Here is a 144179-nt window from a genome sequence, read left to right on the forward strand (position 1 = left end):
CATTTCCCACCCCGTTAAGGCATTAAAAAGCGAAATGGTCTCGTTTCCTTATTGCATGCTATTACCCGTCCCAATCCTATCAGTCCCGGAGGCATTTAGGACTACTAAACTTAAGGGGGAGGGATATTAGGCTTATTTGTAGTTTCAAAGGCAAAATTCTAAGGCGACATACAAAAACATGTATACCAAGTTGGGGAAAAGCACATAACAAGTAAAAGGCTCAGATATACCTCCTTGAACAAAGAAAGCACATAATTAGCATGACTTTCACATACTGTTTATGGTCTGATTAAGAACTTAAAGGTTGAGGCAGACTGATTCATTACATAATTCAGATAAGAAGCCCGAATTAGGCCTACCTGCTGGTTGTAGTTAATAGCACAGATTCAGTTTATAACTTCGCCCTAAGGCTTGCCTAAGTGTTGGACAAGGATCCTATAGGCATGGTATCTACTGAATTTAGAAAGCAATAATAATAAACTGAATACGTACTGGTTAAAAAGGTTGTCAGAGATTATTAAAGAAAGCAAGTTTTTACGAAGGTCATGAGTTCTGCAAATGATGATCCTTGTTATTACTGGTTTAGCTCTAGACGTGAATGAAGCGATTCAGATTCGATTAATAATTCCTATAGACATGCTTTCTACGCGTAGTTGGTCAGAAGCCTTATAGACATGGTACAAGTGCAGAAACCTTATAGGCAAGATATCTAGGTGCTAAATTTTGTTTAAGACCTATGAACATGATATCTAATTGCAGTTGATTGTTTAAGACCTATGACATGATTTGTAGATAAAAATGGATATACAAGATTCAGAAGGACCTATAGGCATATTTTCTATATGCATATGCAGAATTCAGATTTCCAGATACTTATGGACATGATTTCTATATGAGAGAATGCAGAATTCAGAAATACCTATAGACATGATATCTGTGTGAGAATGCAGAATTCAGAAATACCTATAGACATGGCATCTATGTGAGAGTGCAGAATTCAGAAATACCTATAGACATGGCATCTATGTGAGAGTTGCAGAATTCAGAATGACCTATAGGCATGGTATCTACCCTTTGCATACATAGTTACCCGCCCTTTTTACTAGCCATCCCCAAGAGTTTATTACAAAATATTACAGCCCATAATAAAGTAAAATACATTAGAAAATGTAAATAAAAGTACAACCAAAGGAGAGCCTGATTCAGACTTCATGTCTGAAATATGAGGTAAACCAACTCCATAAGATCAAGATCCAAAGCCTTTCTCCCATTCGAGTGTGTCAAAGTTCCCTAAGAGACTCAAAAAGGACTCCGGGCAATGCTCACACACAAATGTATTGTCACATTAGGACAAGTGCAGTGTGGAAGGGCCAGTCCTCAAGTGTCTAAGTTCAGAGGGAGCTCAAAGGGTCCCAAGGCAAGGCTCACAAGAGAGGGGCAGAACTTGACTAAGAGAGTGTGCAAGTGCAGAAACAGAATTCTAAAAGAGGGAAAGGAGAGGGAAATAGCTACAGATAAGTACACATAAGGGGTTTAGGGGGGATAGGGAAATTGAAAGAGGCAAGGGCAGGCTGTGAGTATGCCCAGCAATGGAGAATGCCAGCATACCCATAAGCCTGTTAGAACACACTATATAGAGGCTAGGATCCCAAGGGATCAAATTCAATTCGTGGACAATAATATGCATATTGCCATGTATTAAACCATAGCTCAAACACATAGGGGGCAGGGGTTTGGGATTCAGAATAGAACAAGCAGAAAGAAATCAACATGCTAAAGTAAGTGTTGAACTATACATAAACAGTGAGTAGACATAGATATGAAAGCCATAAATAAACACTTTGTTGTGGTGCTAAAGCTTAAATCAGGACATACCAGTTTCAAAGAAACAAATAGAAAAAGCAGTAGGTCTTGTAAACAGGCCACAGTGCAGACAATAAGAGAGAATGTTATTGCGTGTAAGTGTAAGTTCAGAAAGACTATGAGTGATGGGTGTGCTAATGAAAGAGTCGTGTATTTATAGTGTTAAAAACAGGCAAAAATAAGGTAAGAAAACAATTAAGAAACTAGATGTCAATTAAGAATCAATCAACACAATATTTCCTTTAATTAAGGAATTCAGACTCAAAAGGTAAAACTATTTAAGGAAAGAAATCAAATAAACATCTTGTGCAAAGTAGGCAATTAGGGGTAAATATATAGAGGTTTATTTTAGGGGCAGAGCTTTGAAATACACGGTTGCATAAATAAGGTAAGAGAAATCAATTAGTAGCCAGTCAATCAAGGATCAGAGATTTTGTAATCATTGGTCCATGAATGAACCAACTCAGAAAAGCTGAGAAAAGTTTTTTAACTTAAGTCGAGTAACAGGGTAGTCAGCAAATAAGGAAAGAAATCAATCAAACTTGTACAAAGGAAGTCTAAAATTAATAAAAAATTGAAAGCCCTTTTAGAGGGAATTTCAGCACATATAAAGAGCACACAAGTATCACGCATGCGAAAAGGGGTCAAGTAAAAGGTCTTATAGAGTTTAGCAAAAGTCAGAATCATATGAAGAAACAAAATTGAAACAATGATTTTGAAACCTAATAAAGCACTAGATGAAACAACTCTAGGAACTCAAATAGGTCCAAAAGATTAGGGTTTCAGAGAAAAAGCACAAGCAAATCACATAACCAATGGTCTCAAAACTCAGATGAACCCCCAAATTCTAGGATTTTTACCATCAAGCGAGTGCAGAGATGAGCTCAGAAGGAACTAAAACCCTTAGCATGCTCTTTCAGTAGTAGAAACTCATGAAAAGCATAATAAAAGAACAACATATGAGACACAGTAAAAGAAACATAGTAGAAGAAGCTAATGAGAAACATAGTAGAAGGAACTGATTAAGAACACGGTAGCAGAGACTTAACGATAACACAGTAGAAGAAACGTAGTAGAAGAAGCACACAAAAGAAAAAAGAAAAATTAGAGAAACATCTAAAAACCCTAGATCGGAAAATAAAGGCTTTGGAAGCATAACTTTGAAAGAAATATCAGAAAATCGTTTAAAAGCTTAGGGAAAACATGGATCTGGAACAGATCTACAAAGATCAGAAAACCCTCAAAAGCTAGGGTTTCAGAGAAACCCAAATGGTGAGAAAGGCTTGGATCTAAGTAGGAGGAGTCGAGGCCAAGCTCGAAATAGACATGGCTTGCCGGAGCAAGGTCGAAGATGGTTGTGAAACTTGAATCAACAAGGGTCTGGACCCAGCTCTTCGTGGTCAAGTCATGAAACTTCAGTAACCAAGCGTGAGGAGCCATAGAAGGCTGGTGGGTGGTGAAACCACCATGGATTCAGGCCAGGAGGTGGTCGGAGAAGATGGATGGAACTCATCGGAGAGGAGGGGAAGGGGGAAGGTTCTAGAGAGAACCAGAGATAGAGAGATAGAGAGAGAGTAGGTTGAGTGAGGAATAAGAGGGGTTTTGGGGGGTCGTTTGGTTTAATTTGGTAAGGGCGGATATGGACCGTTGATCAAAAATGATCAACGGCCAGGATTTAGTCTGGGTGGTAGATTTATGATTAGGCTTGAGTCTTGGGTTGGTTTAATTTGGGTTGGGTATTAGGTTTAATTAGGCCGAATTAAAAGGCCAAATGTGGCTATAGGTTAAATAGCCCCTTTTTCCGCATTAAAAAATAAAATAAAAAACTGAAAATAAATTAAAAACACTAAAATGACTTATAACGTATAATTATCAATTTAAAAATACAGAATCCCACTTTATAAACATGAGACGGATCTAAACATACAAATGGCTAATATTGCAATTATGCAATTTTATCCTTAAAAAACCAAATAAATTTGTAAAAAAATGTGAAAATGTCTTAGCTATATTTTAATATAAACATGAGAAGCCAATAAATAAATCACCAAAAATGATAATTTGCGAATAATTATTGGGTTTTTCTTGATAAAATAAGGCAGTAAATTGATTTGAAAATCTTTGAAAAATTAAGAAAAATAATGTAACCTTGGGATATACTTATATATGCATATACATGTTATTTTGAAAGGTGGTTTGCATATAAAAAATACAGGGAAAAATTGGGTATCAACAGTGCCGAGCCCGAGGCTCTTCGATATGAAGAGAACCCCCAAGTGACCCACTTGGGGTAATTAAAATTGAAGTTTCCCCGTCGTTTCCTTCATTTTCAGAGGGGACGATTCAGGAGGCCCGAGACATGGAGCCCTTGGAGGGGAGGACATTTTCCATGACTGTTTTACTAGGATCGAGGACATCCCTGGCTCGGGCAACCTGGAGACGTCGAGGAAAGATTCGGGTGGAGCGTCGGGTCTCTTCAATAAGGCACAACAGGCTCTGAATCGGGTAACCTTTAATTCCCTTCGTCTATATCATACTTGCAGTTTTCCCTCCTTTGTCTAATTCCTTTTCTTCTATATGTGTAGCCCTTGGAGCTTTATCAGGAGGCATTCTCTAAATCTCGGGCGAAACTGAGTCGGTGTGAGATCGACATTCAAAGGCTTACCATGGAGAAGAATGCCTTTGAACTTATTAGTGGGCAAAAAGAAGAGGAAACTAAAGACCTCCGAGATGAACTGGCAGCGGCTCAGAAAGAACAGAATGAATTGGCCGAGCAGGTAAATAAAGTTTTAGAAACTCATGGCCTCAGTACAGGATTGGCGGCTAATAATTCGATCTCACAGGTCCAGCAACTACATGAGACGACCGGGAAACTATGTAGAGTGGTAGATGTGGTGAAGGCAATAACCATAATGTGGAAGCAAAATATGGACCGTCTGTCCTTAGAGAAAGAGACTGTCCGGGCTCAGCTAACCTCAGTTAAAAGCCAGCTTCATGGAATAAACGAAAAGAACTTGGCACAAGCCAAGAAAATTGAGGAGCTCCAGGCTCGGTTGGTCACAGATCTTGTAGTGGCGAAATCCAAGGCTGAAAAGGCTAAGGCCGACACTAAGGCAATCACGACCATCTATTGATCTGATCTGAAGCTGCTTAAGCTCGAGCAAAGAAAGTTACTAATACTGCTTAGACTCGAGCATATTGGGCCGCTAGCTTGCTAAGTGATAGTCTCGAAGAGACACTCTTTAAGAAATTCATGCTCGTGGTTTTAACATTGCTTTTGAGATCGAGAACACGAAGGAGCTTGAGGTCGAAGCTAGAATGTTGCTTTCTTCTTATGATGATGATTCCGGAAGCGTGAGTGGATCTGAGAGTGGAGGAGATCCCGATGGCAAGGGTGTAGCTCTCGAGGAAAATTAGGCACTTAGGATTTTTCTCTTTTGAATTTTTGTGTAGGACCCTGATTGTTCCTTGTAAATATTTTCATATGTATAAAAAATCTTTTGCTTTTTGACTTGTCTTTATTTCAATTTTTGCCTTGTGCAAATTCTATTTTGTCTATGCCTTGTGAAAATTTTGTTCATGAGTACAAGGCTTAGGCAATTTGATCAAAGTCAGACTAATGTAGTCTTTGTAATCGAGTGAGTACTTGCTCAGACTAGAAGTAGGGTGGCCCTTAGGTTTTAGTTGATTTAGGATAACTTCTTGAACTCAAAAAATAAAAGGGCCCTTAGGCTCTTGAATTAGGCCGATATGGCCTTAAAAGAATGAATTTTTCCCTTTTTGGCTTAAAAAGTAAATCATATAAAAAAAATATGCCTTAGCATGAGATAAATTTGTACCCATTAGGATTTTTGAGCGTTAGTGTTATCAAAAACCTTTGCTTCATTACGCCTTAGCATGAAATAAGTTCGTTTGGAAGTTCGAACAATTCGATACCCCTTAGGGTTTTTTGAGGGTTGATGTGATCGAAACCCTTTATAAATTTGCTGAGGGTAGCCTTTTAAACTGGTTTTATGAAAATATTTGAAGGCCTATTTTATTACGGAATTCGGACGTCTCCGAGCCGTGTTGGTTTGGCCGTAGCTTTTGACTTGGGATTTGCCTCTCGGGCTTATTTTCCGGTTATACTTCGAACTTGTTCGAAGTGTCAGTCCCCGAGTGGGGTGGCTGTGGCCTATAAAAACGAGGGTTGCCTTTTTAAGGTCTTATGATCTCAAGATTTTAGTAGTTTAATTACATCAATTTTTCATACGGCAGTCCCCGAGTATAGGGTAAGTTGTTCGAACTTCAGTTGTGATCCTTAAGCCTGTTTCTACAACAGACCAAAAGTAAGAAATTTTTGAAGTAAAATTTTCTCTAAGGCATGAAATATTTGGCAAGGAAAAATACTTCTCTCAATATATTATACATGCGTACATGTTTGTCTTTAGGGCTCGAGTAATCTACATGGGCATGGTTCGTTTGACCATTTGGCCCTTACAAAGTTTTACTTATCGAGACCTTGTTAACACGAAGTACCTTCCTTGTAACAAAGTTAACATCCGAGGGTGATGCCCCCCAGTATTCAAGGTTGATTGTAAAGAAGCCTCGGATACAGTTGAATTGCCTCAAGGTAGCAGAAATATTGGTTGCCTCGTTAAAAACCTCATTGGAAAAAACCCACTTGGGACAAAAACTAGTCCAAGGTAAAAAGAGTGCAACACACACTTTAAAACCTAAGGAGAGAGTTCCTCGATGTCTTCGATCGGACACCTGCAATTGGTTAGTATAAAATACAAATGAAAATGGAGAAGGTCAAACCTTAGCAGTAATATTGTTTGAGGAGTGATATGTTCTAATTGTTTGGTAATTGCTCGGCGTCCATCATGCCAAGCTTGTAGGATCCTTTTTTGACGATATCGAGGACCTGATACGGTCCTTCCCAGTTCGGGCCAATTTTTCCTTTATTTGGGTCCCAAGTATTAATGGTGACCTTTCTCAAAACTAAGTCCCCGGTTAAAAGTGTCAAATATTGGCTCTTCAGTTGTAATACCTCTAGATTCGTTGTTTCTCCGTAGCCATTTGAACAAGGGTGGATTCTCTCCTTTCATCTAGAAGTTCGAGGCTCGTATTTATAGCATCGTGTTTTGACTCTTCCGTTGCATATCGAAACTTGAAGCTAGGTTCCCCGACTTCAATCAGGATCAGAGCTTCGGCACCGTAGACTAAAGAGAATGATGTTGCCCCCGTACTGTATTTCAACGTTGTTCGATACACCCAAAGGACCTCGGGCAATAATTCTCTCCATTTTACTTTGGCTTCGTTCAATCTTTTTTCAGATTTTGGATGACAGTTATTTGGCTTGTCCGTTACTACTAGGATGGTACTGTGTTGACAAGATCCTCTTTATTTTGTGATCTTCGAAAAACTTCATCACTTTGTTGTCGACGAATTGCTTTTCATTGTCATATACGATCTCGGTAGGCATTCTGAATTGGCATATGACGTGATCCCAGATGAAGTCTACAACTTCTTTTTCTCTAACTTACTTGAAGGCATGTGCTTGAACCCACTTAGAAAAATAGTCAGTCATAAACAAAATGAATTTAGCTTTACCTGGGGCCCATAGTAGAGGGTCAACGATATACATCCCTCATTTCATGAATGGCCATGGGTATAGGACTGAGTGGAGTTGCTCTCGGACTGGTGGATCATCGGCGTATACCTTTGACATTTTTTGCATTTTCGAACAAATTCTTTAGTGTCTTTTTCCATATTGTCCCAATAGTATCCTGCTCTGATGACTTTGTGAACTAATGACTCAGCACTGGAATGGTTTTCGCAAGTGCCCTCATGAATTTCTCGTAGAACGTAGTCAGTGTCTCCTGGTCCCAAATATTTTGCTAACGGTGCATCGAACATTCTCCAATACAGTGTTCAATCTTCGGCCAAAGTGAATCATGCAGCCTTAGTGCGTAAAGTTCTCGATTCTTTAGGATCCGATGGAAGCTTCCCGTTCTTTAGGTATTCGATGTACTTATTCTTCCAATCCTAGGTTAGACTTGTGGAGTTTATCTCGGCATGTCCTTCTTTGATCACTGACCTTGAAAATTGCACGACATTCCCCAAGCTAAGTTCATCATCTTCAATCGATGACCCAAAATTTGCAAGGGCATCAGGCTCGTTATTTTGTTTTTGAGGTACGTGTTGTAGGGTCCATTCTTTAAATCAATATAGTGACACCTGTAATTTGTCCAAGTATCTTTACATTTATTTTTCTCGAACCTCGGAAATTCTCTTGACTTGATTCACCATGAGTTGGGAGTCGCACTTGGCGTCGATGATCTCCGCGCTCCTAAGCTCTTAGCTAACTCGAGACCTATGGGTGGCTTCAAAACAATGCCTAGCCCGGACCCCTTCCCATTCAAAGTATCATCTATGAAGAGGGTCCACACCCACGATGATGCACCCGATTTTAATAATAGTTCCTTTTTGACCTCGGGTACGAGGGCTGGCATGAAGTCGGCCATGAAGTCTACCAAGGTTTGAGACTTGATAGCCGTTCGGGGTTGATACTCGATATCGTACCCACTGATCTCGACGGCCCATTTGGCCAATCGGCCCGAGAGTTCGGTCTTGTGCAAAATATTGCGAAGGGTGTAGGTGGTTACAACACAAATTGGGTGACATTGAAAATATGGTTTTAATTTCCTAGAGGTGCTTATTAAAGCAAGCGCCAATTTTTCTAAGTGTGGGTACCGGGTCTCTGCTTCTCCTAAGGTCCTACTAATATAAAAGACAGGAAATTGCGTAGCTTGATCTTCTTGAACTAAGACCCCACTTATCACTATCTTCGAGACCGCTAAGTACAAGTAAAGTTGCTCGTCTGCCTTTGGGGTGTAAAGTAATGGCGGGCTCGACAGGTATCATTTCAGTTCCTCCAAAGCCTGTTGACATTCTAGGGTCCATGTGAAATTGCTCTTTTTCTTAAGCAATGAGAAGAACCGGTGGCTATGCGTCCTGTTAAATCGACCTCGAAATAAATCGACCCAGGGCAGCTATGCGTCCTGTTAACCTTTGTATAGCCTTGACATTGTCAACAACTGTGATGTCTTCGATTGCCTTAATTTTATAGGGGTTGATTTAAATCCTCCGATTTGATACCATAAAGCCGAGGAACTTGCCCAAGCCGACCCCGAATACATATTTCTCCGGGGTTAAGTTTCATGTTATACTTTCTCAATATGTCGAAGGTTTGCTGCAAATGTTTCAAATAGTCCTCTGCTCGCAGGGACTTAACTAGAATATCATCAATATAAACCTCTATTGATTTACCTATTTGTTCTCCGAACATTCGATTTACTAGGTGTTGATAAGTAGCACCATCATTTTTTAGTCCAAACGGCATTACATTATAGCAATATGTGTCGTATTTAGTGATAAACGAAGTTTTTTCCTGATCCTCCGAGTTCATCTATATTTGATTGTTACTGAAGTAGGCATCGAGAAAACTAAGTATCTCGTGGCCAGCCGTGGCATTGATCATGCGATCGATATTTGGCAAAGGAAAAGAATCTTTAGGGCATGCCTTGTTTAAATCCTTATAGTCTACGCACATTCTAAATTTGTTTCCCTTTTTAGGGACTACAACTACGTTTGCTAACCATTCGGGATATTTTACCTCCTTAATGGTCCTATATTGAGAAGTTTTGTTACCTCGTCCTTAATGAATGCATGTTTTACCTCGGACTGAGGTCTTCTCTTTTGTTTCACCAAGCGAAACTTCAGGTTCAGGCTTAGTTGATGCGTAGTGATCTCCGGTGGGATCCCTGTCATATCTAAGTGGGACCAAGAAAAACAATCCATGTTATTTAAAAGTAATTGAATGAGTTTTTTCCTGAGTTCGGGAGTTAACCTCGTGCCCAGGTATACCTTTCGATCGGGCAAATACTCGATCATTATGACTTGTTCCAGATCTTCAACCATTGACTTCATTGCATCGGAATCATTGGGGATTACGAAGGTTCGAGGTATCATATAATCATCATCCTCGAAGGTTTCTCGCTCCTCCGATCGGCCCGAGGCCGACGGTTGTGGTTGCTATTTGACTTCTTGTTTCCCTTCGGTTCTGATCCCTTTGTTAATGAAGTGCCGATACTGGTATTACCTCATCGATTGCAAACATTTTTTTAGCAGCGGTTTGTTCACCGTACACTGTTTTGATTCCTTCATATGTTGGGAATTTTAAGACTTAGTGAAGCATCGAGGGCACTGCTCTCATATTATGAGTCCAAGGCCTTCCGAGCTACACGTTGTACCTCATGTCGCCTTCGATCATATGGAACTTTGTTTCCTAGATAGTCTCGACCACGTTCACCGGTAGAATGATTTCCCCTTTGGTAGTTTCACTTGCCATATTGAAATCGTTAAGTACCCGAGATGCGGGTACGATATGATCTTGCAGGCCGAGTTGTTCTACGACCCTTGATCGAATAATATTTACCGAGCTACCTGGATCAATCAACACATGTTTAACTTGAATTTTATTCATATGGATAGATATTACCATTGCGTCGTTGTGAGGTTGTTCGATACTTTCTGCATCCTCATCGTTGAAGGACAAGGTTTCTTCTGGTAAGTAGTCCGAGTTTGCTTTTCCCTCGTGATTGTCACTTTGATGCATTTGAATACCGGTCCTTGAGGGATATCGACCCTAGTAACGACCATATGAATTATGTGATGTGGATTTTCCTGCTCATTCTACCTGTTCAAATTTTTATTTTTGAAGTGATTCTTGGCCTGATCACTTAGGAATTCTCGAAGGTGACCCTCGTTGAATAGACGGGCTACCTCCTCTCTCAATTGTCGGCGGTCTTTGGTTCTATGACCATGGGTACCATGGAATTTTCACATTTGATTAGGGTTCCTTTGAGCTGGATCGGTCTGTAAGGGTTTGGGCCATCTATTATCCTTAATCCGACCAATGGCTGATACAATACCTGATGCATCGATGCTGAAGTTGTTTTTTTGATAGTCCAGGTGCTTCTTTGGACCTGGCATCCCTATCGAAACCACTTCTGCTCATAAGCCCACAAGAACTCTGTCCTCGATCATTCCTTCTATCATTCCGTATGGGGTTGCGTCCAGGCCCATTATTTCTCTAATCTCCAATGTATGGTTGGTATCTATCTCTATTTGACTGTGGTTCCCGATCGACGTCCCTTCTAACTCTGTCCATGTGCCTTTGGGATAAATCGAACCAATTGGATTTCCCAGTTGATCATTTTCAACCCTAATCTTCAACTGATACCGATTGTGTACATCGGCCCAAGTGACAGCTGGATATTCGATCAAATTTTGCTTCAACTGTTGTGGAGCTATGAAGCTTCGAGTGTTAAGACCTTGCGTAAAGGCTTGAACATCCCAGTCGTCACTGACTGGAGGCAAAGTCATTCTCTCCGTTTGGAACCGAGATACGAATTCCCTAAGCATCTCGTTATCCTTATGTCTCACCTTGAAGAGGTTCGATTTCCTTGTTGCAACTTTAATGGCTCTGGTGTGGGCTTTCACAAAAGAATCTGCGAGCACAGCAAATGAATCAATAGAGTTGGGTGGTAAGTTATGATACCATATCATGGCACCCATCGATAAAGTCCCTCTAAATTTCTTCAATAGAACGGATTCAATATCATCATCTTCTAAGTCATTCCCCTTTATTGCGCATGTGTAAGAAGTGACATACTCATTAGGATTGGTGGTCCCATTGTATTTGGGGAATTCTGGCATACGGAATTTTTTAGGAATGGGCTTCGGAGCCGCACTTAGAAGGAAAGGCTTCTGCATGAACTTCTTTGAATCCAAACCCTTTAGAATCGGGGGTGCCCCCGGTATTTGGTCAACCCTTGAGTTGTACATCTCTACCTTTTTGTCATTAGCCTTGATTTTATTTTCACCTTATTTGATACGCTTAGTGAGCTCCTCGAGCATTTTCATAATGGAGGGGTCAGTCCCTGATTCATTGGTGTTTGATTTCTCCGATACAGGTCTTGTTCTGTGAACAACTTCTTGTGATGTTTCGAGCTCTATTCTGCTTGGTGCTCGATTCTGATTTTGGAGTTGTGCTATCGCAGCTTGTTGAGTTTGCAACATTTAGAATATCATGCGAAGGCTAATTCCGCCTTCTTCTTCGCTTTGTGAATTCTGATCGGCTGCTCGACATCTTTGCGGATGATGTTTTCGTCATCGATGCCCAAATTCCCATTAATGGCAATATGAGAGCTGACATCGACTGGGTCTACGGCCGGTGGTCCATCGGGGTTGACTGGAGGTACTCCTTTTTCCCGGGACGATTATATTTTCATTTTCGCCATGAAGACTTAGGTCGTTGTCTGTTTGAATGGGTGCTACTTGAGAGTTTGACATGTTGATTCCTAAAATCAAAGACACTTACGAGAACAAGCGTAAATCAGTGTGTGTTATGGGAATAATACCAGGCAATCACTATTATCCTTAGCCCCACGGTGGGTGCCAATTTGTTTACCCTTAAAATTGGATAATAATTAAACTTATAATATGGTTTTAAGGATACGTGATTTTACCTGATACCAATTGATAAATGCAATGAGTAATAATAGAAATTAATAATAATATAAAGAGAACCAGTGTCTGAACAGAATCTAGCCCTCGAGCTTGAATTCCCTTGAGCTAATTTGTGCAAGAACAGTTAAAATATAACAAGTTGATGAACAATGAACAAGAATATGAATTGTAGAAAATACGTTATATTGCTTTGATATCTCAGAGTGTAAGGTGCTTACGAAATGATTAGGACCCTCTTTATATAGTAGAGGAATCCTATCTATGGTACAATTCTAATTACGGAAGTAAATATTATGATTAGCCTAAAAACTACCTTTGATTTGATCTGTTCCAAGATTCCTGCCATGATCTTCGACCGGTCGCGGATATCTCGCTTTCCTATTATTGTGCTTTGCTCAAAGTTTACCCTATTTGGTCTCGATTCTCAAGCTTGGTACCTTGTCCTTGTCTTTCGATCTAATCCACCACGAGTCTGACCCTCGATGCAACTCTCTGGTCTCAATCAAATAGTAAAATTGGGTAGGCCCGGTTTTAACCGTATACAGATTCCCGTAGAGTATGGCCAAATATTAGAAGGATGAACAATATAAGAAATTCATGGAGATATTAAAGCAGATTCAGGTGAATATCCCATTGATTGATGCATTAAGAGAGATGTCTGGTTATGCAAAAATGATGAAGGACTTGATGTCTCGCAAGTTCGACTTTCAAGACTTGGCAACTATAACACTAACTCAGACCTGTAGTATTGTCATGATAAGACCCATAACTGAGAAGCTACCCGACCGAGAGAGTTTCACAATTTCGTGCACCATAGGCAGCTATGCTTTTATTAAATCATTGTGTGATTTGGGGGCGAGCATAAACTTTATGCCCTTGTCTATCTATGAAAGGTTAGGCATTGGAAAGGCAAGACCCACATCCATGTTACTACATCTAGCCGACCGAACGATGAAAAGGCCATCAGGTATACTTGATGATGTACTTTTGCAGGTTGGAAAGTTTGTGTTTCCGATAGATTTTGTCCTTCTGGACTGCCAGGTTGATGAAGAGATTCCCATAATTTTGGGAAGGCCATTCTTGGCCACATGGAGAGCTCTAATTGATTGTGGAACTAGGGAGATAAATATGAGGCTGAACGATGAAGAAATAACATTCAACATGTAGAAGTCTATGCAGCAACCCAATGAGTTTGCTAACTGCTCTCTGATTGAAGTTGTGGATATGATTCTGGAGGAGGAAGATGAGACACTAAATGCAAAAGACCATCTAGCAACCTGCCTGATGAACTTAGAAGAGGTAGATGGTGAGGACATGGCGGAATGGGTTTTGGCCCTTGAAGTCCAAGGGTACTGGAAAAGAGAGCTCGAATTTGAGCCTTTACATTTAGAAGAAAGAAAGACCCTTCCAGCTAAGCCATCATTTGAAGAGCCACTACAGTTGGAGCTAAAACCATTACCGTCTCACCTCAGGTATGCTTTCTTAAGACCTAGTTCGACATTACCTAATATTATGTCATCGGGTTTGTCAAATGTGCAAGTAGAACAACTTTTGCAGGTTCTGACATAATGCAAGACTGCAATTGGGTGGACCATTGTAGACATAAAAGGTATCAGCCCAACATTTTGTATGCATAAGATTCTACTGGAAGATGGGCACAAACCTTCCATAGAACATCAAAGAAGGCTGAATCCCAACATGAAATAAGTGGTGAAGAAAGAAGTGATCAAGGGGTTAGATGCGGGAATCATCTTCCCCATCTCTGATAACTGGGCCAATGCAGTTCAGTGGATGCCAAAGAAGGGTGGAATGACTACAGTGCAAAATGAGAACAATGATTTGATCTCAACAAGAACAATCATGGGATGGCGAATCTGTATGGATTACAGAAGATTGAACAAGGCCACCCAAAAAGACCATTTTCTTCTGTTATTCATTGATCAGATGTTAGACAGATTGGCGGGGAGGTCCTATTTTTCTTCCTGGATAGATACTCGGGATATGACCAGATCTTTATTGCCGGAGAATAGGGAAAAAACATCGTTCACCTATCCATTGGCATCTACGCCTTTCGGAGAATGTCGTTTGGCCTATGCAATGTTCCCGCCACATTCCAAAGGTGTATGATGGACATCTTTACAGATATGGTGGATGACGTAATGGAGGTTTTCATGGATGACTTCTCAGTGGTGGGAAACTCATTCGATGACTGCCTTATGAATTTGAAAAGAGCACTGAAAAGGTGTATAAAGACTAATCTAGTATTGAACCGGAAAAAATGTCATTTCATGGTACAGGAAGGTATAGTCTTGGGACACCTAGTGTCAAGTAAGGGCATTGAGGTTGACCGTGCTAGGGTTGATGTAAATTAGAAGTTGCCTCCACCCACTTCCGTAAAGTCCATAAGAAGTTTCCTTGGTCATTCTGGCTTCTACACGCGATTTATAAAAGATTTTTCTAAAATTGCTAACCATTTGTGTAAATTGCTTTAAAAAGATCACCCGTTGTATTTTCTAATGACTGTAGGGTAGCTTTTGAGGAATTAAAAAAGAGACTGGTGACTACACCAATCATAGTGGCACCTGACTGGGAGCAACATTTTGAGCTGATGTGTGATGCAAGTGATAAGTAGGGATTTTGACCGCTTATTTGCTCTCTTTACTTGCGTTTTAGCTCAAAAATGCTTAAAGGTATTTCCGGAAACTGACCAAATGTGCATACTTGCAGGAATATTGGGAAACGAGCCAAAGAAGTTAATATCAACTCATAAAGGAGTCAAAAGTTAACAAGAACCAAAATAGGGAAAAAAGGGCAGCAGTGCGGACCGCACAATTCTAGTGCGGGCGCAGAAGGGAGATTCAGAGAGTAGTGTTTGGGCCAACTAAAGGCATGCAGACCGCACCAAAATTGTGTGACCGCAGGAGGTCAAGTGCGGTCTCAGTCATTATTATGCGGTCCGCAAGTTTGAAGAATTAGAGAGCTATTTCAAGTCCAAAAGCAGAGAGTACATACCGCATCACTTTTGTGCGGCCGCATAATCAGAAGTGCGGCCGCACCCATTATGCGGACCGAAGAAGCCCTGAAGTTCCAAGCCCAAGTTCCCAAGAATGCAAACTGCACGACAATTGTGCGGCCGTAGAAGCCCACTGTGCGGACCACACCAGAATTATGCGACCGCACAACCTTCGCAGGGGCATTTTTGTCAGATATTTTTAGCTTAGTATAAATAGTACTTTTTGTCATTTTAGGTTAAGTTCGGTTTACAGAAGTGCACCTGAGCCATTTTCTTTACTTTTTTGAGTAATTTTGTACTAGATTAACTTCTAAACATTAGATTTTCCTTATCCAATCAATTATTATGCATTCTATCTTAATTTCCTCCTGTATTTCTTTATTTTTTATGAGTATCTAAATCTTTAGCTAGAGTTGTGGCCCAACCCTAGTGTGAGTACTTAATGGGTATTTAATTTTAGGGCTTGTTTGTGATTGGGTTAGTGATATTTAGTCTTGTTCATGCTTGAATTCTAGAATTAATGGTTGCAAACATTGATTCGTGCCTATTTGACTTAGTCTCTAATTGAGAAAGAAAGACTAAGTCTAGGAAAACTTGGCTAACAAGGAATTGGCGCAAGAAATTGATAGCCCCAATTAAAGGATCAAATCTAGAGATAGTAAGACCCGACTTGAGCATATATCACTTGATTTGTGCAATACCCATTCGGACTTGAGAAAGCCAAATTGGGCAAAATCACTCAAACTACCGAGAGGTATAGAGTGAGAAATTGCGTGTGATTGCTTACGATCCTGAATAATCAAACTTGCCCTAGAGTTTACAACCCATTAGGTAACCACATAGGGGGATGTCACGACCATATATCCTTTATCATTTGAAAAACAATCAAAACCAAAAACATTGTCTTCTAGCTTATTACTTCCAATCAATAGCTAAAGTAGAAACAAAAACAACCAACAAGAATGTGGAAGTGCCCGACCCGTTTTCATTTGACCTTTTTGGCGTTGGCTCAGCACGTTGATTATTTTCATGTTCAGCTACACTCGGAGTTTTATTTTGACTTTGGAGTTGAGCGATGGCGATTTGCTGAGCCTACAACATCTCGAATATCACTTGGAGACTGACCTCCATCTCCTACTCCTGGTGTTCCTTGGTCCCCTGGTCAGGTTTCCCTGCGTGCATTCCCTACGGGGTCTGTGCCTGAATTCGCGTTTAGAGCATTATGTGAACTGATATCAACTTGGTCCATATTTGGCACTTCCTCAGGGTTTATGGGTGGTACACCGACCCATATATCGTTGTTTTCTCTAAGACATTCGTTGTCATGAACATGTGCGTTTTGTGTGCTGGACATGTTTCAGCCTGAGAATCAAAAAATCTTGACAAGAAAAAGTGTAAAGACAATGTGTGTAACGAGAATCAGTAAAGAAATAATCACTATTATCTTTAGCCCCACGGTGGGCACCAAACTGTTTACTTCGAAATACGAGTAACAATTAAATTTGATTTGTGGTTTTAAAGATATGTGATTTAGTTCAATACCAATTAATAATCAATAAATATGAAGTAGGAATTAAAAAAGACAAGTGAATCATACCAATATTATTTGATAGTGATGACCTCGAGACGGGCTAAGAGCAATAAAGTAAGAAAAGTAAAGTAAGAACAATAGAGCTAAAGGACAATGCTGACGAACAATAGGCGAAAAAGTAGAGAATATATACTTTTCTCAGTGATCGGATGATCTTACAAATGATTGGGTCCCCTTTATATAATAGGGAACCCCCAAATAAGGTATATTTCTATTTACAGTAATATTCTTGGTACAACTGTCTAACCGCCTAGTACGGAATCGTACAATCCTATTCTGCGATTTGCGCCATGACTTTGGGGACGTGGCAGGAATCTAGCTCGTTCGGGTACATATCCATAACGGTACTATTTCGGGGTCGAGCACACTTGGCCCCGATATTCCTCGCATTCCTATCTCCGGACACTGCACTCTGTCTTCGAGCTCAAGTCTGGTCAGCCGGTCTCGACCTCGACCTCGCTCGGACTCGGACCTATAAATCGGAGGTATACGATTTTGACCGTATACAATATGTACACGAAATAGGTTAAATAAAAATTGTGCCACCTGGAGTTATGAATTGGCACAAGGTGCCAGCGAAGAAGAGTCAGTTTAATTTCCCAAACGAGAAATTCAAAAATAGCTAGATTTACAAGTGATCATTCAAAAATAGTCACAGTTTCAAAGTAATTGAAAGTTACCCACTTTTCATGTAAAGATAAATCTGAACGAAAATACTGTTCAAAATCCGAAAAATACTCCAGCATAATATACTGGAATTCCAACATAAGTATACTGGAACTCCAGTATATTATACTGGAGTTCCAACAAATCCAACAACGCATATTGGACTTCCAGTATATTATACTGGAGTTCCAGTATAATATACTAGACTTCCAACATATTATACCGGCCAGCATAAAATGCTGGAAATTCATACACATGTGCACCGATCTTTAGTATATTATATTGGAACTTTCCGTGTTGCAGCAAAATAGTGGCTATATTTCAATGACTTTGCAAATGCTGGCTCTTTTTGAATGACCAGTTCGAAAACTGGCTAGCCCGTGCTATTTTTACATTCCCAGATGGTGTGGGTTCGATTCCAATTTGGTACACATTTTTCCTAGTGTCGAACCTATATTGTATTGTCAAAAAATTGTTATTAGGTAGAATTAAACTCTATGCCTCTTTTATCTTTAAGACCCAACTAAATCAATAAGTCAAGACTCTTCCTTTTTTTTACATAACTTACGATAAATTTATTGTTGGCTCTTTTCTGTTAATATTAACACGCTTACATGAAATTCTGTATGCTACGTTCAAAGCAGTGTGACACTTGAAACCTCCAAATCCTATATCGCACCTGTCTCGAAGTGTCAAACAATATTTTTGCAGAAAGTCTTCAAGACTTGATATTCAGCTTATTTGTTATAGTTCTGCAAAACTATACAGCTTCTACTCCCAAATGTCCCGATGTGCTAGTGCGCCATCACTAATCGCATGCAAAGAGATCGAAATTTCCTTTTGAATTACAAAAGGCAATCACTTGCACTTAAGAGAAAACGGGCCGATTTATTTTATGATATTCAAATTAAGAAAGTGTTTTTTTAAATCTTTTATATGTAAAAGACGGATTTCTCATATATGAAAGTAAATCTTTTATATATATATAAAAATAAGTTTGTAATGAACCAAAAAATTATTTGACCCATGCACTTGACACAGACGACACATATAATGGGGAGAAATTCAAAACGTCAAATTTACAAGTGGTCATTCAAAAATAGTTATAGTTTCAAAAGTAATCGAAATTTAGCCACTTTTCATGTAAAGATAAAATCTGAACGAAAACACTGTTCAAAATCCAAAAAATACTCCAGCATAATATACTCGAGTTCCAGCATAAGTATACTTAAGGGTGTCTAACGGGCTGGGTTTAACCGTACCGGCCCAGACCGGTTAAAACCGGAACCGGCCTAGACCGATACAAAGGGGGTCGGGTGGGCTAGGTTAATAGGGTAAGGGGGGTTGGTCCGTTTACATTGGGGCTACCGGTTAACCGAACCAGTCAAACCCGATCAACGATTTTTACTGTACAACCGGTTAACCGGCCCGGACCGGCACTGCCCAGACCGGTGTAACAACTATTTAATTTATTTATTTTATTTTTTTTAATAATGGGGCCTTTAAATTTACTCTTTTTTCGTTAATTTACTTGTTGTTAAATGTAAACCTTTCGATTTGTAAGTTTGAATTTTGAAATAAATGTAGCACTTGCAATTTATAAGTGCAATTTTTCCCCGTCTTCATTGTATTCTTTATATTTTTATTTTATATTAATATAACTTACAATAATTATACAAAAATAAAATAAAAATTACACTAACCCAACCTCTTGTACCCGTAACGCTTACGATTTATTTTTTACCCGGATGAACCCGAACCCGTTAAATCCGGTAAGCCCCAACCCGTAACCGGCCCAGAATCCAACCCGTACGGTTCCAAATTTTGCCTACTCAATCCGGCCCGGCCCACCTGTTAGACACCCTTAAGTATATTGGAACTCCAGCATATTATAATGGAGTTCCAGCATATTGTACTGGAGTTCCGGTATAATATACTAGTCCAATATAATATACTGGAAGTTCATACACAAGTGCCTCTCGGGGTAGGGGTAAGGTCTGCGTACATACTACCCTCCCCAGACCTCACTTGTGGGATTATACTGGGATGTTGTTGTTGTTGCATACACAAGTGCTCCAATCTCTAGTATATTATGCTGGAACTTTCCGCGTGTTGGAGTTCCAGCATAATATGCTGGAAGTTCATACACAGGTGCATCAATCTCCAGTATATTGTGCTGGATCGGTCCCTATTATATTAAAATAGTGACTATTTTTCATTGACTTTGCAAACGCTAGCTACTTTTGAATGGACAGTTTTCAGCTATTTTACCTATATAATGTGCACCTTTGAAGGAAAGAAATGTCTACTCGGACAAATATCCTTCCAATAGAACCATGAGTTTTAAAATCAAGAAACTTTTGAATAACATGATGAAATCACATGTTTTGACGAGCCTATAATCAAATTAAAACACAAAATGACACTACAACACAAAAAGAGAGAAAAAATAGCACATGGCTCTTTGCAATTACTGCTGATTTAACGGAATTATGAGTTGTAACAACAGCCTTTTCATTTGCTATCGAATTTAATTTATTTAACCTTAATATGTACAATAATTGTTACCTTTAACTTCCAAATATACTAATATTGTATGCCCTCCAGAAGTGCAATGTGAACAGCGTACCTCAATTAGAAATGATAAACATGGGCATATCATGAAGTTGGACGATCTTGCGAATGTAAATCTCCAACCGCTCTAAAAAATAGGTAATTGCCACAGGAATAAAATATTATTGTCCATCCAACCGCTTAAGTTAAATATATATATATAATTTATATATAATCAGTATATAATCTATGTATACTGACTAAAAAAAGTAAATAATGAATCCGGCCGGCTATTTGTTTAAAGATTCCAAAATAAACTTGGTATGCTCGTGCTTGAACATGACCCGAGTTCTTTAATGAGAAAATTTCACTTTATACCCATTAATTCTAAACTATTTACCCTTTAATGCCCAGGCCCAAACTATTTACTACTCCTACCTATGTTGCCCAAACTATTTACCCGGTTATTTCCCAATAATCTTACGTCTGTTTGCGACTGGTGGCTTTGGAAGTTCATCAACTCCTCGAACTGGCATGAGTGACTCATTCGGGTTATGCTAATTGATTAACAAAGAGAATTCTGAATCTCCTCCTGTGGAGATTATTACTCTCAAATCCTATTTTGACTATTGAATACCCTATTAGCTAATAAACATAGACACTTGATATTTTGACTATTGAATACCTTTTTCTTTCTCTTCATCCAAATTGGTTTTTGGAGATTTATTGTACAAAAATTCAAATCCACACCTTGAAGCTTGAAACTCATAACTTGGTTTGTTTGAGTTTTTAATTATTTTGATTCGATACTATATGAGTTTGTTTGGAAAATTGATTGGAGGTTGTAGCTAAAGTTTTAGTCATTTTGGTGGAGATTTTATAGTAGATTTTAGAAGTTTGGGTTGAAATATAGTTGAACAAGAGAAGAAGACGAATTTGTATTATATACTCAAATAGTATACAAATATACCATTTTGGTATACAATTCATTCCAATTATATACCCTATTAATATAGCTATATACTATATTGGTATCATATGCTAGTTGAATTATTTTTTGATTGTATTAGCTGCATTTATTAGTACAATATTTGATTTTCTTTTAATACTAGTAATATAGTATAATATCTTGAAATACTTTATTATATTAACATGTGGTACACTAGTTTTTTATTTTTCTCTTTATGCATGTGTGTTATGTCATAGTAGTATAGTCATATAGTTGCGGGGAATTAAACAGTAAAACTGTATACCATGTTGGTATAGTTATATGTCATATTGGTATCATATGGTAGTTTGAACATTTTTTTGGTTGTTTTGGCTGTATTTTTAAGTGAATTCTATTCTGAAATTATTTATATGAATGTAATTGCAGTGCTGGAATTTTTGTGTGCTGATGGATATAGATTATGTGTATTATGTAATAGTTTTTATAATTATAGGCAATTGTTGGAACAACCCATACAACTATATACCCTTTTAGTATATGGAATGAGCAAATTGCTTTGCGAATATTTAGCTTGCAATGCGAGCATGTAATTTTCTCATACTTTTATTGTATCATTTAATGTTTTGGTACAATAGTATAGTCACTGATAGTTGTAGCAATATACTAGAGCAATCATATACTCTGTTGGTATATATGTATACCATATTGGTATCATATGGTACTAGAAGTCTTTTTTGCTACTTATATTTTTATTGCATTTTTCAATATTTTATTATCATTTCTATTCTAACTAGTATATATAGAGATTTAGTGGCCGTAGATTATGTTTTCTTGCTCCATCATTGGTTGATGTTACTGCTAATGGTAGAGTATGTACTGATATTTGTAGGGAAGGAGATCAAGGTTAGCATGACAATCACGTGGAATTAGAAAAGGAACAAGAAATAAAGAAAAAAAAATAAAGAAGGAGTCAAATTGGAGTGTGAAATAAGTTATGGTAAAAATAAAAATAATACGATTTGGGCAAAAATAAATGAATAAAAGAGGAAAAATAAAAAAATAGGAAGAAAATGAGAAAAAAGAAAAGGAGAAAAAGAAAGAAAAAAAGGGGGAAAAAGAAGCATAATAAAGAAAAAATTCTCCATAAAAACTAATATGGGTAGAAAAATAAAGGAAGTTTTACCTCATATAGCAAAGGTTGATACCTTATTTATTTTAAATAAATATCTTTTTAAAAAATTATATTCCATAGCTACCTTTTTTATTTTTATAGCCAAATATCTATTTATGATTACCTCCTACCCTTAAGCCATAAATACTCTTTGTATTATTTTTCTTTCTCATTCTTTCAGATTTTTGCTGCTTTCTTCTCCTCTTTTTCTTCCTTGTTATTTCCTTGTACACCACCAAAAACCTATAAGCTTTCTCGTTCTTCTTGATTTCTACTTTCAGAAAATCAGAAAAAGCCCCAAATTCAAAAAATGACATCTTTCGCATAGGCACCACCGGGGAACGAAGCAGCAGGGGCAAAGATCTTCAAGACCAACTATGCTCCAAATTTTGAGAGTTTCGAGTCAGAATCGCGGCCTTCTTAACGAGATGATATTAGGGTTGTTTTGCTCGACGGCGGATTCGCCGAAAATTAGAGTTTGTTCTTGAACAAAGACGACAGAGTTTGGGGCTGAGCAACTTGATTCTTTGTTAATATATTTCAATGTATTTTCAACGTAGCACGCTGTATTTTCATGTATTTCATTATATTTATTGTCTTTTTTTTCATTGTAATTCAATGTATCTCGCTGTATTCCATGTATTTTATTGTATTCACTATCTTTTTTCATTGTAATTTTATGTATTTCATTGTATTCAATGTCTCGCTATATGCCATGAATGTATTCATATGTTTTTTTAATTAATATAATTTATGTATTCAGATGTATTATATAATTTTTGTGAAGATTGCTATGTTTTTGGGGTATTTTTCATTTGAGAATCTTTTTTATAACTGAAAATATAAAATTTGTGTGTTATAATTGAGTTTGTTGAGTTATATTAGGAGTCTATTATGTTAATACATCTAATACATCTTATAACAACAGAAAACATATCTACAATCCGTAATATAGTTAATGATATCTATAGATAGCTAATTACCATTAAAAGATAGTGTTTTATAAAAAAAATTCAAAAATAAATGGGTAGAAAAAGATAAATAGTTTTGTTTTTGCGAGTAAACAAAACTATTAAACCCGGGTCATCTATTAAACCCGTTCTTTAATAGATGACCCGAGTTCACATGTTGCGGGTTCGTATATAAACATCGCAACGGTTTGGAAAGCACTTCCCCCCCTCCTCCGCCTGTAAATTGAATGAATGCAGAAAGGGTGGAACTTCATCAAAGTCATTCATAGAAGCTTCTTCACTCCCATTTCTCAGGTAACTAACTCTCTTTCTCTGCCCTTATCATTGATATACAACTTATGGTGACATTGTGTAAGTGTTCATTCACGTGTAGATGGATCACTCCACGCGTTACCGTTACGGCCCAACCTTGAAGTGGAACCCCATGGTTGAAGAATACTTCATCAAAGCTTACGGAGCTGATCATTTTTCTCGTATTTCTGCTGCCCTCGTGTATGCTATTTGCCTCATCTACCTTCCATTTCAGCTTTACATATGCCTATAACCAATTTACCATCTGTCGCTTGAGTTGATAAGAAGTTCTTACATTTGACGAAATAGAGTTGAGCCGTGGAGTTCAATCTCTGTCAAAACTGGCTTCCGAGTGTTATGATTTTTTATGGTTTCTTCTTGTTTCCAGAGTCAGCTCAATGGCAAGGTCATTGAAGCCATCACGTTAGGCCCCCCCAAGATTGAAGGCGCTAAAAGTACTACGTATTATTATACATAACATAGAATTTATTTAATTATCATTAGTAAAAATTTCTAAAGTTTATGTTTCTTTCAAAGTTGATTGAGGTTGTTCAGATGATGTGAATTACAATAAATTTTCTTCTTAAAACCTTTGTCTCCATCTTGCCTATTTCTCTTGTCTCGTTTGATTGACCCCATAGATCAAGAAGCCCTTTTGTCTCATTAGTACATGAACTTTATGAAATAAGTATAAGGCCTCTTAATATGGTTTGACTTTAGGCTACCAATTCCGTGGAGGCGCCCCTGCATGTTTCCAACTGTGTGTCTCAACCTGTTTCTTTGCTTTGTTAGTGATATTTGAATGCTTGAACTCTAGCCCAAAAAGCTTTACTTATATTTCCCTTTCATGTAGATGTTTCTTTCTAATATTCAAATTCTAATGCTTTTCTTAGGCGCCCATCATGTTACTCTTGTATCCGTGTGAATACACTCAAATCAACAAATGATGCTGTTATAGAGAAGCTTTTGGAAATTTTTAAGGAAAGAGGAATGCCTGATGTCGTAGTTCAAGAATCTGCTACCACATGGAAGCCAGATAATTGTTGCAAGACAACCCTAGAGAGCATTGGAAGTGCAGAGTCTTCTAAGGCCATCAAAAGTATCTCAAAGTGTCAATTTCCTGGCCTGGATTATGTAGTTTTTGTTAAAGGTTCAGGACCACATGCTATTCATTATGGGTACAACGAAGGCAAGCCTCTTAAGGAGGTAATTGTGAGCCGGAAGTGTGCAGAGGCAGTTCTTCGTGGTGCCCAAGTGAGTGAGTTTTTCAGCACTAATATAAACTCGATCAGCTATAGGAATTAGTGAATTGGAGAGGTCCATTGTTTTCTCCCGATTCAACGTGGATAATAGTTATATTTCAACCTGTAGATGGAAGGATGAAAAAATGCTAAAACAAGATGGGATTTTCTAACTTTTACCAAGTGATTTGTTGTGTGTTTATGTTATCTAGATTGCAGCTTAGCTACGCAGCATGCAAATACATGATGTTGTGGCCGGTATATGAGAGTGTCTGAGAGTTGTACATCCTTACCTAATATCTTGTCTATTATGTTAAAACACTTACTGTCCCGACAACATTCTTGCCTTTGCTTTCAACAACATTGCAGCCTAAAATCTAAATCTTGCGCTAATAAGACAAAGAAATGGACAGTCTATGGCTTGAATGTATCAGTAACAGCAGATTAGTGGATGAGGGATCAAGAGCGGATAGGGAGGGAATGGCCTATCAACCACTGGTTGACCTTCCGCTAAACCAGTCACGGAACTCTCAACTGAGTTGTTTTGGTTCTGGAATTGAATCTCTAGTTTCATTTGGAAGTATTTTCATGAAGTATATTGGAAAAGAACTTGTCGAAAAAAAGAAGGAAAAAATCAAAATAGAAGACGGAAGTGTGCTGTTGTATAAACTGCAAGTCTTCTAACAATTAAGGTCATGCAATCATGTGATTATCATATTCAGTTATTTATTCTTCTCTTCTTTCTTTTCTTAATTTATCCTGGTTTATTCAGGGGTGCAAATTTGGACTGGTACTTCGAATAGTAACTTGACCAATCTTCTCCATCTATCCACTGGTTTAAGATGAATCTATGTAAATAAATGACACCTTGATCTTCAATATCACTTGATGTTATGCATTTTAGTTTTCCACCTATAGGGGCACAATCATATGGACAGGAGACACATGTCCCTACAAGGCTGCAATGTTACAAAAACAATGGCATGGGAACACCAGAAGATCTTACTTCTTTAATTTGCTAGAATTTTTTCGTAAACAGTGCACGTACTTTAATTAAATTATAGATTAATCTTATCACTTACTTATCATGCAACCAGGTTTATGTGCCTGGTGTTTTGGCATGCAGTGCTCATGTCGAAAGAGGTGATGCAGTTGCAGTTTCAGTTGCTGTGGAACAGTCTGGTCCGGATGGTGGATGGGGTATTGCAATGACACGTGGAACTGTTCTACAAGGATCACAAGCAGGTAAACTAACTTCATTCTCAAAAAAAAAAAAGGGCAGGTAAACTGAACTTCTCCTTTTGCACCTTTTCACATCTAATCAGTGTTCTTTCTTAATTTTTAAACTGATTTAACCCCAATGGCATTAATGTGTTTTCTTTATGAAAACGCTTGCTGAGGAGCTTATTATTTCTTTGCATAATCTTGACATGTGCGAGTAACTGCAGTAAACATTTTGGTCATGCTTCTGGCTTTTCCCCATTTTCACTTTTTGCCCAAATATGAAGGGGCATCAGTAGTTGCTGACTGTATGGGTTACACCTGCCTCAACTAGTAGTTATAGTTGGGGGTACGCCAGTTGGTTTCAACTTATGTGATCATGATCAAGTGGGATTAAATTAGATCATGTAAGTTACGAAAATTTCTGATAGTGTTGATTTGTATTATCTGATTATGATCATATGGGATCAAATCAGATCAGATAAGTTAGGAAAGTTTCAGATTCTTAGGGATTGGTTTTAGATTAGAATTCTAGACTATTTAGAATCAATGGATTATTTTCCTTTTCATTGATTTGTTTTTCTAGTAAATTGTATTCTCTTTGAATGAATAAAACATACTACTCCGATACCAAAACTTTCAGTTTCATTTGCTGGGTTGACGGTATGTGCTTAATGCGCATAATCAGATATTTATTTCTCAATGAACGAGAAATTCCTTAATATGATAGTCAATTTGACTCCTTATTTTGGTGAATTTCTTACAAAAGGAAAAGCTAATTATGCAGTAAGATATTTCGTAATTTATCTTGAACCTTTGGCTTCATTTCACACTGTTGTGCTCCTCTGAAAGGATTTTAATGTTTATCAGAAATTCCTCCTTATCACATGGCTATGGTGGGATATACTGCATTCGCATGGTTAAATACCAAGATGATTTTGCATCTAATCTGAATTTTTGGATACACGTTTGCTATGGTCTTTTTTCTTTATTTTGTTACCAATAGAAAGTGTGCTATGGTCTTTCTTAAATATACACTAAATCTGCTTGGTTTGTCGAAATGTTCTCTCTCTCCCTCACACACACACACCCCTACCCACACCCACACCCACACGACACACACAATCAGCTTTGCTGTATATAAATCTATTTCATCTTATTGCTTAGTTGTGTGACATCCTTCCAGCCAATAGACTGACCATTCTCAATTTTGTGTAGATCCTTATTATTTTGAAAGAGATGGTTTCTACATTGGCCAAGGAACAGCAATGATGTCAAGAGCTGGGATATTTCGTGCATCTGAAGGAATTGCAGTGGATATGAAGGAGAGAGTATTTAGACTACCCTCCTTTTATGGTACAAGTTTTTCGCCTTCTCCAGTATTATGGAAATCAGTTACAGGATAATATGTGCATAACAGTTTTAAGGACACTTGGTTTATCGCACTTGTCAATGTTGTTACCATCTAGTTTTAAAGGTAATTAATTCTAGTCTGACGAAGATGTGTTTGCCTTTTTTCTTTGGGTAACTGTGTTAGTTTTGTTTCCCGTTTCTCATACAAGTCAGGAATTACTGTGGCACATTTATACTATTAGCTGGTATTTTAATTCTAAAGTCATGGTTCTGAAATCTTGAACTTGAAGTGAGGATATTTAACATACTCAAGTTCACAATGGCGAAAGTGATGTAAGATGTCTGTGAGAATTGGAAGTGTGGTACTCCCTCTGTAACAATTTATGTGGCACTCTTTCCTTTTTAGCTTGTCCAAAAAGAATGTCACCTTTCTATGTTTAGAAACAATTTTACTTTAAAATTACCCTTTCACCCTTAATGAGATGATTTATAGCCACAAATATGTCTAGGGCTTGTTTTAGACTACAAGTCTCCAAAATTTTCCTTTTTTTTTTCTTAAAATCCGTACCGAGTCAAATGGTGCCGCATAAATTGGGACGGAGGGAGTATACTAGTATGACCTTTGTTTAAGCATTTAGTGCATATATTTTAGAGTGTCATAACAGTTGATGCATCTCCTTTGTAATGATTAATTAGATCTCATCCATATATCAAGAAGAGTGAAAAAGGCAATTTTATCTTGGTGTTATTTTTAATAATCTTGCGTTAGAAAGCTTTAGTTTTTCGACTTTCTATATTTTAGCTTCAGAATCTTACGAAATTTGCTGGTCATCTTGGAAGGCAAATTAAGACCAATTTCGTGGTTAGACCAGGATAAATTCTACATGAATGATATTTTTCCATTAGAGACCTTTCCGAGCTCTCTCTAAATATGTCCGTCTCTAATTATGTCCGTCATGATAGTCAGTTGCCTATTCATTTTCCTGAGAATGGTCAAGGGGGAAAATGGGTCCCATATTGGTTGACGAAAAATAGTGTACATAATGATTTCTGGTCACTTTCACTAGACAGTATAAGTTTCCAATGCTAGATAGAGACGTTAAAGGCTTTGGTCACTGTAAGAAGGTAATGCTCTTTTTGAGGGATGCCAAATTTGCAAATATTCAGCACAGTTGGTTAGAATCTGACAGTATTGCAGTATTACTATCTTGCTGAAGATAGCGCTTGGGTAGATGCTACTGTCACTTTGTTTGGTGAAAAGAAAATGACACTTTTAGTAGTCTAGAGCTGTCAGGGGTGCAGAAGTATGGGAAAGTCCATTCAGTTAAACTTTTATTGTTATCGGTGTCCTCAGTTGTTCTTCTTCCTCTGATCTTTAAAGGTATTCTTATTTATGACGAAGGAAACACTTTGTACAATTGTCATCTCCATAAGTGAATTTTCATCGTTGTCTATTGTTTTTGACACCATATTTTCTGTATATGAAAGAAACAACTAACATGAAACATTGTGAACATGAATATACTCCTATGGTTTTGGATTGTGTTCGAATAGCAGCTTCTTTTAAAGTTGTGAGTACATGCAGTGATGTTTGATTATAATATCTTGCTTCCAGATTTGCTTGAGGGTGAGATTTTTCTTCAGAACCTGCCAAGCATAATAACTGCACATGCCTTAGGTATGTTCATAGTTTCTCAGGCATTCTCTGTTTTTGTCTAACGTTGAGTCGGTATCATTACAGAATATTACATGAATTGCCTTTTGTTTCATTTATGGTGTAAATAAGGCTTTGTAGAGGAGGCAGAATCTTTAGTAGATTTTATAGGTGCTCTGTACCTTTAGGTTAACATAGCTGGGGTCTGCTCCTTTTTAAATATAGCTTGGCACTGCTTTTGTGCTGTTTTTTTGGTCTTATTAATATATGTACAAGTTGCTATTCTCAAAAAAAGAGTCTGTATCATTACATTATATGCACAGTAGAGATTCTTACGGTAACTCATGGTTTTTGACCCTTTGACTTGGTCCTTATATGCTGCGAGTTTTAAAGTATTCATATTGTAATAACAATGAGTTTACAGCAGTTTTAAGTGCTAGTTTGAATTTGAAGGGGTATGGTAGATAATTAATTTGGTCGATCATTACGCTTTAAGATCAAAAGATGTAGTAATTGTTAAGTGATTAATTGGATTATGCTGTTTCCGTTTTGCTCTGGAAGATGAACACTGGCATTAATTTCTTGGAATGAGACATTATCCTCTGAAAGTATAGGACAACAAAATGAAGAAGTCTTCCTACAATTTATATCTTTTAACAGCTGATCCATGGTGATGCTGCATCGGTTTATCTCCTTGATTAAAAGCTTATCTTTCTTTGGTTTTGAAATCTGTAGTCAAGCTTCACCATCCCTTGTATTAAGTTATTAATGCTTTTTACACATGCAAATTCTACCATACAAGACTATCACTAGTGCAATGCTTTCCAACACTAACAACAGCTTTGAGAGGGCCACTCAAAGAGTATCTCCTGAATGTCCACAAAGAGTTGCATTTGCATAAAAACTTGTTTAGTTGCACCCTAAGTTTTGCTTCCAGATGGTTTTTATTTAGTTTTAATGCCCAACTAAAATTCTTCCAGCTTGTAGTTGTGCTTTATATTGCTACATCCTCAAAATTCAATATCATCACGAACGGACTCATAGAATTCTTGAACATTCACTTGAAGTATCATAATGTATTTTCGAAAACACTTGTTTGTGAATGCACATTATGCCATGAAAATGGTGATTAAGATATTGTTTTTGCTGGATATCGAATATATAGCCTAATACATTTCATCATCTGGAAAATGGAATTTTGGTTTCGTGCTAAGGTTAGTTGCTCTCTCTCCTGCATTTTTAACAACTTAAACTTGTATATTTCTTTCTACGAATGAAGTTTTCTTTTGTATTTTCTTTCAACATTCTAATACAACCTATCACGTAAATTCTGCAAAAGGTAGTTTGGTTAGGTGAGTATTCTCCTCATCTCAAATGACATGTTTTGTCTTCCCACATCCAATTGTCCTAGATCCTCAACCAGGAGAGAGAATATTGGACATGTGTGCAGCTCCAGGGGGGAAAACCACAGCAATAGCAATCCTTATGAAGGACAAAGGAGAGGTTGTTGCTGTTGACAGATCTCATAATAAGGTGCACCTTCTGAACTTGGCAGGTGACTACAAGCATAATATTTTTCTATAATATTTGGCACATTTTTAACTTCACAGTTTTTTTTGGATTCCTTGGTGCTAACCAAAATGATTTTACATGGAAGGTCGTCACCTGGGTTAAAGGTGTCCTTAAATTTTTGGACTTGCACCATGTCAGTCAGATCCATATATTGATTTTAAGTATTTGCTTAAGAATGATGTAGCATTTTATGTTGAGTAATAGAAAGAATGGAAAGGGCCAAATTACCCCTGAGGTATCGGAATTGGTACAAACAATTCCCTCTGTCCACCTATTTGAATAAAAATGCCACTATTGTTATTTTTTGGGCTCAATATTACCTTTATTACTAAACTCCCTTTTGCTGATTTTTTTAAAATTAATATCCACGTGTCATCGTCTCATTTGGAGTGCAAGTTCAATCCGGAGCCTAAAGGTTTCAAGTTGGGCAGGACTAGAACAAAATATTTGGGGTGCAAGTTCAGTGACACGATTCAGGAGGCTGGCGTGGAAGTGAGGCTGGATTCACAAGTCATCCCCAAGAAAGGAAGTTTTAGGTAAAACGGGGAGATCGACGTCACACATCGTATTGGAGCGGGATGAATGAAATGGAGGTTAGCATTTGGTATCTTGTGTAATAAGAACGTACCACCAAGACTTAAAGATAAGTTCTACAATGTGGTGGTTAGATCGACTAAGTTGTATGAGACAGAATGTTGGCTAGTCAAGAACTCGCATGTCCATAAGATGAAAGTGGTGGAGATGAGGATGCTGAGATTGATGTGTGGGCATACTAGGAGGGATATGGATAGAAAATGAAGATATTTGGGGCTAGGTAGGTGTCGTCTCCGTGGTGGATAAGATGCGAGAAGCGAGGTTGAGATGGTTCGAGCATGTGAAGAGGAGATGTCTCGATGCCCCACGGAGGATATGTAAGAGATTGACTATGGTAGGCCTGAGGAGAGGTAGAGGTAGGGTGAAGAAGTATTGGGGAGAGGTGATTAAACAAAACATGACGCATCTTCAGCTTACCGAGGACATGACCCTTGATAAGAGAGTGTAGAAGTTGAAAATCAGAGTAGAAGGGTAGTAGGGAGTCGAGCGTCTTTCCTTTCATCCTAGTAGTGATAGTGCTATTCTCGTATTTACATATTGTTAGATTTATATTACTATCTGACGATGTTGTGTTTCGTTTTTAATATTATCTTGCTATTGTTACTGTTTCTTTGACTTTTTCACTACTGCTTATCTTTTATCTATACTATTGTGATCAATCATGCTTGCCTTGAGCTAAGAGTTTACCGAAAATAGCTTTTCTACCTGCACAAGGTAAGGGTAAGACTGTATACTCTATCATCCCTAGACCCTCACTTGTGGGACTACACTAGGTATGTTGTTGTTGTGTCATCGTCCCATTGGCCTAAGCTAAACCCACCCCTGATATAATTAAACCCACCCGTAACTCGCCCGAATATTGACCCGCTCAAATAGTTATGTTTCGTTTCTATATTTATTTCTCCCCAAACAAAGAAAATCCTTAATTTTCTAATTTCAAGCCGTTACTAGTGAATCTACAACAATTTCAAGCTTCTTCCTTTACGCTGATTTTGAGAGAATAGATTTGGGTAAAACTTTGTGGAGAAGACTCCAAAAACAATATTGTAATATTGGGTAATGAAAATTTTGTGGAGAATTCTCTATCTTGTTTCCATAACATCTTTATCCTCTCCATTTCTTTGAGTTTTCTTTGTCTATGACCTGTTCATTACAAAATCAGAAAGTTAATTCATCTGGAGCGAAACAATGTAGTTGTCTTAAAGCACATAATAATTCATCTGGAGCGAAACAATGTAGTTGTCTCAAAGCACATAATTGTCTGTTTAAAGTTTTAAGGATTATTTCCAGTATCCACCAAAAAATACCACAAAACTTCCATCTTTGTTGAGTTCCAACTCAGAGAATCTGAATATGGTGCGAAAATTGGGTCTAATGGATTTGTTCTTTAATTTGAATGTTGGATTTTGTGTTTTGCTGGAGAGAAGAATCTGAGTCTCCTGTTGACGGTATCACCGATGCCAACACTGACGATTATGGTGGTGTTTTAATGGTTGGTGTTGGGAAACTGCAATAGTGAACGTGAACTTGGGGAGAGAAGAGAAATCATTGGACAATCATAATTGTTCAGAAATTGAACTTAAAAACAAATTAATGGTGGATTTTTTGGTGGATGAGGAAATTATGGAAAGTTCTTAGCTTGAACTTCGAATTGGATTCTATATCGCCATCATCGTTAATGGCAAAATGTATTTTTTGTCAGCAGTTTAGACAAGAAGTTTACCGCAATACTTCTTTCCTTGAGCTCCCAAATCCCTTTTCCAATCAATTCTTCTTTCTCTCTTATTTCTTTTAGTTTTTCATATCAGGATTTTAAGATCGGGGCGGGTCGATATTCAGGCAGATGTATGGGTGGGTTTAATTATATTTGGGGTGGGGTTTAGGTTAGGCCAATGGGACGATGATACGTGGATATTAATTAATTTTTTTTCCCGAAAGGGGCGTTAGTAATATGGGTAAGACTGAGCCAAAAAAATAATGGTGGGGGCATTTTTATTCAAATAGGTGGATTGGGTTTGATTCCTGCTGCCTGAAGTCCTCCTTGATGATGGGTTCTTTAGTCCAAGAAAATCCATAAGGAGGTTTAGAGTATGCTTACCCAGTTGTTGGCTAAGGCTTGCTCAAGGAACGCTAAGCCCTAAGATATGATGTGAAGTAGACTAAGTGTTGCACTTCACTTAGGGAGTGCTTTGGTGCAGAACAAAGCGTTACAGTGTGTACCTTATTGCCCATGTGTTTTGTCGTAAAGAGAGCAATACCAAACAATACTTGGTAAAGTGAAATATTAATTGTTAGGAAACATTATGAACAAATTTATTAGTGTTTGTAGGAAAAGTAAATCAGAAATTTACTATTAAGAAAACTAGTTATGTAATTTGAATTAGAAACCTAATGTTGCACATTTGCCTTTGAATCTATTTGAAACATTGATTTGTTGTTACCGTTAGATATGTACATAATGTAGTCTTGTCCCACATTGGAATATGAGTAGTATGTCCCTGTATAGTATAGCTATAAATAAGGACCTCTTGTATTGTATTGAACACACAATATCAATATATCATATTTTCTCCCGTGCCTTCTCACATGGTATCAGAGCCAGGCCCATCCCAATTTATTGTTACCGATGTTGGGCCCCCATTTATATTGTCCACGCTCCAATTGCAGGCCTGGGCGTGAGGGGGGTGTTGAGTTGTGTCCCACATCGGTGGGTTATGGGTATCTTGGTCTCCTTATATGGTCTTGGGCAATCCTCACCTCACAAGCTAGCTTTTCGGGTTGAGTTAGGCTCAAAGTCCATTCTTATCATGGTATCAGAGCTATCGTGAGAGATTTATTGCTGTGCATAAATTCCAGCGATTCCGGAAAGTTAAATAAGTCACCGGAACCCTTTTTTTCCGGCGATTTTTCAAAGTTGTTTTGCTTTTGCTTTGTCTCGGTCAGTGTTGTGCAAAATCCAACACTACCACAAGAGTAGTCATTGTCCGGCGACCAAACCCCAGTGAAGTTTCGACGTCGCGTGGGCCACCTTGCGGCCATTTTTTGGCGACGACTCTTCAGGACAGATTGTTCCCCTTGCAATTCCGAGCTTACCCATCCAGATTACACCAAATTCTGACCACTTTTATATTTTTCCGACGTGAACAGTGATTTCAGAAGTGGACTGCCGGCCATTTTTTGAAAAAGTTTCTTCAGAACAGTTGGGTCGTCTGGTAATTCCGATCCTACCCCTACTGTTTTATTTCATTTGACCACTTTGAATTTTTTCCGGCTGCTACAGTATTTCCGGCATGAACAGTGTTTTCCACGCAGAACAGTGTTAAGTTTCCGGGCCAGAAACAATGTTTTCTTAGCGATTTCTTTAGTTTTCCCAAAGGAGTTACTAATTTTCACTATTTCAAGTTAACCCCACTACTATTTATTGTAGCAACATGAGAACCGATACTTCGAATAGTCAGATGGTTTCTTTAGCGGATTATTTTGAGTTTCTTCAGTACAAAGCAGGTAAGCAGACATCTTATGAGATAGCTTCCGTTGTTCAAACAGGTAATAGCGTGACTTGTGTCTCTCAATCTTCATCCTCTGAGTCTTGGGTCATTGATTCAGGTGCATCGGATCATATTTCTGGTAACAAATCTCTTTTCACTACTATTTCGTATTCTCAATCTCTTCCAAGAGTCACAATGGCCAATGGGTCTCAAACCATGGCAACTGCAATAGGTCAAGCAAGCCCAATTCCTTCCTTACCTTTAGATTTAGTTCTTTATGTCCCTAATAGTCCTTTTAATCTCATAGTTGTTAGTCGCCTAGCCAAATCACTTAAATGTGGCATTTTATTTCTTGATGATCATATTTTTATACAGGAACGCAGTACAAGGAGGATCATTGGTACCGGACGTGAATCAAATGGACTTTATTACTTTATCCTTGCTAAATCACATGGACTCACATCTTGTCTTCCATCACCAACTTGTCTTGTTACTGATTCACCAGCTTTATTACATAAACGGTTGGGACATCCCAGTTTGTCAAAACTTCAGAAAATGGTACCTGGTTTATCTCACTTGTCAGCTCTAGAGTATGAGTCATGCCAGCTCGGTAAGCATACTCGCTCTCATTTCCCTCGACGTATTGATAATCGAGCAGAGTCACCTTTTACTTTAGTCCATTCAGATGTTTGGGGTCCTAGTCGGGTCAGTTCTACATTAAGATTCCGCTACTTTGTCAGTTTCATTGATAACTATTCTAGGTGCACCTGGATATTTTTGATAAAAAATCGATCTGAGTTGTTTTCTATTTTCCAGACCTTTCACGCTGAAATTCAAAATCAATTTGGGGTTTCTATTCGCACATTTCGTAGTGATAATGCCCGAGAGTATTTGTCTTCCCCATTTCAGCAGTTTATGAATTCTCATGGGATTGTTCATCAAACATCTTGTCCGTACACATCTCAAGAAAATGGGGTAGCTGAAAGAAAGAATAGACATCTTATTGAAACTGCTCGTACCCTACTCATACAATCTCATGCTCCGTTGCGTTTTTGGGGGGATGCAGTTCTTATATCTTGTTATCTTATTAATCGTATGCCATCTTCAACTATCCAGAACCAAGTTCCATTCTCTGTATGTTTCCCCACTTACCTTTGCTCTCTCTTCCACCCCGTGTCTTTGGAAGCACTTGTTTTGTCCATAACCTTACTCCAGGACCAGATAAGTTAGCTCCCCGTGCTCTTAAGTGCGTATTTCTTGGTTTCTCGAGAACGCAAAAGGGGTATCGATGCTATTCTCCTGACTTCCAGTGGTACCTTATGTCCGTTGATGTTACCTTTTTTGAAACCCAATCATACTTCACAGGTCCAGGTAATCACTTAGATATTTCTGAGGTATTACCGGACTCTTCTTTTGGAGATTCAGTCACTATCTCCCATCCATCTTCCTCTACATCTCCAGCTCCACCATTTATAGCTCCCGTTCCACCATCTATAGCTCCAGTTCCATCACCTATAGGTCCAGTTCCTCCACATAATCCAGTTCAACCTTCTGCAGCTCCGCCACTCTTGACTTATCATCGTCGTCCACATCCAGCATCAGGCCCAGGTGATTCACGTCCTGCATCAGGTTCTGCACCTACTGCGGACTTGTCTCCTCTTAGTCAACCAATTGCACTCCGCAAAGGTGTACGGTCCACACTTAATCCTAATCCCCACTATGTTGGTCTAAGTTATCATCGTCCGTCGTCACCTCATTATGCTTTTATATCTTCTTTGTCCACTGTTTCTATTCCTAAGTCTACAGGTGAGGCACTATCTCATCCTGGATGGTGACAAGCTATGATTGACGAGATGTCTGCTTTACATGCGAGTGACACTTGGGAGCTTGTTCCTCTTCCTGCAGGTGGTAAGTCTATTATTGGTTGTCGTTGGGTTTATGCAGTCAAAGTCGGTTCGGATGGCCAGGTTGATCGGCTTAAGGCTCGTCTTGTTGCAAAAGGATATACTCAGATTTTTGGGCTTGATTATAGTGATACTTTCTCTCCCGTGGCTAAAGTAGCATCTGTTCGTCTTTTTTTATCCATGGTTGTTGTACGTCATTGGCCTCTTTATCAGTTAGACATTAAGAATGCTTTTCTCCACAGTGATCTTGACGAGGAAGTTTATATGGAGCAACCACCTGGTTTTGTTGCTCAGGGGGAGTTTAGTGGTTGTGTATGCAGATTGCGCAGGTCATTATATGGTTTAAAACAGTCCCCTCGAGCCTGGTTTGGTAAGTTCAACACAATTATTCAGGAGTTCGGCATGACTCGTAGTGAGGTTGATCACTCTGTGTTTTATCGGCATTCTACTCCGAATCTGTGTATTTATCTGGTGGTTTATGTTGATGATATTGTTATTACTGACAACGATCAGGATGGTATTACTAATCTGAAGAAACATCTCTTTGAGCACTTCCAAACTAAGGATCTGAGCAGTCTGAAGTATTTTCTAGGTATTGAAGTTGCTCAGTCTAGCTCAGGTATTGTTATTTCACAACGGAAGTATGCCTTAGACATTCTTGAGGAGACTGGAATGATGAGTTGCAAACCTATTGACTCTCCTATGGATCCGAATGCTAAGCTTCTGCCAGGACAGGGGGTGCCTCTTAGAGACCCTACGAGATATAGGAGGTTGGTTGGAAAATTGAATTACCTCACAGTGACTAGACCTGACATTTCTTTTCCGGTGAGTGTTGTAAGTCAGTTTATGGATTTTCCCTGTGATAGTCACTGGGATGCAGTTGTTCGTATTCTTCGGTATATAAAGTCAGCTCCAGACAAAGGATTACTATTCGAAGATCGAGGCCACGAGCAGATTGTTGGGTACACAGATGCTGATTGGGCAGGATCACCTTTTGATAGACGATCTACATCTGGATATTGTGTTCTAGTAAGAGGTAATTTGGTCTCGTGGAAGAGCAAGAAACAGAATGTAGTTGCTCGATCTAGTGCCGAAGCCGAATATCGAGCCATGGCCATGGCAACGTGTGAGTTAGTTTGGGTCAAACAGTTGCTCAAGGAGTTAAAGTTCGGAGAAATCAGCAGGATAGAACTAGTATGTGATAACCAAGCTGCTCTTCATATTGCGTCAAATCCGGTGTTCCACGAGAGGACTAAACACATTGAGATCGACTGTCACTTTGTCAGAGGAAAAAAAACTTTCAGGAGATATTGTTACAAAGTTTGTAAAGTCGAATGATCAACTAGTAGATATTTTCATTAAGTCTTTTACTGGTTCTCGTATTAGTTACATGTGTAACAAGCTCGGTACATATGACGTGTATGCACCGGCTTGAGGGGGAGTGTTAGATATGTACATAATGTAGTCTTGTCCCACATTGAAATAGGAGTAGTATGTCCTTGTATAGTATAGCTATAAATAAGGACCTCTTGTATTGTATTGAACACACAATATCAATATATCATATTTTCTCCCGTGCCTTCTCACAGTTATTTCTATAGTTATGATTCTTTTATGATTTGTATAATTATTTGTATGATTTTTTTACCTTATTTTTTCCCAACTCTATTGTCCTTATAATTGTTGTTTATTTGTAGTTATTTTTCATTACATGTATCCATCTGCTCTTTTTCACTAAAGCCTGCCTTTTGTGATTTGTGCTTAAAAACAGTCAAGACCTTTGTGCCTTACAACAACAACAACGATGACCCAGTAAAATCCCACAAGTGGGATCTGCGGAGGGTAGTGTGTACGCAAACCTTACCCCTATCCCGATGGGGCAGAGAAACTGTTTTCGTCTTTACAATAGACCCTCGACTCAAGAAGACCGAAAAGACGAGAAGAAACAAATTATCAGTACCGTCAACAGAAAATATAGAAATAATAACAACAACATAAGAACCAGAAAATAAATGACATGCAGTAAGAATAACCAATAAATAGGTTAAAGGATCTGGCAGGGAGTAGTTGATAGATGTTGTAAAAAGTTGACTCCATGTAAAAAGCAATACTTATCCCTTGGAGGCAGACTCACCTTGGTTAGTAGTGTATTGGATGGGATTCCAACTTATTTGATGTCTTTATTCCATATACCTGTGAGTGTGGAGAAGAAACTGAATACTATAAGGAGCAAATTTCTGTGGGAAGGTAGTGCAGAAAAAAGGAAGCTACATTTGGTCAAATGGCAAAAGGTGATGACTGCTAAGAAAGGAGGTGGACTGGGAGTTAGAAACTTGAGATTCCATAATAAAAGCTTGCTTTATAAATGGTTATGGAGATATAATGATGGAGAAGAGAGCATATGGAAGAATCTTATAAATGCCAAGTATGAGAAGAAGGAAGTATGGAGCCCTCCAGTTGTCATTACTTCCTCAAAAGGGAGCATCTGGAGCAACATAAGTAAACTGTGGAGTGAATTTCAGCAACATGCTAAATTGAAGTTGGGGAATGGAGCAAAAATCAGATTCTGGACTGAAGTATGGGTGGGGGATGTAAGATTGAAAGACAGATCCTTATACAACTGCTCTCTTAATAAAGAAGGTAGTGTGGCTGAGCATTATTCTTCCAATGGCTGGCAGCTGAATTCCAGAAGAGGTTTTAATGATTGGGAGATGGAAGAAGTTTGTCAATTTTTTCAGTTAATGGACACAGTTATGATAGAGGAAAATAAGGAGGACACCATGATTTGGACAACAAGCGCAAATATGAAGTATTATGTCAAAAGTGGCTATAAACTTCTTCAGAAACAAGCAGACCATTATGTATCTAATTGGCCATGGAAAATGCTATGGAGTACAAAGGCACCTGTTAAAGTAGCCTGCTTTGGATGGTTAGTTATCAGAGAGGCCTGCTTAACTCAAGACAATCTGCAGAAAAGAGGTTTCAATTTAAGCAATAGGTGCTATCTGTGTGAAGAAGGTTTGGAATCAGTCAACCATCTGTTCATTCATTGTAAAATTGCAAAGCAATGCTGGGAGCTATTCCTGAACCTCTGTGGAATTACTTGGGTTATGCCCTTAAGCACAAGAAATCTACTCGCTAACTGGCAAGGACAGAAGATAAGAAAGGAGATGAGGCAGATTTGGAGAACTATCCCATTATGCATATTTTGGACCATCCGGAGTGAGAGGAACAATGTTTGTTTTGAAAATAGAAGAAATCAGATTTCTAGAATCAAATACTCTTGTCTACATAACTTGTTTTTTTGCTGTAAGAGGTGTATGTTAGAAAACATGGATCAGTATATGGAATTTTTGGATTTGCTAGGAAAGATGTAATTGGAAGTTTTCTGTAGATGTTGTCTGGTCCTTTTATGTAATTTTCTATACTACCTTGGTACTTTTATCAATAAAACTTTACCTTATCAAAAAAAAAAACCAATAAATAGGTACGGAAGGATAGGGTGAACACAATATTAACCACTAGCCGTCTAAGATCAACCCTATCAAACTGGCCTCACCCTCGGGTCGAAGAAGAAAAAAGCTCGACTACCTCCTAACATACAACCGTAATGTTCGACCTCCACACCTTCCTATCAAGAGCCATGTCCTCGGAAATCTGTAGCCGTGTCATGTCCTGCCTGATCACCTCTCCCCAATACTTCTTAGGCTGCCCTCTACCTCTTCTCGTACCGGCCAAAGCCACACCTCCTCACCGGAGCATCAAGACCTTTGTGCCTTCATATACATTTTAGTGCCTTCTATGGTTTTCAACTTTCACAACACTACTGGGCCCTAAACTAATTTAACTCTCCAGCTAATGGTAACAGAAAATAATAGAAAAATATTGCACTCTACACTTATCAATAATGAAAGACTTTTCAGTTCATAAAATTGAAAGAGGAAGAAAGTTTTACTTTAATGAAGGTACATCGATCAGATTATTTGATATTGCTCTATAATTGTAGATTACAAAAGATACTTTCTGCTTTAAAGATTTAACACACTAACAGATTTAGATTATTTGATATTGCTCTATGATTGTAGATTACAAAAGATACTTTCTGCTTTAAAGATTTAACACACTAACAGATTTGATCAGGAGCCTATGGAGATAAATATGAAGCCGAAACTCTGAACCAAAAGGGCATTAAGCTAAGCGAGAAATATTGCTATTTTCCTTCTCTCCCTACTTCTAGCCACATCATTAGCGGTGCATTCTCTCTATCCTTCCATATTGTCCTTCTCAATGCATGACACAACCATTTAATGATTAATCCTGACTTGAGTGCAGTTATAGGTCTCCCATAATTTTATTTCTATATAGTGTGAGTTTAGACCATGATAACATGTGGAATTTGGATTATGAACTTTTTCTTCACTCTAAAGTATAGAGACAATAGAGAAATCTCTCTTGTGTTGTATTCAAGAAATAACAAGTATATATACAAGTACATAGAGCCTTAACTATGGAAAGAATCAAAAAAGAAATCCTATAAATCTGCTGTGAATCCCTATAATTATGCTAGCTATGTATATTACATAAGATTATGTCTACATTCAGATTATGTCTACGTTCATTATCTAACACTCCTTCTCAAGCTGGAGCATAGATATTGATCATGCCCAGCTTGTTACAAAGGTAATCAACTCGAATTCCATTCAACGCCTTTGTGAACAAATCAGCTGGTTGTTCTCCTGTCTTCACGTAACCAGTGGAGATCAAGTTCTCCTGAATCTTCTCATGAATAAAATGGCAGTCAACCTCAATATGCTTAGTTCTTTCATGATACACCGGATTTGACGCAATATGGAGGGCAACTTGATTGTCACACCAGAGTTTTGCTGGTATTGGATGCTCTAACCCAATTTCAGTCAACAGATGATGTATCCACATAATCTCACATGTAGACTGTGACATAGCTCTATACTCGGATTCTGCACTAGATCAAGATACAACACTTTGCTTCTTACTCCTCCATGATACCAAGTTTCCTCCAACAAAGACACAATAACCTGTAGTAGATCTTCTATCAATTTTCGATCCAGCCCAGTCAGCATCTGCAAAACACTCAATACGAGTATGATTGTGATTGCTATATAATATGCCAAGTCCAGGAGCTCCTTTCAAGTAACACAAAATCTGTTCCAAAGCTGCCCAATGTTTGACCGTTGGTGCAGATATGAACGGGCTAACAACACTTACTGCAAAAGCAATATCTGGACGAGTCACAGTAAGGTAGTTTAATTTCCCCACTAACCTATTGTATCTCTCTGGATCATCAAAAGGATCACCATCTTTCATAAGATGCACATTAGGAACCATTGGAGTACTGCAAGGTTTAGCTGCCAACTTTCCAGTTTTTGCAAGCAAGTCAAGAATGTACTTTCTCTGAGACAAAAGAATTCTCTTCTTGCTTCTATTTACTTCTACTCCCAAAAAGTATTTCAACTGGCCCAAGTCCTTTGTATGAAACCTAGTATGCAGAAAAGACTTGAGGGGAGAAATCCCAGCATAGTCACTTCCTGTGATAACAATATCATCAACATATACAACGAGGAGAATAGTGCCAACTACTGATTTCCGATAGAAGATTGAGTGATCGCACTTACTCATTTTCAACCCAAACTCCTGAACTACCTCACTAAACTTGCCAAACCAAGCTCGTGGACTCTGCTTCAAGCCATACAAGGACTTCTTCAAATGACAGACTTTCCCATACTCCCCTTGAGCAACAAAACCGGGTGGTTGCTCCATATACACTTCCTCCTGAAGATTACCATGAAGGAACACATTCTTGATATCCAACTGATGTAAAGGCCAATTCTCGGACGCAGCTAGAGAAATAAATAAGCGGACAGAAGTGAGTTTGGCAACCGGGGAAAAGGTGTCAGAATAATCCACCCCATAAGTCTGAGCATACCCTTTCGCCACAAGTCTGGCCTTAAGTCTTGCCACAGAACCATCTGGATTAACTTTAACTGTAAAGACCCACTTGCATCCCACTGGTTTCTTTCCCTTTGGTAAATCTACCAAATCCCATGTGTGGTTGTCCTCTAAAGCATGTATTTCCTCAAGCATTGCATCAGACCATCCGGGATGATTTAAAGCCTCCTTCACTGTTTTGGGTATGGAGATGGAGTCTAGAGAAACAATCATAGATCTAGACGTAGAGGATAAGTGGTCATAGGAAACAAAGTTAGCAACAGAATATGTCAATTTGCAAGTACGTGTACCTTTGCGAAGAGCAATAGGAAGATCAAGGTTATTTGGAGGATCAAGCAAAGAAGAATCAGATGATGCAGGAACTGGTGCGGGACATGTATCATTTGTCTCTCGCCTCCGCGAATAAACTTGAACAATTGGAGGTCTTGCTGGAGCAGGTACTGAAGGCATAATAGTCGATTGGTGCTCAATAGAAGAACTGGGAGATTGAAGAGTATCATCTGATTGTTCTGTCAAAGTACGGGTAACCTGATATACTAGCCACTCATTTTCCTCCCCCTGGCTTGTAGAAATGGGAGGTGCATAGAAGAATGGTGTAGTCTCTGAAAATACCACATCAGGCGACACTAAATATTTGCTAAGCTCAGTAGAATAACATCGATACCCCTTCTGAAGGCGAGAATAGCCCAGGAAAACACACTTCACAGCCTTGGGATCCAACTTGGTAAGAGATGGTCGAACATATCGAACATAACATGTGCTTCCAAACACCTTAGGTTCCACCGGAAATAATGACTTATTCGGAAAAAGAACACTATAAGGCACATTACCATCGAGTACACTAGATGGCTGCGATTAATCAGAAAACAAGCCGTAGAAACCGCATCAGCCCAGAAATGTTTAGGAACCTTCATTTGGAACAAAAGTGCTTGAGCTGTCTCAAGTAGATGCCGATTCTTTCTCTCAGCAACTCCATTTTGAGAGGGTGTATCAACACATGAAGACTGATGTAATATACCATTTTGTCTCATGTAGGACTGAAATAACTCTGACATGTATTCTTTAGCGTTGTCACTCCTTAGAGTACGTACTGAAGCATTGAATTGAGTTTTGATTTTAGCACAAAAGGCAGAAAAATGAGTAAACACTTCAGAGCGGCTCTTCATAAAGTAAATCCAAGTAATTCGAGAAAAATCATCTACAAAAGTGACAAAATACTTATGCCCAGTTTTAGAAACAACCGAACATGGTCCCCAAACATCATAATGGACCAACTCAAAAGCTGACTCAGTTCGCGTATTAACCCTTGGACTTAACGAGATGCGATGGTGTTTTGCAAATCGACATGACTCACAATCCAATGATGAAATATTCTGAAACTGAGGACAGAGCTTCTTTAACAAAGGCAAAGAGGGATGTTCAAGTCGACAATGTACTTCAAAAGGAGACACGATACTAGAGCATGCAACAGACAGTGACTCCCATACATCAAGAATGTAGAGATCACCAGATATATATCCTTTACCAATAACTTGCATCGTCTTAAGATCTAAAAACAAACAATGATCGGGAAAGAATGCAACACAACAATTAAGGTCTTTGGTAATTTTACTAACAGAAATCAAGTTAAAGGCCAAGTTTGGTAGACTTAATACAGATGACAGGTAATAGAGGAAGTTGGTTTAACAGTCCCAGATCCAACACTGCTACAAGTTGATCCATCAGCTACAGTAACCGGAGAGGGTGTTTTATGTGAGCGAAAGCTAGAAAAAATATTTGGATTACCTGTCATGTGATTTGTAGCACCAGAATCGATCACCCATTTATTGGAAGAGGTGATAAGACATGTTTTATCTAACCCAACAAAGGCAGTAACTGAAGAAGATTCCTTAACTGATTTATGATATTGAAGGAATTTTAGAAACTCATCCGAAACCAAGATTGTTGGACTAGGAGTTGTTGCATTATTATTCTTTACCATTATTTTTTTTCCTTTCAATAACAAACTGATTAAACTAACAGAAGTCCCCAAAGCTAAAAGATACTCAAACAGATCCTGGTAGATACGAAATCAACAATCTATTGAACAAGATTCAACTTTAATAATCCACTCAACCAAATCAGAGAACCAAACGAATTTGTCCCCAACTCAAACAAAATTAGAGACCAACAAAGTTTCTGATAAGGAAAGATCCAACAAACAAAATTAAAGATGCAAGCTTCTCACACAGGCACCCTCCAAGAAAAATACCACAGAATTAAAGAAATCGAATAACCAATAAACCAAACTCAAACCTGACCAAACAAAGTGAGAATAAGATCTGGTCTGAGGTTGTTCTTTGCCAAAATATGGTTCTATGATCAGAGAACCACCACAAGTCAACTAGAAATGTCATAAAAACCTCAGATTAGCTTCCGGCCAAGGAATTTCCGGCAGCGGATTCGACTCAACTCCGGCGAGCAGCAGACCTGCTCTGATACCATGTAAAGTATAGAGACAATAGAGAAATCTCTCTTGTGTTGTATTCAAGAAATAACAAGTATATATACAAGTACATAGAGCCTTAACTATGGAAAGAATCAAAAAGGAAATCCTATAAATCTGTTGTGAATCCCTATAATTATGCTAGCTATGTATATTACATAAGATTATGTCTACGTTCATTATCTAACATTCACATTAAACTATGTCAAGAAATTATGAGCGAGTTGGCTTGATTTTGTGCTAGAAAGTGGTAATAAGCGAATTCGGTGGTGTTGAAAATCCTCCATCGTGCACCCAAGGGTGTGTGAGCTAGTGGTCAATGAAGGTGGTGAGAAGCATGAGGTCTCAGGTTCAAATCCTAGCGGAGGCTAAAACACTAGGTGATTTCTTCCCATATGTCCAAGCCTTGGTGGATAGAGTTACCTGATACCTGTTGTTGGTGGGAGGTCACAGGTATCCTGTGGAATTAGTCGAGGTGAGCGTAAGCTAGTCCGTACACCATGGTTATTAAAAAAAATATACCACATCGGTGAGGATGAGGTTCATTGGTTTCCTTATCTCATCTTGGGCAATCCTTACCTCATGAGCTAGCTTTTGGGATTGAGTTAGGCCCCATGTCCTTTTCCTTAACATGATATCAAGCAGCCAGAGGTCTTGAGTTCGAGTCTCATTGCCACCCAATATCAAAAAGAATTTTCACGTGCTTGGCTCATAAAAAAAAATCAAGCCTGCACGTGAGGGAGCGTGTTGAAGACATAATTAAGTAAATGAATGTGTGTTCTCTAATTAAGTAAAGAATGAAGCCCGCACATATTGCATTTTGATTTCTAAGTGGTTATTGTTTAGCATTAGTACTTTCCTTTTGGACTCGATGGTCTTAATATGCTCACAGGGCATATATATCTGTGCCTGGATTTAATTAGGGATTGTTCGGTGATGAGATTCCGTGGTGGTGTTCCTCATGATTATTATTAAAATGAAATGCTATTAACATTGTTGTGTCTTTTTGGCGTAATGCCATCTGATTTATGTGGTAGAGGAGGATCCCTAGGATGTGTCAATGTTGGACCGGTTAGGTGTATCACAGACTCTCTGAGTTTGTATTGACCATGTAAATCTTTCTCCTATTTTCTCTAAATGATTAACTGTTTGCGCCTTCATTTTTGTTCTGCCCGCTTTAGCCTTTTTAATCCTGCTATCATTCCAGGCATGTTAGTATTAACATGCTAGGCATGCAGTTCTTCCATGAAGAAAACCTAGCATTTTGCATTTAATCACCTTTTTTTCCATCTATATGACTAATTGCCCTTGATAGGTAATTTTTGTAGGTGCTAACTTTTTTATTGTTGAAATAGTAACTTCTTGGGTATTTATTGCAACTCATAATTTACCATATTAGCTTTTCTTCCTCAAAGTGGACTGAGTTACCTTCCTACTTCTGCGGAAGCTAGTTCCAAGTCCTCTATCATCTAAGTCTCTGCATAATTCCAATCAGTGATTACTCAAGTCCAATTGTAAGATGTACCTAAAATGTGCCCATGCTGATCCTATTTTGCATATTAATTGTTATTGCATGTGTAAACAGTCAAATAAGGTCATAGCGTGAAGATAAGCTACGGACAGAGGCGATTAGACATTAGCAGGATTCCTTGTGATAAAATAAAAATTAGCAAGATTCACCTGTCCCTATTTCTCACTTTGGTTATTGGCTATAGCCTATTGTGTATGTTCTTTATTAAGATACCTGCTTCTCACTCCTCTAATTCCTTTCTTCTCTAAGCTCAATCACAGGATCACTTCTTAAAACTTCTCAGATCTTTTTTTTTTTGATAGGTGAAGTCTTTTATTAAACTAGTACCAAGATGGCACAGAAACAAGTTCAAACTTAATCTAGTGTTATTTTAAGTCATCACTTTGTCGCTTAAAGTGATGAAGCGATGCGAAGCGAGGGGTTACCGCTTGATTTGCATAGCCATGTGCTACAAACAATGTGACACAAAGTAATCCTAACAGGAACGGGTTGATATTTTGAATCTCAACTTTGAAAAGTTGGATTAGTATCAATATTATTTTAAATTGGATGCTGGAATTAGTTATCTTAATTGCAATTTGATTATTATAACACTATATAGACGTGTTTGGGTATTTTTGATTTTCTGTAACTTGTGCACTTCACTTCTCGCTTTTTGCTTCAAGCCCTATGGACCTTATCACTTTTTTGTGTTTTTCGCTTTTAAAAACACTGCTCATATCCTTTTTCACATTTAGGCAGACCTAAATGGAGAACTTTTCTCATTCTATTCAATATGTGCTTTGTACCAACTTGAGAGAAGACTGATCTTTCTGATGTTGCTGTTCACTAAATTTGCTATCAAATTCTTGTCTTCTCATTTAGTTGTTGGCTCATTATTTCTCATACTCCATACAGCCAGCATAAAGTTGTACATTCCCTTGTTTCATAGTCCGGCAATCATATTCTTCGACATTCATATCATGAAGTATATTTCCTATACTATTCTTCGGTGATACTTTTTGTAGATGAACTCCTATTGCCAAACCTTGCCGCCTTGATAAGAAAGCCTACCCAGTGCTTTCATTTGAGGTTAAAAGCGAATCCATTTGAGGTTAAACACCTTTCTCTAGATACTCATACCTCATCATTTCATAATTGGTAATTAAAGAACTTGAGAAGTCACAAGCTACATCAGTAAATACATAAAAGAGATTCCTATCTCTAAGAATAAGCTGTGAATTTGCACTTTTCCAGCTCAAAATTCAAAACTTCTTTCCATTTTTTGGATTGTGTAAAAGAGGGCCAAAATTTGCTGGTCCAGTTCTTTGAAGAGATCTAATTGTGTTATGATACAGGTGCTTGGAATTCAGAAATTGGCGGCTGAGCTGGATTTAAGCTGTATAACTACATATAAGCTTGACGCACTGAAGTCTGTTTGTTGTGGAGCTGAATCTGATAATTTGCCTAACACATGCTGTAGCGAGGATGTACAAAACATGCAAAAATCAGATTTATCATCCGCTACTATAGATGTATTTGATGAAAAGTTACTATCCCAAAAGAACAGTGAGTAGTCAGAAAGCTTTCAGTTTGATCATGATATTTTTCCAGTTCGGGGATGTGTTGTTAATGTTGTATTCTGCTTGTTTTGTGATCTGCTGAAAAGAATGTCTTTGGTCTCTCCTTTTAGCCTGTTGAAGAGGTTTTGGCATCTACCCGTACTTGTTTATTTTTGGGGTCCTTTGAAACAGTGAGCTCCTCAACTAGTGATTCCACTATATTGATGTGCGTTGACCTTGCCATTGCCCAACTTCGTGTAATTGAAATGCAGTTGGCTGATGCTGTATCTTTACAATCAATTGGCATTTTATTTAAGGAAATTATGATGCGGATGAATTGTTTGATGTGCCATTTACATGTGTGTATATAAACAGCAGATATTTATTTGGTTAAGGTTTGTAGTATAAGTTACTCAGACTGGTTTGGTAGTCCTTTGAATAATGTTAGCTCATGATTCTCTTAATTCAAGAACATTTTCACAAGTTCAGAACCTGTAAATTCAGTATGAAAATGTTCTGACAGTTCCAGTTAACTAGAGTAACTAAACGAATCTCTCAGTAGATGACTTGCAGGCGAAGGATGGTCAGTACACTAGCAAAGCTGAACTACGGAAACATATAAGGAAACTAAAAAATGGGCCAGGAAGGAATCACACTGCAGGTGGGAGGGTCGAAAAGTCTCAAGGTTTTTCTCCCAATAGCTTTGATCGTGTGCTCCTTGATGCTCCTTGCTCCGCATTAGGTTTAAGACCTCGTCTCTTTGCTGGAGAGGTAAGACAGCTGTGGAATTGTCTCATTTCTACAGTATTCTTGCTCTTTTTCTATGCTAAAAGTTTCTCTACCATTTATTTTGTTGGAATTTGGATGAATAAAATGTTCTGCTTATGTAGGAATGGTTTGAGATGCATGGAGATGATCTGATAAAAGTGAAGGGGTTGTTATATTTTCTGTCTGTCGTGTTCTGGACTATTTTATGATGTATAGATAGCAAATGGCTTACCTTTTCTCCTTTAATATACAAGAAGAGTTGCTTGTCTTTAATAATTGAGAATGAGTATTACAGTGGAAAGTGATTATGAAAAGAAGTGGGAATTGTGGGATAGTAAACCACAACGTGGAGATGAGGAAAGGACTAAGATTTGTTAATTATATTTTGTGTATGCCTTATTGTATTTTATATTAACATGATTTGGTTAAAGTACCCAAAGCAAATGATGCTTTCCATGAATTTTATTAAGGGGTGGATCACTATCTTTTAATTTCCCTCTTCCCTTTAGTAAAAGAGATGACTAACTCTTAAGTAATAGCTGGTCAAACCTTTTATCTTCATGGGATGGTGATGTCATGTCAAGCAAATTTGTTATGAAAGTGAATCAGCAGTCCTTGAGGTAAAAATTCATTGATCCAATGACATGCAGATATTCTTAGACATTTTTCTATTTGATGATGAAATTGAAAATGTCTATTGTGTCTGGAGGTTTCTGATGGATTGGGTTGGTGGGGAGGCTCTGATCAACTGCACCCATTTTGATCAGAGCAAGTTTATTCCTATTTCCTGCATATTTCAACACTACTACTCAAAAGTTATCCCCTTTTTATTGTAAATTTGTGAAGACATTTCTGTTGTTATTTGAGGGACAACTGATTCAGAAAACATTTCTCTTGTTATACCCAGGAGACAATTGATTCGTTGAAGAATCATGCTAAGTATCAGAGACGAATGTTTGACCAGGCTGTTCTGCTTGTTCGCCCAGGTGGAGTTATTGTCTATTCCACGTAAGTACAAACATGTAGCTAAACCTTTTCTTTACGAGACTTAAGACTAATTTCGTTATTAAGATTATTACAGCGAATTTCATCATTGCTTTTGTTGACTTATTCCATCCATACTTTGTCTTCCTTATTGACCTTTATAACAGCTCTACATCTCTTTTTGGATCATAAACAAATTTCATTATTAAGATTATTACAGTGAACTTCTCTCCTTTTGGATCATAAACAAATCTCTCGCTCCCTTTTCTGCAGTCTTTTTAACATTGTTCCTTTGTTCTGGTGAATGACATAGTACTAGATCCTAGTTCTTTTTAATGCTAGAGGCTGTGCTTGCAGAAAGTATCAGACGTGGCGCCTGACATCCATTTTGTAACAGTGTGCTAAAACATTTTTTTTATGAATTAGAAATAATCTGCTAAAACATATATGCATAGAGCAAGTTTCTTAGTTTTCCTCTATCTTTATTCTTTAGGCATGGCTGTTTATACAGATCCATTTGGGAGTTGTTGCATAAAATGCCGTTCCAAAATGTGGACTCATGTCTTAATATGTAAATACATCATTTACATACGTCACCGACCAACTTTCAGTAAGACTCACTAAGACATTGAGGTGGACTCATGTCCTAGTATTAAATACATGAACACAGACCAGATTTCAATGAGACATTGAAGTGTAGAAGACTTAATTGGACAAATTAATAATTGGGAGAGCAAAAGTTACATCATAAGAAATCAAATTCACAATATTCGGAATGCTATGCATGATTCTAACACAAATATTCACAATTTGTTTTTGAATCCCGTATGAAGGAGATTGAGAGAACCTCTATCTGTGCGAAAGTCATCCCATGGATTATTCACTAGGTGCTATATTCTGTGTGAATATACCATGCAGATTATGATGCTACTTTTTCCATCCGAAGAAAATTTAGTGGGTTCGTGTGCACTTCCTATACCTCCGTCCCCAAAAGAGATTACTTTGTATTACTTAGATACAGAAATCTTTAGAATAATGTTAAATGTGGAAAGTGAAGTTGCCAGAAAATCATCAAATTTTTGTAAGACAATGTAAACTAGTACTTCCTCCGTCCCAATTTACACGACAATCTTTCCAATTTAGACATCTGAAAATGTTTGACCCCAATCCATTTCTGTAAAAAATTTACAATTTTCAAGAATCCAAATTCATTAAACTATTCAAAGTTTGAACTTCAGTATGATATTTTCTCTATCAAATCTAACTTTGCAGCCATTACTTTAATAGTTTCTTTCTCTATCACTAATATAATATAATTCAAATTAACAATTTAAACTCCTTTTCCTGTCAAATGATGTCATATAAAATGGGTTGGAGAGAGTATTAGTATATATCGTTCGAATTTTTGGGGAATGAAAAACTTGCACTTAGTGAAAGGGATCCAAGAAACTGGGATGGATTTAAAGGAATGATGACCAGGTACATACGGATGGAGAGACTAGTAACCCTTGGACAGACTGTCCAAATAGAAAGTAACCCTTACACAGACTTGGCAGCTATTAGGACGGGAAAGTTGTACATACTAGCTATCTCAATTTGTTTGCCATAGAAGGTCCATACTTGTTCCAGAGAGTAGATGGTGGACCTTATCAAAAAGAGTGTAGATCATTGAATCTAGACTTCTTTAAATGGTGGTTCTGATTGTACGCAGAAGTTGGTGGGACTTGGGAGATATTTGTACGACCAAAGTGAAAACTGCTAAATAAGCTTGCTCTTAACCACTTGATTGAGCACCACAACTTCCTCTTTCCCTTTCATGTAGACATGAGCACATTTTGCTCTCAGCCATAATGTCCACCACTCCACTGTGGAAAGAAGTTCCTCTTTGGGAGCCAGCTTAAGTTATATTTAGACATGGTAAGATTCTTCATCAGGCTAGAGAAGATGGTGCTGATTGTGGTTCTACTTGTAGTTGCAATTTACTGATGAGAAGTTGGGAGATTAAGATTCAGAAGGATTGGGTGGAACTGGATCTGATGGCTTTTCTTACAAATTCACTAATTATATGTTTAGTCTTTTAAGTATATAGGGTTGCCCAGAGGTGACAAGAGGTTTTCTTGTTTGATTGTTTTTGGAACATAATTCAAGTTTTTAGGTTCCGTTGCTTTAAACAGTGTAATATATATGCTTCTCTACTGCTGCCAGTAGTTCTTTAGGTGCATAGGTTTTACTTTTGTGCTTTCTGAATGTGCGGTAGGGCATGTATTAGTGATGGAGTTTTTAGTTTCTGACAGTAATACCTCCATGTTCCTCCACATTCTTTCACATTATTCAAGACGAGCATTTAATGTCATGGGTTTAATTATGTTAAACTTTAGGGATTGGTTGATTGATTCTTCCAATACTGAGTCATATGCTTAATAGCCTGAACTACTATTGTTACTGGTTCCAACTTCAGATGTACGATAAACCCTGGTGAGAATGAAGCGTTGGTTCGATATGCATTGGACACCTATGAGTTTCTCTCGTTGGCATCACAGGTTAGTTTAAAAGGTTGCATATTCATGCAAAACAACGCTTCCAGTAAATTGATATTAAAAGGAAATATTAGCAGTCATTTAGGATGTCTAGTGAGAAATATTTTTCATCAATATACTTATTAAGTTTTTCTAGCTGACTTTGATCGATATTTCTCTACATCATGTATGTCTTTCAGCATCCAAAAATTGGAGGACCCGGCCTCACTGGTAGTTGTCAATTGCCTAATGGGTTTGTTGAGTAAGCATCTTGCCGTTTTGTAGTGTTTGCTTTGCAAGACTTCAGTTGTCACTTGTGTGTTGAAAAACTGTGTATATAGTTTATACACGTGACATGTGCTTTAGCTATGTTAAGCTATTTTGTTCGTTCTGCATTCATTTTCATTTGTTCTTATAAGATGGATGTGTTAGTGTCTATTGGGTAATTCCTAAAATATGGAAGGCGAAGCTTGATGGTTAGTCTCTTTGAACCTGTCCAGTCAGTTTCAAATTACTGGGCTTTAGATGGAGAAAGATATGTCTCTTGGGCTGTGATGTAAGTGACGACCGAGGCACTCTTTGCTTTGATGGTATCGGACAAATTTTTGGATAGTATAGGAGAATGTTGCTAATTGTCTCTTGCTTTTCCTAACAGTTCTATTTGTCAATGTGTGTATGTGCATGCCCAAACAGAGACTGTAACAACCAAAGATAAACAAAGAACCTTGGAATCATCTCTATTTTTCTGAATTTTAACTGCTAAGACTACTGGCAGAACAGAGATCAAGTTAAGATACAGAAGTTCTGCAATGGCTGTAAACATATTTAAAAGCTAGTCATTTTTCCATCTTTTTATTGTAAGAACTGCTTCCGATAAACATCATGGTGTGATGCTGTTTTTTTGTGTGTAAACGCCTTATTAAAGTGTTGCGTTAAATCATGAGTGTCGGTATTGACATCTCCGCTGCTTCTAAATTCTCCAGGGAATGGTTAAAGCCTGGCGAGGAAAATCTTGTTCAGAGATTTGATCCATCATCCGACCACGATACAATAGGATTTTTCATAGCCAAGTTCAGTGTTGGACACAAAAATATCTGAGTTGAATGTGATGCAATAAAATTACATGAACTTGGATGATGTACGTTCAGCCTCCTGGTTCATTGCAATGTAATAACTTATTGGATTGGTGCTCTTGGTGTTACCCTCATTGTTATCAATCTCCAGCTTGAATATTGATGCAGAATCAGTTAATGAAACTGTGAATGCAAGATAAATTAGGCATATACTGGTAGTCCTGTAACAGATAACTGACAATCTTATATTTAGTTGGTTTTTGAACTCTATGATTGCCAAATTCTGCAAACCTCCAATCATTAAAGACATTTTAAACCTTGCTCATTAATCATGAAAAAACTTGGTTTATGATTCTCATGCGGTTTAAGTCTCAAGAACAATATGTGGGACTCCCATTTATCCCTGTAGTGATTTTATTTTAAACATCTCACTGATTGCAATGAAAATCTCTTAATTGTAATTCTAACTTCCTCAGCAAGATGTTGACTTCATTGGGGACAGCAAAAGTTGCTACTTCGGCTTATAGAGCAAAAAAGAAGTTTTTTAAAAATAAAAAAAAAATCTACAGAAAATGATATAATAACTGCGGACGAGCCGCAAGCAGGGAAAGCGGTATACTACTATACTGTACTAATATGTGTAGGTTATTATAAGCTGTACGGTTAACTTGTTTTTTATCGGTAAAATATGAGTCGAGTCGGATAATTTATCTGTTTTGTATTACCCGTTTTTGAACTGCCCATATCCGACCCGACTCGCCCGTTGACCACTCCCTAGCCTGCACCATAGAGTTCAGCCCACTCTCTTCTGTCCCAACACCTCTGCCTTAAACTCCATCAAAAATTCATGAAACCTTATATGGCTTGTTCGTTAATTGTATATGCTGAAGTGGTGGACTGTTTTGTGGAAGACAGTGAGTTCGAGTGAACTATCATTTGGCAGAGCGATCTTTGTAAGCTTAAGTGAATGGCTTTTGGAAGTATTGTAATAACCCAACCCTTCATTCTGCGCATTTCTGATCTAAAATACGTTTTGAGTATGTGTATAGTAGAGGCGGAGCCAGGATTTTATGGTTTCGGGATCCTAATCCTTTTAAGTTACTGGATTCTAAATTAATAATTTGTACATATTTAATGATTTAAGACAAACACAAAGTTTGAACCAAAGCTATTGGGTTCAACCGAACCCGTAATCGACACTGTGGCTCCGCCTCTGTGTATAAGTAGGTATAGCTATTTTGGACCTGTCGAGATGGTTTTGGATAGGACCCGAGAGGCTAGGGTATTGGATCATAGTTGAGTTGATATAAGTATAGAGTGCAAACAAGTTTTTATCATTAATCTATGCTCTATAGTCCGAATTAGGCATTTCAATCACAACATGGGTTGAATAGATGCTGGCTCAAATCCTGCCACTAGCATAGCATGGTAAGAAGTAAGGATTTTTCCACTAAGAGTTTTATATGTAGGAAAGAACTCCTTTTGATAACCTTCAATGATGACAAAACTAATAGGAATAACTCAAAACTTTTCTTGCAGATCATTCAAGACGAGAAAATCAAGTCGCAAGTCAGATGATTTAATATCCCAGATGAGCCAATTAAAAAAAGCAAGAATCAAGATGAAAGGATGATTAATGGAACACGTCAGACAAAGTCGAGCCACATGATCCATAATTTTGTTCGAGTTCACAAGGGTAAAGTGGTCAATTGTTGTGTGTCACAACTCCTTTTTACTATACCCCGGAGGGGTATAAGGGGAGTTTTTTTTCCAACTTAAAGTGACAATCGAAACATGATTATTTTTTATGTAAAATTCAGAGTTGCCACTTGGGATAATTTAAGGTGTCCCAAGTCACCGGTTTTAAATCCCGAATCGAGGAAGAATTGACTCTGTTTTACAGTCCCCGAACACAGAAATCCGGGTAAGGAATTCTGTTAACCCGGGAGAAGGTGTTAGGCATTCCCGGGTTCCGTGGTTTTAGCATGGTCGCTCAACTGTTATAATTGGCCTATTATCTGATTTTTAATACATGTTTTAGCCTATGGTTCAATTTTAACTTTGTAACCGCTTTTATTTAATTATTTTTAGGAAAGATTCAACGTCATCTAGAATACGTCTTGAACCATGTCACATAAATGCATCCGCGGTCCATGACACATTTTATCAAACGTTGTTGAGATTTGGATTTGGGTCACATAAATGCACACCCGAGTTTAAGGAAATTAATTTAAATTACGCGCCTAAAGCAACTATGCACTTTCAAGTTTGCGAGGGCCATGGAAAATTCAGCTAAATGACACACCTCGATTTCTAAAGGATTAAAATTAATTAAATGAGGGCCATGAGTTTAGAGATTTTATTTAGCATGGCACGCCTCAATTTATTTCAAAAGAAAGTATTCAACTAAAACAAATCACGGATGTTCATAATTAATTATTTCCTAAACTAATTTGAGATTGTTGCGAGGTTCTCATAGTATGAAATTTGTAGTGAGGAAGTGTAACATTTAGCTATTATTGTCTATTACATTAAAGACCATCACTCATAAGACTGCAAATGAAATAAGTTATTGAAAATAAGAAAGGATATTACTGCAACAATCCATATTATTCCTATAATAAAGCATAGAGACAATCCTAAGAAGGAAATAACTTTAACAACAATACAATCACATCAGGTTAACAGAGAAGCAACGTAGAGGACATTCTTCCACAGAACACAAAATGTAAGCACTAAAATATTAATAATAAAATTGATCAATTTATGTTATTAAAGGAAACAGTAGAATTACAATAAGAGTAAGAGTGGACCTTTACGTCAAAGCCTAGGACGTCAACGCCCTTCGAAACTTTAAAGACCAAAACCGACTTCGAACAAAACTCAGTGGCCGAAAATATCGCCGGTGACTGAACCTCGATCGAAACCCAATACAACAACTTGTATAAACCTCGCCGGCAACCTCAAAACTCGCCTGAACACTCGGACTATGACAAATGCCTGCAGTTTAGAACTGGTACTCAACGTTTGAATATAGGCTGCGTTGGCTGTAACCCAGAAATGGTGTTTAACGTCGAAGGCCTGGTCTTGAGGTCTGTTTTGGGTGGAGATGGAGTCCGTTCCGGCGGGTTTGGGTGGAAGAACGACGACCTGTTGGTGCGTGTGTGCGTGTGTCCGGCGTTAGGCTGCTGGAAGCAGTTGTTGGAATGAAGAAGAAGATCGAACGAGGGGTCGTTTGGGGTGGTATTGAAGACGATGATCTTCAGGGGGGTCGGGTTCGTCTATTGCGACGCTGAAAAGCTGATGGTAGGGATCTGATAGGTTTTTCTTTAGGTGTCCCCCTCTTTTAGGCCTTACTTTCCCTATGTATAGGTCTAGGTCTAATGTGTATTTTTTATATATTTTGTTAATTAGTCCCTAAGTCTTTTTGTGTTAAGTCCTTAGGGTCTTTTTATTTATTTTTTGTTCCAAAGAAGAGTCTAGAAGGGTCTCTTGGATTAGCTTAATGGATATTGGATATTGAGCTTAAGGAATGAGCTAGAAACTTTGGCCTTTATGACTAGCTATGTTTAAAATTAGCTTAATTAACTAAAAGTATTATTGAAAATATTAATTACCTCTACTTAAGTAAAAATAATTATTAAAATAAGACTGACCATTAAAACAAAAATATTTTTTTGGTATTTTTTCAAGATTAAAAATGACTACAAAACATTAATGAACTTATTTTTTGTAATTTTTGTTTTCTTGTAATAAAATAAAAGTAAAAGAGTAAAAATGAGTTGAAATAGCTATATTAGGCCTAAATTAAATATTTACGTGCTATAATATGAAAAATCTTGGGGAGGGTCAAAAATCACATGTCTACAACTGTCCCTCTTTGACTGGAAAGACGAAGTATTTTCTGACAAAGAACGACTAGACAAGTTTTTTGACCCGACCCTTATTTGGAGAGACTAAAACTAAGAGAGAGGGGAATGTGACCGAGCCCTGGTATCTGAGCTGCCTACATATCCTTGGCTATAAAGGAATCAGACCACGTGTAGTTCAAAGGTGAGTGAGATGATGGAGTATGCCGAGGTGGATAGCCGGTCGAGGTGCTGTTCCGCCGAGGTTCCGGTCCGCGGTCCTGTTATAACATCAAAATCAAAAGAAATGAAAAAGACTAGTTAAGCCTGTCAACTACGAGTTACAAGATTCCTATCTATAAGTCTTCTGAAGCTTGATCTTGAGTCTTGAATGGTTCTTCATGCAGACTTTGGATTTGAACCTTGACACTTGCTAGTTGCAGGTGCTAGCTCGTTCTTCTTCAGATTTTCGGATCAAGACTGTACATGTAGTGCTTGTGACCTCAACCATGTCTTGAGAAGCTCACATCTTTCATCAACTTCTACATTTGGATTCACTTCTTGCCTCTCTCTCTCTCTCTCCCTCTCTCTCTTGATCGTGACTAACTTTTGTTGATCACCTTGGACTGTTGAGTTGCATTCTCGCCGCGAGCTTCTTTTATTGCTGACTTGAATTGCGTTCTGAAGTGAATTCCCTTATTCTCCAGGTAAAGTTCCTGATTGACAATACTTGAACTGTCTTCCTTCGACACTTGGACTGCCTTCCCTTGAAATCTGTGTTATCTTCCTTTGAAACTTGAATTGCTTTCCCTTTGTTCTCCAGGTGGATGCCTGATTGCCGAACTTGAACCGTCTTCCTTTGAACATTGCTGCTTTGTTCTTTAGTTGGGCTCCTGATTACCAACACTTGAATTGCTGCTTTGTTCTTCAGGTGGGCTCCTGATTACCAACACTTGAATTGTTGCTTTCTCCTCCAGGTGGGCTCCTGATTACCGACACTTGAATTGCTTTGTTCTCCAGGTGGGCTCCTGATTACCGACACTTAAATTGCTTTGTTCTCCAGGTGGGCTCCTGATTACCGACACTTGAATTGCTTTGTTCTCCAGGTGGTCTCCTCATTACCGACGCTTGAATTGCTTTGTTCTCCAGGTGGGCTCCTCATTACCGATACTTGAATTGCTTTGTTCTCCAGGTGGGCTCCTGATTACCGATGCTTGAATTGCTTTGTTCTCCAGGTAGGCTCCTGATTACCGACGCTTGAATTACTTTGTTCTCCAGGTGGGCTCGTGATTACCGACGCTTGACTTGCTTTGTTCTCCAGGTGGGCTCCTGATTACCGAAGCTTGAATTGCTTTGTTCTCCAGGTGGGCTCCTGATTACCGACGCTTGAATTGCTTTGTTCTCCAGGTGGGATCCTGATTACCGACGCTTGAATTGCTTTGTTCTCCAGGTGGGCTCCTGATTACCGATGCTTGAATTGCTTTGTTCTCCAGGTTGGATCCTGATTACCGACACTTGAATTGCTTTGTTCTCCAGGTGGGCTCCTGATTACCGACGCTTGAATTGCTTTGTTCTCCAGGTGGGCTCCTGATTACCGACGCTTGAATTGCTTTGTTCTCTAGGTGGGCTCCTGATTACCGACGCTTGAATTTCTTTGTTCTCCAGGTGGGCTCCTGATTACCGATGCTTGAATTGCTTTGTTCTCCAGGTGGGATCCTGATTACTGACGCTTGAATTGCTTTGTTCTCTAGGTGGGCTCCTGATTACCGATGCTTGAATTGCTTTGTTCTCTAGGTGGGCTCCTGATTACCGACAAAAATAGACAAAACAAAGAAAATTTTCTGCCTTAGTTTGGTAGTTGGGCACATCTGTGAGTGTTAACTGAATCATGTTACCAAATATAACTAAGAATTTGAAAGCTAGATCCCATTATCCAGGAGGGTCCTGAAAACTCCTAGTTAAATGACAGTTTTAAATCTAAATTATATCTTCTAAAGGTATTACTTTTGCTACATCTTGTTATCTAATGTAAATCTTAAAGCTAAGTCCCATTATTCAAGAGGGTCCTGAAAACTCCTAATTGAATCCTATCTCAAGCATGCAAACTTTGAAGCCAACTTATATTCCTTTGGGGTACATTTATGCTAGATTTTGCTACTTATGATTGTTTTGAATTTTAAACTAGGTCTCATTTTCTAGGAGGTTCCTGAGAATTTACTGTCAAACCTGTCTTGTGCTTGCCTTTCTTTACGGAGGGTTTCTCTGAAACAAACGAAACTTTATGCCCCTGTTTCAATCAAAGAAAACTTGTGAATTTAAACATGGTGGTTGGTTTGTGGCCTTGAACTTTGAGGGCGATTGCTCCTTCACTTCCTATGGTAACTTCGGTTTCAACTCGAAAGACCTTTCCTGTTTATTGACTGACCACTTTTCCCTATCACCTTTATCACGGAGAATACCTTTGATCTGTTCAATTGCTCCTTCACTTCCTATGGTAACTTCGGTTTCAACTCGAAAGACCTTGTTTGTTTATTGACTGACCACTTTTCCCTATTACCTTTATCACGGAGAATACCTCTGATCTGTTCAATTTCTCCTTCACTTCCTATGGTAACTTCGGTTTCAACTCGAAAGACCTTGCCTGTTTATTGACTGACCACTTTTCCCTATCACCTTTATCACGGAGAATACCTCTGATCCGTTCAAACCCAATACCATTCATCTGTTGCATTGTGCTCTTGCATTGACATATACTGAACCTTTGTGTTTCTCATGAATCCCAAAGCACGTCAATTGCCACCCACTTAGTGCGCATGCTGTTCTTTCCTGACTTAAATCACTGGCCTTGGCCTTGAGGTCTATTGCTCCATCACTTGCCATGATAACTTTGATTTCTGCTTGGAAGACCTTGCTTGTCGCTGGTTAACCACTTTCTTTGTCAATCTTATCATAGAAAATACCTTTGATCCGTTCACGCTATACCCTCCATCTGTTGCATTGTTCATGAATTGATATATACCAAACCTTTGTATTTCACATGAACCCCAAAGCATGTTGATTGTTACCAACTCAGTGCGCACGTTGTTCTTTCCTAACTTATGCCGGTTTGATGTGCTAGCCAGATCCCGTTGGAAAGTTGGTGGCAAATTTTGAAGTCATTTCTCACTTGTTCTGACCAAACAGACTCCGAAAGAGGAAGTAAACAAGACAAAAGGAACAGAGTAAAGGACAAAGGAAAGAGATGATTCCTAACAAGAAAACTACAAAGTAGAAACCTAGATACCAACTCTAATGACCATGACATACACATGTTGATTAAGTGACCTAATATGTCAAACAAGTCTGATGTTCAACTCTTGTTATACCCCTAAATCGTGAAACTGGGCTTTAATGCTCCGATTATCTAATCTGATTCACGATCCTTATTCGACTTGTAGTGCCCGAAGGGTTTTCACCATGAAGCCTCTCTCATTTTGTTCTTTCTCTCAACTTACCGTCACCTTATGGTGCCTGTGAAGGTTTTCACCGATAAGACTCTGTCATTTTTGTTTTCCTTGTGCAGAACAGAGTGTTGCCCCTGATGTGAATCATACCTCTAACTCGCTTGACTTGGCACTACTCAAAGATTGATCGGAAGGTCTTTCTTTGGACCGTAATGTGCGCTTTTGGATAGGGTTAGAAAAAAAGGATAAAAGCTCAAAAACAGCTTAAAAGGGCTCAAAATTACAACTTTTGGAATCAGATCTCTTACAATGACCACAACTTCTGCCATAGTTTCTTTGCTTGGGGTCTTTTGGATTTTATTTTGATGGGGCCGAACCGTGAGGCTGCCTACGTATCCTTAAAAGGAATCAGGTCGAACGTAGTTCCTGACGTAGGAATTGCTTTGTTTTTGTACTTTTCTCTCTCTTTTTTTTCTCTTTTCTTTTTCCTTTTCTTTTCTTTTCTTTACTCTTTTTCCATTTTTTTCTCTCTTTTTCTATTCTTTTTTTTTCTCCTTTTTTTCTGTATCATATTTCTAAACTCTGCTTCTGATTCCAAAAGAGGTATATGAAAGAAGATAAATAAGGCTCAAAAGGGGTGACAAGGGATAAAGTGTTTAGATAGAAGAATAAAATGTCTTCGTCTTTCCAATCTTCAAAGCATGCCAAATACAAACAATACAATTAACAAACCAAAGAAATCATACGTAATATCTTTTGACTACATCAGAATCGATAGCCATATCCACACATTTTCCTTCTACATTTGTTAAATACAAAGTACCATTGGACAACACTCTCATTACCACAAACGACCCCTGCCAATTAGGGCAAACCTGCCTTTAGCTTCAACTTGATGCGGCAAGATGCGTTTCAATAAGGTTTCTTTATGTTCTATCTACCCCAGTTTCACACAATTCGGGCTTGAAGTGATCTCAAAATTCCTTTATTTATTTCCCTCAAATGTCCATATCATCTTCAAAATTGTTTCATTGCTTCATGATTAAACTAACTTTAAGACTAGGTCGAGAATTACGCATGCATGTTATGTCACTAGAGTCAACAGGAAAAGGACTATAAAAAGAAAAGAGAACTAAACAAAAATGACTAGAAATAACAGAAAACAGAAAATTGCATTAGACAGAAAGGGTTTGAACAACAAAATAAGCAAACTAAACTGGGGTTACAACCCTGGAACAAACCTAGACAACACTAAACGAGCTACTACAACTAAACAAACTAGGCAAAATAAAAGGATAGAAGGATTTGAGTCACAAGACAATATCCGGATTGCAACCCTGAAAATAACCCGGACAACAGAAATGACAACAAAATAAACCGCCAAGACTCCTCCCCAGCTAGCCAAGAGATAAGCGTCTTTCCAATTACCAAGCTCTGCATCTTAGCCACTGAGTTCAACATCAACATTGCTAGAACCTTCACAAGTCTTCATCTCATTGTCCTTAGCAAATTGCTTTTGGGTCTCTTTGGTCGGCTCGTTCTTATGATCAACTTTCGGAACCAAGAATGATAACGCTAAAAGCTTTGCGGCAATTGGCCCTCCGAGGATCTCAGAATAGTTCTCATATTCCTTTTGCACACAAATCATGTCCTCCATATGCGTCTCAGGCAATGGACTTTGGCTAGTATCTGCTGCATTTGGATTTTGCGCGGTAATGTCACCTGCATCAATAAGCTTCTAGACTGTTTCTTTCAGATGCCAACACTTTTCTATGTCATGCCCCCGGGCATCTGAGCAATATGCGCACCTTTGAGAAAAGTCAAACTTTTTTGAAAGATGGTTTGACATTTTTATCTGAATCGGCTTCAACATGTCCAATTACCTCAGCCTTTGGAACAGACTGGCATACGATTCTCCAATAGGGGTGAAGGCTTTTTCTTTTTTTAGTAGTCTTTTCATTATATACTCTGGCCTCGGTTGGAACCTTTTGCGGGCAGGTGGTTGATATACCTGAGGGGGCGGATACGACATTTGTGGAAGTGGTGCAGGCCATCGCGGGCCTCGGGGATGTGGAGCATATGGTGGCGTATTGTGGACGAGGTATCGGGAAAGTGATGTACGATTTTGGGGGTTCTGTGGAGAGAAGCAATAGTGGGGAGGATTACAAGGATATCCGCGGGGTCAATATTGAGGCTGAAAGCGTTTAGCAAGAACGCCCACTGGACCCTGTCGTCGGCGGGGCTTAGCAACATCTTTTCTATCAATGAGAGGACTATCCCGAGCAACTTGTTCGTTCCATCTGAGCCAAAAATCCTTAAAACTTTCCTTGGGTTTCTTTTCCATCTGAGATAGGGAGGAGCGGTCTAGGACAATGTCTATATTGTACTGAAAGTGTCGCACAAAATCTTGAGCCACGTCACCCAATGTATGCCATTTACCGACATCTTGACGATTATGTCATTCCAAAGCTGCCCCAGTCAAGCTCTCACTAAAATACGCCATCAACAAACCATCTTTCTCGCCAACACTTCTCATTTCACTGCAATAATCCCTCAAGTGGGCTACCGGATCTCCACACCCATCATACAAGTTAAACTTTGGTACTTTAAACCCCGCGGGCAGGCGAACGTCAGGGAACATACACAACTCTTTGTAAGACATGTTAACCTGGTCTCCCATCCCTGGCATGTTCTTCAAAGACTGTCATATGCTTTTTAGCTTCCCGGATATCTCATCTCGCCCTTCTTTTCCTGTAACCTTTTCATTTTCAGCATGAAGCTCATCCCGAGGGCTTTCCTTGTATGAGTCAGGAACCTTGTGGGTAACCTTTGAGGGGTAATATTGGGCATTATGAGCTTTGAGTGGGTATTCATTGTTGGGAATGATGGATATGACAGGAGGACAATTGTGGGGAGAGGTAATTGGAGGATGAGTGATGGAGCTGTTAGGGTGGTTGGGAAAGCTATGATAAATGGGTGGATCTGGAGAGTATGGAGGATCATCTGACACTATGACCGGAGTTTGGGCAAGGGTAGCATCTAAGAAGCTAGGTGGTGGCGGGGGTGGTGCCTTCCAAGTCATCCAGGCCTGATACATGTCCGTCATGTGTTGTCTTAACATTCTTACCTCATCAGCCAAACCAGTGTCCTGTTCAACCAACTGCTTTCGAGCATCGATATCAATCAACCCAATTTTGTTGTTGTTCACCATTGCCTTTTGACTTTATGTTGCGGAGAGGAGTTACTACTTCGAGAACCACAAACCAACCACCTTTCTGCTATGAAGATATCAAAAGAAATAAACTGGAGTCATCCCGTTAGCGTTAGGGCATTTAACAACAAAAATATCACATTGCGTGCAATGCACCTAGCAACAATTAATGATTCTAGAATGACTTCGAGGGTCATAAGGTCACTTGGCATCATCCCAATTTGTCCATTTGAATCTTCTCTTTTCTTTTCTTTTCTTTCCTCGCACTTCTTAGCTCGCTCAATTTCTTTCCCCTTTTTCTTTCTGATTATCGCTCTTTTTCTTCCTTCTCATTTCTCACATCCCATAATTTCACCATCTTTTTCTTCTTCTTCTTTTTTCTTTTCTTTTGGTAAATAAATAAAAAAATAATTCAATCGAACCTTATGTAGGTTGTCTACGTATCATGACGCCGGATGAATCAAATCTTTGCGTAGTTCGGGAAGATCAGGAATAAAGGAAACAAACTGACGTTCTCTTTTTCTTTTCTTTTCTTTTTACCTTAGCGACTAGTCTGATGAGAAAAGGGAAATAAAAGAAGCAAACCTTTTTTGAATTTTCTAGACTCCATGTTCTATAACCTATCCTAAACTCAAGCTTAACGAGCATATATTTTTCTTTTTTTTTTGAAACAAACACTCTATGAAAAATTATTAAGGAAAAAATCCTACAAGAGATGAATATTTGTTTGATTTTTTTTCCTGAAATGAAGTCCAAACAATAAGCCAAAGAAAAATATTTCGAATTTTCATTTCATATCCCTGAAGGGAGACTTCGAAACGAGAAATGAACAAAATAAAAAATATTCTTTGGATTTCGATTTTTGATTACCTAAGAAAGAAACCTTAAAGATAAAGATAAAGTATGTTTTTTTTCTTCTATCACAATGTCCTAAAGTTCTTGGGAAAATAAAAGAATATTTTTTTTCATTTTTCAATAATTTTCTAAAGAAGAACCTCAAAAGAAAATCTTTTTGGATTTTTGAGATTAATGCCTTAAAGAAAACTCTTAAAAAGATACTAAAAGGAAATTCTTTTTTTTTTTGAATTTTTAGTCTTAACTTACTAAGGGAAATATAAAAGCAATTTTTATTTGAGTTCTAGACTTTAATTTCCTAAGGAAAATCACAAAAGATTTTTTTTAAACTTCTAGAGTTAGTATTCTAAAGAAAACATAAAAATGCAAAATCTTATTTTTTTGAATTTTGACTTATTACACATCTTTTTTTTTTCAATACAAAATAGGAAATACAATACCAAGAGACTCGACATTACTGTACAAAGCTAGAAATTAAAAGACAACATAAAAAAGAATAACATACTCAAAGCATAAAAAAGAAAAGAAAATCTCCTTTTAATCCACTCCTGGATGAGCGATCCTAACTAGATGGTCCTGGGGCTCTGTCATGCTCAAACTCCGATAAGTAAATCCACACCTTGATGCAGAAAATTAGATCAATAAAATTAAAGACCTAAAACACTATGTGAGACAATAACCTTTCCTGTTGGACACATGCAAGACATGATTGTGACTATTTTTTTAAAATTAACCTATGTGGATAAAAGTGGCTAAAAATGCAAGATTTGGCTAGGACCCCGCGAAGCCAAGAACCTAAGATTCACTAGGAAGACCAGACCCTATGTGGGTTGCCTACGTATCACGTCCCGAAAGACGAGAATCAGGTATGCGTAGTTCGGGCAGTTTTGACAAAACAAAAACCAACTATTTTTCTTTTTTTCCTTTTTTAAAAAAAAACAAACAAAAAAAATTCTCTTTTTTTTTCAAAATTCGGCAGAATTTCAGTATATTTTGGGCATCGGTTTTTCAAAAACAGGCAATTATCTCTCTCAGCCCTCGCATTGATTTTCCTTTCCGCAACCTTTCCCTTATTATTCAATAAGCCGGTCAACATGCAAATCCGAAGCAAATGAATGCATAAGTAGCAAGTAGGATGCATCAGGATGGTCTTTTCATTTCGGGTACACCTGTCCTAGACAGACCCAACTCCTGTGTTGAGTATCCAAAGTCAAATGAACATGATGCAAACAAACATTCCGACTAGGGATCCGGCATGAGGCTGAGTTATTCTAGGTCTAAAACCTGAGTGTATTGTTCTAGACCTGGCTTACCCGAGCGGACAACTCGAGCCGATGGGGGGCAGCGTACCGGTAATCAAAAGATCATCCGGCTTTGCAACTTGTCCGAACCTCGTTTTATTTGGGATATGACACTAACAGAAAGAAGTCACGCCAGCGTGCACTCCTCAGAAGAGAGAAGAGAGGGGTTTCGTAGCAGTTTATATATACAATTCAGATAACGTTAAAGTGGTAAAAAGCAACATTTAGCGCATTAGGCCCAAACATGTAGATAAAATCAGACAATAAATAAAGCCAAATATAATAATTATTCTAAGCTCGAATTCTTGAACCCTGAATCAGAGATTCTGGGTTCGATCCCCAGCAGAGTCGCCAGAGCTTCTGGGTTCGATCCCCAGCAGAGTCGCCAGAGCTGTCACACCTCCTTTTTACTACACCCCCGGAGGGGTATACGGGGAGTTTTTTTTTCAACTTAAAGTAACAATTGAAACAGGATTAATTTTTATGTAAAATTCAGAGTCGCCACTTGGGAATATTTAAGGTGTCCCAAGTCACCGGTTTTAAATCCCGAATCGAGGAAGAACTGACTCTGTTTTACACTCCGCGAACACAGAAATCCGGGTAAGGAATTCTATTAACCCGGGAGAAGGTGTTAGGCATTCCCGGGTTCTGTGATTTTAGCACGGTCGCTCAACTGTTATAATTGGCCTATTATCTGATTTTTAATACATGTTTTAGCCTATGGTTCAATTTTAACTTTGTAACCGCTTTTATTTAATTATTTTTAGGAAAGATGCAACGTCATCTAGAATACGTCTTGAACCACGTCACATAAATGCACCTGCGGTCCACGACATATTTTATCAAACGTTGTTGAGATTTGGATTTGGGTCACATAAATGCACACCCGAGTTTAAGGAAATTAATTTAAATTACGCGCCTAAAGCAACTATGCACTTTCAAGTTTGCGAGGGCCATGGAAAATTCAGCTAAATGACACACCTCGATTTCTAAAGGATTAAAATTAATTAAATGAGGGTCATGAGTTTAGGGATTTTATTTGGCATGACACGCCTCAATTTATTTCAAAAGAAAGTATTCAACTAAATCAAACCACGGATGTTCATAATTAATTATTTCCTAAACTAATTTAAGATTGTTGCGAGGTTCTCATAGTATGGAATTTGTTGTGGGGAAGTGTAACATTTAGCTATTATTGTCTATTACATTAAAGACCATCACTCATAAGACTGCAAATGAAATAAGTTATTGAAAATAAGAAAGGATATTACTGCAACAATCCATATTATTCCTATAATAAAGCATAGAGACAATAAAAAGGAAATAACTTTAACAACAATACAATCACATCAGGTTAACAGAGAAGCAACGTAGAGGACATTCTTCCAAAGAACACAAAATGTAAGCACTAAAATATTAATAATAAAATTGATCAATTTATGTTATTAAAGGAAACGGTAGAATTACAATAAGAGCAAGAGTGGACCTTTACGTCAAAGCCTAGGACGTCAACGCCCTTTGAAACTTTAAAGACCAAAACTGACTTCGAACAAAACTCAGTGGCCGAAAATATCGCCGGTGACTGAACCTCGATCGAAACCCAACACAGCAACTTGTATAAACCTCGCCGGCAACCTCAAAACTCGCCCGAACACTCGGACTATGACAAATGCCTGCAGTTTAGAACTGGTACTCAACATTTGAATATAGGTTGCGTTGGCTGTAACCCAGAAATGGTGTTTAACGTCGAAGGCCTGGTCTTGAGGTCTGTTTTGGGTGGAGATGGAGTCCGTTCCGGCGGGTTTGTGTGGAAGAACGACGACCTGTTGGTGCGTGTGTGCGTGTGTCCGGCGTTAGGCTGCTGGAAGCAGTTGTTGGAATGAAGAAGAAGATCGAACGAGGGGTCGTTTGGGGTGGTATTGAAGACGATGATCTTCAGGAGGGTCGGGTTCGTCTATTGCGGCGCGGAAAAGCTGATGGTAGGGATCTGATGGGTTTTTTTTTTAGGTGTCCCCATCTTTTAGGCCTTACTTCCCCTATGTATAGGTCTAGGTCTAATGTGTATTTTTTGTGTATTTTGTCAATTAGTCCCTAAGTCTTTTTGCGTTAAGCCCTTAGGATCTTTTTATATATTTTGTTCTAAAGAAGAGTCTAGAAGGGTCCCTAGGATTAGCTTAATGAGTATTGGATATTGAGCTTAAGGAATGAGCTAGAAACTTGGACCTTTATGACTAGCTATATTTAAAATTAGTTTAATTAACTAAAAGTATTATCGAAAATATTAATTAGCTCTACTTAAGTAAAAATAATTATTAAAATAAGACTCACCATTAAAACAAAACTATTTTTTTGGTATTTTTTCAAGATTAAAAATGACTACAAAACATTAATGAACCTATTTTTTGTAATTTTTGTTTTCTTGTAATAAAATAAAAGTAAAAAAGTAAAAAGGAGTTGAAATAGATATATTAGGCCTAAATTAAATATTTACGTGCTAAAATATGAAAAATCTTGGGGAGAGTCAAAAATCACATGTCTACATGGGGTATATCAAATAGTGTATCTATGGTTGCAAAAGTTAGTAAAATTGTTGTTTATATTACCCATGTGCTTGACAAACTGAAAAAAAAAGAAGAGAAAAACTGAACAGGAAAAACAAAAACAAAACAGAGAATTGGATGAGAAAATTAAGCAGGGAGGACGAGGCGGGTCAAGGCGAGGCGATTACAAGGAGATATTCCAAACGGGGCAATGCAGTATGCGTTAAAATTGTTGGTAGTTTATTCTATATGACCAACTCTTCCCTGGTATGCCAGAGAAAAATTGAACCAGCAAGAAAACATAGATTTGCAGAAGCAGTGTTAACGAAGAAGTAAATACTTTCTTCTAACAAGTGAAATAAATAAACTCAAATATTGTTCCATCTGTCCAGGCAAATTAAATACATTGTACCTGCTTGAACCATACAAATCGCCTACCTGAACAACTAGAAATAAGCTGCCTCCCTGCTTGAACCATACAAATCGCCTCGGTCGGAACCTAGTCACTGCACTGTGAGACGGACTGTGATTTTTGACTTGAACACATTCCTGCAAGGTATAAGCACAGTAAGATACAACAATATTAAGGAAGCAGATGACATCAAATAGGAAAGAGATAATTTGAACTTTATCTAATCTCATTAACAGATCTGTATGATGATATTTTGAGATTAAACGAACTTAAAGCAAGTACTTTTTCTCAAATAAAGCACTAAATATAACTTTCCTATTCCCTCAATGTTCAGCTTAATTGGTCCTTTTTTTTTGATGAAGTATGTTCAGCTTAATTGGTCCTCAAACCATTTAACTACCACCCAGACAATTTAGCACTACAAAAGGTTAGTCATAGTTGCAAGTAGGAACGTAATGCATTCTCTCACACCCTCCACCTCCTTGCCCTTGCCCACAATCTCGTCTTATGTTTGCCTTTTGTCTGTACGCCAACAGCTTTAGGAGCTAAGCTACAGATTTGCTACATGTAGTCCAATTGGTCAAGGGCATAAAAACATATAAAGGTGCAAGAGAAGAAAGGGATGAACAGAAATGCAAAAGTAAGGCGGGCAGGTAGTCTTAACCAGCCAAAATTTTAACCCGCCCGCCCCGCCCAGCCACGCTTATCATTTTTCACTGCTTATATGATGGCCATCAAGGAGGCTCCACACTTGAAGGGGTCGTTTGCTTACCTGGATAAGGATACTAATCCCGAAATAGAATTTGGGATTGTATTTATCTCATGTTTGGTTATGGGTATTAGCTCCAATTTATACCAAAATGGTGGTATTAGCTATCCAATATAGGAGGTCGGATAGATAATCTCAATAGGATAACCCAGCCCATGGGATATCCTTGTCTATCCCACAATTGAACCAAACGACTCCCAAGGCCATTCACAAGGAGCCAAACTAAGGATCTCCAATATATTCGATACTCATTTTGAAGATGGGGGCCTTAGAAGACCATGAGATTAAGCCCACAAGAGTCTACAATTGCATTCAATTGCCATTCAAGGAGGAGGCCCAAGATCAAGTGAAGCCCAAATATCTTAGCCTAAGGGTCTTTTAGTAATAGCTTAGGTTTTATTTCCTTCTTAGATTACTATGGATATTGATGAACATCTCTCTTGAGAACTTAGGTCAAGCCTTTTGCTTTCAAATTTGACTTGGATTTGCTTGAGGAATCCTTCCTCTTGAGAGTCCAGTTAGTATAGGTTGATTGCTAATAGGAGGTAATTTGGTTTTGATACTATTTCTTCAATACTTGTGTCTTGCATCTATCTCTTACTTGTTTTCAACTTCAATTCTAAATCTTTTTATTCCATAGCTATTATCTCCGACCTTGCCCCACTTGAGTTTTCTTCTTTTTTTCACTTTACAACTGCCAGAGATTTTGGAGTTGTATCATATGATGAGCTGAAACTCTGCCATTCAATCTGAGAATATCTGCAATTCCCTGAGTTGAACCAGAAAATCCGACAAACATGAAATCATTTAAATGCTCAGAAAGATCAATACTAACTGATCGAAATGGTTCTCTGGGCTTTAGATTAGAGTTTGATACAAATATATCATATAAAATAAGATTCAAAATATAGAATTTTCACTTAAAAAGTATTTATATAATATATCAGTTATAATCATGCTGAAAGATTTCATTTAATCGAGAACGAAACTTAAAGAGTTGAATGCCTTAAATAACTTTATATCCTGCAAATATCAAAAGTAAGTGTTTCATTTCAGTTTCGCACGGAATATTTTAAAAAATGTCTAACATTAAATGAATTCAAAGCTCATGAGAACCTTTTTTTCAACCCTGACTGCCGTAATCTTACTGGCTTAGAGTACAAAATTTCCCAATGTTTGGCCCGCAACCCGCCCCTCTACAGGTTTTAAGAAATTGAGTCTCAACCCGCCCCTCATCGCACCCATCCTTCCACATTGCCATCCCTAGTTACAGAAGACAGATAAACAACAGAAGGAAAATAATTAACAAAAAATAAAATGAAATCATGGCTCATATGATCTAGCGGATAGAGTACAACAGAAAAGATATTGCGGGAAGGTGGTGGTCTGAAATGCAATTGAAGGGATAGGTGAAGCGTGAGAAGAGAGAAAATCTTCTCCAGAGGGATAGAGAGAGTGCAACGTTAAACGTTTTGCACCAAAGCAGATACCAAGAAGAGAGGAATAAGAGATATCTCCGGTGTTTATACACCCAAGGGTGTGGCCTAGTAGTCAATAAAGTGGATTGAGAACCATGAGGTCTCAGGTTCAAATCCCAGCGGAGGAAAAAACACCTGGTGATTTTTCCCCATCTCTCCAAGTTTTGTTGGACAAAGTTATCAGGTGGAATTAGTCGAGGTACGTGCAAGCTGGCCCCGACACAACGGTTATCCAAAAAAAAACCTCGGGTGTTGCGAGATGGAGATGCAGCTAGATGCAAAAGAGGATAATGTGCTCACTTGATCTGTAAAAGTGAAAAAGAAAAAAAAAGATTACAGGTCACTAAGATGGTGGAATTAGCTTTGGTGTCACTCTTCTCCTACTTTTAAACTTCAAAATTTGATGGACATATTTCTCAAATAACACAAATACCATTTCTAAAGCTCGAGTAAAATGCCAGAGCGCACAACAGTGAAGGGAAACGTTGCATTTCACGGCAAAGAGAACTCAAGAGTATCAATTAAAATGGCATAACAGGGGCAAAGAATGTCCGAAATCTTAATAGAATGGTAATGCACTGGATTTTCAAAACGAAAATGTGTAAGCGGAAGTGAGAATACTTGTGGACGAGTGTCTTATACCCTATGACTATGAACGAGATTCCCAACCTCCAGGAAATTACACATACTTTAGGATGCAAAGTGGGGACTTCCCAACTAAATACTTGGACCTTCTCCTAGGTGCCAAAGCAAAAGCTGCAGCAGTCTGGGATTATATCTTGGAAAAGTGCGAAAGAAAGTTGTCTTGTTGGAAGAGGAAGTGCCTCTCCTTAGTTAGAAGGCTAGTTTTGATCAACAATGTTCTAGATTCTTTGCCCATTATACTATGTCCTTGCTCCCTCTACCTGGTTCCATGGCCAAAAGACTAGATAAATTACATAGAGACTTCTTGCGGCAAGCGAATAGAGAACCCAACTTTAAATTTGGTAAGATGGGAGGAAGTTATAACAGACGGAAAGGTGGGTGGCCTGGAGTGAAAAATTTCAAGATTCAGAAATCCAGTTTAATACACAAATGGCTATGGAAATTCATACCCATGCTGCCAATGGCTTTTGTCCGTGGTAAATTAGAACTCGTAACGTGCACGTAACCCACACATCACACGTGCTCTTACTACTAAACTAAAGTTTTGGGGGCTATTATCAATCTTACACTTTGAACAGATGAACTGAAGGCCAGATCAGAAATTTGGTCAATTTGGCAGCATACTTTTCACCGTCGCAAATTCGAACTCGTGACAAGCACCTAACTCACACATCACGCGTTGCACTCTAACTACTAAACAAAGTCTTGGGGGCTATTATCAAACTTACACTTTGAACAGGTGAACTGAAGGCCAAATCTGAAATTTGGTCAATTTGGTAGCATAATCATGCACTATGACAAATTTACAAGTATGTCAAACTTCTACTTGAACAAATGTGTGAACAATAAAATAGTCGATCTTCTACTTGGAAGTATGTGCAACAAAAATAAAACAAAGCAAAAGAGATAAAGGAGGGGGATAGGATGCTCGAAGACTGAACCTAATAATAAGCAGGTATAGTTACTACATATGCAAGTTGATATATAAGTTAAAGAACTTACTGAATGAGACAGATGATCCAGGATGCTTATTGATATGCTTATTGATGATGCTATTGAGTACAACGAGACTTCGCGAGTAAGGAAATGATTGTCCTAATCTTCTTGTCTGACAACCCCGCATTCTTGTATCATACCAACTAAATGATTGGTATTTAAACTTATAAGTTACCAGAAACCAAGGAGTTTCAAGAAGGAGAATGTCATCCGAGCTAGGAAGAAGGACACAAGGCTGAATGGTAGACCAAACCTTATCTCCCAACACGTTGCAGTAATATTCGCCGGCAGAATTTCGAAGCAAACTATATATGCTTATAGTGTGCTTCAAAACCCATTTAGTACCATTCTCATTCTTCAACGTCCAAAGAAGGAAGTCAGATTCATTCCGATTGAAGTAATAAAGGTGGCCTCTTGATGCTCCAATAGATCCTACATACTTCTTGCTCTGCTGATCTGGGAACTCAATGGTAGCCCAAGCATTCAAATTAGCAAGATTAGGGTTGGATTTTATGCCTATAGAAATGAGGCAGCCACCACCAGATATCCTGTACAGAACTCCATCCAGATAGACTGAGCTCTTAAGCCCTCCAATTCCAGAAACCTTAGGCTCAAGAGGAAGTTCATACTCAATCCATTCTCCCGTATCAGAAGAAAAAACATCCAAAAGCCTTATAGTGGCTTTACCAACAGAGTGAACGAACCGAATAATCTTGTATTCTACCGACTCGCTAGGATCAAAGACAAGCGAACAGTCCACCAAGGTGGAATATTTATGCTTTGGATTAACAGGTACGGGAATAGTTTGCCTTGTAGCTGGATTACAAACTAGATACTCGGCGGGTTCGTAGTCACTTCGGGATATAAGAAGCAAACCGTTGCAACAATCTAGTAGATCTTTAGTCGTACAGGTGAAGGGCAAGGAATCCAAGTAGGAACCAATAGCATCCGGTTTACTCTGCACAACACGCTGATAAAAGAGACAATGATAAGGTCCATGAGGGGAGAATTCTACAGTAGATGACTTGGATGGGTCACAAGTAAAGGAAGGACCGAAGACACCACAAATTGGGGCAGACGGAGACGGTGGAGATAATCTAGGAACACAAGCATAAGAAATCAAAAAGTACCAATCTTTAGCCACCCTTTTGAACGCAATCAGAGGTTTCTCCGGTAAACGGCACAAAATCTCAACTTTCAAATCATCAGACAATTTGGACCAATCGGACGACTCCTGTTCGTCTTGCTCTTTCAGATCTCCAACCGGGCTCTTTTCCAACGCCATGGATTCGGATGAATAAACACATCATTCCAGTTCTACAAATTAAAGTAAATATTTGTTTATCCAGTTCTAAACAAAAACGGAATAGGAATTAGGAGAGAACTAGGAGTCGTATGTTCGAGAATCCTAAATGGTCCTTTTAGTTTTAGGGACATGCATATACATGTCCCTCAAGTATAACTGTGAACAGAAATAGTTCCTTATCTTTGTAAAGTATGACATATTTGCATTTGTTGTGATGCAATTTAGTGGCCTAGGTCCAAATTTTATCATCTTGTTGAAATCTTCTATCTATATTTAAATTTAAAAAAAAGCAAAGATGTAATGATGCCAAGAGGCATAACTACAATTCAACAAGTGTGATTTTTTAAGACACATCTCCAATAATGTTGGAGTTAATTTGAAATTTAAAATTTGAAACTAGAACTAGAAAATAGGCAAAAAAAAAAAAAAAGACACATGCATCCAACGAATTCACAAAAAAAGGGATATAAACTGCCTCCGTGTTCGGCAGTTATTTCATTTATTCACTAAAATTGGAAATTAAGATTTTTTTTTTCGTTAAGAATAATCAAATAGTAATTATTATCAAATTTTAAAAGTTCACATTTAATTACAGTTACAACTCCTAATGATAAAGAGATAGATAAGACAACAGTTACAATCTTTTTAAGTACTGTTTCAAGTCAAAGCCTTCATGTTTCCACCTGTCGTTTCAATCAAACACATAATTTTCAATTCCAAACGCCTAAAGTTTCAACTGCAGTGGCACTCAAGAAAGAAAAAATTCACAAAGCAGAAGAAGTTTAACGGGGAAGATGATCTGAAGGTAGAAAGCTTTTCTCCACTTTTTCATCTTAATGTAGAAAGTTTTACTATGGCAACTTGGTTAATAATTGGTTGTTTAATTCAAAATATGAATGTGCTGCATTTGTGTTTAGGACAAGGAGTGGTTTGGATAGCAGGTCATAGTATTAAAAAAAACTTGGATCAAAAAGACAAGTAAAATTGTTGATTTGTGCCAGTAACAATCTTCACCAATTCAGTATTTTTCTTATGATTTTCATTTCTCTAATCCTTTTTTTCCCGTACTTATCTTTTTTATTTGTTTGGTCATGGTTATAAGAAGGAGATCAAGTATCCAAATATGGAATTTTAAATAATGTTTTGCCTGGTAACTGTCCCTTCTTTTTTACTTTCTTCTTTTCTGCTTTCCTTTATTTCTTCTTCTTTGTTTCTTTCCTTAGAGCAACTTAATTGAGAAAACTATTCCAAAATTTATACTCATGAAACATTTTGAAAGATAAATATTATCTAAGTTAATTGTCGTCTATATACTATGAGAATCCAATTTGATATTTTAATATTTTTAAAATAATTTCATTACGCTATTATACTGGTTAGGGATAGAAATGATGCATAATGCATTTGAATACTTTTTCCCCGAAATATAGCTTAACTAATAATTGATATTTGTTTGTTATTTCTTTGCTTGATTAACTTATGCCTTCTTGATTTTTCTTGAAAAACTACATTCATGTATGGAGTATTTTCTACTTACTCTAGGAGTCCTTTATTCTGACACCCTTTTTTAATCACGATTAAATGTTAAATCACAATCTAAAAAGGTACAATAATATATATTGTAAAAATATTCAATATTGACGCTTTACTTTTAACTAAACATGATAATACATTGGTTACTCAATAAACCCTCCTCCTCCTCCTTCTTTTTTTTTTTTTTTTTTTTTTTTTTTGTAGATTACGAATCTATAATTTTACTGATCCCTCATATTCAAGAGAATTTTCGTGCATTATGAAATACTTTTAAACCTTAGGACAAAAGTTAATAAAATTTATAATATAAATTTGAATTTGAATACAAAAAGAAAATTTTGAATTTAAACAGAAAAAAATAAATTATTTGCAATAGATGTGAAAGTGTTAAGCTTCATTTTTAAATAATTACTTCTAACAGATTGGATTAGACTGAAATCTTCTTATAATATATACTTGATTGTATCATTTCTATTATGTATACAAAATTTATCAATTCTAATTTATCCGAGAACATGTTTTTATCTTTAAATTCAAATCCTTATATATAATATGTATCTTCTATAGCTAAATAAATTGTTTCATGGCCTGATCAGTCACTACAAGGCGTTTTGATGCTAATTACACAAGTGTGATGATACTTTTATTTTATACCATGTATGGTTTTGAGTCATGAAGATAAAGTTTGGGTGCCAATTAAAGTGATTGGTATGTTAAGTACTATTATAAGGTTTTATACCAGACATTTTATAAACCATCAAACTTAGCTCTCTACTAATTGTTCAGTTTAATGCTTTTATAGGGGTTTAGTACAAGTACTTCAAAATAAGGAAACGAGTACTTTCAAGATCTTTAGAAACACAGAAAAGATTGTCTGGACGGGTAACTAAGATGGAAAATTCATAGAACTTGTTTTTAATAGGAAGAAGATAGAAGCAAGGAAGAATTGACGTAGACAACTTGAGGTTGGGACCATTAATACTTTTATTATAGTTTGATTAGCATACATCTAAAATTTCCTAATTTGACTGATCATTCTCTATTTTTTATGCTTTGCAGCTTGATACCGATCTAAACCAGAAAGAAAGTACATTTCATACACTGAATTTGTTAACCAAGAGTTTATTCTTTTTCAATGGCTGACATTCAAAGGTTAATTTTATAAGTGCTTGACGGAAGATTATGTTTTGTGCCTTTAAAAGGAACTTTGTTAATTTGTACCAACATAAAAAATGGCCTTTTTCAAATGGTACTAACACATTTGTTTGAGAATCAGAATATGGCCAATCATTCAAGATTGTATTTTCTTATGAATGCTTTCCTCACTAGCTATTTTTTTATGGATACATATGTTCTCTTATAACTTGAATGCTTGAAAATCCAGAGGATTTAATAATAGCATTTGCATATTCCTTTGTGTCTACCATATTTTTCAAGTAATATTTTCTTATGAAAAATTATATTTTATTTTCACCGCGCAACGCGCAGGGATAGATACTAGTTTAACTATAAAGGAGATAAAATGTTGTTGGATAGCAGTTGGGACTTAATGTAATGATATTTGAATGATTGAAGTTTAATTCCAAATAAAAATAAAATTTGAACTCAAATGGTTAACTTGAAAGTGCAACAATTCTTCTTGAATTACATTAATGTTTAGATCAAAATTTTAATTTCCTGTTCAAATGCTTAAGTCTTAACTATGGTTGCCCGTCCCGTCCCAGCCCACTTAGTTCTGAAAGGGATGGGCCCATATTACATGGTACACAGGATGGGACAGGATGTCGATTTCGTCCCATTTATCCTGTCCCGTCCCGTCCCACCCCGCCCGTCCCACGTGAATTTGAATTTTTCTTTTTTGAAATATAACTGTTGGGAAATGGCCTTGTTTGCAAATTTAGTCGTTCCCAACGGCTATAAACAGCCATATTTGGCCCCCATTGTCACGACCCAAACCGATGGGCCAACGTAACATATCTTTCTCATTACATCAACATGGGTAAATGGGCTATAAGGGTCGTATGAGGTAATACGAATAAAACATGAGAGAACACTCGACATAAAATGACATAAGCTGATATACTGACTTATACATATGACGTATGGGCCTATAAGGCCAAAATAATCACTCGTACACTGAACATAGGCCGACAAAGCCATACAATCTTTCATATACATGACATATGTCTATAAGCCTCTAAGAGTACATAAATGTTATAAGGTCGGGACAGGGCCCCGACATACCAATCAATACATGTCTAAATCATACTAACCAAATAAGCAACTCGAAGAAAATGGAGCACACCAACATCTTCCGCTGAGCTGATAGCCTACTTGGAGGACTCTCAACCTGTCTATCAGACCTGCGTTTCATGCCCGCAGGTGCAGGTAGACAAGCTGACGGTCCCCCTTCTTAGGATCCTTATCAACGAGAGTTGGCGTGCTCCATTTGATCCGGAACTTCTTTTGATTTTAGTACGATATGCTTGCATACATATATGTGTATGACATGGCCCAGTACCGTCCTTGTACAGTTGTATATTCTAATGGAGGTATGTAGGCAATATGTGTAGTTGGATAGTATGTGGACTTGCCAGCTTCCAGTTTTGGGTATATAGTTGTCTATAGCAGTCTTGTCGGCTCGCCCTACGTATTTTGCACGTATATGTACATATGTCTTTTGGGCAGATTTCCCTCATGTATGTTATTCTCATAATTCAGCAGATGTTATTCATGTTTATATCTTATATGCATGCTCAGGGGTGTTCGACAAGTAGGACTCAGGCACCCGTCGCGACCCATCGGTTTGGGTCGTGACACCCACCCCAAACTTTTAATCTAACCCCTAAGTTTATTAGATTATACTTTGGCCCTATTTTTAACTATAAAAACCCCATCCTTCTTCATTTTTTCCACAAAAATGAAGCATTCTCTCTCAAATCTCTTACATTCTATCTATATTATTCTCTCAATTTTTTCACAATCAACTATGTTTCAAGTATTTCGGCAAATTTTTGGAGCAACTTTCAAGCTTCAAATTAATTCGTCAAGTATTTGGAGCAATTTTTCGGGAAATTTCTTCAAGTTTCAATATTCAATCACGGGGTACTCATTCCATCTCTTAATTTTAATATATAATTTTTGCGTATCATTTTAGTGCTTAATTTTTGTGTTTACCTTACATATTCCATTTTCGTATTTCATTTTGTGTATTTAATTTTTGTGTTAACTTTTCTAAATTAATTTCGTATTTAAATTATGGCCCCTAAAATGTATTTGGCATGTTTAAAAAAAATAGTAAAGGTAATAGTAGTAGTAATCCTAATCCTAGTCCTAATCCTAATTCTAATCCTTCTCCTAGAATTAGAAAATATAAATGAAATGACTCATGTTGATGAAACTTTATTTTTCACCACCCGCATGTTATAATATTAATTTCGGATAACAACTAGATCATAAAACTTTACAAAGATAATTTGGCAATGATATTTTTATTGAGGACGGAGAAAATGAGGAAGAAGAATTAGATGAAACACTCATTAGTCCCGCAACACAAGCTCCAACTCAAAATCAATCTCGGTCGAGAGTTTTACCTCATGTACCTCCTGTAAGGGGTAAGCGTAATGTTGAACGTACCCAAACATTACTTGTATGGAAATTTTTTAAACAGGATAAAGTCAATGGACTTGTTATATTTGACAAATGTAAGCAATGATTTGTACATATCAAGGGTGGTGGGATGGGTAATTTATCTAGGCACTTACGTAAGGACCACAAATCTTTATGGATACAAGCTTAAATAGATATCGGAAAAATTTCGGATCCTAGGGGAGGTACTGACGCTCCTAGTGGATTTGGCGAGGGTTCTAACGTTTTACAACAACAGCTTGACCCTGTTTCTGGTACTATTTTACGTCCCTACAACAAAGATAGTGATCGTGAAAACTTAGCAAAAATGGTGGCTATCTGTGGCTTACTTTTTTACTTTCCTTCTCACCCTGCTTTTGTGCATTATATATAAGAAGCTTATAATCCTGCTTTTCAAGGTTTCCCTAAGACCACAGTTAGAAATAGTTGATTTTTATGGGTTCATTGATAAAGTTTTAACTATCACCTTAAATAATGCTTCTGCTAACACAACTGCAGCAACTAATGTAAGAACCAGATATTGTCCAATTAATCCAGCAATTTTTCATGTTAGAGGTGGATGTCATATTTTTAACTTGGTTGTAAAAGATGGTATTAATTTATTTTCTGATGCTTGTAGTAAAGTACAACATGTTTGCGGCTATATTTTTCGAGCTAATAAAGCGAGTAGACTTCGTGAATTTGCTCAACAATGTGCTGGTGATAACCTTCCATATAGAAAAATTCCAAAAGATATTTGTAACTTTGTATTAGGTGAAATTCTACTTACGAAATGCTTAAAGTTGCTTACGATTATCGGGTGCCTATACAAAAGGTATTTAATATGTATACTGATCAAAATTGTTGATTCTGATTGGGATGAGACCGAAGAGCTTACTAAATTTTTAGAAAAAAATTATTATGCTAAAAAATAATTTTCTAGTATACATTATCCTACTATTACATAAATATTATGGTATATTTGTAAAATTTTCTGTTGTATTTGGTAATTATAAAACAAATCCAACTTATGCACCGGTCATTAATAAAATGATTGCAAAATTTAAAAAGCACTTTTTTCCTATTCTCTAAGTTTATTTAATTTCTACTCTACTTAACACATCCTAAAATTAAGAGGTGCAAAGGGACTTGTTCGTAAGATTTATGAGAATTTAGCAATTCAAGAAAATGAACAACCATCTCTCGAAGACTGCCAAGCTAACATATATTCTTATGTTAGATCAATGTTTGATAAATATAAACCTATGACAACAATAGGTGGTGAAACTGCTCGTACTACTTCTAAGGCTAGAGTAGAAGTTTTATGGGAAGGTATGGATGATATGACAGGTTTTCATTCCTCTATTGATGGTAAAATTGATTTTTATCTTAATCAAGGATTGAAAAGTATTAAAGACGAAGAAGGAAACGAACAACTTTTGGCATGGTAGAGGGAGCGTGGCAAGGCATTTCCAACACTTTCAATAATGACCCGAGATATACTGGCTATTCAAGCATCATCAACAGCATCAGAGAGTGCTTTTAGCGCGACAAGATTTTAAATCGGAGATCATAGACATTCATTAATGGAGAACAACCTAGAGATTTCTGTATTATTCAGAGATTGGATTAATTCAGAAAGAAGAAATCTTGGTTTGAAAAATTAACCACGAAGAAATCTTGGTTTGAAAAATTAACCACTAGGGAAGAAGAAGAATACAATGAGAAACTTAGCACTGACGGCATGGAACTCATGGAACATCAATCAATATTGCCAATTCCAGAACAATATCCGAAAGAAATTATAGATAAGTTACAACGAAGCTATATAGGGGCTTACAAATATTAGTATGATAATTTGTAATTGGCTACTAAGAGGCCTATTTTAAACAGAACCCTTCCTAGAAGGTGGTTGCGTAGATTAGTTACTTTTCAAAAAAATTGTATTTGTAATTTTGTATGTGAAATTTGAAAGTTCTATTAATAAAATAAAAGGCTCTAAGCCTTGATTTTTTTTTTTATGAATTATCTTACACTATTAGTTAGTTACTTAATGGCATGAAATTATATTAAATAAATTACAATTCTATTATAATTACTAAAATATTTCGTTACAAGTCTTTTGTTTTAATATTTTATAATTCTTTACTTAGTTTTTTATAATTTATTAAGTTTTAAGTTTATTAAATAAGTCAAAAAATTAGCCGTTGCAAACTTTAAAAACTTAATCATTGTCAAGAAACTAGCCATTGCCAAATTTAATGCTTAAATAATTAATTTTTTAAAAGGCCCACTTAGGGCCCGCGAACCGTACCGTACCGTCTCGTCCCATCCCGTCCCATCCAGTTTGTTAGCGAGATGGGATGAGCCTACTGTTTCGTCCCGTTTATCCTGTCCTGCCACCATTCCGGTTATATGTCGTCCCGTCCCGTTTATTTGGTCCCGTTCTGTCCTGTTGGACAGCCATACTCTTAACTATTTAAAATGAGAAATATTTTGGAAATCATAAGTAATTGGTATGTAGATAACAGTTACTCTGAACTTCGTCATCCTCTTCAACGTCCTTGTTTGACTAATGGTTGGACGAATTGATCAATTGTCTCCAGGACACTTTGATATAATGGGAGTCAGATCCACAAAAATTGTAAGTTCCCAACATATGAAAATCATGAAACTTGCACGTGAAATTTACATTTTAAAATTATTTTAATCAAATAAACATATAATACTTTTTACAAAACAATTAATACACTTATGAAAACTAGTTTTTGAAGTTGCATATTTTCCACTTTGTAAAATATATCACAAATTTTGTTATATAATCGTATGATACTATATATTATTTATAGAAACTAATCTATCATGACATATCATGGATATATGCAAAAGATCTAAGGTATGAAACTCCGGAAACGATACTATTAAATTGTAATGTATTAATTTTATTTTTAAAATAAAACTTGAAGAATATCCTTTAAAGATAATGTAAAACTCTATTGGGATTTCTAAGATCACATTGCACTGAGCTTTCGAGTTAGCATAGCAAAGAGCCACTATCTTCCAAGTTAGGGAAGGAACATAATGCATTTTTCATTATAAGAAAACTAAAAAGGAAAATGTTGCTTCCTCGTTACTTAAATACTTATTCCGAAGTTCTATGCATCACTTCAATGATGTTTAAAGCATGCTCATGATGGGATATTAATATATTATCATGTTTTGGATTTTATATAAACATTAATTTGGATTACAAGAACTAACTTTTTTTTCTTTCTCCTTCTTAGTGTTGGATTAGAGATGAAGTCCGAATATTCATCATTAGAAGAGGAAATGATAGCTGATGCAACAAAGACCCTCTTTATTGTGATGGAGTTTTCTGCAAGGTTTGTAACGCTAACCTAGCTTCAAAATTATTTTAAGCTAAAAGTTGTTTATCGTTTTCTACTATCTTATTATCTTTAGCACCATACATGCCAAGTTGCAAAAACTGATACTTAAGAAAGAGGTGGTTCTGCGCAACTTCAAGAAGCTACGGAATGGATAAAAGTTTATCTATGGAAGTAAACTGGTCCATGGAGACATATCTAGAGATAATATCTTCATGGATACACAAGATCTAGCCAAAATCAGTTGGGTGAATTGGTTATTCTTTTTAATTTTTTTGTTATTGTCATGGCGCATCAATTTTCTTTGTGAAATACTTTATTTTAACTTTTCATTTTGATTAGCTAAGCTGAGTGGAGATGATAAGATTGATGTTGGGAGCTCAGCACTTGGCAATGACATGTATCGAGCTCTGTACATGTTTAGTGGCCTTCCATCAATTATCACAAAAGCATATATGTATGCCTTAGGGTTGCTGTTTGAGATTTCATACCTGATAAAAACGTTTTCAGAAAGGGTTTAGGAATTCGAGAAATTGAAGCAAAGTAGGAAATTACCAGAAGACTATGGATTAGGAATCTCAAGGAAGCGTGTGTTGTAATCCGGCAACATCTAAGAGGATCACGTGGATATTATCTGTTTGCTATTTTTGTTCGGCAAAACATCTAAAAACGCACACTTAAATCATTTATATTCCTAGTTACTACATATGCAAGTCGAGTTGCAAAATACAAAATAAATAAGTTAAGAACTAACTGAATGGGACAGATGATTCAAAATGCTTATTAATGATACTATTGAGTACAACGAGACTTTGCAAGTAAGGAAAAGATTGTCCTTATATTCTTGTTTCACAACCCCGCATTCTTGTATCATACCAATTAAAGGATTTGTTTTTAAAACTTATAAGTTACTAGAAACCTAAGAGTTTCAACAAGGAGGATGTCCTCCAAACTAGTAAGGACACAAGGTTGAATGGCAGATAAAACCTTATCTCCCAACACATTGAAGTAATATTCACCCAAAGAGTTATGAAGCGGACTATATATGCTTATACTGTGCTTCAAAACTCATTGAGTACCATTCTCATTCTTCAGCGTCCAAAGAAGGAAGTCAATGCATTTTGATTGAAATAATAAAGATGGCCTTTTGATGCTCCAATAGATCCTACATACCCCTTGCTTTGCTGATCTGGGAACTCAATGGTAGCCCAAGCATTCAAATTAGCAAGATTAGGGTTAGATTTTATGCAAATACGAATGAGGCAACCACCACCAGATATCCTATAAAAGTAGGGGCGGATGCATGTTTGATGAAGTGGTGTCACGCGATACCGCTTCATCAGAAAATTTTACTAAATATATGTATTAATATTGTAAGGAAACGGATAAGTAAGAAAAAATAACACCATTTGACATAAACTAATTGTTGGTGCCTTGGTTATGTGCTTGATTTTGCTCCAAGAGGTCGGGCGTTCGAACCTTAACTAACATACTTTTTTTTGCAAATATTTGAGAGAGTCTCTATGGTTAAAAAATGATTAAATATTAAATAGAATTGAACTCAGGACTTTTTCTAACTTAAAACTCAAATCAATAGACTAAGGTTATTTTTTGTCCAAAAATATGATAATTAAAGTTATTATTCTTATTCTTCTATAAATTTCGACACCGCTTCCCCTGCTATAAAAAAACTCCATCCAAATAGACTAAGCTCTTAAGCCACAATTCTTGAAACCGCAGGCTCAAGAGGAAGTTTGTACTCAATCCATTCTTCGTCTCAGAAGAAAAAACGTCCAGAAGCCTTATAGTGACTTTACCAACAGAGTGAACGAACGGAATAATCTTATATTTCAATGACTTACTAGGGTTAAAGACCAACAAACAGTCTACCAAGGTCGATTTTTGATGCTTTGGATTGACAGGTATATAAATAGTTTGCCTCGTAGCTGGATTACAAACTAAATACTGGGCGGGTTCGTTGTCACTTTGGGATATAAGAAGTAAACCATTGTCGCAATCTAGTAGATCCTTAGTCGTGCGTATGAAATGCAAGGGATCCAAGTAAGAACCAATAGTATCTGGTTTATTTTGCATAACATGCTGATAAAGAGACAATGGTAATGTCTGTGAGGGAAGAATTCTACAGTGGATGGCTTGGATGGGTCACTAGTAAAGCAATTATCGAAGACACCACAAATTGGGGCAGAAGGAGCTGATGGCGAAGATAATCTAGGAACACAAGCATAAGAAATCAAAAAGTACCAATCTTGGGCCACCCTTTTGCACGCAATCAGAGGTTTCTCTATTAAACGGCACAAAATCTCAACTTTGAAATCATTCGACAATTTGAACCAAATGAAGGATTCTTGTTCGCCAAAATCTTCACTCGGCTTCTCCTCTAATGCCATGGATTTGGATAGATTAATTAGTACTTGTAAGCACATAAATAGTTCGTAGGGGTTCGGGCCATGAGTATAAAAAGATTTGGTTGTTTACTTAAAAAACATAAATAGTACATATACTTAAGTACAGGGGTATACAGTCTTTTGAACTTTAAATAGTCCTTTATCCTTGAAATTTTGGCCGAAATTAAACAACTACAACAACCCAGTAAAATTCCACCAATTAAGTCTGGAAAGGGTATAACGTACGTATACCTTACCCCTACCCTAAAAGGGATAAAGAGGTCGTTTCCGGAAGACCTTGTGCTCAGAGACAATAGATCAAATCCCGCGATTGTGCAAAGGCCTTGCACCGAACTGCTTCCTACCAATTAACAAATTGCATTAATCAATTTCGACGATATCAATTAGAGGCTGTTTGGTTGGTGAAACGAGCATTTAATCACCACATACAGTTTGGTACTAAGTGGATGTTTGGATTGACTTATAAAAAGTAGCTTTTAAGCTAAAAGTTAAAAGCCATAAGTTGGTAATATCCAACTTTTGGCTTTTGACTTATTTTTATACTTTTTATGCCTAAAAGTAAGTGATTTTAAACACTTTTTATCATTGTCAAACACCACACATGCTAAAAAAGTACTTAAAAGCCAAAAAATACTTAAAATAAGCCAATCCAAACACCCTCTAACTAATACTACACTATTTTGCTTATTTGTTTTCTTTTTCCACATAATAATATATCAGTATAACTTATGTAGGAATTTATATATTATTCTATATGGAGGAAAATATGGAATAAGAAAACGAATATTAGGAATACTTGAATTAAAATAAAAAATTGATAAAATTTCCTCACACTCTTGAGATTTTTTTTTTTGCCTTAAAATATTCAGCAAGAAACAATAAAAAAAATAATCTTTGCATTATTAAATTACTAATGCATACACTAGTAATCCTTGCGTTGTCTATCCTTGCATAACCTATCTTCGAACCAAATGACCCCTTGTAGTATTATTCAAATATTTGAGTATTTGAAAGTATCATTGGCTATTTATAGAAAAAGGAAATAAGAACAGTTAAAAAACGTAATTGAACAAGAGCAAACTATTAAAAAAAATTTCCACCACGTAATATCACACCTCTAATTTAGACTAGGAAAACTACAGCTAACAAGGTGTCAAGAACCACATATACGTCAATTTATTACGCCTTCTCGTCGCCTATATTATCTTATGCACCAACGGGTGTTCCCAATTCTGAACATCTTAAGCTACGTATCTTGGGGTAAAATAAATAATCCCGTCCAGAAATAATATCCACAACAAATAATAATAACACAAGAGAGTAACAATGACACCAAATATTTTAGCGGGATAAAGTACAATATTCGAGTGTAGCAATATTACCACTATAATATTACAATTCAGTAGAGAGACTACTACAACTTTGAAAGAAATAACACTCTTTATATAAAACACCTCACTATAATATTACTACTACTCACTAGTTATCTCACAGACAATAATCTGTTGATTACTCTCTCTAACTTCTATTGTTTCTCTCTTATTTTGGTGTGTTTTAAAGGAAAAATGAAGCATGCTATTTATAGGCACATTTTCACCAACCAAACCAATTTGATTGGTTAATCAATGTGCAAATTCCAGCAGCCCAATCTTGAAAAAATATGAATTTCTTTTTTTCTTCCGTCCATCCTCCTCTTCCTTTTATTCAATGTAGTTGGTGAGTCAATCACTCCTCTTTCTTTTTCTTTTATTCAATGTAATAGGTATGGATTCCACAATGTATGTGACACTCTATTGATCCATATGTACGCACTCTCTCTCCCTCAAATTTCACTTGGCCAAGTTTACTATCTTGACTTCTCCCAATCTGATTTTATGTGATAGTGTTCGAGTGATTGCGAATTCAAAATAGAAAGAATTTTTTCTTATATACTCTCTTAGCTGCAATCAAAAGTAAGTGTCGTTTCAACCAAACTAACTTTGTCCAAAAAAAAAAATAACGCTCCATTAAATAAAATAAAAAGGCAGTAGCTATCTTTTCCTAATCTAATCTTTGCTTCAGTAAATGATTTAATTTTTTTGAGGAGAGATAAATGATAATTTGAGAGATTTAAAGGGAGTATCAAAAATACCCTCAAACCTTATAATCATAAATATGTCGTGACATTTCGGTGACTATAAATGTATGTAAATAAGGGTAAAATGAGAAATTTAAAATTAATAATTGTACATTTTTTTTGAAGAAACAGAAAATAAAAGAGATATAAAATGAAACTTAAGGACGTAATCAGTACATGCTTCAAATGACTTCAAAAAGAGCGAAAAAGAAATATAAGTATTCTGTGTTTACAGTTGACAATCTTTAATTTTCAGTTAAAGTTCTAATATAAATGTATAGCTCTAGTATGCTGATATTAATTACTACAATGAAAAAATTGCAGGTGATAAGAACATTTGGAAAGGGGAAGGTACTTCAATCTAAAGACGCCAAGTTTTCAGAGGGAGATATATTACTCAGTGACGAACGCAAAACATAACACGAAAATTAATGCTTGTAAGCCAAAGATAATATAGTAAAATTATCGTCTCCACAGTGATTGAATATAAACAATGTTCGAGTAAAGTCTGGCTTATTTGTTATTCAGGATGGACAACACTTGATTTCGAGTGATTACTGTAAGCATAAACTTTAATTCATACCAGGGTTGAACATGATAATCTTACATAAATCGTCATAGAAAATATACCTGAAGCGGAAACGTTAATTGAAATTAGTTTCTCGCCCCTTGCCCTAGCTTTACGTTACCGCCGACTTTAGTGATGGAAGAGAGAAAATAGAATACAGTAACCCTAATGGGTGGGGAGAGGACCAATTTATAGAGGTTCTCACTTAATCTGGTACGTCCATCAAGTAACCAATCGGACGGATGAGATTTGATAATTAATTAAATATTAATTATGGGGCTTAAACCTATTAGGTCACACTCACGTAAGAAAAATAACTTACATTCTCCCACTTGGCCCAATAATCATATAATATTAATATTTAATATAGGAACATTAGTTGCGCATAAACAAATCTCTTCTATAATGCCATCATAAATACCATAATACGATAACTACTAAATGTGAGTTATGGCGGTTATATATAATATGTCTACATACTCCCTTCCACATACTACAACATTAGCAATTCATTGTACCAGGCCATAAGCTATAAAATATTATGGTCCACAATAATGTCTTATTGAGACTTATCCTGTAATATCTCAAAACAATAATTTGTACACCATTATGAGAAACAGGAAATCACTAATGTATATCAGAAATATATAAATGAGCTCAGAGTGTCAAAACATCATAAATACATCAGTCATAAATACAGTCAATACCCATTCTATGTACATGTTCCTTAAATATCTTCGGCTGTAAACCTTTTGTTAATGGATCTGCAATCATGAGATCAGTTGTAATATGCTCAAGCGACACTCTTTGTTTCTGAACTTCCTCCTTGACGGTAAAGTACTTTAATTCCATATGTTTGGCACCTTTGGAATACTTATCGTTCTTGGAGAAGAATACTGCTGCAGAATTATCACAGTAAATTTTCAGCGGCTTGCTAATGGTGTCGACAACCCCAAGTCCTGAAATAAAATTTTGCAGCCATAATGCATGAATTGTGGCTTCAAAACATGCCACGAATTCTGCTTCCATCGTGGATGTAGCAATAACAAACTGTTTGGCACTTTTCCACGATATTGCTCCTTCAGCTTATTAGAACAAATAACCAAACGTGGATTTTCTAGTGTCAATACATCCAGCGAAATCTGAATCCGAGTATCCAACAACTTACAAATGCTTGGACCTCCTATGAATGAACATGTGATCCTTCGTTCCTTTCAGGTACCTCAAAACTTTCTTTGCAGCTTTCCAGTGATCAGTTCCTGGGTTACTCTGATATCTTTCTAGCATTCCGACCGCAAAACTAATATCCAGTCTTGTGCAAGTCTGAGCATACATCAGACTACCAACAACTGAAGAGTAACGAATTATTTCCATTTCCTTTCGGTCTACATCATTCTTAGGGCATTGCATGAGACTAAATTTGTCCCCTTTTTGAATTGGAACAATTCCTGCGAAATAATTGTTCATATTAAATCTCTCTAGAATTCTTTCGATATAGTCTTTTCGAGACAATCCCAATAATCCTTGTGATCTATCACGGAATATTTCTATTCCTATCACATAGGATGCCTCACCCATATCTTTCATTTCAAAATTCTTAGAGAGAAAATCTTTAGTCTCATGCAATATGCCTAAATCATTAGCAGCAAGTAGAATATCATCAACATATAGGACTAAAAATATAAACATGCTCCCACTGATCTTTTGATATATACACCGATCAACGGTATTTTCCACAAATCCAAAAGATGCTATGGTATCATTAAACTTTATATACCATTGTCGTGAGGCTTGTTTAAGTCCATATATTGACTTCTTCAGTTTACACACCATTTGACTTTTTCCTTTAGTTTTGAAACCCTCTGGTTGGTCCATATAAACTTCCTCCTCGAGATCTCCATTAAGAAAAGCAATTTTCACATCCATTTGGTGTAACTCTAAATCATAATGAGCCACAAAAGTCATAATAATTCTTAACGAGTCTTTCTTTGAGACCGGCGAAAAGGTCTCTTTATAATCAATGCCTCCTTTCTGAGTATAACCCTTGGCAACAAGTCTGGCTTTGTATCTCTCAATATTTCCATTTGAATCGCGTTTGGTCTTAAAGACCCATCTACACCCGATTCTTTTAGAACTTTCTGGCAATTCAACAAGATCTCAGGCTTTATTATATTCCATGGATTTTACTCTTCCTTCATGGCATCAATCCATTTGTCAGACTCATTACTTTCTATGGCTTGTGAAAATGAAACGGATCCTTATTAAGACCAATGTCAAAACTAACTCTTGCAAATAAACCACATAATCATATGAAATAGCCAATTTTCTAACTCTTTGAGATTTTCTTAATGGCATTTCTTGTGGTTCATTTGTGTCAGATATTTGTGAGTTAGTTTCTTCATGAAGTGTTTCATCCAAATATTGCTCGGTGTTGTCAAAGTGTTCTTCAACAACTAGAACAATATTTGGTATTTGTGTGGAAGTAGGTATCACACCTCCTTTTTACCTACACCCCGAAAAGGGGTATATAAGGGAGTTTTTCCAATTTAAGTGACAATCGAAACGGGATTAATTATTTCAATTAAAATTCAGAGTCGCCACATGGGATAATTTATGGCGTTTCAAGTCACCGGTTAAAATCCCGAATCGAGGAAGTTGACTCTTATTTAATGGTCTGCGAACACAGCAATCCGGGTAAGGAATTCTGTTAACCCGGGAGAAGGTGTTAGGCATTCCCGAGTTCCGTGGTTCCAGCACAGTCGTTTAGTGATTTATACTTGGCTAAAATTGTGCAATTACTCATTTTAAAACCTAGGTGCATTTACCTTTTACCGTTTTTAAATTAAGAAAATTATCTTGAAACGAGTCACGCGTACGTGTACCCATTTATTTGACGCATTAAAAATCATGCCACACAAACGTGTCCACAATTAATAACGCTTTTATTATTATTAAGAACCTTTGGCCGAAGTTGCGCGAACGCATACTCCGGTTTTGTTTTTAGAAATCACAATCATTTCACGCGAACGTGTCCACAACCACGATAGTATATTGGATGTGCCTAAAGTAAACTACAAACGTTTGTCATTTTTGTATCTAAATCATAAGAACTTAATACGAGGACCATACATGATTTAATTGTGGATGGCACACCTCGATTAATTGAAAGTAATTAATCGGTTAACCATTAAAGGTAACTGAATTCTACCTTATGCTAATGTCTGAACTAATTAATAGAAGAAAATTTCAGGCCATCAACACCCTGCAGAAGATGAGTAAAATTGAGCCCAAATTACAAGAGTGTAAGGCTACACCTGCCCGTGTTTCCTTTGCTGGGCTCGAAAAATGTCCAATCATGACGAGAACAGAAGGCCCAAAACAATTCAGGGCTATGCATTCATGCCTGGGGTTTATCCCGCTACTTGTTCCAGTTTTGGACCCAAATTTTCATAAGCCAACAATTGCATATAATTCATTGGAAACCAGTCAACTAAATTATATGGAACACACGATTATACAAACATTCCAACCTCTGAATTCTTGATTATTTAAAGGTAGTGCAATTAAACTGAATTTCTGATTTATTAACATACTTTGGGTCCAAATCTATTTCAAATTCACATGGCCGTATCACTTAGATAAATAAGCTTTGGGTCTAAAGAGCCCAGTTCTGCTTTCAAGGTCGATTGCTGGAGATGGGGACTCATGATCGAGTCCCTTCGGGGGAATACAACGGGTATTTGGGCTCCAAACCCCACACTTCCAAACTTCAGAGTTCAAGAACTCATCACCCCTGGACTAAGCGTGTAGAGGCCTCAAGTAAGACCAATACACAATTTAACTTTTTAAACAAATTAATCTAACAATGAACTTTAAACTATGTCTCAGATATCAAATTATTCCTAACATGGATCTGCAAATCACTACGACCAATCCTCATACAGGCTAAATATCTCATCTTTGCAGATTTCAAAGTCATGCAACTCAACAAACATTAGGCCTTCCTAATCACAGTTCATGCACAACAAACACCAAAATCAAACCCAAATTAAACATGACTAACCTACGATTTGCTTTATATTACAAACCAAGTTCACAACCAATCAGTGAATAAGTTTGAATATAACAGGGTAATCGGATTAACTACATGAATAGGTGATTAGCAAGACATGACATTCAGTAAATGAGATGCTCTGTATTTCAACTTCAATCAATCATATTGTATTCCTCCATTTCACATATCAAGGGTGTGAGGGATACCTGGAAATGAGAAAAGAAACAGAACAAGGAGGGATTAGTGGATAGCATCACCAAAAGAAAATGAAATTCAGCAGCTTAATCACAGCAGACCCAGCTTTCTCAGACCATTTCAAACCCAGCAAAATCAGAATTACTTCAAGCTTTCAGTAAAACCCCAAAACACACAACTTCAAAGAAACAATACTTTTTGGTGCTTTTTCTTCTGATTTCTTCAAACTTTTCTGTTTTCTCTTTTTTGTAACCCAATGTAGTTTTCCAGATTTTTTCAATCTTTTCGTTTTTCTAGTCTCTGAAACTCTTTCTTTTTCCCCCTGGAACCCCAAGTAACTATGCCTTTATAGGCAAGTTACTAGGGCAGCCTTAAGGGTTCAGTTTTTTCATTTTAGTCCTTTTTAAATTTTCCTTTTTGCTTCTTAGTCCTTTAATTACTAACTTGTTAGTCAAGTTAGTCTGTTTTTTTCAGCTTCTAGGTAGCTTCTTAGGTGGTTATAGCAAGATTCCCTTAAGTGACTTACCCAATTTACCCCTATTACCCCTGTATTTTGCCTTGAAGCCCAGCCAGACTTGAACATGGGCTTTGAATCCCCGAACAGGCTCAATGATTAAATAGACATGGGCTCAGACTCAAACCAAATAGAATTCCTTTAACATGAGGTCTTAGACTGACCCCAGAGCCCAAATATGAAACCCAAACAATTCAGAAGACTTAAAAACCAAACAAATCAACTAAATAACGATCACAAATAGGTGGGGAACTAATTAAGCTCAGTGACCAAACAAAAAATTCTAACAGGATAGTTAATAAATCGGAAAACAAATTAAAATAGGAAAGGAACAGAGGTGGCACATAGACGATTTTCAAAACAAAGATGAACGGGACTTACCAGCTAGACTTGAAATCAAAAACTGAGGCACTGATTCGACCCAACACAGTGGAAACATTTGTTCTTGGTGAGGAACAAATGAGTGTCACTATTTTGTGTCAAAACTGACTTGAAATAACCGGAAAAATCCTGAAAATGCTTGCATGCATGATTCTGACCTTAGACTCTCATGGCTCGACTCTTCGATTTGATATTCGAGGAGTTCCAGAGATGTTTGAAGAAATCTGAGTGAGGATTTGGGATGAGGGAGAGAGGACGGTCCTAGGGTGTTAATTTGTGGTTGAACAGAGGTGGCGCCGCCACCGGAGAGAACAAGGGCGGCGATAGGGTTTCGATCTTTGATCTGAAATTCGAGTAGTTCTGGAAGGATTTGAGAGGAGTTGTTTGGGGATTTGGGATGTGGAGGCGGAGAAGAGTGTGGGGTGTTAATGTCAGTGTGATTGGTGGTGGCGCCGCCACCGGAAGTAATAAGGATTTTGGGGCGGCGGATTAGGGTTAGGCAATTCTCCGATGGTGAAGGAGATGAAGTGAGATGGAATGAAGGGGTAGGGGGTCGGTCGGACAATTATAAGTAATTTGGGGCTCAGTTCCGAACTGTATGATTAAACGGGGTTGTTTGGTTTATTGGTGGGGCGGACCAGGTTGGACCCGGGTTTTGGGACGGGTTTGGGACAATTTTAACGGGTAATGGGCGTTTAACACTTGGGCCTAGGGAAAATTCAATTGTAACAGCCCAAAATCGGATTTTCTTTTATTTCTTTTCTTTTTCTTTTTCAATTTCAAATTCTTTTCTTTTTAAATTAAAAGAAAACCTAAATTAATTTTTTTAAACTAAATTAACCTACCAAGTTAGATTAATCACTCATCATGGTATTTACAATAATTAATTAAATCCTAAATTTAAAGAAAAACTATACAATTCAAAATTAAAGAGTTAAAATGCAAAATGAACTATTTTTGTGATTTTCATATTTTATAAAACAAACTAATTTACTAATTAATCTAAAAAATATAAAATTAAATCCTAAATGCAGTGCGTGATATTTTTGTATTTTCATGAATAAAATAAAATAAATGTGCACAGACAAATGCAAATAATTAACAGAAAATGCCACAAAATCCAATAAAATTGCAAACACTAAAAGAAATTATTTTGTTTTGAATTTGTTGGAAAATTCATATAGGGCAAAAATCACGTGCTCACAGTAGACACATTTTTGGGTAATAGAATATTGACCCTCACCTCTTTAATTTCCACACTTTGCTTTTCAACACTCCCACTAACTTCACCATTCTCAATGAATCTTGTATTACCGGTTTCAACAATTCTCGAACTATGGTTTGGACAGTAAAATACATACCCTTTAGATTTCTCTGGGTAACCAATAAAGTAACCACTTACCGTTCGAGAATCTAATCTCTTTTCTTGTGGATTATAAACTCAAGCTTCCGCTGGGCAACCCCAAACATGCAGGTGCCTTAAACTAGGTTTTCTTCCTGTCCACAGTTCAAAAGGGGTCTTTGGAACTGCCTTACTAGGAACCCTGTTTAATAAATATACATCGGTTTTAATAGCATACATCCACAATGATTTTGGGTAAATAGGAGTTACTTATCATGCTCCTAACCATATCCATAAGTGTTCGATTACGCCTTTCTGCAACACCATTTTGTTGAGGTGTTCCTGGCATAGTATACTGTGCACATATGCCACGTTCCTCGAGGAACTTTGCAAATGGACCTGGACATTGTCTTGACTCATTATATTTTCAATAATATTCACCACCTCTGTCTGACCTAATGATTTTCACCTTTTTATCTAATTGACTTTCAACCTCATTGACAAACACCTTGAGAGCATCTGCTGCTTGAGAATTTTCTTTCAGCAAATAGATGTATCCATAACGTGAATGTAACGACCCAACCGGTCGTTTTGAGCTTTTGCACTTTGCTCGCCAGTTCTCGGGCATGACTTGCCCCGTGTGGTGTATTATGACTTATGTAAATCTTTGGTGTTGAGTTTTAGGTTAATCAGAATTTAATTTGGAAGAACAGTCTCGGTTGAAAGCTTAAAATTTGAAAGGTTTGACCTATATTTGACTTGTTGTATATGATCTCTGATCGGAATTTTTATGATTTGGTTAGCTCCGTATGGTAATTTTGGATTTAGGATCGTGCCCGGAATTGTTTTTGGAAGTTTGTAGTTTAATTAGGCTTGAAATGGCGAAAATGAGAAGCCAAAGTTTGAAAATTTGACCGAGGGGTTGACTTTTTGATATCGAGATCAAACTCTGACTCAAGAAGTTAGAATAGCTCCATGGTGACATTTATGACTTGTGTGCAAAATTTGGGGTCAATCGGACTTGATTTGATAGGTTTCGGCGTTGTTTGTAGAATTTGAAATTTCAAAGTTCTTAAGCTTGAATCCGAAGTTGTGTTTTGATGTTGTTTTGAGTGATTCGAAAGCTCGACAAGGTGTTAATGATGTTATGGGAGGTGTTGGTATGTTTGGGTTGAGGTTTGAGGGCCTTGGGTGTGTTTCGGGTGAGTTTTGAGCAAGTCCGGACATTCCTGAACTTAGAAAATGGATGGGGGCAGAAGTTTTAGTGCTGGGCGCGGTGGTTTAGTGCTGAGCGCGGAAAATGGTCCGCGGTCCGCGATCATGAAGTTCTGCAGGTCGTCGGTCCAACTTCGGAAGCTCATATCTTTTGATCTACAAGGAATTTTGAGATGATTCAAAAACTAAAGTTGTAGCCCTTCGTATCTAGATTCCAGAAAAGTAAAGATATTGCAATTTGGACATCTGTAGAAAAGGTTATGGCCAAAATACTAAAGCCTGTCACTGCAGAGAAAAGTTGTGCGGCCACGGTCGTTTTTGTGCGGACCGCACTGGTTTGTGCGGACTGCGGTCGGTTTTGTGCGGCCCGCGGAGGGTGAAATCTGAGGGCTACTCTATATTATAGAGGGTTTTATTTGATATTTTGACCTAGAGAGCTCGGATTTTGGCGATTTTTTGAAGGTTTTTTCATGAAATTCATTGGGGTAAGTGATTTTAACTCAGATTTGGCTAGAATACATGAATATATCACTGAATTCATCATTTAATTTGTGATTTGGGATGGAATTTGGGAAGAAAATTGTGAAACCTTTCAAAAGTGTAAAATGATGATTTGAAGGACCAAATGGTATCAGAATTGGATAATTTTGGTATGGTTAAACTCGTGAGGGCATGAGAATTCTGAAAATGCAAATTTTACCCGATTTCGAGACGTGGGCCTAAGGCTCGGGTTTTGCTAATTTTGGGATTTTTCATATTTTTCGAATGTTTTCACTTGGGCTTTGTTCCCTTGGCATATTGTGACGTATTCGTTTTGATTTTGGATAGATTCGACGCGCGTGGAGGCCAATTCGAGGGGCAAAGGCGTTGCTAGCTAGAGAATTAGCCGGTTCGAGGTGAGTAATGGTTGTAAATGATGTCCTGAGGGTTTGAAACCCCGGATTGTACATCGTAGTGCTATATTAAGGCAAGATACGCGCTGGATGATGAGCGTGGGGTGTTTTACTACTGGGGATTGTGACTTGGTCCGTCCCGATTGATGATTCTACCGCGTATTTGACTGAAATTCATTTGTTATCATCATGATTTGGGCTGATTGCCTTATTTGGGCTTCGTGCCAACTATTTGAACCCTTTCGGGATTTTTATCACTGTTTTCCTCACTACTTGACTTATTATTTGAACTCAGTCCTGTTGATATCTACTGTTTTACAAACTCAGCCATTTTTACTCAAATTTGAAACTTAAATGATATTTCTACATCATGTTTTGGGCTGAGAACTACTGTTTTACTAATGCCCAAGGGGCTTGTGATGATTTTTGGACTGAGTAAGGCTGATGGCCATATGTGAGGATATGCTGAGTGATATGAGGCCGAGGGCCTGAGATACTTTATATGCCATGAGGTGGCTTGAGTGATATGAGGCCGAGTGCCGAGTGATGTGAGGCCGAGTGCCGAGTGATGATGTCACGAGGTGGCTTGATATAGCGCTTGGGTCGTAAGGCCCCCCTCCGGAGTCTGCATACCCACAGTGAGCGCGGGTACCCATTATGATCTGAGAGTTAGCCCGAGGGGCTGATACTATTCTGAGTGATTGATACTGAGCCCGAGGGGCTGATACTGTACTGAGGGTGAGACCGAGAGGATGATACTGTTCTGAGCGATTGATACTGCGCCCGAGGGGCGGATTCCTACTTGTTATTTTCCTGTTAAATTACCTGTTTTACTTGTTTAAAAAAGGGGATATCATTAGATTTCTTCACTGATTACTACTTTAAGTGATTTTACTACTTGATGTGGAATTGCTTTGTGTCTTTACATGTTTTCCTACTTTCAACCATTATTTATAATTATTACTCACTGAGTCGGAGTACTCACATTACTCCCTACACCATGTGTGCAGATTCATGCATCGCAGAGTCCGCTCTTGAGTGTTGATTATCCCAGTCCAGGCAGTGATTCGGAGACTACAAGGTAGCTATTGGCGTTCACAGCCTCGTGCCTCCCTTATCTTATCATTTTCATGTTTTTAGAACTATTGTATCGCATTTAGTGTTTAGTAGACTTGTATCCGGATTTCTTAGTTGCTCATGACTTGTGACACCCCGGTTTGTGCTGTGTCAGGATGGTTTCTACTGTTGTTATCGTTAATTCCGCAAATTATGGTTATTATATCACGTTTTAGAACTACTTATGGTATTTAACTGTTTAAAAGAGGTGGCTTGTTTTGGTTTGGCTGGCCTTATCTTCACGAGAGGCGCCATCACTATCGGATTCGGGGAATTAGGTCGTGACAAGTTGGTATTAGATCCTAGGTTACATAGGTCTCACAAGTCATGAGTAGGTTTAGTAGAGTCTCGCGAATCGGTATGGAGACATCTGTATTTATCCCCGAGAGGCTGCAGAACCTTTAGAAAAATTTCACATTTTTAAATTCTAATCGTGCGTCCTTGATTCAGCTTGAAAAGTAACTCTTGAATTCCTTCCACGTATACGTATGCACGTGTGAGCGCTCAGTATCAAATGTGCATCGATAGATTGTGATTCCCCGATCGAGGGGCGAGATATGATCTCTGTGAGTTGATGTTGGGCCGGTCTGGAGGACTTGAGGCCGGATCTTTGCCTATGGCTTGAGCACCGAGATGCTGATTGTGTGAGCAAGTATTGTTGAATGTATATGTTCGGTATTGTCCCTATTAGGGGAAGTGACGGCTGGATAACTATGTGATGAGTATGTTGGTACTACGAGATGTATCCATATGATTTGGAAGCGATGGGAAGGCCTGCTAGAGGATAGAAGAACTATTAGGTGCTTGAATTCCATCTTGATTCGAGGTATAGCCCCGAGTTATGGGCGTGTGAAGGATCTTTTCATGTTTCCCAGTTGTGAGTGAAGTAAATTTCATATTACGGCATGAGTTTAGACTCAGGAAGACTAAGTGATTGCGTACAGTTTATAATGGTAGAAGGTATACAAAAATGTTAGTTAGAGGCAAAACAGGTGGGTTGTCTCCTGCGAAATGTTCTGAGGTGGTACGATCCTTATATGTCTGTTAGAAGATCTCATTTGCGAGTGAAGAATATGTGTTGCAATTTAAATTGGGTTGTTCTAGATGATCTGTGTTTCACAAGCTTATAAAAGATTTGAGTTTAATCTCACTATGGTATCATGGCATCAATAGCGTATAATCGTTATGAGTTATTGAGTGTGTGTTGATCTATGGCCTCGAGCCAAGTGGGGGAGCCTTCTATTGATTAGGCGATTGCATGGTTAGGTGCTATGTTGGTTCCAGTTTGAGGCGTGCTGGTGAACCAGTTATGGCTTGCAGAAATTGAGACCGAGGATGGCTCGAGTAAAGGAAAATTTTGACGAAGATTATATTATGCTTCATAGGTGTGTGAGAATCACGAGATGTCTTGAGTTGTTATTGACGAGAATGCTCGGTGCATAGAGTAGGAAGTTGCTTGGTTGTATTGGGATGAGGTTACATTCTGCGGTGTCGGAGTGCCAATGAGGCATAGGTTGTTCGGTTTATTTGATCAGACTAATTGTAGTTTGAATAGAGTGAATGACTCTCGGGAATGGTTCTAATGGGTTCAAGACTTTCAGGTAATAATTGGAGATTTTCAAGTTTATAATTGGGCTAGAAACTGAGGTTTGCATTAGAGGGTGCCAAGACTTGTGTCACTTCTATATCAATTATGGGATCCTATGTATCAGTATCAGGAAGGTAAAGGTAATGGATTTAGATTCGCAGGAAGTTTCCTCAGAGTAAAGTATTTTGAATGTGGTGCCTTTGGGAATAAATAAAAGAGTATTCAGTGGTTTATGGGTCTCAGACGGTGTGGCTTTATGCTTGGGTCCCATGTGGTAAGTCGGGGTTGAGGAATATTGGTGCTATAGCAAGAGGGGATATCAAGTTGAAGGTAAATCAGAAGGAAACTCGGATAAATGGGATAGCTGGGTAGTATGCTGGATAAGTATGGTAAGGATATGATTAGTTCCTTGGGTGTGTACGGGGTAATGAGTTCCTACAGGTATTTCGCGCCAATGCTCTTAGGGTTTGATAGCTTGCGTAGCTTGGTCGAGTTAGAAGGATTCAGTCCTGGCAGGTCTGGTTTGTGCAAGGGGAACTCGGAGAGTCTTTGATGGTTTCTACCTTGGTTGGAGATGTATATTTTCCATGGGCATGAGGAGCATGGGATGCATAGTGGTTCTTTGCTAGATGGGATCAATGGAAAGTTCTTAAATAGTGGAATGCATAGTGGCTTGCGGTTCGAAAGGGATATGAAGTTCTCATGGTTATCCTAGAATGGTATGGATTATGCAGTATGTTGTAAATGATTGAGAATTGCATGCGTGAGGTTGCGGTTCAGTTTTGAACGGAAAGTCATAAAATTCTCAGGCAGCACGGGCAATTTTAGATAATTAGATGAACGAGCTTTAGATAAGTAGAGAAAGGGTCTTCGGATGATTAAGAAAATGGTATTGCTAATTTGGGGTGATTTGACGAGGGCATATGTTTCAGAAAGGGCAATGTGATTAAGTTGGTGATACTTCGGTAGTATTGTGGCATTTTCTAGTTAGAACGACTGCTGATACTCGAGTTTGCATGATGGCACAGAGGAATTCTAGATTATCTCTCATGGAATGACTGGGTATTTGAGGTGTGGTATGCATTCAGATGGCGGAATTGGAACCAGATATGTGGATTCATGGGCCATATGGAATTGGAGATGGGAAGTTCTTATATTCAGGCTATGTGGAGGTTGTGAGTCGTGTGTATCGGCACTGTTTAGTGACTATCGAGATTTGGAGACCCGAGCGGATCTTTTATTGCTTGGTATGTTAGATTTTGGATATGATATTAGGTTCAGACTAGTTGTCTCCGTGTTGTGTCATTCTGGACTATTACACTAAGGCGACATTGTTGGCTATGCCGGAAATGCCACGAATTGAGTGGTGAGGTCCGTAGGATTATGCCCTAGTGGAGTAGTTTACATTTCGAAAGCCCAGCGGACGACTGGGAAGGATTGTCGTTCTTATTTGGGCTTTCGTGATGAATGTTAGTGTAGAGGCCCCTACCATTGATTTAGTTCCGGTGGTGAGGGACTTTTTGGATATGTTTCTTGTGGCCGGGCATATCATCGAGCAAGGTTGTTGATTTCAGTATTGATTTGATGTCGGGCACTGTATTGTATGGCATCGACAGAGTTAAAGGAGTTGAAGAGCAACTCCAAGATTTTTGTGATAAGGAGCTCGTTGGAAGGCCAGTGTGGATGCGTGTTCTAATTTGAGCCTGCTTGGTTGGCTCTGAATTGTACTGTTGAGGGTTGTGTTGATTCGATTGTTATTGAGCTTATTAGTAGTCTGGGGAGATCCATGAGTTACCTTTCTGTGTTGTGAGATCTTATGATTTGTTGGTTATAGGCACATGTGGTGCGGCATTATTAGGTCCTCTCAGTGGAATTCGAGCGAGTAGAGTATCGGATATTGCTCGGCGGGTAGCATATCGGTTGTGTTCCTTCGGGTATGTGTAATGTTATATCAATTGCTTCGCGGTGGTTATGATGATTGCTTTGGTTTTAGCCATTATATTGCGCACGATTGTCAATTTTGAGAAAAGTGACTTAAGGTGTTTTCACGTGGATCAGTGTTTGGATGAGGTTGCGCATTGGAGCGAAGCTATGGGGAGGTATGATCCTGCAGGTTAGATTTGTATGTTCTATTTTTATGATGTGATACGGGTTTTCGACATTGTGTGTGGTGGTACTAGTGAGCTTGCGGTATAGCTCTTTCGTTTGAGTCATTTTTCAGGAATTGAGTGGGATTGGATTGTGGCTTATTGGTGCACGGATTGTACAAATCGTGGCTTTAGTCTATATTGAGGTGTCAATGTCACAAGAGCAGTTGTGTTGTATTAGATGAGACTGTCGGGGTCTTTAATGACTGCAAACGGATTTGATTTCAGCATGTTGAAAGTATAATATCGAGTTTCGGCTCAGACATTTGCTGTGGCATTTGCCAAAGGAGGAGTGACTTCTTGAATGGTTGATCGGGGAAATGGTTATGGCTTACCGCATGTTTTAGTGATCATTGGTAGTATATGAAAGTGTTGGAGTGAGGCTTTAGTTGATAAGAGTTTTTCTATCGGTATTCGTTTGTTGTGTGCAGCTACTGTAATTAGAAGTTATCACTACGAGTGTTTGAGTCATGTGGTATATCAAGTGATTGCACCTGAGATTGCAAGTATGGGTGATTACAACTGGTTCGGGCTTATTCTGAATATAGATGTGAGATTCTTATCTTTTGAATGATTTCAGAAGTGGAAATGTGGTTCTAAGGCTTATGGGTAAGATTGGGTTGTGAAATTTCAGTTACAGTGTGTTATTAGACCTATGTGAGATAGAGTGATGTGGGATAACCCACGGGTATATGCATAGTAAGGTTATTCAGCGATTGGTTAGCTTTTAGAACAACCCTGAGCACGTTCGCGGACGAACGTATGTTTAAGTGGGGGAGGATGTAACAACCCGACCGGTCGTTTTGAGCTTTTGCACTTTGCTCGTCAGTTCTCGGGCATGACTTGCCCCGTGTGGTGTATTATGACTTATGTAAATCGTTGGTGTTGGGTTTTAGGTTAATCAGAATTTAATTTGGAAGAACAGTCTCAGTTGAAAGCTTAAAATTTGAAAGGTTTGACCAATATTTGACTTGTTTGTATATGATCTCGGATCGGAATTTTTATGATTTGGTTAGCTCCGTATGGTAATTTTGGATTTAGGATCGTGCCCAGAAAAGTTTTTGGAAGTTTGTAGTTTAATTAGGCTTGAAATGGCAAAAATGAGAAGCCGAAGTTTGGAAATTTGACCGAGGGGTTGACTTTTTGATATCGAGATCAAAATCTGACTCAAGAAGTTGGAATAGCTCCATAATGTCATTTATGACTTGTGTGCAAAATTTGGGGTCAATCGGACCTGATTTGATAGGTTTCGGCGTTGTTTGTGGAATTTGAAATTTCTAAGTTCTTAAGCTTGAATCCGAAGTTGATTTGGTATTTTGATGTTGTTTTGAGTGATTCGAAAGCTCGACAAGGTGTTAATGATGTTATGGGAGGTGTTGGTATGTTTGGGTTGAGGTTTGAGGGCCTCGGGGTGTGTTTCGGGTGAGTTTTGAGCAAGTCCGGACATTCCTGAACTTAGAAAATGGATGGGGGCAGAAGTTTTAGTGCTGGGCGCGGAAAATGGTCCGCGGTCCGCGGTCATGAAGATCCGCAGGTCCTCGGTCCAACTTCAGAAGCTCATATCTTTTGATCTACAAGGAATGTTGAGATGATTTAAAAACTAGGTTATAGCCTTTCGTGTCTAGTTTCCAGAAAGGTAAAGATATTGCAATGTGGATATCTGTAGAAAATGTTATGGCCAAAATACTAAAGCCTATCACTGTAGAGGAAAGTTGTGCGGCCGCGGTGGTTTTTGTGAGGACCGCACTAGTTTGTGTAGACCGCGGTCGGTTTTGTGCGGCCCGCGTAGGGTGAAATCTGAGGGGTACTCTATATTATAGAGGGTTTTATTTGATATTTTGACCTAGAGAGCTCGGATTTTGGCGATTTTTCGAAGTTTTTTTCAAGAAATTCATCGGGGTAAGTGATTTTAACTCAGATTTGGCTAGAATACATGAATATATCACTGAATTCATCATTTAATTTGTGATTTGGGATGGAATTTGGGAAGAAAATTGTGAAACCTTTCAAAAATGTAAAATGATGATTTGAAGGACCAAATGGTATCAGAATTGGATAATTTTGATATGGTTAGACTCGTGAGGGTATGAGGATTCAGAAAATGCAAATTTTACCCGATTCCGAGACGTGGGACCGGGGCTCGGGTTTTGCTAATTTTGGGATTTTTGATATTTTTCGAATGTTTTCACTTGGGCTTTGTTCCCTTGGCATATTGTGACGTATTCGTTTTGATTTTGGATAGATTCGACGCGCGTGGAGGCCAATTCGAGGGGCAAAGGCGTCGCGAGCTAGAGAATTAGCCGGTTCGAGGTGAGTAATGGTTGTAAATGATGTCCTGAGGGTTTGAAACCCTGGATTGTACATCGTAGTGCTATATTGAGGCAAGATACACGCTGGATGATGAGCGTGGGGTCTTTTATTACTGGGGATTGTGACTTGGTCCGTCCCGATTGATGATTCTACCGCATATTTGACTGAAATTCATTTGTTATCATCATGATTTGGGCTGATTGCCTTATTTGGGCTTCGTGCCAACTATTTGAACCCTTTCGGGATTTTTGTCACTGTTTTCCTCACTACTTGACTTATTATTTGAACTCAGTCCTGTTGATATCTACTGTTTTACAAACTCAGCCATTTTTACTCAAATTTGAAACTTAAATGATATTTCTACATCATGTTTTGGGCTGAGAACTACTGTTTTACTAATGCCCAAGGGGCTTGTGATGATTTTTGGACTGAGTAAGGCCGATGGCCATATGTGAGGATATGCTGAGTGATATGAGGCCGAGGGCCTGAGATACTTTATATGCCATGAGGTGGCTTGAGTGATATGAGGCCGAGTGCCGAGTGATGTGAGGCCGAGTGCCGAGTGATGATGTCACGAGGTGGCTTGATATAGCGCTTGGGTCGTAAGGCCCCCCTCCGGAGTCTGCATACCCACAGTGAGCGCGGGTACCCATTATGATCTGAGAGTTAGCCCGAGGGGCTGATACTATTCTGAGTGATTGATACTGAGCCCGAGGGGCTGATACTGAACTGAGGGTGAGACCGAGAGGATGATACTGTTCTGAGCGATTGATACTGCGCCCGAGGGGCGGATTCCTACTTGTTATTTTCCTGTTAAATTACCTGTTTTACTTGTTTAAAAAAGGGGATATCATTAGATTTCTTCACTGATTACTACTTTAAGTGATTTTACTACTTGATGTGGAATTACTTTGTGCCTTTACATGTTTTCCTACTTTCAGCCATTATTTATAATTATTACTCACTGAGTCGGAGTACTCACATTACTCCCTACACCATGTGTGCAGATTCATGCATCGCAGAGTCCGCTCTTGAGTGTTGATTATCCCAGTCCAGGCAGTGATTCGGAGACTACAAGGTAGCTATTGGCGTTCACAGCCTCGTGCCTCCCTTATCTTATCATTTTCATGTTTTTAGAACTATTGTATCGCATTTAGTGTTTAGTAGACTTGTATCCGGATTTCTTAGTTGCTCATGACTTGTGACACCCCGGTTTGTGCTGTGTCAGGATGGTTTCTACTATTGTTATCATTAATTCCGCAAATTATGGTTATTATATCACGTTTTAGAACTACTTATGGTATTTAACTGTTTAAAAGAGGTGGTTTGTTTTGGTTTGGCTGGCCTTATCTTCACGAGAGGCGCCATCACTATCGGATTCGGGGAATTAGGTCGTGACAAGTTGGTATTAGATCCTAGGTTACATAGGTCTCACAAGTCATGAGTAGGTTTAGTAGAGTCTCGCGAATCGGTATGGAGACATCTGTATTTATCCCCGAGAGGCTGCAGAACCTTTAGGAAAATTTCACATTTTTAATTCTAATCGTGCGTCCTTGATTCAGCTTGAAAAGTAACTCTTGAATTCCTTCCACGTATACGTATGCACGTGTGAGCGCTCAGTATCAAATGTGCATCAATAGATTGTGATTCCCCGATCGAGGGGCGAGATATGATCTCTGTGAGTTGATGTTGGGCCGGTCTGGAGGACTTGAGGCCGGATCTTTGCCTATGGCTTGAGCACCGAGATGCTGATTGTGTGAGCAAGTATTGTTGAACGTATATGTTCGGTATTGTCCCTATTAGTAGAAGTGACGGCTGGATAACTATGTGATGAGTATGTTGGTACTGCGAGATGTATCCATATGATTTGGAAGCGATGGGAAGGCCTGCTAGAGGATAGAAGAACTATTAGGTGCTTGAATTCCATCTTGATTCGAGGTATAGCCCCGAGTTATGGGCGTGTAAAGGATCTTTTCATGTTTCCCAGTTGTGAGTGAAGTAAATTTCATATTACGGCATGAGTTTAGACTCAGGAAGACTAAGTGATTGCGTACAGTTTATAACGGTAGAAGGTATACAAAAATGTTAGTTAGAGGCAAAACAGGTGGGTTGTCTCCTGCGAAATGTTCTGAGGTGGTACGATCCTTATATGTCTGTTAGAAGATCTCATTTGCGAGTGAAGAATATGTGTTGCAATTTAAATTGGGTTGTTCTAGATGATCTGTGTTTCACAAGCTTATAAAAGATTTGAGTTTAATCTCACTATGGTATCATGGCATCAATAGCGTATAATCGTTATGAGTTATTGAGTGTGTGTTGATCTATGGCCTCGAGCCAAGTGGGGGAGCCTTCTATTGATTAGGCGATTGCATGGTTAGGTGCTATGTTGGTTCCAGTTTGAGGCGTGCTGGTGAACCAGTTATGGCTTGCAGAAATTGAGACCGAGGATGGCTCGAGTAAAGGAAAATTTTGACGAAGATTATATTATGCTTCATAGGTGTGTGAGAATCACGAGATGTCTTGAGTTGTTATTGACGAGAATGCTCGGTGCATAGAGTAGGAAGTTGCTTGGTTGTATTGGGATGAGGTTACATTCTGCGGTGTCGGAGTGCCAATGAGGCATAGGTTGTTCGGTTTATTTGATCAGACTAATTGTAGTTTGAATAGAGTGAATGACTCTCGGGAATGGTTCTAATGGGTTCAAGACTTTCAGGTAATAATTGGAGATTTTCAAGTTTATAATTGGGCTAGAAACTGAGGTTTGCATTAGAGGGTGCCAAGACTTGTGTCACTTCTATATCAATTATGGGATCCTATGTATCAGTATCAGGAAGGTAAAGGTAATGGATTTAGATTCGCAGGAAGTTTCCTCAGAGTAAAGTATTTTGAATGTGGTGCCTTTGGGAATAAATAAAAGAGTATTCAGTGGTTTATGGGTCTCAGACGGTGTGGCTTTATGCTTGGGTCCCATGTGGTAAGTCGGGGTTGAGGAATATTGGTGCTATAGCAAGAGGGGATATCAAGTTGAAGGTAAATCAGAAGGAAACTCGGATAAATGGGATAGCTGGGTAGTATGCTGGATAAGTATGGTAAGGATATGATTAGTTCCTTGGGTGTGTACGGGGTAATGAGTTCCTACAGGTATTTCGCGCCAATGCTCTTAGGGTTTGATAGCTTGCGTAGCTTGGTCGAGTTAGAAGGATTCAGTCCTGGCAGGTCTGGTTTGTGCAAGGGGAACTCGGAGAGTCTTTGATGGTTTCTACCTTGGTTGGAGATGTATATTTTCCATGGGCATGAGGAGCATGGGATGCATAGTGGTTCTTTGCTAGATGGGATCAATGGAAAGTTCTTAAATAGTAGAATGCATAGTGGCTTGCGGTTCGAAAGGGATATGAAGTTCTCATGGTTATCCCAGAATGGTATGGATTATGCAGTATGTTGTAAATGATTGAGAATTGCATGCGTGAGGTTGCGGTTCAGTTTTGAACGGAAAGTCATAAAATTCTCAGGCAGCACGGGCAATTTTAGATAATTAGATGAACGAGCTTTAGATAAGTAGAGAAAGGGTCTTCGGATGATTAAGAAAATGGTATTGCTAATTTGGGGTGATTTGACGAGGGCATATGTTTCAGAAAGGGCAATGTGATTAAGTTGGTGATACTTCGGTAGTATTGTGGCATTTTCTAGTTAGAACGACTGCTGATACTCGAGTTTGCATGATGGCACAGAGGAATTCTAGATTATCTCTCATGGAATGACTGGGTATTTGAGGTGTGGTATGCATTCAGATGGCGGAATTGGAACCAGATATGTGGATTCATGGGCCATATGGAATTGGAGATGGGAAGTTCTTATATTCAGGCTATGTGGAGGTTGTGAGTCGTGTGTATCGGCACTGTTTAGTGACTATCGAGATTTGGAGACCCGAGCAGATCTTTTATTGCTTGGTATGTTAGATTTTGGATATGATATTAGGTTCAGACTAGTTGTCTCCGTGTTGTGTCATTCTGGACTATTACACTAAGGCGACATTGTTGGCTATGCCGGAAATGCCACGAATTGAGTGGTGAGGTCCGTAGGATTATGCCCTAGTGGAGTAGTTTACATTTCGAAAGCCCAGCGGACGACTGGGAAGGATTGTCGTTCTTATTTGGGCTTTCGTGATGAATGTTAGTGTAGAGGCCCCTACCATTGATTTAGTTCCGGTGGTGAGGGACTTTTTGGATATGTTTCTTGTGGCCGGGCATATCATCGAGCAAGGTTGTTGATTTCAGTATTGATTTGATGTCGGGTACTGTATTGTATGGCATCGGCAGAGTTAAAGGAGTTGAAGAGCAACTCCAAGATTTTTGTGATAAGGAGCTCGTTGGCAGGCCAGTGTGGATGCGTGTTCTAATTTGAGCTTGCTTGGTTGGCTCTGAATTGTACTGTTGAGGGTTGTGTTGATTCGATTGTTATTGAGCTTATTAGTAGTCTGGGGAGATCCATGAGTTACCTTTCTGTGTTGTGAGATCTTATGATTTGTTGGTTATAGGCACATGTGGTGCGGCGTTATTAGGTCCTCTCAGTGGAATTCGAGCGAGTAGAGTATCGGATATTGCTCGGCGGGTAGCATATCGGTTGTGTTCCTTCGGGTATGTGTAATGTTATATCAATTGCTTCGCGGTGGTTATGATGATTGCTTTGGTTTTAGCCATTATATTGCGCACGATTGTCAATTTTGAGAAAAGTGACTTAAGGTGTTTTCACGTGGATCAGTGTTTGGATGAGGTTGCGCATTGGAGCGAAGCTATGGGGAGGTATGATCCTGCAGGTTAGATTTGTATGTTCTATTTTTATGATGTGATACGGGTTTTCGACATTGTGTGTGGTGGTACTAGTGAGCTTGCGGTATAGCTCTTTCGTTTGAGTCATTTTTCAGGAATTGAGTGGGATTGGATTGTGGCTTATTGGTGCACGGATTGTACAAATCGTGGCTTTAGTCTATATTGAGGTGTCAATGTCACAAGAGCAGTTGTGTTGTATTAGATGAGACTGTCGGGGTCTTTAATGACTGCAAACGGATTTGATTTCAGCATGTTGAAAGTATAATATCGAGTTTCGGCTCAGACATTTGCTGTGGCATTTGCCAAAGGAGGAGTGACTTCTTGAATGGTTGATCGGGGAAATGGTTATGGCTTACCGCATGTTTTAGTGATCATTGGTAGTATATGAAAGTGTTGGAGTGAGGCTTTAGTTGATAAGAGTTTTTCTATCGGTATTCATTTGTTGTGTGCAGCTACTGTAATTAGAAGTTATCACTACGAGTGTTTGAGTCATGTGGTATATCAAGTGATTGCACCTGAGATTGCAAGTATGGGTGATTACAACTGGTTCGGGCTTATTCTGAATATAGATGTGAGATTCTTATCTTTTGAATGATTTCAGAAGTGGAAATGTGGTTCTAAGGCTTATGGGTAAGATTGGGTTGTGAAATTTCAGTTACAGTGTGTTATTAGACTTATGTGAGATAGAGTGATGTGGGATAACCCACGGGTATATGCATAGTAAGGTTATTCAGCGATTGGTTAGCTTTTAGAACAACCCTGAGCACGTTCGCGGACGAACGTATGTTTAAGTGGGGGAGGATGTAACAACCCGACCGGTCGTTTTGAGCTTTTGCACTTTGCTCGTCAGTTCTCGGGCATGACTTGCCCCGTGTGGTGTATTATGACTTATGTAAATCGTTGGTGTTGGGTTTTAGGTTAATCAGAATTTAATTTGGAAGAACAGTCTCAGTTGAAAGCTTAAAATTTGAAAGGTTTGACCAATATTTGACTTGTTTGTATATGATCTCGGATCGGAATTTTTATGATTTGGTTAGCTCCGTATGGTAATTTTGGATTTAGGATCGTGCCCAGAAAAGTTTTTGGAAGTTTGTAGTTTAATTAGGCTTGAAATGGCAAAAATGAGAAGCCGAAGTTTGGAAATTTGACCGAGGGGTTGACTTTTTGATATCGAGATCAAAATCTGACTCAAGAAGTTGGAATAGCTCCATAATGTCATTTATGACTTGTGTGCAAAATTTGGGGTCAATCGGACCTGATTTGATAGGTTTCGGCGTTGTTTGTGGAATTTGAAATTTCTAAGTTCTTAAGCTTGAATCCGAAGTTGATTTGGTATTTTGATGTTGTTTTGAGTGATTCGAAAGCTCGACAAGGTGTTAATGATGTTATGGGAGGTGTTGGTATGTTTGGGTTGAGGTTTGAGGGCCTCGGGGTGTGTTTCGGGTGAGTTTTGAGCAAGTCCGGACATTCCTGAACTTAGAAAATGGATGGGAGCAGAAGTTTTAGTGCTGGGCGCGGAAAATGGTCCGCGGTCCGCGGTCATGAAGATCCGCAGGTCCTCGGTCCAACTTCAGAAGCTCATATCTTTTGATCTACAAGGAATGTTGAGATGATTTAAAAACTAGGTTATAGCCTTTCGTGTCTAGTTTCCAGAAAGGTAAAGATATTGCAATGTGGATATCTGTAGAAAATGTTATGGCCAAAATACTAAAGCCTATCACTGTAGAGGAAAGTTGTGCGGCCGCGGTGGTTTTTGTGAGGACCGCACTAGTTTGTGCAGACCGCGGTCGGTTTTGTGCGGCCCGCGTAGGGTGAAATCTGAGGGGTACTCTATATTATAGAGGGTTTTATTTGATATTTTGACCTAGAGAGCTCGGATTTTGGCGATTTTTCGAAGTTTTTTTCAAGAAATTCATCGGGGTAAGTGATTTTAACTCAGATTTGGCTAGAATACATGAATATATCACTGAATTCATCATTTAATTTGTGATTTGGGATGGAATTTGGGAAGAAAATTGTGAAACCTTTCAAAAATGTAAAATGATGATTTGAAGGACCAAATGGTATCAGAATTGGATAATTTTGATATGGTTAGACTCGTGAGGGTATGAGGATTCAGAAAATGCAAATTTTACCCGATTCCGAGACGTGGGACCCGGGGCTCGGGTTTTGCTAATTTTGGGATTTTTGATATTTTTCGAATGTTTTCACTTGGGCTTTGTTCCCTTGGCATATTGTGACGTATTCGTTTTGATTTTGGATAGATTCGACGTGCGTGGAGGCCAATTCGAGGGGCAAAGGCGTTGCGAGCTAGAGAATTAGCCGGTTCGAGGTGAGTAATGGTTGTAAATGATGTCCTGAGGGTTTGAAACCCTGGATTGTACATCGTAGTGCTATATTGAGGCAAGATACACGCTGGATGATGAGCGTGGGGTCTTTTACTACTGGGGATTGTGACTTGGTCCGTCCCGATTGATGATTCTACCGCATATTTGACTGAAATTCATTTGTTATCATCATGATTTGGGCTGATTGCCTTATTTGGGCTTCTTGCCAACTATTTGAACCCTTCCGGGATTTTTGTCACTGTTTTCCTCACTACTTGACTTATTATTTGAACTCAGTCCCGTTGATATCTACTGTTTTACAAACTCAGCCACTTTTACTCAAATTTGAAACTTAAATGATATTTCTACATCATGTTTTGGGCTGAGAACTACTGTTTTACTAATGCCCAAGGGGCTTGTGATGATTTTTGGACTGAGTAAGGCCGATGGCCATATGTGAGGATATGCTGAGTGATATGAGGCCGAGGGCCTGAGATACTTTATATGCCATGAGGTGGCTTGAGTGATATGAGGACGAGTGCCGAGTGATGTGAGGCCAAGTGCCGAGTGATGATGCCACGAGGTGGCTTGATATAGCGTTTGGGCTGTAAGGCCCCCCTCCGGAGTCTGCATACCCACAGTGAGCACGGGTACCCATTATGATCTGAGAGTGAGCCCGAGGGGCTGATACTGTTCTGAGCAATTGATACTGCGCCCGAGGGGCGGATTCCTACTTGTTATTTACCCGTTAAATTACCTATTTTACTTGTTTAAAAAAAGGGATATCATTTGATTTCTTCACTGATTACTACTTTAAGTGATTTTACTACTTGATATGGAATTGCTTTGTGCCTTTACGTGTTTTCATAGTTTCAGCCATTATTTATAATTATTACTCACTGAGTCGGAGTACTCACATTACTCCCTGCACCATGTGTGCAGATTCAGGCATCGCAGAGTCCGCTCTTGAGTGCTGATTCTCCTAGTCCAGGCAGTGATTCGAAGACTACGAGGTAGTTGTTGGCGTTCGCAGCCCCCTGCCTCCCTTATCTTATCATTTTCATGTTTTTAGAACTATTGTATCAGATTTAGTGTTCAGTAGACTTGTATCCAGATTTCTTAGTTGCTCATGACTTGTGACACCCCGGTTTGGGCTGTGTCGGGATGGTTTCTACTGTTGTTATCATTAATTCCGCAAATTATGGTTATTGTATCACATTTTAGAACTGCTTATGGTATTTAACTGTTTAAAAGAGGTGGTCTATTTTGTTCTAGTTGGCCTTGTCTTCACGAGAGGCGCCATCACGATCGAATTCGGGGAATTAGGTCGTGACAGTGAAAAATCATCGATAAAAGTGATAAAATATTTCTCTCCACCAAAAGATGGAACATCAAAGGGTCCACAAATATTGGTGTGTATAATTTCAAGAAGTTGGGTGCTTCTTGTGGCACCTTTCTTACTATGCTTGGTTTGCTTTCGCTTAATGCAATCCAAACATATAGTAAGATCAGTAGAATTTAGATTCAGAAGAATCTCATTCTTTACTAATCTTTCTAACCTTTCTTTGGATATATGACCCAAACGTCTATGCCACAAGTAAGCAGAAGTTTCATCTAGTGAACTACGTTTAATTCCAATATTATGTTGAACAGTAAGAAAGGATTCAGAAAACTCAATATCGAGTTTCAATTTATATAAACCATCACTAAGAAAACCAGAACCATAAAAAATAGAATTCTTATATAAATTGAAACATCCATTTCCAAACTTTAAATCAAATCCAGAAACATCAAGTCTTGAAAGAGAAATCAAATTCCTAGAAACTGAAGGTGCATAAAGAGTCTGTAATAGATCAAGGTGACGTCCAGTCTCCATGATCAAATGATAAGTCCCTATGCCTTCAATTGGAGCCTTCATACGATTTGGATCGTAAGGAATCCATGCAATGTAGTAGATACATGAGCAGTTGCACCAAAATTAAGCCACCAAGTATTATTAGGAACTTCTACTAAATTTGATTCGAAACATACAAAAGCACTAATTGTACCTTTCTTTTCGAACCAAGCTTTACGTTTCAGGCAATCTTTCTGATAGTGTCCTTCCTTGATACAGAAACGACACATATCTGCCTTATGTTCCTTGTTAGCATCATGTTGAGCTTTAGTAAGTGCTTTCTTCTTCTTGAACTTGTTGGCCTTCATTTTAAGTCCTTTACCAACTCCTTGACCCATGAGGTTAATTGAATGACTCCCTTGTTTCTTAAGTCTTGACTCCTCCTGAGTAAGCATACTGGACAATTCACTAACATTCCACTTATCCTTAATAGTGTTATAGTTAATTTGAAAAGGTCTGTACTCAGGAGGTAACGAGTTCAGAATAAACTGAACTAAGAAGGAGTCATCCACTTTTATCCCCAAGGTCTGAGGTCTTGATTCAATGTTAGTCATCTCGATGCTATGGTTTTGCATACTACGCGACCCATCAAACTTCATGGTCGTGAGTTCAGCCATTAGTGTACCAGTGAGAGACTTATCTACAGAACGGAAATGTTCTTCCACAAACTTCAGGTATTCCCTGGCACTTTCTGTTTGTGGAATACTACTCTTAATATTGTTGGCAATATTAATTCGCATAAACATAAGGCTTAGCCTATTAGAGCATTCCATGCTTTATGGAAAGACTTCTCATCCGCACTGCTCGAATCAGTAATGGTAGCGGGCTTATCATTCAGCAGAGCCAAGTCAAGATCCATCGCACCTAAGTGGAACTGGACTTGTTCATGTCATTCAGAGAAGTTCAATCCGTTGAACACAGTAATTGACGAAAAGCAAATGAAAAGGAATAGTTGCAAAATAGATAATACATGCTCACAAATCAATATGGATTCAAAACAGTTAAAGCATATCCAATTCTCCTTTGGGTAAATACTACGACACACTATCATAATTTAAATGCCACTTAGTCTTTAATAAGTAATTAAATATTTTTAACCAAATATATATATGTCATCTTTGGACAAACAATATATATTTAACTAAGAATATTAATTTACCTCATCATATTCACTATTCATAGAATAATTGGCTCACCTTTGGGTAAATCCTTAAGTTCTAGCAATAGCGAAAAATAATTTATCCACTAATTTTAAATTATAGGTATTTCATTAATTTCACGGATAAACTATAATTTTATGTATGCATATTTCTTAAACATACTAGTTTGGTCACTTTGGCGACTAACAAACTATATAAACATAAATGCACGCATAAAATAAATATCAGAATATTTTATGCATGTGAATATTTTAAACAATCTAGTTTGATCACTTTGGTGACTAACAAACTATATAAATATTAGTACATACATAAAAATTAAATATTATGTATGTATATATTTTAAACATTCTATATAACTTTAAAAAACATACATTAGTCATTACACAGTATAAGAACCAAATAATAGTTAATGCATAATGTGAGATCTCCGTGAAGCTTAGCATTCAAGAAAATCTTTTAGGAGTAAAACTTTATTTCCTTAATGTCCCTAAGATACCAGTAACTTTACTTTTATAATCTAGAAAGTAACAATAATTTTTGTAGTCGAAATCTTAACAAAATATAAACAGTAATGTATTACAAACAATCTAGTCCGAAACTGATATGGTTAATAACTAAGGGACAATACGATCATCATGTAAACAAACAATAAGTCACCACCACACAAAACTTAAATTCCAGTACTCATATTTTCTTTGAAATTGATAAACTAAGAATCAAGTAGATTAATATATCTCAGTATTCAAAGAACTCTGATTTTAACTTCATGATAAAATATGTTCTTACAGTTTCGTTGGAAACTGTTCTTAACTAAAGCCACGGTGATTTCAGTTGTACTAGTAAACAAAGATTACCAGTTCAAATATCCATGCTCATGATACCACATGTAAGCATAAACTTTAATTCATACCAGAATCTTGAACATGATAATCTTACATATAATCATCATAGAAAACATACCTGAAGCGGAATCCATTATCGTGAAGCGAAACGTTAATTGAAATTGATTTCTCGCCCCTTGCCCTAGCTTTACGTTACCGCCGACTTTAGTGATGGAAGAGAGAAAATAGAATACGGTAACCCTAATGGGTGGGGAGAGGACCAATTTATAGAGGTTCTCAGTTAATCTGGTACATTCATCAAATAACTAATAGGACGGATGAGATTGATAATTAATTAAAGGGAAAATGCATAAGTACCCCCCTGACCTACACCCGGATTCCCAACTACACACTTTTTCTTTGCAGGAATCCTATTACCCCTCCTAAACTTATTTTAAATGGAATTATTTGCATCCTTAACGCCGACGTGACAGCGTGTGTGTATTTCATTCTCCCAAAGGAGAGTGAGAAGTAAGAAAAAATGATTTTCAAATTATTTTTTATTTTTTTAACCATTTTTTCTTACTTTTTTTTTCCTTTTCCTTTTTCTTTGTCTTTTTTTTTTACTTTTTGGGAAAATGCATAAGTACTCTCCTAACCTATGCTCGAATTTCCAACTACACACTTTTTCTTTACAGGAATCCTATTACCTCCCTAAACTTATTTTAAATGTAATTATTTGCACCCTTAACGTTGACAACCAAACTCTTGGCAAGTGGTAAGCTACACACGCCTCCACATGTATTTTTAGGTCTTTTTTTATTCTTTCTTCTTTTTCTTATCCTTTTTTCGTATTTCTTATTATTCTCATTTTTTTTGGTTATTTCATTCTTTTTCTTTTTGTTTTGGTCACCGGCGGCATAAAATGGTGGTCGTCGGAATTTCACAAACACCATTTTTTCGGCGAATGTTTTTTTCCGGCACCAGATTTTTATCCTGATCTAAGTGTGTTTTGTTTTATATATATATAAATTTTTCTTGAAAGTATAATTTATGTGTGGGAGGAAGAGCAAAAGAAATAAAAATGAATATAAGTTGAGAAAACTTTTTCCAGTTAAAATTTCAATACATCATGTTTTTTCGGGCGTGGGAAGGTTTTCTGAGGATGAATCTTTCCCCCCAAAATCTGAGTGTATTTTGCTTTGCTTAAGAATAGGTCTTCTTTAGAGTTTAATTTGTATGTGAAAATGATAGAAAGAGGAAAAAGAACGGTTAGACAAAGTCGCCGGTGAATGAATATCCGCCGGAATTAGAGAAGAAACGAAAAAAAAAGTAAAAGAAAAAAGACAAAGAAAAAGGAAAAGGAAAAGGAAGAAAAAAGTAAGAAAAAATGGCAAAAGAGAATAAAAAATAATCTGAAAATCATTTTTGCTTGCTTCTCACTCTCCTTTGGGAGAGAAGGGAGAGTGAAATACGCACACTCTGCCACGTCAGCGTTAAGGGTGCAAATAATTCCATTTAAAATACGTTTACGGGGGTAATAGCATTCCCACAAAGAAAAAGTGTGTAGATGGGAATCCGGGTATAGGTCAGGGGGTACTTATGCATTTTCCCTTTTTTCGTTTCTTCTCTAATTCCGGCGGATATTCATTCACCGGTGACTTTGTCTAACCGTTTTTCTTCCATTTTTTCTTTTTATACACAAATTAAACTCTCAAAAAGATCTATTCATAAGCAAAGCAAAGTACACTCAGATTTGGGGGAAAAAATTCATCAACGGAAAACCTTCCCGCGCCGCAAAAAAAATAATGTATTGAAATTTTTAACCGAAAAAAGTTTTCTCAGCTATATTCATTTTTATATATTCGTTTTTATTTCTTTTGCTCTTCCTCCCATACATAAATTACACTTTCAAGAAATATTTATATATATATATAAAACAAAACACACTTAGATCGGGATAAAAATCTGTCGCTGGAAAAAATGTTGTTCGTGAAATTCCGACGACCACCATTTTATGCCGCCGGTGACCAAACAAAAAGAAAGAGAATGAAATAACCAAAAAAATGAGAATAATAAGAAATAAGAAAAAAGGATAAGAAAAGGAAGAAAGAATAAAAAAACTTCTAAAAATACATGTGGGGGCGCGTGTAGCTCACCACTTGCCAAGAGTTTGGTTGTCAGCGTTAAGGGTGCAAATAATTCCATCTAAAATAAGTTTAGGGGAGGTAATAGAATTCCTGCAAAGAAAAAGTGTGTAGTTGAAAATCCGGGTATAGGTTAGGGGGGTACTTATGCATTTTCCCTTAATTTAATGTTAATTATAGGCCTTAACCTATTGGGCCACATACACATAGGAAAATAACTTACAATGACTGCTACAATTAACAACTAAATTAAGATTACTAATAATTAGACATGATCACAGAGAAGGAGAGTTGAACTAACGGGTTGTAAACAATATGAGAATTAAGGGTTGCGACATGATAGATGTAAGATAGCTATTCGGGATCTAAGTCTGTTTGAATTCACTTCTAATGTGCTAATGATTCTCACAAATTCACTCGATGATTAGCTTAAACGTAAGGTTAAGATTCCTCGTCTGATTGGATTTGAACTCTACAAAATAAACTAATATGAAGCACTGTGAAGATATGCAAGAATATATTAATGGACTAGTTTTTAGGAAAGCGTTTCTCGAATATTCTCCTAACTTGGTTTAATCAACAATTCATAAAACTCTCTCGATTACTTAGACAAATCACTAAATTAAACCAAACCAAATAATACAAATATAATCACCAAAATATTCCTCTTTCGATTAAATAATCCGGTGAATAAAGATGCAAATAATTCAAAGCTCGATAAACGTAAGCACACAATTAAATTAGAGTTAAATCTACAAACAACACTCAAAATATCATATCCGTCAAAACCCTATGGAAGAACTACTCTATAGATATGGAGAAAGTCATCACAATTAAGTTTAAGAACATAAAAAACAACAAAGACAACTTTATGATACAAACTCTCGTATTGCACCAATTGTTGGCAAGAGAATTGAAAAAATCTTGTGTCTTCAAGCCATTGTAGCTTTCCAAAACTCTCATAAGTCCAATCCCTTCAAATTTATGTTTATGAACTATTTATACCGTGTAGGTATAGCCTAGGACCGAAATATCCTTACCATGCAAAATATGATTACATTAGTAAAAAATAGCCACGTCGTGGCTCATGTCGCATGGCACGACATGCCAATGGGTTAGTTCGAAGAACTTTACAACAACAACAACAACAACAACAACAACAACAATAACAACAATCCAGTATTATCCCATAAGTGGAGTCTGGGAAGGGTAGGATGTATACAACCTTACCCCTACGCTGGAAGGGCAGAGAGACTGTTTCCGATAGATCATAGGCTAAAGAAGGAGAAAGAAGCCTTGATAGCAAGTAATAGAAAGACAAATAATTAGAAAACTAAATCGAAGAGAACAACAGAGAATATGAAAGAGGTACCGATAACAAGTAATAGCAAGACAATATATTTAGAAAACTAAATCCAAGGCAGCAAACGAGAATATGAACGAAGTACTGCTAGCAAACTACGAAATTACCGATGGCAAGTAATAACAGAATAAGAAATGCGAATATAACAAACTAAGGATTAAAGGGTACCGTACTAGCACTACTACTATTGAACTAGAGAAGACAAAGGAAAACACACGATTATCTACTAACCTTCTACCCTAATTTTCAACCTCCACACCCTTCTATCTAGGGTCATGTCCTCGATTAGTTTAAGTTGCGCCATATCCCGCCTGATCACTTGTCCCCAAGATTTCTTTGGCCTACCTCTACCCCTCCTCTTAACCCCCCAAGGACAACCTCTCACACCTCCTAACTGGGGCATCTATGCTTCTCCTCTTAACATGAACGAATCATTTCAACCTCGCCTCACGCATCTTTTTCTTCACAGGGCCCACTCCCACCTTGTCCCGAATAACTTCATTCCTAATTTTATCCAATCTAGTATGCCCACACATCCATCTCAACATCCTCATTTCAGCTACTTTCATCTGCTGGACATGGAATTTCTTGATTGGCCAACACTTTGCCTCATACAACATAGTCGGTCTAACCACTACCTTGTAGAACTTATCGTTAAGTCTCAATGACACATTCTTAACACACAAGACACCGGAATCGAGCCTCCACTTCATCCACCCTGCTTCGATACGGTGTGTGACATCCTCATCTATCTCCCCATCCTTCTGAATTATCGACCCCAGATACTTGAAACTCTCTCTCCTAGGAATGACGTGTGTATCAAGCCTCACATCCACGTCTACCTCCTGGGTAATACTGTTGAACTTGCACTCCAAGTATTTTGTCTTGGTTTAGACTCCAGAGTATGCCTCTAGACATCTAGCGTCTCGTTAACACCACCCTGCATCTCATCAATCAGGACTATTTCATCCGCAAATAACAAGCACCAAGATACCTCCCCTTGAATGTGTCACGTCAATGAATCCATTGCCAAGGAAAACAAAAACGCGCTAAGTGCTGATCCCTGATGCAACCTCATCTCAATCGGAAAGTATTCAGAGTCTCCTTTTGATATCCTAACCTGTGTCTTAGCTTCATCATACATGTCCTAAATCACTAATATAAGCTACATGCACTCCTTTAGCCTCCAAACATCTCCGTAGAACCTTTCTCAGGACTTTGTCACTGGCTTTCCCCAGTCAATGAACACCATATGCAAGTCCTTCTTCATTGTCCTATACTGTTCCACCAATCTCCTCACAATGTGAATGACCTCAGTAGTCGACCGTCCGGGCATGAAACCAAACCGGTTCTCGAAAATGGACACATTCATCCTCATCCTCCCTTTGATCACCCTCCACACTTTCATCATGTGACTTAACAACTTGATACCCCTATAGTTGTTGCAGTTTTGGACATCCCCCTTGTTCTTGTACAATGGAATCATTGTACTCCACCTCCACTCTTCGGGCATCTTCTTCGTTCTAAAAATGACGTTAGTTCGGAGATGTCAAGAACCAAAATTCGTTAAAGGTCGTGATGGTGCCGGACACTATTGTCAGGCAAGCCAACATTAGAAAGTTAATTTAATTCTCTTTTCAATATTTTTGAAATCATAAATTTCATTCAATTTAACTAGTAAAAGATGAACTTTACAAAATAATAATGATGTGTTCCAATTTCAATACTGAATATCCCCTAATCATCCCAGAACCTGGTGTCACAAATGCATGAGCACTTACTAGGAAGTAAAACAAAATACAATACTGTTTGGAATACAAAATTTGGACAGAAAAGAAAATACAAGAACTCTGAAGGAGACTCTGCTACTTGCGGATCGTCTCATAAGATACATCTCACCTAAGTCACTGTATCAACCACGCCGTTGCGCGCACAAGGCCACTATTCATTCATGTGCCTGTACAACAAAATGTATAGCAAGTGTAGTATGAGTACGAAAACAATGGAATACCCAGTAAGTATCTAGTCTAACCTCGAAGAATTAGTGACGAGGGGTCGACTTCGACACTTACTAAGGGCCAACAATATGATAATATGAAATTTCAATTAAGCATTATATGCAACAATAAGACTCAGAACAAGAAATAATTGAACAAGTCTTCACCATATTCAAGAGCTTAAACCACTTCCTTCCTTTAAAACATATGATCACACCAAACGATTAATTTATACCAATTAGAAAAAAGGACTTCTAGTTCTATTATCACATACAAATACCACCGAGGATGTTTGTACCGTTCCAACATAAATGTAAACTGTATATTGCCGAGGGTCGAATGGCGCGAACCATATATGCATCTATTAACCTACCGAGGCGATCGGCCCACTCCCATGAGAATAGTAGAATGAATTACCCAAGCTCGAGGATCATACTTGCGACACGGTCAAATATAAATTTAAGGAATCACCACGCTCGCGGATCATACTTGCAACACAGTTACACATAGATTTCTTAAGTTATTATAGTATTCTTCCATTCTTTCAAAATACGAAGTTCAAATGAAAACTTTTAAGATCCCAATTCTTCCTCAATTTCAACTCCTTTCAAAACATTTAATAAGCAAACTCAATCCCGCTCCTTCTCAAGGAAAACAATAAACATAAATCAATAAAAATATCAACAAAACATGATGTAAGCCTATAACTACCCGGACATAGGCATAGCTAGTAGCTACGTATGGACTCTCGTCACCTCGTGTGTACGTAGCCCTCCATAAATAGAAGCATATAATAATTTAGTTCACCTATGGGGTTAATTCCCTTTTATAAGGTTTGAAAGGAGACTTACCTTGTATTAAGCCCACTTTCCGATCACAATTTTGCTCTAAAGCCCCAACTTGGTGTCGTTCAATCCGAAACTAGTCAAACAACGTGCAAATTAAATAAAAATATACTCCAATACTTGAAATTTTACAATTTATAAATATTATCAAATTCACTCGAAAAGTTGGCAGTGGGGCCCATGTCTCAAAACCCGATGAAACACACAAAATCCGACTACCCATTCTGATACGAGTTGAACCATACCAATTTTATCAAATTCCGATAAAAACTTGACCTCCAGATCTTAAATTTTCGTTCTTAAAAAGTTTTGCAAAAATCTTGATTTATTTTATTTAAATCCGAAATAAATGATGAATATAACCATAGAATCATGAAGTATAGTTACTTTCAGATATAGAACACTTACCCCAATACATATGGTGAAAATCGCCTCAAAAATTGCTTCAATCTGAGCTCCATAGCTCCAAATATATTAAAAAAGGCTGAAACCTCGAGATATAGCTTCTGCCTAGGTATTTATTCTTCGCGATCGCGGAAAATGCTTCGCGATTGCGAAGCACAACATTTCTCAGCCCAAAATTTTCCCTATGCGATCGCGGAAAATGCTTCGCGGTCGCGAAGAACAAATGCCCAGCTCTTCTAGGCAGCCTCTAGTATAATGGTCATAACGTTTTGTACAAAACTCCAAATTGCAAATGGTTTAACTTTTTGAAAATTAGACTACAAGGACTACAACTTTCATTCTTCACTTATCTCCCAGCTCCTTATAGCTTACAAGATATAAGCTTCTAAAGTCAGCCCTGTGTAACACAAATTTCTTCTTCGTGATTTCAAACCTTTTCCCGGATAGATGTAGTGTACCACTCATAACATTTTGTACACAATTCCAAATGCCAAATGGTTGGTTTTCTAAAAACTAGACACAAAGGGCTACAACTTTTATTTTTGGATCATCTACAAATCCTTATAGATTGCAAGAGACAAGCTTCCAAATTCGGGTCAGTGCAGCAAAAAATTTCCTCTACGCGATCGCAAAAGGCCTTTCGTGATCGCGAATCACTGGCCAATTTCTCCCATTTAACTCATTGCATTGCGACCTCGACCAATTCCCCGTAATCATATAGCACACTACTGTAGCTAAACACTAGCAGCTAAAAAAGGCCTAGAAATGGTCCGAAACCACCCCGAAACTCACCCAAGCCCCTCGGGATCCCGTCCGAACATACCAACAAGTATCAAAACATATCACGGACTTAGTCGAGGACTCAAATCACAAACAATGCAAAAAATACGAATCACACCCCAATTCGAGTCTAATAAAACTAAGAATTCCAATTTCTACATTCGATGCTGAAACCTATCAAATCACGTTCGATTGACATTAAATTTTGCACACAAGTCACATTCGACATTACAGACCTAGTCCAACTTCCAGAATTCGAATCCGACCTCGATATCAAAAAGTCCACTCCCGGTCAAACTTCTCAAAAACCTTCAAATTTATAACTTTCGCCAAATGACCCCGAAATGACCTACGAGCCTCCAAATCCACTTCCGGACGGGCTCCCAATACCAGAATCAACATATGAAGCTATTCCCAGACTCGGAATCTCAAACAGACATCGATAACATTGAAATACACCTCAACTCAAATTTATGAAATTCTTCCAAAATGCCAACTTCCACAATAGGTGCTGAAATGCTCCTCAGTCATCCAAAACCCGATCTGGACATACGCCCAAGTTCAATATCATCATACGACCTGTTGGAACCTTCAAATCCCAATTTAGAGGCATTTACTCAAAAATCGCATTTTAGTCAATTCTTCCAACTTAAAGCTTCCGAAGTGAGAATTTTCTTTTCAAATCAACTTCGAACTTTCCAAAATTCAAATTTTGACCACGCATGCAAGTAATAACACATGAAGTGAAGATATCTAGGGCCTCAAACCATTGAACAATGCGCTAGATCTCAAAATGACTGGTCGGATCGTTACAACTTTGTTTCTCTAATTCCTGATGACAAAATTTTCTTGTCCCCTTTTTGGATACGTTGGCTGGTACAGAGTGTTGTGCCCCTTTATCAAAACAATTCAATTCCTTGTAAATTTTGCTACCGAACATTTGAATTAGGCAGCCACTTCCTCATGCACGACCAGCTTCAGGCCGTGATAGGCCACCTAATTGGCCTTGAGCATTTTTATTTCATTTATCCAATGCATATTCGGTCCTCGACCACCGAATTGAATTCGATCCCGGCTTAATTCTTCGGACTTCTACATAGACTTCAAAACTCCAATTTATCTATTTTATCTCTAAACTTGCTTCCCAACTCGAAATCACATCCAATACAGTATAACACACGTAATAAGTATAAAATACTAGCAATTAGGCTCAAACACAATTAAAGTGCGAAATATAACTAAAAACATGAGTTCCTAGCTATCACGACCCAAACCCCGCTCCGGTCGTGATGGCGCCTCTTGTGAAGACAAGGCCAGCCAACAAACCCATATCGCCTTTTCAAAAATAGTTAAACATTAGTAAACAGTTTAAATATGATTTAATGATATAATTAACGGAAGCACAACCCGACACAGCCCGAACTGGGGTGTCACAAGTCACGAGCATCTACTAGGGTATAAATACAACTGAAAGCCTGGAGTGTAAAAATACAGACTAATGAAATGAGGAGAGAGAAAAATAGTGCTGCGAACACCGGCATCTACTTGCTAAACCCTGATGACTCTGCCTCCGATAAGCCAAAACATACTTGAATCTGCACACATGTGCAGGGAGTAATGTGAGTACTCCGACTCAGTGAGTAATAATAATAAATAAATACTGAAGGCAATAAATCACGCAAAAACACAAGGTATTCCATAATGAAGCAGTAAAATCACTTTAAACAATAAAGCAGTGAGAAATCAAGTGAAAATCCCCCTTTTTCCAACAAGTAAAGCAAGTAGTTTACAAGTGAGTAACAAAAATGATAGAAATGTAAACAGCCCCTCAGGCAAACACATGTACAACAAACTGCCCCTCGGGCATAATATCAACAAAACCAGCCCCTCGAGCTCAATATCAGAACAGTGCCAGCCCTTCGGGCTCAATATCAGAACAGTAACAGCCCCTCGGGCTCAATATCAAAATCAGTAACAGCCCCTCGGGCTCACTCTCAGAATAGTATCAGCCCCTCGGGCTACCTCACAATCACTCATATCAGCCCCTCGGGCATAGTATCAATCACTCTGAACAATGGGTACCCGCGCTCACTATGGGTGTGCAGACTTCGGAGGGGCTCCTTACGGCACAAGCGCTATATCAAGCCACCTCGTGGCATCATCACTCAGCATATCCTCACATCACTCAAGCCACCGCATGGCATATAAAGTATCTCAGGCCCTCGGCCTCATATCACTCGGCCTCACATCACTCAAGCCACCGCATGGCATATAAAGTATCTCAGGCCCTCGACCTCATATCACTCGGCCTTACATCACTCAAGCAACCTCGTGGCATAAATAGTATCTCAGGCCCTCGACCTCATATCACTCAGCATATTCTCACATATGGCCCTCGGCGTCACTCAGTCCGAAAATCATTATAAGCCCCTCGGGCATTTGTAAAACAGTAGTTCTCAGCCCAAAAGACCATTTAGAAATATCATTTGAGTTTTCAAATCTGCATAAAAGCGGCTGAGTTTGTAAAACAATAACTATCAACAGGACTGAGTTTAAATATAAGTCTAAACAGTGAGAAAATGGTGATAAAAATTCCCAAAGGATTCAAATAATTGGCATGAAGCCCAAGTATGGCAATCAACCCAAATCATGATGATAACAAATAAGTTTTAATCAAATATGTGGTAAAATCATCAATCGGGATGGACCAAGTCACAATCCCCGGTAGTAAAAGACCCCGCGCTCATCATCCAGCGAGTGTCTCACCTCAATATAGCACTACGATGTGCAAATCCAGAGTTTCAAACCTTCAGGACATCATTTACAATCATTACTCACCTCGAACAGGCTAATCCTCTAGCTCGTGATGCCTTTGTCTCTCAAATCAACCTCCGAATGCCTCGAATCTAGCCACAATAATTCGATTTAGTTAATAAAAATTATAGGAATTAATTCCATATGAAATTCTACATTTTCCATTAAAAATCCGAAATTGCACTCAAAATTCGCCCATGGGGCCCACGTCTCGGAACCCGACAAAAATTATGGAATATGAAACCTCACCCAACCACGAGTCCAACCATACCAATTTTACTAAATTCCGACATCAACTTGACCCTCAAATCTTCAAATTAAAGCAAGAGGGTTTTCAAGATTTTACCAACTAAAATCACCAATTAAATGTCAAAACTAGTAATAGATTCGGGTAATCTAACCAAAATTAAGTTAAGAACACTTACCCCATTGTTTTCTCTAAAAATCGCCTCTCCCCGAGCTCCAATTTGGTAAAAATAGAAAATTGGACGAAGTCCCATTTTCAGAACTCTACATTCTGTCCAGAATTTCCGTGGTATTGTTCACGCATTTACTGTTCATGGGTACTGTTCATGGATACTGTATACGAGGGTACTGTTCATATGTACTTTACATGAGTACTGTACATAGATACTGTTCATGTTTACTATGCATGGTACTGTACACGGATACTGTTCACGCAGGTGCGGTTACTATTCACACGTGCGAAAAATGCACAAAAACTGCCAGAAAATTGCAGCAGCTTTTCTTTTCACTAAAAAGGCTCTAACTCCATCATACAAACTCGGAATTCGATGATGCTTGTTCCTGTGAGTCAACAAATAATAATACGAACATAGCCCTTCTGTCGAAACTCAATTTGGAGCTCATTTGCTCAGTTCAATACCCATTTCGCTCGTTAAACAATTAACTCATGTTTAGTGTCAAAAACCCAATCGCGACTTGATGAAATTAGAACAAACTTTCCAGATCAGCCCTATAATTCATTATCACAATTCTGGAAGTCTCGAAATCAAATTTCGATCTCTAGAACTAAAAATGGACCTTTGGATCATTACATGCTTATGCTCAAAACGGCAAAATCTTCCAAAAACTCTTCCAAAACATATCCGAGCCTCATGGGACCCCGAACAAACATGCCAATATAATTCATAACATCATTCAAACTTGTTCCAGCCTTCGGAACGCTGAAAATAACATTAACACATCGAATCACCCTCGGATTCAAGCTTATGAATTCCAAAACTTCCAAATTCCAAATTCAATCAAACAGTCTATCAAACCTCGTCCGAATGACCTAAACTTTTGCACACACATCCCAAATGACATAATGAAGCTACTGCAACTTCAGAAATTCCATTCTGACCCCTATATCAAAATATCGCCTATCAACCAAAAAACGCCGAAATCTCAATTTCGCCAATTGAAGCCTAAACCATCCACCGACTTCCAAAATGCATTCCGATCACGCTCCTAAGTCCCAAATCACATAACAAAGCTAACCAAACCATAAAAATTCAAATCCGAGATCAAATACAAACAAGTCAAATCTTGGTCAAACCTTTCAAATTTCAAGATTCAACTGAGAATTGTTCATCCAAATTCATTCTGATTAACCTGAAACCCAACACCAATGATTTACATAAGTCATAATACACCACATGGGGCAAGGCATGCCCGAGAATTAGTGATCAAAGTGCAAAAGCTCAAAACGACCGATCGGGTCGTTACACTAGCCTGCCATCACTTAGCCGTATTTGCACACTCTCAGAATTTGGTGTGATGCCCTCAAATTTGCTTTAAAAAGTTAATCATTCAATTGGGATTACCATCACTTAGCCGTATTTGCACTTTCTCAGAATTTGGTGTGATGCCCTCAAATTTTGCTTTAGAAGGTTAATCCTGCAATTGGGATTGCGTTGCCCGATTATCTTAGTTGCTTAGGTATATACCTAATACCTCTCCTCCTCCAATTCTAATTGTCGTTTTTACAGTCTTAAACTTAAATCAAGATAAAGTAATTATGTGTTTTTTCTTCACCGTGCTATAGGAATGCCTGGTATAACTGCGTGGGTGGGCATAGAAAAGATAGGAAATGCTAAAGCGGGATCGAATGTGTACATATCGGCTGGCGGCGGGAGGAGTTGGAATTATAGCTAGACAATTAGCCAAAGTAAATGGGTGTCGAGTTGTTGGAAGTGTTGGTTCATATGTAAGGTATTCTTTGTGTTAAACCCCAAATATTTCCTCCTCTCATTGACGCTATTTGATTAGACATGAAGTTATTCAAGGAAGAACGAAAAACTTTTAAAATTTATGGTCTAATTAAACATATATTAAGACATTTTGGTGACTATTGTATACGCTCAAAATTGGGCTTGCCAATTTTGTATGATTTATCAAAATTAGGGTGGCAGATCAAGGCTCGACCTCAGTTATATTGGACCATGTTACGAAAATGGATTGGTAAGCTCGTGGATCAATGGCCGATCAAGATCGAGACTAGCCGTAATTGAGACCGAAGCAAGAAAGAGATCGAGCGAGATCAAAAGAAGCCTGCTAGGTCGAATAACAGAAAGCTAAGATATTCGTGATCGGGCAAAGATCTTGGTGGAAATCTCGGCATGTATTGAGTCAGGACCGGTTGTTTAGCCTGTCATGGGATTTGCTTCTGTAATTAGAATTATACCATAAATAGGATTCCTCTACTATATAAAGAGGGTCCTAATCATTTTGTAAACATGACAGATTCATGCATAACCAAGCAATACACTATATTTTTCTCTCTTAAGCTCTCTTAAGCTCTGGTATTCAGTTCATACTTTTCAATAGTATACTCAGCTGGTTCGAGAGCGATTTAGCTCGAGGGCCTCAGTTGTTCATCATATTGGTTTGATTTATTTTACCGTTAATTATTAATATTTATCAGCTTGTGCCAAGTGAAATCATGTATTCTTAAAACCACTTATAAGTTTAATTGTTATCCAATTTTAAGGGTAAATAGTTTGGTGCCCACCATGGGGCTAAGGATAATAGTGATTGCCTGGTACAATTTTCGTAATACACACTATTCTACGCTTGTTCTTTGAAGTGTCTTTGATTCTAGGATAAACATGTCAAACTCTCAAGTAGCACCCACACACATAGACAATGGCCTTGGTCACCATGGCGAGTGTCACGCCCCATTTTTCCTCACGGAGTCCGGGTTTCGACATTTTCGGACAACTCCTTTCCTTTTGGAATTGGGTATGAGATTTGAAGAGTTGCCACCTAACGGATTAAGGTGCGTTAGGGCACCTAAAATAATTAACTCATGAAACCAGTTTACATTACTAGAGATTGGATAAGGGCTCGAAATTATCTTGAGGAGAAGGTGTTAGGCACCCCTCAAGGTCCACAACAGTGGGTCCTAGCCAAACTTGATTTAAGAGAATAAGTCTTTAAGCAGTTTAAATAGATAGAGATTATTTTGAAATGGGAATTATAGAGGTCCTAAGTTTATTAGCCTATAAGATCACTTCCATGCAATACTCGGTAACCTTCCCCAAATTAAGGTATTACGTATAGCATTAGCGCACATGTCATCATTTCCTTTACTACTCAATTACCCTCCCCTTTTCAATTGTTACCTAAGAGTTCTAATAATGTCCAGTACATTCCTTATGCGTGCACTACTCGTCCCTTACCTCTGGCCCTGGAGGTGTTTAGGACCTTTATTTAAGGTGGTTCTAGACTCACCTATATTGTTTAAAAGAGAAAACTAAGTGACAAACAAAAGTCAAGTTGGACTATCACATAAGGAGAAATTAAGTGGGCATTAACCTCCAGAAATAGATAAACAAATGCACATTGTTCAAACAAGTAATTTTAAATGATTTTAGGATCCTATAGGCAGGATATCTAAATGAGCACAAATAGAATATACAACAGTTTTATTAAAGCTAGCAAACGAGTACCTATCAGTTTGCCTACTAATTTGGTTAATGCTCTGAATTCGAGCATATGTCAAACAAGCAATCATAGTTTTTAGAGCCAGAACTTAAATCAAACTACACACTTGCCTAGGTGATAGTCGAGCAGAACTCTATAGACATGGTATCTAAGTTGTAAACTAGTTACTGATTTTAACAGGTAGATTTCATCTTTTTAGATCCTATAGGCATGCTTTCTAAGTGTTGAAACTGATTATAAACATTATTTTTATAGGCATGATATCTAAGCGCAAAACTGATATTTCCTATAGGCATGATAACTATATGCAGAATTGATTATTTTATTTCCTATAGACATGATATCTAAGTGATTTTTAGTTCCTATAGGCAGGATCTCCATTAATCATGTGTAGGCAGAATTCTTTAAGCGCATTGCCGGGAAAATTGTTATTCAAACGGACAAGATCCTATAGACATGGTTACTAATGCATAAAATATGCATGGATCTTGTAGACATGATTTCTAATGCAAAGAATCTATGAACAAAATTTCTAGCATATGAGTGAAGTACAGAACAAAGCAATTAGAAAGCCTTATAGACATGATCTCTAAACAAGTATAACACATACATAATCATCAATAATCCTATAGGTAGGATTTCTACCCAAGTTTCAAGCAAAGATATAGAAAAAAAACTCAGACTTTTACTAATAACCCATATCTATTTTTTACAAGTATTATTACATTATTACAGGCCAATATGAATAAATTACACAATGAAAGAACCATATACTATAGGGAGGCATGCCCAATGTCAACCTAGAAGCCAGGCCTTCAAGCAAGTTTGATGTACACAGGTAGTCCATCCATGATACACAAATTGGCTTCTGATGTGTGAAAGTTCCCAGGGGCCTCAGGGACCCCGGACATTGATCACACCAGAACCTTTCAAAGAAAACAGTTTTGTAACAAGTCGGAATACCAACCCCAATGTGTCAGAGTTCAGAGGAGGCTCATGGACTCATACTGGGGGTGGTAGGACCCTAGATAACTAAGAATAGAGGTTTTAAAAAATAGTGTATAAGGGGTAGGGGATAGTTTTAGAAAAACAGTTTGATTTTTAGGAACACACAGATTCAAATTACAAGATTGCAAATAGGGCTAAAACCATATTTATCAGATTGGTATTAGTTCAGCCATGGGTGATATTAAAGCAATCATAACAAGAGCAGTGGTACTTGAATTACAGATAGAACTGACCACCCATTGTTGGCAATACCTGAAACCTGTTCTAAATAGGGACCATACAACTGAATCCATCAAGATTTCGTATTACTAATGGTTACTTAGTTTATTAATTATCACTAGGTGGGACCATATGGTCATGTATTAAACAGAAACATGTTGAAGTTTGAAATAACTAACCAAACAAACACATAGCACAGGGTGGCAGGAACTAAAGAATACCAGTCTAGGAAAAGGAAACAGAGATCATGGGTCAGACATGCTAAGGTAAGTTATCCATACAAGCACATAGAACAGAGTAGGTTAACCGAAGTTAGGCATACTAGTTAGGAAGAAAGCAAATAGGAAACATATGGCAAACAGGAGCATATCGATATTTGAAGTGAATTAATTATATAATCACATGGAACAGAACAAGATAACAAGAGCTAAGGCATAGCAATTGAGAAAAGAGATGATCAAGAATCATGTATCAAACAAGAGCATGTTGAGGGCTATGATAAAGTTGACTACATGAGAATACAGAATAGAACGAGATAACAGGAGTTAGCACATACCAGTAGAGGAGAAAGTAAATAGCTTGGCCTTGGCTTTCAGCCGGTCAAATAATAGCCAGTTAGCACAGAAGCAGGAGAGGGAGCTTAAGTTTTTAGTGAAAAATAGGAGAGTTCCAGTGATCTCTAAAAGGGAGAAGGGGAAGGATTTTATAGCATGCAATATAGCAGAACACACAAGGTAATGAACCAATCACACACAAATAAGGTATTAAAATCAATTAACAATTAGTTTAGGTCGGCATAGATCAATTAATAGGCATAAAATCAGGTTAGCATCAGTTAATGGACTCAGTCAGTAGTCAAATAAGGTAAGGAATAATTCCGGAATTTATTAGAAGTCGACCTAAATAACTAGAACATAAAATCATGCCAATAAGGTTAAGTCACAGGGAAGTAGCATAAATTATTAATCAGACATTGGTCCAAATAAGGTAAGAACAAGTAAATCGAACAAAATAGAAAAGTATTAGTATCGTATAGGAAAGGAAAGACTGGAATTTTAGTAAAAGATTTCAAAACCCTAATTTCAACAAACCAAAAAATCAACAGTGAAATAAGGTACATAATGTAGATAGGAGAATTCAAAAGGAAAACCAGAATTGAACAGACTTGGTTTGATTCTGAAGAATCAAAACCCCAGAATTTCGAGCAAGAAGCAAAGAGTTGTAATGGAATGCATAGAGACACATAAATAGCAGTATTAAAGAAAGTAGTTAAGAAATTGAAAGCCAAATTAGATCTAGAAAGATCTGAAATCCTAATTTTAGGAAGAATAAATTATTTTAAAAAAATTATAGAAATTGCATAGATACACGAAACATTAAAGAAAAATACTCAAAATTAAGGAACCTTGACAGATCTGAAAATATTTGGGTCCTAATTTAGGGTAAGTACAATTGAGCGGAAAACCTTTAATAAAATCATGAAAAGAAGCTCAGGTAGTCATGTAGAGACATAGATATGCTTTTTAATGAAAATCAGTACTTCTTAACGGATTTTAAAGGATCTAAACCCTATACTTATGGTAAAATAAGGAATACGCAAAATTCTCAGAGATTCAAACCATAAGGAAACAAAGAAAGAACTAGATGGAAGGAGATGAAGATTCGAACCAGATTTGGTTCAAAACAAAAGCGATCCACTTGACATGTTAGGCAAGTGATTATGTAACGCCATAATCGGTTAGCCAGTAGAGAAAGGGAGCTGAATAAGACATTAAATCACCAGATGATTCCATATCTGGTTGGGAATCAAAGGGATTTGTAGGCAATTTTGGGTGAAGGTGCTTTAGGGGTTTGAGAGTGAAGAAAGGGGAGATTGAGAGCATTCAGGGGCGGTAGGTTTGGGATTATGGAGGATTAGGGTTGGGTTTAGTTAGGTTAAAAGGGGCAGATGTATTGTGAGTTGTTGATCTTCTGAGATCAACGGCTAGGATTAGATTAAGACTGAGGTGGGTTAATTTGATGGGTTTGGATCTGGGTTGGACGGGTATGGGTATTGGGCTAGGCTAGGTCCGAAATTGAGTATTTTTTAGGGGCTAGATTTTAAATACCTAATTAAATTAGTAAAATATTTTATAAAAATAATAAATAAATAAATAAAATATCATTTGTGCATGAAAATGATTTAAAATAATTATTTAACATTATAAAAATATAAAAAACCATTTCTGTATAGATAATATAATTATGCGTATATATGGGCTATTATTGCAAAATGTGCAATTCTAGCTTAAAAATGCAAATATAATTATAAAAATATAATTAAAATATGTAAGCATTATTTGGGCATAAATAATAAATTTAGATGATTAAATCATCATAAAAATAATATGAGGTATAATTACTGGATATTTGTATAGTAAAAATACAGAAAAAAATTGGTTGAAAGCCTTTAAAATTATGATTTTTTTTATAGAAATACTTGTATATGTTTGTAAATGTATGTGCACTATTTTTTGAAAATATATATGCATGTTAAAGATATATAAGGGAAAAATTGGGTATCAAAAGCGAGAACGACAACATAGCCGCCCCGGGAAACGGGGTACCTCTAATCAACCCCAATGGAGTCCCGGTCATAGACCTAATCGACGTCAGCTCCCATATTGCCATTAATGGGAATTTGGCCGTCGATCCTGAAAATAGCGTCCGCAGAGATGCTCGAACAGCCAATCAGAATGCACGGGGGCGGTGAAGAAGGTAGGATTAGCTTTCGAATGATATTTGAAATGTTGCAGACTCAGCAAGCTGCAATAGCGCAACTCCAAAATCATATAACGACCCGATCGGTCGTTTTGAGATTTTGCATTTTGCTCGCCAGTTCTCGGGCATGACTAGCCCCGTGTGCTGTATTATGACTTATGTAAATCGTCGGTTTTGGTTTTCAGGATAATCGAAATAGATTTGGAAGAACAATTCTCAGTTTGAAACTTTAAATTTGAAAAGTTTGACCAACTTTTAAATTTTTAGTATTCGATCTCAGATTTGGATTTTTATGATTTGGTTAGCGCCGTTAGGTGATTTTGGACTTGGGAGCGTGTCCGGAATGTATTTTGGAGGTCTGTGGTAGATTTAGGCTTGAATTGGCGAAATTGGAAATTTGGCATTTTCCGGTCGGAAGTGAAAGTTTTGATATCGGGGTTAGAATGAAATTCTAAAAATTGGAATAGGCCTGTTGTGTCATTTGTGACGTGTGTACAAAATTTCAGGTGATTCAGACGAGGTTTGATAGACTTTTTGATCGAATTCGAAAGTTTTGGAATTCTTAGGCCTGAATCCGAGGGTGATTCGATGTTTTGATATTTTGTAGAGCGTTCCGAAGGTTGGAACAAGTTTGATTGATGTTATGGGATGTGCTGGCATATTTGGTTGAGGTCCCGAGGTCCTCGGGTGAGTTTGGGGGTGGTTTCGGATCATTTAGCAGTCAGATCTACGCTAAGTCTTCCCGCGATCACGTAAGTCTGACCAGGTTTAGGGTTTGAAAAAATGGAGATGTGTTATGAGATCGCGTAAGTCTTCCCGCGATCGCATAGAGTAAAATCTCTGCTGCACTGACCCGACTTTGGAAGCTTATATCTCACAATCTATAAGGAATTTGAAGATGATCCAAAAATGAAAGTTATAGCTCTTGCTGTCTAGTTTTCATAAAGTTAAACCAATTATAATTTGGAGTTTTGTACAAAACGTTATGACCATTATACTAGAGGTTGTCCAGAAGAGTTGAAGAAGGCTGTTGGAAAAATTTGTTCAACGCGATCGCGGGGGAATGACCGCGATCGCATAGGGTAAAAGAAGGGCTGGAAAATTTTGTGCTTTGCTATCGCATTAGTTTGTCCGCTATAGCATAGGGTAAATGCCTAGGCAGATTATAAAGTACTCTATTTCGAGGATTTTGGCCATTTTTGCATTTTTGGAGCTATGGAGCTCGGATTGAGGCGATATATGAAGGGATTTTCAGAGGATTAATTGGGGTAAGTGTTCTTCACTCAAATTTGGTTAAATCTTATGATTATGTCTTGATTCTTATCATTTAATTTGGGAATTTGGGGTGAACATTGGGAAATATGGAGGAAGGTTTGGAGAGTTGATTTTGGGGATTTGGATGGCCATTTGATGTCGGATTTTGGTGAATTTGATATAGGTAGACTCGTGAGCGAATGAGTTTTCCAGTTTTGTAATTTTTATCAGATTCCGAGATGTGGGCATGGGGACTGGGTTTGAGCCAGATATACTGATTTTGGTTAGATTTGGAGCATTTGGAAGCCGATTCGAGAGGCAAAGGCATTGCGGGCTAGAGTTTGGACCGATTTGAGGTAAGTAATTGTGAGCACGTGATTTTTTCCCTATATGAATTACTCCCATAAATTCAAAACAAAATAATTTCTTTTCATTATTTGCATTTTTTGTGGATTTTGTGGCATTTGTTTGTGCATTGTGTTTTTGTTTAATTAATGAAACATACAAAAATATGTTGCATTTGCATTTAGGATTTATTTCTACATTTTGGGATTAATTAGCAAATTAATTGTTTTATACAAATGGAAAAATAAAAAAAATAACTTATTTTTGCATTTTTTAATTTTAGTCTCGAATTTTGGAGGTTTTCTTTAATTTGGTATTTAATTGATTATGGTAATTATTATTTAGAGTTAGTTGACTTAATTCGATAGGATAATTTGATTAGGAATTAATTTAGGTTTTATGTTTAATTTTTAATCTCAATTTAAAAAGAAATTAGAAGAAAAATGAAAAAATGGAAAATGAAAAGGAAAGGGGAATAGGGGCAAATTCAGTTATGGGTCAAATTTACCCTAGGCCCAAACAGCCCAAACCTATGCCAAACGAAATAGGGGCAAACCCGTGTAAGCACGTGATTTTTGCCCTATATGAGAATTACTCCCAAAAATTCAAAAATAAAATGATTTTCCTTGGTGTGCAATTTTGTGATATTTTTAGATAATTATTTGTGTTTGTTTGTGCATGTTTATTTGTTAAATTAAATAAAATACAAAAATATGTCGCATTTTTCATGTAGGATTTAATTCTACAATTGTTAGTAATTGAGTTTGTTTTACAAAAAATGAAAATTACAAAAATAGGCATTTTTTGCATTTTTAGCATTTAATGTCCAAATATACAATTTTATGCTTAATTATTATTTAATTGTGCGTTAATTGTTATTGGGAGTTAATTTGCGCTTTTATAACTTAGTTTAGTTCTTAATAATAATTTAAGTATTTTTATAATTTTAGTTTTAGAAAAATAAAAGAAGAAAAGAGAGAAAAAATACAAAGAAAAATCGGAATTGGGCCTCTTCTTCAAATTCAAGCCACAGGCCCAAAAAATTGCTCAACCTTCCCCATGACCCGGTCCATTTTAAACCGGGTCGACCCGGTCCATAACCCAAAGACCCAACACCCCTATTATCTTACATTTTTTACAAAACAAACAAAAAAACCCAAACCCTAAAAAACCTAAACCATCCGCCACCCCCCTCCCTATCTTCTTCTTCTCCAAGCTTCACCAAGCTCCAACCATGGCTGCCCAACGTCGACCACCCTCCAGTCCACCAGCCTCCGCCTCACGACCAGCTCCTCCGCCGCTGCTTCGTCTTCTTCTCCGCCGGAAAACCCTCGACCAAGAAAAAAAAAACCAAACGAACCTCGACGAGCTGCTTCACAGCTGCGTCGTTTGCTTCAGCTTTCTTCATCGCCGTCTTCCTCCTCGACGACCATACCTGCTGAACGCAGCAACAGTCGATGACCATAGCTGCTTCAGCCCATGATGCTGCTGCTTCTTTTCCTCCATTGATGCTGCGTCGACCAGCTGTTTCTTCCATCTTTCATCGACGCCGCTGTCGAGCATTTGCTCCGTGTCCAGCTCCCTCGTCCATGGCTGCTGTTGCTACTGCTTCAAACTTTTTTTACTGCCCCGTCCAGCTCGGGCATCACTTCTGCTGCGTTGACTGCTGCTACTGCTTCGGCTTTTTCTTCGGTTGCTTCTTAAATTCGTCTTCGTCGTCGTTTGTTCGAGTTTCGGTTGGGGTCGTAAAAACAGTCCATACGAGTTCATCGTCGATCGGTCGTTGTTCGTCGTTTATTTCCGGTTAGTTGGTTTTTGAGTTTTATTTTTGTCCGTATTTCGTTTTTATATTTCTCGAAGTTAAAATCATTAAATGTTTGATTCTTGTTTTGTTCGTTGTTCATCATTTTGTTAAATTTTTAGTTTGTTCATGTGTTTTGTTGGTTTAATTTTCAGATTCAAATGAAAATTTAATTAATCGTTTTTCAGTTTATTTCATGTTAATTTTATTTATTTTTGTAAAAAAAAGGAATTGTTAGTTTAATGTTTGTTAGATTCAAATTGAAATTTAATTAATTATTTCTTCAATTTGTTTCATGTATTTTATGTATTTTTTAGAAATTGTTAATATTGTAAGATTCAAGTTTAAGCTCATAATTGGTTCTTGTTCGATCTTGTTATGTGTCTAAAAAGAATTTAGTTGTAGTCGGGGAGTATGTTGGTTTAATCATGTGAATCCGTCATGTTTTGTTGTTTAAAAATAGATTTAATTCATGTTCATCTTTGTTTGAAGTTCATTTTTAATCCAGTGATTTAATGTGAGTTTATGTTTTTTGATTTGTTGATTTAGTTTGAATCATGTGTTGTGTTGTTAATATTGTTGTTTCCTTGCTCATCCATTTTTGGTCTAAGTTAACCAGGATTGGTTCCCGATATGGTTAATTTATTTCCATTAATTTGGAGTTGTGTTGTTCATGTTGTTCATATGATTTGTTGTTGAATTTGTGTAGAAATTGGTCATATTGGCTATATTTTGGTTGAGTTTGATTATTTGATTGGTTATAGCTGATGGGGGTAGTTTGGTAATTGAACATTTTTTAATTCTTTATGTTAAGCATGGGGGACAAAATGTAATGGGGTGTGGGTGATATAGTTGTTTAATATAAATGGGAGACAAGACAAAATGTAGTGGAGGGGAATATGGTAATTGTTTATGGTAGGCATGGGGGACAAGATGTAATGGGTTGGTTTGATATATTAGTTTAATGTAGTGGGAGATGAGTGGGAAGATAATGGGTTTGGTAGGAGAAAGTGGTTGATTTTAATTGATTAAAGGATTTGGGATGGGAAATAAATAAGAGGTCTTCAATCAGATTTTAGAGAAGAGAATAGAGGAGAGAGAATAAGAGAGAGAAAAAAAGAGCTGAATATTTAAGGAAGAGAGAGAAAAATTCCGAAAATATTAAGACTTCAGAAAATAAAAAGAAAAACATTCTGGAAATCAAAAGAGAGAGTAGTATACACCCGATATACAATTTAAATATTCTGATGTACGGATTCAGAAATTAAGGGTTGAATATTAATTAGTCTTTCAAATCTGAAAAGATTCCCTTGGCTTCTGTCCGTTGATTGTTGTTGGTGTTTTCTGGATTTTTATCTTGAGTTTTAAAATCCGTCACTGGTTTCTCATTGCTGGTTGCTGGGTGTTGCTGTTATTGTATGCTACTGAATTTCTGCTGATCTCCCTTTTCTTTTGCTTCCAATATCAGGTACACAACTGACACGTTGATTATTGTAAACTGAAACATGTAGCATGAATACGAAAATGAAGAGTTGAAGTTCCAGATTTATTTTAATTATATTCTAAACTTTATTTGTATATATAAATTGTTTAGCTTACTCTAATCAGAATCATGTAGCTGTTTAATATATATAGTGAAACATCGGATGATAGCTTAACGGACGAACTATCTATATATTGCCTAAAAATAAATAAATGGTGTTAGTAACTTCGTCTAGTTAATTCACTATTATTGGATGATTACCATGTATCAAAAAGCACATTAGTTTATCAAAATAGACCATTTTGGAACTTGGAGGAATGTTGTTTAGTTAAATATTATTGGTTAATTTCAGCATGTAAATAAATTAAGACATTTTTTTATTTTATTTTGTAGAGGCAAATTTAATAGAGAATAATGTAGGCATTTTAGGATTGTCTTTTAAAAATAAATGAGACGAGCCTCGTTGAATAAAAATACAAAATTGTGGGGCCCTCGATAAATGTTTAATTAAAATTAATTAGACTTTGGGTTGAGGCATTTAGCAAAATTCCACGGCCTTACCCAGAAATAATAATACGCTAATTGCTTTAGGCGCGCATTTTAATAAGCTTACCTTCTTAAACTCGGGTGTGCATTTCATGCGACCCAAATCCAAATCCCAAAACATTGAATAAAAATGTGTTCCGGATTGCGGGTGCATTTCATGTGACGTAATCCAAAGACATGTTTTAAACAATGTTCACATTCTTGTAAAAATAATAATAACAATTATGAAAGCGGTAAAAAGATAAAATTTGCACATAAGTTCATATTTGTATAAAATCAGATAATCAAGCCGAATATAACAAATTGAGCGACCGTGCTAGAACCACGAAACTCGGGAATGCCTAACACCTTCTCCCGGGTTAACAGAATTCCTTATCCGGATTTCTGGTACGCAGGCTGTAATATGAAGTCATTCTTTTCCTCGATTCGGGATTACAATTGGTGACTTGGGACACCCTAAATCTCCCAAGTGGCGACTCTGAAATAATTAAATAAATCCCGTTTCGATTGTCCTTTAATTGGAAAAAACTCCTACACCCCTCGTGGGGGCGGATAAAGGAGGTGTGACAGCTCTGGCGACTCTGCTGGGGATTCGGATTTGTTAAACCAGAACCACTGGTTCAGGGTTTAAGAATTCGAGCTTAAAATAACTGTTATAGTTGGCTTTATTTATTATCTGATGTTTACATGTTTATGCTTAATGTGCTAAATGTTGCTTTTACCGCTTTAATATTATCTGAATTGTGCATATAAAACTGCTACGAAACCCTCCTTCCTTCTGAGTCTTCTGAATTTATGGTGCACACGTGCGCGTGGCCCACCTTTCTGTTAGAAGTCATACCAAATAAGACGAAGTTGGGACAAGTAACTAGGCCGGGTAGACTTTCGTGCTCCTGGTACGTTGCCCCCACTTCGGCTCAAGTTGTCCACTTGGGTAAGCCAGGGCTAGAACAATATGCCTCAGGTTTTTCACTTAGAATAACTCAGGTTCATGCCGGATCCCTAGTAGAAACGTTTGTTTGCATCACGTGCATTTGACTTTGGAGGCTCAACACAGGGGTTGAGTCTGTCTAGGACAGGTGTACCAAAAAATTAAAATGACCATCCTGATGCATCTTACTTGCTGCTACTTGCGCATTTATTTGATTCGGACTTGTGTGTTGACTGACTTTTGAATATCAGGAATAATATTTTGAAATTGAAAAAAGAAGAAGGAAATAGCAGTTAGGGAATTGATTGTTTATTTTTGAAAAAAATCCAATGCCCGAATACCGTCAAAACTCTGCCGAAAATTTGAGAAAATGAAAAAAAAAAGTCTTATTAGTTTGTTTTATTAAAAGCAAAGAAAAAGTAGGAAAAAAAAGTCGTTGTTCTGTCTTATTTTTCAAAAAAAAAAAAGGAAAATAGTTTGTCTTCCCCTGAAAAATGACAATGAAAAAGAGTCTTACTTTTAAAATAGTTTTTTTATTTGTTTCTGAAAATGCCAAAATGAAAATGAAAAAGTCGTGCTTTGAAAGTGGTTTTGTTATTTGCTGCTGAAAAAGAAAAAACAATCCTGTTTTAAAATAGTTCGGTTAATTTGCCCGAACTACGCGGGTTTGATTCTCACCGGATGTGAGATATGTAGGCAACCCTCATTGGGTCCAACCCTCCCCCTTTTTGCTAAAATAGCCAAAAATCAATAAATAAATAAAAAACGCGTCAAAATTTTAATTTTGTCATAAATAAGTCGGGCGGTGTCCAACCTCCCCTTTTGCTAAAAAAAATATGTCAAATTTTAATTTTGTCATAAAGAAGTCGGGTGACGCTGTTTTATCAAGACATAGCCGAATGTTCCCGAAAGGGACGCCAGGAAGGCTGACTTTGCATAAACAGCCACCTTTGGGTCATTTTTTTTAAGATTTGGTCCGGTTGACCCACACAGCCTTAAAAATCTTCGTCCCCGAGGCGTTGAAAGGCGGTGTTTGTAATGTGGAATTTTCTATTTTTGAAAAATGATAAAAAGAGTCATAAATAAGTCAGGGTGATGCTGTTTTTGTCAAAAATAGCCGAATGTTCCCGAAAGGGACGCCGGAAGGCTGACTTTGCATAAACAACCACCTTTTTGGGTCATGTTTAGGATTTTGGTCCAGTTGACCCACACAGCCTTAAAAAATCTTCGTCCCCGAGGCGCTGAAGGGCCGTGTTTGCAACACCAGGTTTTTATTGTAATTTGAAAAAAAAAGAGTCAGCGGTCAGGTGAATACCATTTTGATTTTTAGTCAAAAAATAAGTCAAGCCAGCTTCGGCCGCGTCTTAAACCGTTCTGCCGAAATAGCCTCAGAGTATCTTTCAGTTGGCAAAAGGCTATTTTCGTAAAAGAATGAGCAAGTTTGTAAAGTGTCATAAAATAATACTCCCCGGCCTCAAAATTCATGTGAAATTTGGAAGGGGACACATTTGCAAAAGATAACCGTTTGGTTGCATTTATCAAACGGGGAAAGGAAGCTGGCCTTTTTATTTCGAGGTTATAAATCTTTAATTAGAATATGTGGGTTGTTTGATTTTCGAGTTTGAAGGTCATCTTCAAACCTTTGAAACCCAGTTTATTTTAATATGAAAATTGAAAAAAATGATTAGTATTGTTTATCTTTTATTGGTCCGAACTACGCAAGGTCTGATTCATGCGGGGTCATGACACGTAGGCAATCTCCATAAGATTCGACCACGACAAAAAAAAAAGAAAAAAAATGATGAAAAAGAATGAAGAAAAAAAAAAGAAAGAAAAAAAATGAAAAAAGCGGAATGAAAAAAAAATCGAAAGAAAATGAAAAAAGAGGAAAAGATGTTGTTGATAATGAGGACCGACTGAGTCCATTTTAACATGTTGTTTTGAATCACAAATAAAGTTAAGGTGGTTAGTTTGTGGTAAGCTGGACAATGACACCCAAAATATCGCGCGGAATCCTTTACCTGCACATCATGATACACACTTTGCGGGGATCAGGCCTGATGACATAAGCACTCGAATCCTATTGGGGAATTGTTGACTAAGGTTGATGATATCGAAGTTGGCAATGGTCTGGACAATACTGATGCGAAGCTCAGTGGCTAAGATGCCAATTCTGATAAAGTGAGAGGACGCTCCGTTCCTTGGTTAGCAAGAGAGAAGCTTGTGGTGGCTTATTTTGTTGTCATTTCTGTTGACCGGATTATTCTTAGGGTTGTAGTCTGGATATTGTCTTGTGTCAAACTTTCTTATCTTCCCATTTGTCATAGCGGTCTGTTTAAGTTTTGTCCAGGCTATTTTAGGATTTTATTCTGGTTTGTTTCGTTTGTTTTGTTATTCAAACCATTTCACCGGTAGTCTAATGCAAAAGCCGGTCTTTTATTATTTCCAGTCATCTTTTTGTTTAGTCCTTTTATCATTTTTGTTCAGCGCAGATTCTCGTGACGTGACATGCGCACACAGTTTGGGCCTAATCTTAAAAGTTAATCATAAAACCCTGGGAAGGTGATCAAAGCATTTAAAGGAAATAAGAACGGTTTGACATTATTTGAAGCCCGAGTCATGTGGAACTAGGGCAAGTAAAACATAAAGAAAACCGTTTAAAAGCAAGATTCACCAAATTGGCATGAGGGTCGTTCGTAATAATGAAAATGAGAGTGTTGGCCAACGGTGCTTTAGAAATGACAAATGAAAAAGCAAATGTGTGAATATAATTGTCAAGTCCAGCACCATCGGAAGAGACTATAAATCTATGTTCAATTGTGCTATTTTCACTTGGCATGTTTTAAAGGCTGGAATGATGAAGGCATTTTGTTCTGCTACCTAAACACTTTATCCTTTGTTACCCCTTTTTGAGCCTTATTTGTTTTTCTTTTGTACCCCTCGTTCGGAATCAATAGCAACGACTAGGAAATACGAGCCTGGAAGGTAAAGAAAAAAAAAATCAACAAAAAACGAAAAAAAAGAGAAGAGAAAAATGATAACAAAAAAAAAACAAAAGAAAGTCAGAAGAAAACAGAGGAATTGGGAACTACGTTTGACCTGATTCCTCAAAGAGGATACGTAGGCGCCTCACGGCTCGGTCATAGGGCACATAATGTGCATAAGGTGCATAGTGTGCATGGGGTGCATGGTGTAATAAAAATAAAAAAAATAAGTAAATAATCCCCAAGCAAAAAACTGGGGCAATCGTTGCACTTGTTGTAAACAAATATGGTTCCGAAGGTTGTAATTTTGAACCCCAAATTGAATTGTTTTTTGAGCCTTTAATACCCTTTCTTTCTAGCCCTATCCAAAAACCCACATTACGGTCCAAAGAAAGACCTTCTGATCAGTCTTCAAAAGATGCCAAGTCAGACAAATGAGAGTCTTACCGGTGGACATAACACTCTGTTCCACAGCAGAAAAGACTCTATTCCCTAGCAGAAAGAGTCATACCGGCAACACTCCAAATCCCCAACTGGAAAGTGATACAAATGAGAAAGTCTTATCGGTGAAAATCTTCACGGATACCATAAGGCGATGAAAGCTGAGAGAAAAACCAAAATGAGAGAGGCTTGATAGTGAAAACCCTTCGGGCACTACAAGTCAAATAAGATTGAGAATCAGATAGGGAATTGCCAATTGAAGGTCTTGAAAGACTATTGACGGCGGAGGATAGGCCACATGTGCATGTCATGACCATTAGAGTCGATATCTGCGTTTGATAGGTTTTTATTTATAGTTTCTTTTGTTAAAGAGTCATCTTTTTCCTTTATCTTTTATTCTGTCCCTTTTTATCTTTCTCCTTTCATAGAAAATTCCCCAGTAGAGTCTGTTTGGTCAGAACCAGTGGGAAATGACTTCAAAATAGGCCATCAGCTTTCCAATTATGCAAGACGAGATCTGACTAGTACATCCAAGTGGTATAGTCAGCAAGAAACAAGCGCAAGGCCAGTGTCAAGAAAGATATCCCCAGCAAAAGGGAATTGACAAAAGGATTGACGAGTGTCAAGAGGGATACCCTTGCCGAAATCAAAGGTTATAAACCTCAAGGCCAAGGCCTGTGGACAAATCAAGAAGAGCAATAGGCATGATTTGGGAAATTCATATGAGACTAAAAGGTCGGGAAAATGACAGTTTCCGAATTATGCCACAAAAGAAGAGGGATATCCCCAGCAGAAAGGGATCATTCCCAACAAATAATATCGTCCCCAACAAGTTTTTTGGAATGCAGAGTAGGGAAGGAGAAAAGGAAAAGCCATCCCCAGTAGGAGTATCACAACCAACCACCACAGTCAAATCTTAAAAGTAAATGACATTGATGGCGGAAAGGCATGCCACAAGGGAGATTGTCAAACTGGGGCAGAAAATTTTCTTTCATTTAGAAAATTTTCTGGAAGTCAGATACCCATTCGGGGTAGAATGAAGATAGCACCAGTCTCAAGGGAAATGGTCTTTGAACCAGTTTTACCCCCAACACAACAAGTTTTAATAAAAGGAGTTGTATCCCCAGCAGACAGAACCAAAGAGATAAAACTGGTGTTTAGAAAAAGCAAAAGCCATTATCATCCCCAGCAGCTTCCAGAAGAATGAAGCATCGATTTGAAGGGATAAAATTCCCCAGCAGCGTTATCCTCAACAACGTTCTCCCAAGAAGATAACACTTTTATCCCCAGCAATGTTGAGAGA

At 37.7% G+C, this 144179-nt stretch overlaps 3 protein-coding genes and 2 long non-coding RNA genes across 6 annotated transcripts; 4 read left to right on the forward strand and 1 right to left on the reverse strand.

Moving 5' to 3' along the window:
• The first annotated feature begins 13038 nt into the window (after positions 1 to 13038).
• LOC142165495 (uncharacterized) lies at positions 13039 to 13608 on the forward strand. The gene has a single exon (XM_075224035.1). It carries the CDS (start codon positions 13039 to 13041, stop codon positions 13606 to 13608), a length of 570 nt encoding a protein of 189 aa, XP_075080136.1.
• Positions 13609 to 23524: 9916 nt separating this feature from the next.
• Positions 23525 to 53823, forward strand: LOC107759550 (rRNA (cytosine-C(5))-methyltransferase NOP2C-like). Of its 2 annotated transcripts, none has more exons than XM_075223465.1 (13): positions 23525 to 23649; positions 23729 to 23847; positions 24540 to 24900; positions 25985 to 26132; positions 27327 to 27464; positions 29077 to 29139; positions 30527 to 30648; positions 48012 to 48222; positions 48775 to 48986; positions 49891 to 49991; positions 52426 to 52507; positions 52684 to 52745; positions 53467 to 53823. In XM_075223465.1, the coding sequence occupies exons 1-13, from the start codon at positions 23587 to 23589 to the stop codon at positions 53579 to 53581; spliced, it is 1797 nt and encodes a 598-aa protein (XP_075079566.1). In that variant the 5' UTR covers positions 23525 to 23586; the 3' UTR covers positions 53582 to 53823. The 2 variants fall into 2 exon arrangements, with proteins under 2 accessions (XP_075079566.1, XP_075079567.1); XM_075223466.1 differs by having other exon boundaries at positions 48778 to 48986.
• Positions 53824 to 54813: 990 nt separating this feature from the next.
• Positions 54814 to 55609, forward strand: LOC142164942 (uncharacterized). Its single transcript, XR_012696031.1, has 2 exons — positions 54814 to 54984; positions 55096 to 55609. It is a non-coding gene; the product is annotated as an uncharacterized LOC142164942 (long non-coding RNA).
• Positions 55610 to 68973: 13364 nt separating this feature from the next.
• LOC107824891 (F-box protein At5g07610) lies at positions 68974 to 74509 on the reverse strand. Its single transcript, XM_016651700.2, has 2 exons — positions 73061 to 74509; positions 68974 to 69303 (listed from the first exon to the last, which is right to left on the reverse strand). Exons 1-2 carry the CDS (start codon positions 74337 to 74339, stop codon positions 69254 to 69256), a joined length of 1329 nt encoding a protein of 442 aa, XP_016507186.1. The 5' UTR covers positions 74340 to 74509; the 3' UTR covers positions 68974 to 69253.
• A 498-nt stretch (positions 74510 to 75007) lies between these two features.
• On the forward strand, positions 75008 to 77366 carry LOC107824894 (uncharacterized). The gene is made up of 3 exons (XR_001656960.2): positions 75008 to 75165; positions 76696 to 76858; positions 76953 to 77366. It is a non-coding gene; the product is annotated as an uncharacterized LOC107824894 (long non-coding RNA).
• Positions 77367 to 144179: the final 66813 nt, after the last annotated feature.

The sequence above is a fragment of the Nicotiana tabacum genome, chromosome 10, assembly GCF_000715075.1.
Source record: "Nicotiana tabacum cultivar K326 chromosome 10, ASM71507v2, whole genome shotgun sequence".
Lineage (NCBI taxonomy): Eukaryota > Viridiplantae > Streptophyta > Magnoliopsida > Solanales > Solanaceae > Nicotiana > Nicotiana tabacum.

Bases quoted from the DNA above. Each gene is read 5' to 3' on its own strand.
- LOC107759550 (XM_075223465.1), top strand. From the start codon at position 23,587: ATGCAGAAAGGGTGGAACTTCATCAAAGTCATTCATAGAAGCTTCTTC. The intron at 27,465-29,076 runs GTACAAGTTTTT...TCTTGCTTCCAG, and splicing joins TAGACTACCCTCCTTTTATG to ATTTGCTTGAGGGTGAGATT. The intron at 30,649-48,011 runs GTGCACCTTCTG...GTTATGATACAG, and splicing joins TTGACAGATCTCATAATAAG to GTGCTTGGAATTCAGAAATT.
- LOC107824891 (XM_016651700.2), bottom strand. From the start codon at position 74,339: ATGGCGTTGGAAAAGAGCCCGGTTGGAGATCTGAAAGAGCAAGACGAA. The intron at 69,304-73,060 runs GTAAGTTCTTTA...TATACCTTGCAG, and splicing joins TGGATCATCTGTCTCATTCA to GAATGTGTTCAAGTCAAAAA.
- LOC142165495 (XM_075224035.1), top strand. From the start codon at position 13,039: ATGGAGATATTAAAGCAGATTCAGGTGAATATCCCATTGATTGATGCA.